This window comes from Numida meleagris, chromosome 5, assembly GCF_002078875.1.
Source record: "Numida meleagris isolate 19003 breed g44 Domestic line chromosome 5, NumMel1.0, whole genome shotgun sequence".
Classification (NCBI taxonomy): Eukaryota; Metazoa; Chordata; class Aves; order Galliformes; family Numididae; genus Numida; species Numida meleagris.
This window is the reverse complement of record NC_034413.1, coordinates 3,633,705-3,774,792: the sequence shown is the minus strand read 5'-3', so window position 1 is coordinate 3,774,792 and position 141,088 is coordinate 3,633,705. Positions and strand designations below refer to the sequence as shown.

Below are 141,088 nucleotides of genomic sequence, written 5' to 3'. Positions count from 1 at the left end.
TGCGCAGAGTACACCACGACAGGAAGACAATTGTATAAAAGGACCGTATGCTAGTTCAAACCTCGCGGCAATTGGCGGAACATAGATTCCCTTGTCGCCCAGCGCTGCATTGCCTCTTTGTTCTTTGCTCATTATAATTAATAAATTTGATAATTGAAACCTCAAATCTTAGTCCATTATTCTATCAATAACACCTACTTTTAAAGGAAGAGAGAAGGTTTTCCTCCTTCACATCGTGGTTGGATGCAGAGGACTCTAAATTGTTCTGGTAACCTAATGACAGCTCCAGAGAAGTAGCAGAATACATCCATTTCCCCATCTTTCCGAGCACAGAAAAGAATTCCCCTGCCCTAGCAGAGGGCAGGCAGCAACTGTGAAAGTGATGCACTGAAATGCAGGAAACTCAGTGTAGTGCAGGAATTCGGTTACATGGCTGTTTGCAAATTAATGGCTAAATCAATTAAATAAAAGCATGGGATTTCTCTTGAGGAAAGTCTAGTCACAATTGCAAGGAGAAGGGGAGGGGTTGTGGAGTGGGGATGACATAATCACATTTGCGAATCACCAGCAGTGTGCATGCTTTAATCCATTAATGGGGTTTTTATCTGTGATCATAAAAAGCAGGTTACATTCAGCCTGGAAGGGAGTGAGGGTTGGAGGAGAGGGGAGGGGAGAGCAAGAGAGAGAGAAAGCGAGAGAGAAAGAGAGCGCAATTTGCTCAGTGAATTGCTTGCAAGCTTTGGGCTGATAATTAGGGATCTCAGGGGTGCAATTTCTCAGAATAACCTGCTCGCCTTTGGATGGACCGAATGGAGACAGTGGTTCAGTCCTGCTGATATTTTTAAAGCCCTCCTCGCAGTTTGATGGGCATTCCCAGTGCTTTTGTGCACGTCTCGGAGAGCGTTGACGTGGAAAGGAGCAGCAAGGAGGGGGAGGTTGGAGAAAAAAAACTGCAGCTCTTCTAAAAATACGGAGGGCATGCGAGAGTGCGAGCAGGCTGGGAAGGAGGGCGAGGGGAGAGCACCTCGCACCATGGTCCCTGGACACTCGGAGATGTCCCTCCTGTGACTGGATGCACCATGAGCATCTGGGAGGTGATCCTGGCTTTCGTGGTGGTGGTGCTGATGCTCGTGGCCCTGCTGGCCAACGTGCTGGTGCTGATGTGCTTCTTGTACAGCGCCGACATCCGCAAGCAGGTCCCGGGATTGTTCATCCTCAACCTCACCTTCTGCAACCTGTTGATGACCGTCTCCAGCATGCCCCTGACCTTGGCTGGGATCATTTACAAGAGGCAACCGGGAGGAGATCAGATCTGCCACGTTGTGGGCTTCCTGGAGACTTTCCTCACCACGAACTCCATGTTGAGCATGGCAGCGTTGAGCATTGACAGGTGGATTGCCGTGGTCTTCCCTCTAAGTTACCACTCCAAAATGAGGTACAGAGATGCTGCTCTCATCCTGAGCTACACGTGGTTACACTCCGTGTCGTTCCCCATAGTGGCAGCGTCTCTCTCCTGGGTGGGTTTCCATCACCTCTATGCCTCCTGCACCCTGTACAACAAGAGACCAGAGGATAGGACACAGTTTGTGATTTTCACTGGGGTCTTTCACACCCTCAGCTTCCTCCTCTCCCTTGTAGTCCTGTGTTTCACTTATCTCAAAGTGCTGAAGGTGGCACGGTTCCACTGTAAGCGGATTGACGTGATCACTATGCAGACCCTGGTGCTGCTTGTGGACATCCATCCCAGGTAGGTACCTGCCTGTGTGCTCAGCAAGAAAGAATATTGGCTGCAGAGGAAGTGAGGACCGGGCTTAGTGTTATGTTAAATGCAGTCTGAGCGGTGTCACAGCAGGGAGGGATCGGGAGGGGGAGAAAACAAGCATCCTTCCTGCTGGTGTCTGTTCTGCACGTTGCTTTGTACTTGTGTTCGTGTTTTTCCGGCTGCAGAAACAAGTCTTCTTTCTTAGGAGCTTGTTTTGGGAGGGAGAGCAAAGAAACAAGCAGTTTTGGCTGGGCATGCGTATCCCTTTGAGACAGTGATCAGACCACTGCTCTTTGTCTCAGAAGGTGGATTTAGCGATTGACAGATTCACGGGTTTTAGCACTGACAGCCCGAAACACTGTGAGTCTCGCTGAGAGGGAGCACATGTCCGTGGCTCAGAGCTGAGAAGGAAGGGGAACTGGGGCACTCGCTGCTCCTCCAGCTGTGTCCATGTTGCTGTGCTCTCTGTAAGTTTATCTTTCCCTAAGGCAGTATCATAAGGGAATAACATCTGCTAAATATGTATGCTTGAATGCCTGTTTTTAAATCCCACCGAGAGACTTCAGTAGCAATGTTAATATGACAAGTGAGGGGTGTAGAAAGCTCATTGCTAATGAGAGTCCTTAAGCAAGAGAACTGTTAGGAGAAAAGTCTCCAGGGACTGGGAGAAGAATGGCAAGCACCGAGCAGGCATGGATATGTGTTGGGAAGCTGTGCAAAAGTCCCTTCAGAAAAGATGCACAAGCTATAAATCTTTCATAAATAGGACACGTCTGGGTCTGGAAGGGAAGCAGATTTGGCTGGGGAAGGAAGGGTGGGAGAGACCTTTTCCCGGTCATTAAAGGGAGCAGAACTGTACAGCTGAAAGAGAGAAAGGCTTGCTGGATGGAAGCCCCGGGACTTGGGGACGGTGAGAAGGCAGCAACAGGACAAGAGCAATCTGCCTGGGAAAGGGGGAAATTAGAAAGCAATCCACAAAGCTGCGGCAGGATGCAGTGGGATGGAGCGGCTGATGGACCACAGTAGGCTCAGGGCTTGGAGGCTCTGATGAGCCAGGGCAGATAGGTTAAGGACCAGCTGGAACTAGGACAAGGTGGCAAAGCCAGAGGGTGAGCTCTGGGCAGGGGAAACATGGGATATGGTTCACAGAGCATGGTGGTGATGAGTTGATGGTTGGACTTGGTGATCTTAGTGGTCTTTTGCAACCTCAATGAGCCTATGATTCTATAGTTCTGTGAAACCAGGGGTGCTGGTTGTAGTGTGGGAAGAAATGGGCCCAGTTTGCTTAGAGTTTAGCTTAGAGGAGAAGTGTAACTGGGGCAGGTGATTGGGAAGGAAAGGCTTCAGTGGATTCACCTGGAGAAAAGGGGAGAAGGTGGTCTGGCTACAGAGGGTGACAGAGAAGCTGTGAAGGATGCACGTGCTGCCTGGGAGACTGTCAGGTACTGAGTCTTAAAGTTCACACTGTCAGACTGAAGGGAAGAGAAGCGTCTTTCAGCAAGCTGCTGGCAGCTGGCAGTGCAGGCAGGTGTCTGATACAGGGAAGAACAGTGGAAAGCCACGAGCAGATGAGGAGGGTCGTCCCATAGCAGCATCCCACCTTGCCGTTCTCCACAGGCTGGAGGCAAGCAACATCTTGTATTGCAGCCAGCCACAGGAGTGGAAGGAAGCACATGTGGCTGTCCTCAAAACGAGGTCAGAGCTCGGGGATTCCTTAGCCTGAGGCAAAGAAGTCTGAAAGGATCAGGGCAGGACAGTGCTGTGTCAGAGGAACAGAAACATTTGCCTAAAATTCTCCAGTTAAGCTGTCTGATCCGTGTCTTGACCACAAATGTGGAGCAGAACTTTGGGTGAGCCCTGTTCCTGCTTTTGAGAAACACATGTATAAATCTTCCCTTATCCACCAAGTCACTGATTGGAAAAAACAGCCTCCTACTCCATGTGCTGTCTGGTTTGCTAAACTGTACCCCAGTCATTCTTAATTCCTGCTGTGGGATGCAGCGGCCACTCGCAGGGCAGTGCTGTAGACGTGCTGGGGCTGTTTGAAATAGCAGTCCTTACACCTAATGCTTAAAGTATGGCTGGATTGTACAGAAAAGCTTAGAAAAAGGGCAAAAATCACAGCAGCATTCTCCTCCTCTGCATTTTTTCTTGTCTGAGTTAACTTGAAGGTATTCCTGTATTTCTTAACCCTCTCACAGAAGGGCAGGTTCGTGGGGCTGTGGGCATCGTACCTCTTCTTTGGAGGAGGCAGAGTTGTTCGGGCACTCTGCTGCCAGTAACCTCTGTTGCTGCTATTTAGCTCTTGCATCAGGACATTCGCTAGGAAAGAGGAGTTTTGATTTCTCTAGGCTACAGCAGCGATGGCTGATCCCAACCTGTGGTGGTGCTGTCCTATCAGTGACAGCTGCAGCAGCTGTAGGGTCAGATCTTAGACCCTACACAGAGGCTCTTCACTAAGTGATCTGCACTGAGTTATATAAGTGGCACGTGTACAGGAATGTTTAGCGTTTGCGATAGTACCCGACTGTGTAACATGGGTGCTGGGAGGGTGTACATGAGAGGCCAAAGTTTGCAGTTCCAGCTTAGACTACCCCTGGCTTTTCTATGGTCTAGTTTCAACGATGAGAAATACGTACAGACAATTTTCTGCTCCTCGTGACTCAGAATCCACCCGCCAGGGGGTCTGGGACAGGCATTACGACAGATGGCTTTATTACCTGTGACTTGGAGAGACACAAGTGATCTTCTGAAGATCATTTGAGATGAGTACGAAGGAAATCTCTAAATACCGCACCGAATCGTGTGAATGTTTAGGGCACACGTCCTTTCAAGTTAGCTTCGGTGTTTTTACTGGGCACTGCTTTCTCTTGACTTTGTTCCCAGGACTGAGCTATCTGAGTTAGTGCGAGAGGCTTGGGCACGAATTCTCTTAAGTGCTTAACTCGTGTATTTCTCAACCAAAATTATCTGTAATCTTTTTAGTGGATCCAGCTCTTAAAGATAGCGGATCTCAAGGTTCAGTATCTCATAAGCTTTGTTTAAAATACCAAACCTTCAAAGGGATATATCTCAGATTTTCCAGGATATTAAAACCTTTGAATGAAAGCTTAGTCAACAATCCAGTTCTATTACCAGTGTCACCACTGGAACCTGGGTTTATGTTCTTATCTAGCTGCATGAAAGAGTGCACAAAAGCAAAACACCCATCTGAGCACATGATCTATACAAAGGAATGAGATAAAATATTTTTATTTGTGATGTGGTATTTACTAGCTACATCTGGAAATGCTGAACAAAAGAAATCAGTCGAAGTCTTCAGGACTTCCCACGTCATGCATGAGCTCCTGGAGTCAAAAACAGGGTTGTATATACCCTTTGTATATACCAGTTAACATGTGGGGAGATATAACGGAGGGAACTATTGGAGACAAGAAATACCCCTCCCCACCCTAACAGCATCCTAATTGAAATAGCTTTGGATATTTTCTTGCTATACTGACGCATGCTTGGGATACTATGAGTCTCAGTGCAGGTCTTAAGTGAAGCCGCTGAACCTCTAAGATCCTCTGTTTGCACCTACAAGTACTTCAAGTTCTCCAGCTCCTGCAGAACTGGAAGCATAGGTTCCCTCAAACAGGTGGATTTCTTTTTTTACTGCTCAGCTGTCATTTTGAGCTGCCTACAACTCAGACGTAGAACATGTGACACTGTTGGATGTGTTTTAGTTCTACTTAGGCATATTCTTTAAGAGCAAGGCAATTTGTTATTTCTTTTGTTCACTTTTCCATCATGGCAGCTGCTCTGGGAAGTGGATGCAGGAGTGTAAATAAAAAGGAAAAAATGAAACAGGGTTTTTTTTTTTTTTTTAGCCCAATCAGTTCTAATGTTATCTTCTGTCTGACACAGATAGCACCAAAGCACCTTGAGATCCTCAGGATACAACGTGTGCTTAGATGTTGATGAGACAGTTACAGCAAATAACTCACAGGTGCCATCATAAACCACACAGCTATTAACATAGGCGAGCGTGGAACCTGACATTGAGCCATCAATTACAAATTTACAATAAAACCAGAGGGAGACCAGCTCCAAGCTGTTATAACGTGCAGTGCATGGGCCAGACCACTGGGTTCATCCCAAACACGTGGTTACTTTGCCACAAGACCCGTGCAGTGAGCCCACAGGCAGCAACACTCCTACGTGCCCAGAGAGGGCTTTTGGCAAGGAGCCTAGCTTTGGTTACATCCTTTCCCAAAGGGAATGTGTTGGCAGACTCACCAGTTCAGGTACAGATGGCTCTGGGAGGTACAACCTGTGCTTCCAAGCCCACAGAAACACCTGGAGAACCACAGACACATCCCTGGGCTTCACCCAGCCAGCACAGAAGTTTCACAAGCAGATAAAGATGGAAAAATCAGAGCAGGTCTAATCGATGTCTGGTTGAAAATGAGGCTGGTTTGAGCCTCAGAGTCAGAACATCTCAACTTTTCAGATTTGTTGTATAATTCCTGGCTTTGCAAAGTGCTCAACACGTGCACAACCTGTCGCGAGATTTATGGCTGCACCGTTCACAGCTACTAGATATAATGATTGCTCCAGTGTTGGGCTGAATGTTTAGAGGATGTTTTTCCTGTAATGATTTCATTGTGTTTTATTGCTTACCTCTCTGGGCAGTTTCTCCTATCCATGATATATGGTTGTTTGAGTTGCCTTTCCTAGGGAAGCACGATGCTGCCTATCCCACTCTGTTACTTTCTAAACCTTTGAATATCACGAGGAAAACTCAAATACAGCTTGCAGTGATTCAGAAAGGAGATGCAGCTGGATTCAAGGCTGAATGCCACCAGCCTGTCCATACATAAAATGATATAATGATGTGCATGTGCAGATAAGTGTATATACACGCATTTCTCGGTAACTGGTTTTGGAAGGTAAGATTGTGTAAAGCATTAATACTCACTGTTCTCCTATGGAAATGCAACACATTGGATACTGGGTTATGTGAAAGCAGCACGTACTGGAAGAACTGATTTCAGTTATTCCAGAAGTATAGCTGCTAAAGTCTGCTACCTGATATTATGATTCATCTTCTTGTTTGTGTTGAATGTCACACAGCGTAAGAGAGCGTTGTCTAGAAGAGCAGAAGAGACGGAGGCAACGAGCAACAAAGAAAATAAGTACTTTCATTGGTACCTTTATACTTTGTTTTGCACCTTATGTTATCACAAGGTAAGCAAGAACATATGTACTGAAAATACTGTGAAGATGAACTCTTAACTCAGAAAAGCAGGGCACCGAACCAGAAACTGGTGCAAGTCCCCTATGAAAGTTCTGTGCTGTGTTTCAGCTACCAGAGATTCTATTTGCTGAGCCAACCACATTACCTATAATGTCACAGCACTTCCAGTACAATCCCTCTGTAGTCTGTGGGCCAAATCCCATCCAGTGAGCCAAATCAGTGGGTGGGTCTCATGGGAAGGACTAAGGAGTTGAGTCCCCAGGTGCCAGGTGATGTTGTGGTCAATTTCTGAGATGAAGAATTTACCTACACCTCAGACTACCTCTGTGGCCTGTGGGGTGAGCCAACCCACAGGGTAGGACGCTAGTCTGAATAGGTCAGGATGGAGAACTCTGATTGAACAAGACTTGGATGAGGTGAGAACATGGCCTATGGACTTAAACAGCAGCTTTCTTGGACAGAGTTCTTGGTCATAAATGTCAAATATCAAAGCTAGTCTGGCTTACAGCTAAAGAAAATCTTGCGATTTATGGTCAGATGTCCCTATTTATCTAGCAGCTTATTTCTGAAAATGGCTCCTGTGGGAAACACAAAAGTACTCCTGTGAAACAAAATTATTGAAAAGCAAGTATATCTGGATTAGTGTTATCAAGTTGTTGGAAGGAAATTTACAACTTGCGCTCATTATTAAAACTCTGGAAAAACTGAAATGCTGCTATGCAGAGCAGAGAAAGAAAAAGATATGTATACCTAAAGCATCACCTATTCCAGCATTACTGGAAAGAAATTACTGGGACTGATGTCAGTCAAATAAAGAAATGCCAAAAAAACCCACACTGAAAAACCTGAATTAAGACTCAGTGTAAGTGGGCAATAGAAAAACCCGTTTTTCCAACACAGTATAATATCCTGAATTTCTGTTTCTAACAAAACAATTAACAAGCGGTCTTGTAGTCTCTTGTTAGAAAGGAAAACCTGCATGCCACATTAATTTTATGTTCGTGATAATAACAGCTAATTGATCTGTGCTAATAACTTGTGACAATGTTGGGAATACATTTGTTATGGAATTTCTTTCCATCTTTACTTCGCAGTGGCAAAGAGACTATGCCCTGTGCTCTGAAAGGGTATGAAAGGATTTATAATTATAGGCACTTAGCCTTAACTCTCAGGCTATAAGATATTAGGGTATGTCTTGCTGCAAGTGGTTAAATTTCATTTTATACTGGCTGTGTGGAGCTAATGAAAATCATCTCAGGCATCGAATAGCTCACGGCTCAGCCCCAATGACACCGAGTGCTCGAGCCAGGGCTGTCAGAAGGATTTCTCTGCTCCTCGCAGCTCAGCCCAGCATTCAGTCACCACCTCCCTGCTTCCACAGAGCTCCGAGGCAATTTGTGCGCTCCTAATCCTGAAGTACTAAAAGGGGGGGGGTTAGAAAAAATCCTCAGCCTACCTGCTTCAGTCCTTACAAAGGTCACTAAATATTCGCTCAAGTCTTCAGACCGTGGAGGACTGATAGCTTTTCTGCAGGGGGTGACCAGAAGAGTTGAGGCATAGGGTCCCAACGGCACAGAGATGCTTTGCACCATGATATATGGAGGGGTATTTAAGGACGCCTTCTGCACGTGGCTGAGATGTCAAACGTAGGGGGATGAGGAGGCTTAATTATGTAAGCAAGTATTACTTTCTGGACTAAATCCAAAGTGTCTTGCACTTCACAAGATGGGGAAATCAGTCACTGTTCAAGGCAGTGAACAGAAGATAGCTGATGAAGTGTATTATTCCCACGTGAACAGGAGGCTCTAATTGGCACAATACCTCCATTAAACATGCTCTAAACCAGCTGATGATTTGAGGCCTCCAAACAGGCAGGTATTGGGTTACACTATGACATCTTTCTGCTTCCACACCAAAAGCCAGCAGTTGTCTGCAGCACCCATGAGCCAGGGAAGGAGCCATGCCTAGAGCTTCAGCTGGTCAAATGCCTCTCTGTGTCAACCAGTCTTTCAGCTTACATCAGAGTGAAGACCAGATTAGTCACCCTTTTGTCAAAGAAATGTCCATTTAATTAGTTCAGTGGCTGGCTTTAAGTAGTATATCTAGACAATCCTATTCTTGATTCAGTGTCTTCATGTACCAGATGTATGTTGAATATTCATAGATACAGCTGGTTGCTTGGTTTGGAAAAATGCTATTACAATGCACTTCTTCTTTTGCTATATATATCATTATGTGATTGAAAACAGTATTGAAAACTTGTCTTCTCCAAGCTTCTTCATAAGGAAAATCAAAAGAAGTTGTACTATTTTCTAATATTTGTGTCCAGCTCCACACTTTTCAGACAAATACAGAACTTTGCTCCCATAATTTAATAAATGCTGTCAATTTGTGGGGAAATTGGCCCTAAATTAAAAATTCTGAAGTAATATCAGAAAGAATTGTGCAGTCCCAAGCCCTCTTGTTAAGGAGAAGAATAGTGGAAGAGGTGGAAGACTGAAATTCTTTTGCATCATCTCTGGGGAATGGGACAAACAAAATGCATTTTTACATTGGTTGGGTGCCCTCTGCATACAAATCCTGCTTGGGCAGACAGGCAAACTCACAGAGGAGTTCTGATCTATGTTCTTGCTTGTCTGCATATAAATGCAAAATTTTCCTAAGCAACCGTAGGCTGACATATCCGAAGGCCTCCTAGGCTCCATTTGGCATAGGGTGGAGGGGTAGGAAGAGAGATAAGAGCCTTAAGTTTTGCCAGGGGAGGTTCAGGTTGGATAGTAGGGAAGAAAATATTACTTCTCAGAAAAAGTGAGAACACTGATGATCGTGTTCAGCTTACTCATCATCACAAAAGAAAAGACCAAGGTAAAATTCTGATACTATGAGTCCTGTGTGAAATAAATAAAATCAGATTTGGTAACAAGCAGAACTGTTAGGATTATAAGCTTAAGGGGTCAATCCAAATTCCTGAATTCCTGCTCAGTTTCACCTCTGAACAAGACATAATCGCTTGTTTGAGGCTCTCTCGTCTATTCAGAGTTTTCTCCATAACTCAGTTAATTTCTCAAGGGGAGGCAATGCACAGGAGAGATGCTGCCATTATACTACCCACCCAGATAGACAGATACATGTCCAGTAAAATGTTTTACTAACATGATAAACTGCACGTGTATGTAAGGCATTTTCACTCAGTGTTATCTGCCTAAGAGATCAAGGTCTTACTCTTCTAGGTGACATTCTTGTTTCTTTACTGAAAGTGAAATAAAATAATTGGATTTCCACTTGCCACCAACTGCACTACGGAATTATGTTTCTACGATATTAAAAAAAAAATATCATGGCAAAACAGTTTATAGTTTTGAAGTGCAGGAATTGAGTATCAGACAGTAGAAGAGTGGCTTTTGAAAGCAAGTTAGGGAATTATGTAGCCAACGCTGTAGAATTTAATTTACAGGTAGCACTGCAATATTAATGCTCCTTCACTGAAAACGTCTTCCTGGCTGAAATGTTTCATGAAAATTGAAGCTATGCATATAATTTCCCTCATTAATGAGAAACAAAACCCACTTTCAAAGGCAATAAGGTATATGATATGACTTGAAAGACATTTAATTGTTTCTACATGAAATAGAATTGCGTGTCTTGGGGTTTATCTGCAGTTGTTTGTTGCTATGTATCTGCAAATGTAATTTACTATCAAAAATAATACACAGAAATGGCAAGATCTGTAAATGTCAAGGACACAAGGAAATAATTAAAGAAAATATTATAGATTCTGTTGATAAAAGTGTTGGCTTTTTAATTGGCCAGTCACTGAAAGCAGAATTTGTAAGTTCAGATTAACAACCCTGTAGCATCCGTGTGATGTGCTTTAAATGGAGATTGTTAACAGCTCATAGAACTTGGTGACAGAGGCTCAGACACAAATTTGTCATACCTTGATCATTCAAGGCATCCCCTGCACTTAATTAAACTTAATCAAATTCAATATCTGCAAAACATCTGACAAAAGTAAATCAACCACACTGAATTCAAGACGATAAAATTTAAAATGCAAAGAAGTCATTAAATACATGAAGAAGGATGGCTCACAGTAGATTACAGAGTAAGTATGACTCAGTAGAAGATTAATATCCAAATATTCAGATCTCATTTTAGAACATATTTACATGGGTGTCACAGCTACATTTTCTTATATGACAGAATACACCAGACCAGACCTCCAGCAGCTAGAGTAGAAGGTAATTTTGTCTGACTTTGGATGCTGCTTTGTAAAAAAGATGTTTACCATGAGTTAGGAGAGGCTGGAAGAACAGCATTTACTTAGGCAGGACAAAAGGAGAGAAAAATGATACAGGTGGTAATTCTATGGGATCTCAAGAGCAGCTCACAGTGATGAGCTGCGTCAAATTCTCAAGCATTTTCATATCATACAGCCTGGTCACCTCAAATGCCTTACATGCCCATGAGCCTGTAACCCAGTAGTTTTTGGGCGTTTCTCTTTTCATATACATAATCCTTTCAGCCCTTGACTCCACTGAAGCACAAATGATCTCCGTGGAGAACAGCACATGAATGCAGAACAATTCTGAAATGGCCATTCAGCTCAGTAAAGATATAAAGAACCTGAAAATAATTTGTTCTTTGATAACAGGACATATTAATGTAAAGATGTTATTTGTGACAGGAGGAGATTTCTCTCTGAAACATAGTGGTTATCAATGACTAATGCTTAATTATTTGACAGTGAAATTAGGAGCATATAACATGAATTGTCAAACTTCAGCTAGTGTCCTTTATCTCATAATTCCATCAAATGATTCATTTAATACAGCTCAGGCTTGCACCGCATGCTGTTGCAATGTATGCAAATGGATGCCAAAGAAGTGCACCGTTTCAAGATGACAAAGAGGTCCTTGTAAGTAAGAATTTGCAAGAGCAGAAGAAACTCTTAGAGCAGTAGCTATCCAAGCACCCCTGAGCAGTGGGATGTTTCGAGCACTACTGCCACGCTGTACCAAATTCAGGCTCCTGAGCCCCACTGTCATGCTCCAGTGACTAGACCATGCCATCTGCCAGTGCTATTTTAAACAACAAAATGCAGGGAAACTTTATGGAATGCAAGCAAAATGACCAAGGAAATCCTTATTTCTAAACTGCTTGGAAATGCTAACAGTGTTGGTGTTGATGCTGTAGGAGTCACATTTGAGAATGCTCCTTGGAAATTGTCCTTTGTCTAGAGAAATGTTAGCAACTGAAGATCTTTCCAGGCAGGTTCAAAAGTGCCTGTGTCTGAAGATAGTTGTCAGCAAAGACCTCATTTGCCATTGCATAGTAGGGCTCTCTCTAGCAGCACACGTGCCCTTTGGAATCATTCTCCTCTAGAAAAATCAATAGTTTCTGAACAGCTGTAGAGACATATTGAACAAAGCTGCCCTTCAGTGTTGCTGAAAGACAAGGGAAAATAATATCTTGTGGAGTTATCAATATTGCACTGTCAAAAACACTGGAGGTCTCAGAACAAAGTGAACTGTCTGTGCTGGGGTGTGAGGAGCATATAAAGGTCTTCTCCCCCTCCCTCCCTTCGCAGTGGCTTACAAATTTTGGTGGGCTAGATTTATTGCAAAAGTATGTTTAGCCTTCGAATTGACTGGTTTTAAAAGTTAAGATTAATTGTGCCATTTATTCATGAGTAATTTTCCTTCCCTGTGTGCTTCACCTATAACACAGTCAAACTGTTCAAAGGCGTCACACTCCAGGACCTGGACTTTTTATGAAGGCTAAGTGGCACTGCAAGATGGTTTCTCAGATACTCCAAAGGGGACCTTGAAGGATGACTTTGGACCAGATGTTGGATTTTTAGATATAAGTGTAGGGAGATAGGACTCCCACTAAACCAAGCGATGACATTCAGTGTCCTGATCTCAAACTTTGGTGCTCTAAATTTTTGCAACAATAGTTAGGAAATTATGCTGGGCTACACAGAAATATATATATATATATTACAATATTTGCTATTAAATGTGCTGTGCAGAATGGATTCAGTGGTGCCGTTAAGTGAGAAGGTCATCAGGAAATGTTCTTGGGGAAAGTTATATTCCTTTCATATCCTTTAGAGTTTTCTCAAGTCTACGATGAGCTTTAGCTGCCAAAAACATGATCTTATGGCATGCACTACGAGAAGAATGTACACACACACAAAAAAAACACTAAATAGCAACAACAACAAAAAGAAATATCAACTATAAAACTTAGCTTTCTAACATGAGATGTTATTAGGACTGAAAACCCTAGAGTAATCAGAGAAAGTAACATGCATTATTAGTATGGACAAATTTTGGCACAGAGAATAAAACCATAATGGCTGGGGATACGTCATGCAGTGTCTACTTGTAGACATTTCTTGGAAGCAGAAAATTTTCCAGAAAGTGTTAACCTGTTTACCTCAGAGTATTTACGATCCTAAACACAATATCCACTACAGAGAAAAGAGAATAATGAGGGCAACATTACTGTACCATGTACAGTGTGAGCTGACCCTTTATCAAGAATCTTGCTCATTTGGGTCATCAAGAGAAGTTCAAAATCCAGCACTACATAGAGAGTTGGACTCAACTGTTAGTCTCCAAAGGTGTCTTGCAATAACAAATAAATAGGCTCGTTTATAGTTTGCCTAATTTTCTGCTGGAGCTATTGTACTTTGCATGCAATTGTCCAACAGATTTGAGGCAAAGATATTAAGAATCTTTCAGGAAGCAACACACCCAAGGCCCAATTCCAGCTTCAGTAAGCATACATTCAAATGTATGAAGTGAAGGATGCCTTGAAGTTTACAGTTCAAGATGCCCCAACAGGAGCTGTGTAATCCCATTTTGGGGAAACAGACCCCAAGCTTACTATTGCAGTCACAAAAATGCGTGCATTCACATTTTCATGAGTATGGCTTTTTTCCTACCCTTTTGTCTTCTTGCAAGTGCCCAGGAATTTGGGGAGGGGTGTGTCATTGACTTCTCATAGTGCTGCTGGAATACTCACTCTTTCAACCTTCCTCTTCCCACAGACTTGTTGAATTATCCTCTGTGATCCCCATCAATTCCCACTGGGGAATTATCTCCAAGTGCTTAGCTTACAGCAAAGTTGTTTCAGACCCTTTTGTGTACTCTTTGCTACGGAATCAGTACAAGAAGACGTGGAAGGACATCATAAACAAGATCCTCAAAAGGAGCTCCATCAACTCCTCCGCCCTCACAAGCGAGTCACACAATCGAAATATACTGCAGCTGAATGAATGAGGAGCCTTCCTTATGGGTACGGGATCTTCCAGAAGCGTTAAATGATATATGAGAAAAGAAAACAATAACTGGCCTATCCCTAGTAGCTATCCTCAGCTGTCAAGGCTTTGGGAGGTGGTCACAGGGGCCATGTCCCTCCCACAGCCCCCGTACACTCATGGGAGGCTGCTTTGTGCCTCCTCCCTTTAATTGCAGCATGCTGTTGGTGCGTGGCCCTGCAGACTTCACCGAGACCAACCTCCCATTGATTTCCATCCGCAGTTACGCATAGAGTGGAAAGCTGCTCCTTGGTGGAAGGGCTCAGGAGATTAGAGGGAGCAGAAAGGTACAATTGTGAGATTGCTTCAAAAAAAAGCCACGCAGAGATATCTGTGCCATGTTCTCCACTGGCTGCAGATCAGGGTCCCTCTGATGGATCTGCCAGCTTTAAAAAACAACCCCAACCTGGTTGCCTCAGCAGGTAACCTATAAAAAAGGTCTTAATAGGAAAATCTTAATAACAAAATCTTCACCTGGGTACTCATACAGTGCCCAGTATAGCTTTCAGTCTCATTTGGTACATATCATTTGAACAATTCTGTAGAGCTGAGTGGAGAGAAAATCACTTTTGTAGTACACTACAGGCTGGATTCCGCTGTGTTTTCTAAGTAACTTTCACAAAGTTCTGTTATTTTCCTCCTTATTAAATTTTAAAACAGTAAAAAAAAAAAAAGAAGGTAGATAGATAGGATGGAAAGGTTAGGATGCCTCCTGCCTACCCTCAATCCCCTTTTTAGGATTTCTGAATCATGAAGAGATGAAAATTGTCCCAAAGCTCCAAAAATTGAGAAATCAAGAATAATAATTACTTGGTTGTCACTGCTATGATTTTAGTAATAATCAATTCATAAAACAAGTTGCATCAAGAAAGTGTGTCCTCCTCATAATCTCTTAAAATTATTTTCAGGTAAAGACCTATTGGTTTCAAAGGCTTTACACTTATACTTTGATTGGCAAAAGACTTGCAACCAATTCTGACCTTAACTCTGTAATCATTTGTCTCCAGAAAAGCCCACAAGACAAAGGTAAGTTAACGTAAGGAAAGAAATGTTAATCTCCTTCATACCTTGCAAAAAGCATCCACTGCTGAAGTTTCCCACCATCAATTCAAAACCTGGATAGGTAACTCGGGGAACGGTTTCACCCCAAAGTCAATATATTTGGGGTAGTACTTCAGGTGCTGGCGTGCAGAGCCTCGCCTTAGCCCCACTCACTGGCATATCACAGCTGCAAGGAAAATGTTAATCTAATGTTAATCTCATTGTCACCTGCTTTGTAAATGCAAGATTTAATAGAATGAAGATCAGTAAGAGCCATGTAAATAAAAAATCTTCAGCTCAGCTATCCAGTTCAGTTATAAAACTACAGCATAAATACAGTAAAATACACACACAAATATAGTCATGGGATCTAAGTTTTGCCAACACTGTGTTCAAGGTTAGCCATTAGTCATGCTACATTGTCTACCTCATCTTAACCATTGGACTTGTTAGGCTTAATGTAATTTTCTCAGGTGCAATAAGTAAAAAGACCCCATTCAATTCTTGTTTCTTACAAAATTCAAGTCATTTGGATGACTTCGTTGTATCCCAAAGGGATATTAGAAAGCAGGTAATCAGTGAGCTTAAGAGGGTAAAATACATTGTACCAAGATGTGATGTGTTTTACTAAGACCATTCCTATGTAAGCAAATTAGAATGGGGTGATGGCTGAAGTCCACAGGTGTTGTCAGTTTATACACTGGGCTGCTGCCAAGCCTGTGGGATGTTTGCAGGCTGAAAAACCCAACCCCAGAGGGGTTTCACATTTTCAATCCACTATTCCAATAGAGAAAAATAACTGCCCAGAAAATAAAATAAAATAAAAGCTACTGTTAGAATGACTGGTAAAAGGTGGAGAAGAGTATAGCATCAGACTGTGCATCACAGTCAGTCCCTGGCTGATATATGTGTCACCGTGAGCAATAAATCTCTCCCCTTGTTCGCGTTTAAAACTTTGTCTTTCTTTCATTGTGCCTTTCTTCCAGAATTAATCTCATAGCAGAGAATAAACATAATTTCCCCTTACTTACATCAGACCTCTGACACACTGTCATATTTCTTTCATCTAAAGCAAGCGGGAGCTGTACATGCTGGCGCTTGACAAACTGACTCCATATACAAATAAAAATAATACCCTAACATTTCCGGATGACATTTTATGAGATACAGAAATATAATACTGTGGCTCATTAAGTGCTAGCTATTCAGCTGAGTTCTTATGGCAAGACTTCCTGAAATGTACGTCTAAGTGATGAATGTAGCTATGACTAACTACATGTCTGCTGAGCATTATATGTACAGCACAACGCGTTCACTCCAGTGAGTTAGAATAACGATGGCAAACGTAATGCACAATGCTTCATTATCTCCGATTGTGAGTCGGAACCGTTCTCTTGTCAAACGTCAGTGTGAGGGTGTGCGCGAGGGGTGGAGTTTCCATTTGTTATTTAAATGTGTTTGAAAAATGTTGTAAATTACAGCTACAACGTGTGCCCAAAATATGGAACTGCATGTGCAAAGCTTGTGCAGCTGCTTAGGCAATATGCAGTTGTCTCTTGGGTGGTATCTGCAATCCATATGCAATATCTATTTCTCACATGCATGTTCAATTAACATTTTCTTCCTATCTTGTAAGTTTGGCAGGCAGAACACTGGCAGACAATTAAGAGTACTTAACCCACTATGTCCTTTTGCAGGTTCTGAGCTTTTCTTGCTGCTCATTTTACAGCTATGTATTATTTATACGATTTCAGAGCCATAATTGTGAACACCATTCTGTATTACATTTTTTAACCCAGTTTGGAGGTGAAGATTTAGGTAACTCCATTTAGCAAAATGCATAAGAGACTGAAATGAGTTTATTAAATAAATAATAAGCACCAAATCCACTCCTGACATAAATCGACTTAACTATTGTTTCAGCTGGTAATTTGGTCCCATTAGATAACTATATTCAGTTTTTATAGATCTGACTTCTAGCTGTGTAAGGCCATGCCTTCAAAGGTATTTACACAGGGCATGATGTAAACAGGATTTATTGGGTTCCTTGTGAGTATAAGCACCCTCTTGCAGTGTTAGGCAGCGATGAGAACCATCTCTAAATAAGGTCTATCCCTACTGCTACCCCTTTTGGAGGGTAAAAGATCCGCAAAACTATGTTTCTGATGGCCCCAAACCATACTTTTCACAACCTCAAATTTCATTTCTGAAAGAATCAAGCCTAGACAACTTAAAAGTCCCAGGCAATTCCCTATGAAGCTGAGGACTGCTGCAGCAGTACCACGTGCATCACATTATCCCAGAGCAGCTGAGTGAGGGTGGAAAGGACCTCTGGAGATCATCTTGTCCACCTCTCCAGAGGCAATCCCTACCTCACGCTGCCACCTCAGTTTTCCCAGTGCATCTGTTTGTTCTACAGTAGTGCTGGAAGATGTTACCAGTCCGCATCAAAAATAAAGTCTTCCTGGAAATTAATTGAAAAGAAATATTAGGGGCAACCACCTTGGACTTGACTTCAAAAGCAGCTGCCTCAGTACAACTTCAAAGGTTGCCAGACTGAGTCAGAAATGTGACTGGGAAGCTTGGGGCCAGAAAGCTTGGGAACCCTTATCCTTACTTTGTTGCTGTTGCAACGATGTGTATTACCCTAGCTGCAGTGGTCATTTTCCTAATAACCTATTTCCACATCAGGAGATCACCAGATCTTTCAGCTGTCCACTTACCCCCAATAGAGAACATTTCTCTGGAGGTCCAGTAGCTGTCACAGAAGAGTCTGAGTCTCCACAAACAGCACAGCCTCTGGAGAAGAGGCCTTGTTGGCTTGGGAAGGCTTAAATGGTTTTCAGGTGGGATGTGTGGGAAAGCCTCACACTGATGGCCTGAAACCAGCTCCACCTGAGTGAGTCTTGCCTTGGGAGGCAGCCTGATTCTTAAAGACAGGGAGGCTCACGTCATTTGTGTGAAGAAAGTTTTTTCTGGATTTATTTGCCTAAATTCTCATAGTTCCTTTACCACCCCCTAATACTGAAGAAAGGCTCTGAGGTCTCTAAGCATCTTGTCTTGCCCCTTGTTACGTGTGCGGTGAATCCTTTGAAATGGCCCATTGGAAATTGCTCATTTTCCACTGCTCCCAGGACTATCTTCTCCTTCATCTTCTTCTGATCAAATGAAATTTAGGTTCAAAACCAGAGATATCACGCCTACGTCAGCTTGCTGCTACTTGGCCCTAAAAATCTCAGTATATTACTGCACACCATGTTCAGCACAGAAAGCTCAGATGGGTGGATCCTGTGGTGTTTGCTTTAGGAGGCCCTAGGTAGTGAGCTCTAAACATAAGCTTCTGTGTTTGTAGATTCAGGGACTATATAAGCTACTCGAGCCTGAACAGGTGAGACAGAAATAACATTTTAGCCTTAAATTTATTTTTTTTAATTTGCATTTTATGCTTTAATTCAGAGCACTAATTATATGTCAAAATCTCTGATGGATGAAGTTTCTCTATGAAAACCGTCCTTCTCAAATAGACAGCTGTCCTTGTTAGGAGGTACAAAAGTTTACATGGAGATAAGAGCTGCTGCAGTCTTTGTAAAATGTCTTCTTCTTACCTATAGTCGTGACGTGTGTCATGTAAGTATGTATTTAGAATTGTTGGTTTTTAAGCAAATGATGCTGATCTAATGAACTAGAGAGGATGCTATGGTTTCTGATATGTCTATATTTATAACAAAGATGGTTAGCCCTAGAGACTGTAAGTGCACTTCAGAACTTTGTGTGTTGAGAAGCAAATGTGTCAGCTGTATGACAGCATGCACGCGTGGTAATTACATAGTAAAATATGTTTGTTTTGTTGAAGAAGATTGTACATGGTTACAACCCAAAGGCCTGAGTCCACCTGGCTGATTAACAATCCTCAAACATATGTTAGGAAAAGGATCTCCTTTTGGAGTTTATCGAATGCTGGGAAACTGTTTTCTCAGCACTGTAGTTATGAAATTACAGCTTTGAAGCAAACCTGTTTTTAAAGGTCATAGAAATAGCAAAAAGGAAATGGAGAGCCTCCATCCTCCATCCTGGGATTTGATCCAGCAAGATCATTCTCCTAAGGAAGAAGGAAACAAATGCTTTCAAATGTCGTGCCAGTGCATCCTAGCAGGATGCCAGTGGGAACACAGTGTGACCCAGTGTGCAGACGTGGCCGTGTCCGTTTCTTTGTTGACCACCAAGAAAGTCCTTTTCAGTCATTTTGACTGAGTCCTGGAACACAATTGAAAAACCAACCTCATGGATTTAAAGTGGTTTGCATTGCCTCTCTGACCACAAAATCCTACCTGCATCAGCCACAGTGTATGGTGGGTCATTGATACTAGAAACCATAGGGCTTCCCAGATTATAATGTTTGAAAAATCGTTATCACAAATTGCCTTGGAAAATAGAAATAGAGAACTAAAAGGTGCCTTGATTTACCTTTATTTCTACACAGAGCATTTTTGTAAACCTTGAATTTTTTCATATTCTTCTTATGTTCTTAACATCATTTTAGGATTGAAAAATCTCATATACTTGGCAATCATTAATCATTCCCTTCTGACTTCTTGCAGGAATGTGATGTATTACCAGTCTTAATAGATGCAGTTAAATCTTTTCTTCTAGATAAGATTATTAGATGATTATTTGCTTTAAAAAAAAAGTCAAAAGGAAAAAGTTAGGGACTCTTTTTTACTAACCCTTCCTGTAAGGGCAGTGGGATTCCTTGGATGAGTAAGGACCATCCATAGGATAAGAGGTATAAAATGGTCTGGCCTGTGTATTTAAACCTTTTTGGTTTGTTTTGAGTTATCAAAAATACATGGTTTCCTATTTCTTAGCACCTAGTCAGTCTGCAGAAAGATAGTTCTGAAATAGCATTAATAATAAATGCTGTAGGTAGAGCATGTTTCAACTATATTATTATAAATATAATTTATTGCATTTTACATTTTTTGTATAACAATGAGCTGTAATTTCAGGGGCTATTTATACGGGGAAAAAAGGCAATATGAAAACATGGGTAGAGTGATGCACAGACCAACTTGTAACAACAAAATGCTCAAGAATTCCATGGGTTAAAATGAACCATGGAACTCTGGTGTCCCAAGTAAGCTAAACTGTTATCATTTCCCAGTGTATATTTCAGAGATACATATTCTTTCACGTACGGACAGAAACGTAAAATTCTGTTGTATTAACACAATTGAAAGGAATACAGGACAATAGATTTTAATCCTGACTTCAGATTTTTGACTAAGGGGCCTGTGCTGCCTATTCTGTTTACAATGGCTTGTGCTTTGTGAATACATATCAGATGTTGTAATATATTTTTGTTACATAAAGTTAATGGTTAATACAAAGTAACATATACATAAATACGTACTATATATGTATATTGTGATTTTGTTATATTTACTGTTAATGAAATGTGATTATGATTAAATGACTTCGTGTGAGCTATTTTTTTATATAAAACTTCACATTTTTAAAAGTCTGTTTCATTTCATTGTTGCAAAAGTCAAGCCTGCAAAGCCATGGCAATGATTTGACCCGATCATTGATTTCCAAAACTCAGCTGAAGTCAAAGTCAATAAAGTCAACTGCAACAGAATATTACTTCAGTGTGCTTACGAGCAACACAAAGGGGAAATATTTAGAGAACCTTAGTATGTTTTCCATTTATCTAGTCATGATACATTTGGTCTTTCCACTTTCCTTGATACCTTGAACACAATGCATTGAAATGGACACAGATATCCCCAGACTTCTTCCTGCGATCTCTAGACAGAGATTTGAGCTGATGATTAAATTCCATCCCAGTGCATAAATGAGGACTCTTAATGACAATTTTCTTCCCCTGTGGGTGTAGAAAAGCAGAAGGGACCTCCAGAAGAGCTCAAAATTCTCAGACATTGAGTAATTTCACATGTAACCAATACAATTACTTTGTGCTATGCTGTTGGTTCCCACATGCCCCTTTATTTGAAACTGCTCTGCACTCGGTTTCTGTCTATCTTTTGGTGTGCCTGCTTTCCCCTCTCACACAGGCAGACAGTGCTGTAAAGATGCTCTGTGTGTGTGTTTGTGAGCACTGGTACTGAGATACAATTATCTCAGAAAGCCATGCAGGGCAGGATGGGGAAAATAATTTATTCATGTTCGGCTCACGGCCACATTAATTTATACTGAGGTCAATGCAGAAAGAAAGCTCCAGATGTCAATTTAGAGCATGAAAACACAGTCTGACTGGTCAGCCCAGGCAGTGGTTTTCATAGAATCATGAAGGTTGGAAAAGACCTCTCAGATCCCCAAGCCCAACCCCAGCTCACCCCACCATGCCCACTGCCCACGTCCCTCAGTGCCACATCTCCACTCCCTGGGCAGAGTGGTACCAATGCCTCACCTCTCCTTCTGAGAAGGAGAGGTTGTGAGCCGCTGACTGGTTTATGGGCCATCAGATCACATCAAGCTGAACAAAACAGGTGTTATATCACTGTGTGTGGATGTTTGCATGGTTCTCCAGCAGACGTGTCCAGACGCGCCATGCAAACAGTGCAGAAACACCCTTATTAGCGTCATTTACTCAACTCATCTGTTAGCATCCCTCTCCCTCTATTCCCAATGTATTTTTTGACTCTAATGAAAAATACAATTAAAGGAAGCAAATCAAACACAATTATCTAGCAGTAAGCAAGCAGCTAGCCGTGTTTAGCATTGTACGAACAGAAGGGAAAAGCATTCCAGAGACAAAGGGGATTACACAAATACTGTCCAGGATTGCTCACGTGGGGTCCCATGGTCTCCACAGGGCACAGAAGATAGGCAGGGTGCTGGCTCCAGGTCAGGCTCTCCCTTGGCACCTCTCTTGCAAGAGACATCCCTCCACATTATCACCTACGCCACTCAGTCCTCAAACCACCACTCCGAAGCTGTCATCATTTAAATGGACTCAAGAAGGATCAACATATTTTAAGTACATTTTCTATTTCTTGTTCAGTCTAAGACCTGCCAGTAACCATAAACATTTCACGGAGACTTTTAGGAAATCCTGTGTCTTGATTGCTTAGGAAGACAATTTTCTTTACACCTTCTCAATAAATTAATGTAATCTGCTCTGCTGAACATGGACTTGCATGAGAGCCTTCATCCCTGTTTAAGAGAGTCTATGTTGTAGGCTGTTTTTCCAACAACAAGCTTTGCCTCTCTGCCAGTGGCAGCATGTCATGCCTAGTGCTTAGAACTGTATTTCCAGTCAATAGAGACGTGCATTTCCAGAAGGCAGTTCAGAAACCTCATGCTGGACACAGTAAGAAACCTATGTAATTGGTATGACCTGATTTTGGAACGTCTTCTGATAAATTTGCTGAAAGTGCTTCAGCCAAAGCTTGTTTATAATATTCAAAATGCTGCTGTACAAGCCCGGCACTCAGTTTCTGTCTTTTGTTATACTTCTGCTGTAAGCATGAGTAATCCCAAACTGTTGAAATTCTCATGGGACCATAAGGAAGTATTTAAAGTAAAATGGGACAGCAGATGACAGCAGTAGATTCTTAAGAGAGAATCTGAAGCAGCCTGATGGGTGGGACATTCTACCAAGTAAAGTCTTGGATTGGGAGAAACCAGGCTATCAAATTCCCTGTTTGCCCTCACGAAGCATAAACACCAGATTTACAATCTGGCTGATGGCTAATCTGCCATAGAATCAAAAATAACTCTAACAGAATCATTTCCAGCTGCTGTGCTTTGGAGTGGAGCAAAGAAAATAATTGTTAAAGAAAATATTGTAGCAAATTGGGCATCTGGGGCTCCTGCCCTCAGGTGGGCTCAGTTAAAACAAATCCAGCACCAGTACATGATAACCCCAGTGATGGCTGCTCCACAAATCTATCCTCTCCATACTATTTCAATTTTATGATTCCCGCTATTAGATTAATCTCTGTAATATCTCTGCTGCAAACCTTGGTGCAAACTCTGTATATCTCGATCTATTTTATGCATGTGTAGTTAGGACAGGAAACACTTTAATGGGTGAGAATTTGAAGAGTTTAAGCTCTATTTATGAGACACTAAAAACATAAAGGAAACTTTCAGAGGGAAGAAGAAAGTTCCCCAGTTCTTTTCTCCTGCAAAACGCCCTTGAAGTGGATAAACACTTGCACAATAGGACACTTCATGCACACTGGCACAATTAAGTTGCATTGTTTCCAAGCTGCTGATAAATCAAGAGTAAATGTCACATGATATTTTTTTGAAAAGACTTCAGGAGATGATGAAATAGGAAAAAAAAGATATTAACCCACATTTTCAAAACTTTGCTTACCAAAAATTTGGTTAAAATCTTAGCTTTTTTGTCTCTCAACACTCTACAGTAGTAAGCCTAAGACGTTATTTCATAAATAATATATACATGACATACAACATTTATGTTATCCATAAACTTTTAGCTGAATCCCTGATAGACTGCAGCATTTTCAGTGTTATTTTTAAGCCAACTTGGGAAAGAGAGTTAAGTATCCCTGAATGTGGAGGAGTTCTGTTAGGCTGCCTTAGCTGTTGGAAAAGACCTCTCGGATCCCCAAACCCAATCCCAGCCCATCCCCACCATGCCCACTGCCCACATCCCTCAGTGCCACAGCCCCACGGTTCTGAACACCTCCAGGAACAGTGACCCCACCTCTTTATGGGTATGGGGACAAGGCTCCTGCCCACACCACGTGCCACAGCCCCAGGACAGAGCTGCTGCTGACTCTCTCCCCTTTCTCCTCGTTCAGCCCAAATCCAGCCAGGCACTGCTCTGAGCAAAGCACAGCTCTCGTGCTGATGTTGCTTGTCAGATCTGCCTCTCAGCAATTTCAGATGCTAAAAAATCCAGGATATTCTGGAGGTCAGAATAGTAATTACGAAATACAGGTGCTTAAAAAATTGACAATTACCTCAATTGTTATCAAAAGGTGTTTTGCTAGACAAAGATCCTCCTGCACAGTGGGGATTCAGAGGGAGAGGATGCCACGAGAGTCAACAGCCAACATGATCAAAATTTCAATAGCGGAATAAATCAGAAGCTGAGAACAAACCCTCAATTTTCTGAAGCTCAGGCCCGAGTCCTTTCCAAAGTCAGACACAAGAGGAGGAGACAGAGCAGCACTTTGCTGAGCTGACTATTTAGGTGCATGCTTTGTCACTACTGAAAATTATTATTTTACCACTATGAGAAAACAATAACAACACACAAACTCAGTCCGTGTAAAGGTCTTGATACATAAAATCACAATTTGTTCATTTTCAGAAGACTTCTCTCTCCTTCATTTTTTCTGATACAAAGAGTGCTTTCAGTGCTTCATCTGTCCTTGTTTAATCCATTTCAGAAATATCTGTGCACCACAAAACATTGCTGTTGATCTCATTAAGTGTCTTCTAACAACTGCAGGTTTTAAGCAAGCTAAAGACAGAAGCTGGCTGAAACAAAGCCTGTAGTGCAAAGGAACAAGAGAAGAAATGCTCAGGAGTATGGTAACGACGTGCCATGATAGAAGGGAAAAGCAACAGAGCAGCAGATGGTAGCTACATCTAAAGGAAAATGTAAATGATGCTGAAGTGAGACAGTTCTCTTAATAATAGTGTATTTAGCAGCAGGTAGATGCTCCTCCTAAGGAAGCACTGCTCAGGAATTCAAAGGCATGCATCCTGTATAGGAGGGACGTCGCAGGCTTCTTTGGTTGACACCTGACATCGTCAATCGCTGTGTACTGCAGGGCCTGCCCATCACCTTTCTGGCCATCTTTATGGTTTTGCTAAAAATACACGATATGACAGATTTAATGCTTGCCATCGGTAGTCACACAAAACATCACCTCGTGCTTGATAGCCATAGCATGGCTATTTGCCACGTAGCGTTTGCATTGTAGCCTAAGTCGTAGGTGCCCTCTAGTTCAGCGGGGAAATGAAACATGAACACTAAAAGCCAACAAAAATAGAATTTTAGGACTTGCTCCCAGGCAGGTGGCTGAGCATCGTCATAAAATGAAATAAAATCTGGATGAGTGCAACGCAAAGAACAGGTCGGCCTGGTTTCCCACATCTTTGCCTGCACCAGAACCTGAAAGGGGAGAGGAGCTGGGCAGGGCAAAGGAGAGGTTTTGTAGGAGAGCAGAAAGCAAGGCATGCATGCAGCGTGCATGTTTCATCAGCAGAAGCTGCACGCCAGGTCTCATGAACTGCTGGAGGAAGCACAGGCCAGCTGCCTAACAGCCTGTGTCCAGCTAAGGATTACTGGGTGTGGATAAGCACAGTTAATAATTTTCTTTGTTTTGCTCAAATTGTTCTAAGTCTGGAACCAGCAAAGTATGAGACCGCTCTGTAGAGCCAGGGTGTATTTGTACAAAGATATTTCCAGTCATGCTGTATTTCTCCATTGCAATGCAAAAGATAGAAGAGGCGGGGAAAAATATCTATGCATTTTTCATATATATACACTTACATATTTATATGCAATATAAATATGTATGTGTTTTACAAATGTATTCCTCCAGAAGGTACAAAAAAGGCAATAAAATCTATTATCTGCTAAAAATTACTCCATTATTTTAATAAAAATATTAATATTTTTCAAGTATAATTACTTTCACTTCTCCTGTGTACAGAATAGAACAGATAACCAGCAAATAGAATAGAAACCAGCAAATACTGCTGACAGCCAATGCTGAATATATTTAGGCAGAGAGAGAATCATCTGAATGTCTGATTACTTTAAGTTTCTTGCTCCTCTTGCTTTTGGCCAAGTTGCCTTGACTTTTTCCATATTTTTACTTATAGAAGTGAGCGGTGAGTTTGAGTCTGTGGGACTTTGAAGACACTGACTGAGCCTTTCTAATGTTACACTCTGTAAAAACCCCAAGTTACCTGCGTGTTCCAAAATCCCCATTGGTGATGAGGATTTCCCAGAGGGAGGTGAGCATTCAGCATTGCCCGCACAGCTTCCAGGCTCACGCTCCTTGCACCGAGCATCCTCAGCCCACCTGAGATCAACACCCTGGTAAGCTTTGCTTTAAGCTCAAGACTTTCAGTGCATGGTCCTTATGCTGCGTTTCCTCTTCCACCTCATCTTTACATGCCCCATGCCACGACATGCCTGTGGGCTGATGAGATATTGCTTCTTAGCCTGTATGTTTTGCTTCTTCTAATAGATGCAGGTGCACGCATTGCTGAAGTGCTTTCCCCAGGAGCCCACAGCTCTTAATCATCCTATTAAAATGATTGTGTATTTGCTATAATTTTCACATTAAAATTATCTGTGTTGGCTGCATATACAGAGCTGTTCAAACTCCGTGTTGGGAGCGGCTGATTGAATTGAGCCCTGTTTGCTGTTTATAAATGGTCCCCTGCTAGTTCACAGCTTTATGGAGCTGTTGTCATCAAAGTGATACATTTCAGATATTTTGGGCTGGAGGGGCACAACCAGCGCTGCTCACAGCACACGCTCAGACTCTGAAATGTAACGGGGCACCTTCCAAACTGGTTTGCCCATATCTAGCACATCACCCGGTGCCTACTGCATTCCAGTGGGGTACCTGAGATCTCCTGATTGTAACTGCGTTCGGTCCTCTGTGTATGTAGAGCCTGAATGTGGCTGTCCTTCCACACTGTGTTTGTCAGCTTTCCGGTCCAACTGTGCATGAAAAAAGGGAGCTTCCGGGCAGCTGTTAATGTCACTGGATGTAATTGCTTTAAGTATCCTTCTTGCCCAGGCACAGTGGGTAGATGTGTAAGTGCTGCTCCTGCCTCAGAGCAAGGGGATGAAGACGACAACCTCAGATACCTTCTGATACTTAGAATCACAGGATCATTAAGGTTGGAAAAGACCTCTCAGATCACCAAATCCAACCCCAGCCTGCCACTGACCACGTCCCTCTGTGTCACATCCCCACAGCTCTGAAACACCCCCAGGGATGGAGACCTCACCACTCACTGGGCAGATGTGCCAATGCATCACCACTCTTTTGGAGAAGTTCTTCCTAATATCCAACCTGAACCTTCTCTGAGACAGATTCAGCAATAAGAAAAAATGTTTGCTATCACACTGATCACGAAGACCTCTCCTGCTCTGTTGTTTGCTTTTAAATCATTTAGCTTGTTTGTTTTTTTTTTAATCAGCAAAGAAACTTGGTTGGTTTTTTTGCCCTGTTGTAAGAAATATGCATACACGTGGGCTATTTCAAGGACTCTCTAAGTTTAGGAAGACTTCTACTTAGGATTGCTTCAGGGAAACTTCTAATCCAGAAATACAATACCGTTTCAGAATGAGTCTCCTAAATTTTCCAAAATGCATTTGCTTATAACATGCAGATACACGCATTGTTAAAGTTTGAAAATTGTGGTACATTATTCCAAAGGCACCGGCAGTGAACTGAATTCCAAATGCTGCTCTGAACACTACTGCCACCATCCCCTCCCCTTCCACTTTGCATTCACGGGAGAAAACTTGATGGAGATAAGCACTGGAGATGCTTCTCAGTTTATTTGTACATGAAGCACTGTCTGCCTGAGCACAGGAGGAATGAAAAACAAGAAATCTTTTCCTCACTCCCGAATCTCTTTCCTCTCACTTCCTCTCCCTCTGGGATGTTTTGCATGAGCATGCTGCCAGTGTGCTCCTTTCAGGCTTTTTCTTGTTTTTCCTTTTTTTTTTTTTTTTTTGGTGTGTGTGTCCCTTCCACTGTTTCTCTCGCTGTCATCTACACCGTTACAAGTCAGTAAGGACTGGCTGATGGAGGCAGGTACTGCTGAATTTTAGGGAGTTTTCTCTACAACTCATAAATGTACAGTACTGGATGTGCCAGTTATCTGTCCCAGTCCTCACATTCCCTTACAGTGCCACCTGCTTCTGTTGGAACTGTGAAGCTGCTCTCCCTCTTGCAGCAATACAGCTATGGAAGTTGGTGGCACTGTCTGTGGCAGAAAGGTTGGAACTTGATGGTCATTGGGGTCCCTTCCAACCCAAGCCATTCTATGATTCTATGAAGTAATGAGTGAAAAGCAAAATATCCTCACAACAGTATCGAGCCAATATCTTCAAGTTTTCATTCTGGCTCATGCAGAGTCATGAGTTCAGCTTAAAAATTATGAAATTACAGGGAAAATATAATTGAGGACAATGGTATTCGGCCATGGTTTCTCCAGCTTGCAGACATCTGATTTGGGGCTTTCCTTTACAACTTTCAAGTCTAGAAATTTCTTTGAAGAAAAAAAAAAAAAGAAAAACCCAAAACAAAACACGTGAGATTCTTCAGGGAGATTTCCAGCACACCTATCAGTGTTGGCAGCATTTCATCAGAACTCAAGTTACATGTTATAACATATATATGTATATGTTGACAGGAGCACCCACAACGTGTGGATCCTGTTACAAATATCCAAGTGGCCATGGGTCACAAGTTCTTACACTACAGAAAATCATCATACTTTGCACTGGGAGTCAGATAAATACAAAAACTCTTCATAAGCCGTGACCAGGAGCCATGATAAGAAATCCAATGCAGCAAAATGCTTCCAGGCAATTTTATCTTGATGCCAGTAGATTTGGGATGGCTTCAACAGGTATTTGTTCTCGTTGGCACCTTAAAGCCTCTTTATAACCTGACTAAATAAAAAGCCTAGCCAAGATACTAGATATTTCATGATAACATTTTCAAATGCAGAGTTCACAGGAGACTTTGGGGTTTTCTTCAGCAGCTTTTCCCCCTGTTTTAGAGAGTGGCAGCGATGGTGAAACCATTATTTTACATCTTGAGTTGTTAGGCTAAAGCTTGATCACTGAAACAAATTCAATGAGACATAATCAGGAAAGCTGATAAATACTACAGACTCCCACACTCTGCTCTGATTGTTACTATAATAAGGCTACATCTGTACAGTTTGGCTTTCCTAATGTCAAGCAATTGGCAGCTCTGTAGCATTGATGCCCCCTGAGGGCTGCCTGTCCTCATAATTTTTTCTGTCTACTGCAAGTAAGCATATGAAGTGTATGCTGCACACCCACACAACAGCACATAAACACACATATCAGTATTGTCATGGGTCATAAAAGATGCATTTCTACTCTACCATTTCTAACATCCTTATTTGCTTCTTCTTCCCCATCCAGACTTAATTTTTTCCCCCCAATATTATACTTTTATTTTAAATTTAGAATGGATTATCTCAGCAGTGTCAGTAGTTCATGCTATTTTTATAATATCTTTCTAGAAACTGATCTCTTCCCCCTAGATTCTCAATTGAAGGACAGTGGTAATTTAGAGCTGTGCATGTGCCTGGCATAGACCAAGCATTTGGCACAACAGGAGGTGGATGGAGCCCTGGCTTGGCTTATTTTGTGTGAGTTTTGCTGACTGTCCATCTTCCCGCCATGAAAAGGTTATAACACCATTTTCTCTTTCACACCAAACATGAAATTCATGTGAAATCATTAACTCATTGATGGAATTCTTTCTTGACCATCCAGCTTCCTAGCCCGACCTTTTACTGGCTCTATTCCTGCAGCTCCTCTTCCCTCCCACCAGATCCTAAAATTCAGAGTCATTTCCTGTTATTTGAAAAATTACAGTTATCAGGGAGAAATACCTGCTTCTGCATTCTCTGGTTTGTATTGGAAATCTGGAAAAGCCACCTCTGCAGCTGGTCTTTGTTGGACATCTCAATGAATGTCAAGAGCAGACTATCTGAAAAGTCGGGAGCAGGAATCATTTTAGAGTAAATTTGTATGGTCAAAATGTATGGTGAAAAAGGTGAGAAGAAGCATCTCTTCTCACCCAGCATTAATGAGACATTTTCAGAAACTGGGAGACTCTTGTTCTTCATTGTCTCCAGAGTTAGTGCCAGTAAGCCTCCAAACAAATTGTCAAGTGAAATTCCCCGTCCTGAACTGCATATTGCATTTGAATTTCAGTCTAACAACAAATCACCCAACAGTCAAACAATTAATAATACATCTGAGGAGAGTGATAATCTGAAAAGAGCTCTCAGGAGGCCCATACTGCTTTAAGAATGATAGACTGCTTCTGAAGCCGAGGTGAAAATTCATCAATTAATTTTGTGAACATTTTCATTAGTGAGAAACTGATTTTATACTGCTGGATTTTCTCCAAGTCATGTATGTTCTGCATGTTACCTAATGCTGAAGGTGGCACAGTTATTGAGAATACAGTGTTATCAGTACATGAATCAGTACACTCTAAACGATTCAGATTCATTAAATTTGTCCCTAGTAACATTTTTGGGCAAAAAAAAATGGCATAAAGCGTGCAATGAAATATTACTACAAAATTTCAGTAAAATGCAAGAATACCTTAAGATTTCACATTCAATAAACATGCTTTAGGATTTAAAGTGCCATAGCTTACAGTTTCTGTTGGAGCTGTTGACTCGACAGCCTTGGTCCTTCGGTGCAAGCACAGGGGTGCCAAAACATTGCCAGGAAGCATTATGTTTATTAGAGCAGCTCTAGATGCCATTCATTGCCAAATATGTAAAAACAAGCTTTTGCGTTTGGGCAGATACAAGAAAAATATAGACAAATGTAGGTTGTTTTTCTGTTTCCACCCCACTCCTTTCTAGGTTATACTGTAAATCTACCAATTCTGCTTCTGAGGGCCTGATCCAGCCTTGAAGCCACTTGACGTGAGTTGCTTTAGAGCTGTGGTATACTTCTGGAAGACAGCTAGAGTAATGACTCAATTCACCTGCCAATTAGAGGTCTCAGAACACTGTTACAAATAAGAATGTAATTTTAAATCCCTTTACATTAACAAAAACCAACAACACCTGAAGCCATGTAATCAGATCCAGGTCTTTGTGGTAAGAAATAGATCTCAAATTTAAATCCCTCTGGTCTATTCAAGTAAGATTCTGCTGTCATTGATCCTTATTAACCTAGGTATTGAATTTCTGTCACACCTAAAACATGAAAAGTAATTCCATTTTTCATATCTTTGCTTTCTGACAATAAGGCTGGCTGGATTTTGTTAGATCTTTAACTGGTGATTTACCCTGAGTGCTCTTTTCTGTTGCTCGTGAGGAGGTGCTGAGTTAATGAAAGTGATTGTGGTGTTGACATAAGTGGTATATTGAATTCTGGAAAGCAGCTGATGCAAATTAAGTGAGAGTTAATGATTAAAAAAATTAAAATATCAGATGATTGATATAACTGAATATGATAATAGGAGGGAATAGTTGCTGTTAGCTCTAAAAAGCACCGGTATTTCAGAATATACAATAGAGATCTGGAATGGAAATAAACTGAAATTAAGAGAGAAAGCTTTCTTTCCATAACTATGATTTGGTATTACTATTGGAAGATATGCGGAGGAAGTATTTTGCTTTGTTTATTGTGCAGAAAAGAAAGTGTTTTGTTGTTTTTAAAACAACATCTTGCTAAATTTTCAGTGTCTTCTCCGGGAATAGTATGAGGCTAAAGTTGTAGGCAATGGCAGAGCAGCACGATGCTCCCGTGCTATATTCTGCCATACTTAAGAGAACACAGTGTGTGAGCCTGGCTGGTGGGAATGGGTGAGTGCTTGAAAGGTCTATGGGGATCATTTAGTAGAGAGAGCCAAGCAAAGTGGCCTGAGCGTAAAGCTGTGTGGAATGCTGTTTGATCCAACCTGTGCAAACCACCAGGCAGAGGGAAGGCGAGGATGGATGTAAGCTCTCTGAGCCTGGCCCTCTGGGTCGCGTTATTAAAGGTGCTTGCGCAGCTGAAAAGGCAATAGCATGGAAACACAGATATATCAACCATCTTTATGTTCATTTTACAAGCATTCCGAAGTCCAGTTCTTGGCATTTTTATTGATAAATGTGTTCTTTTCAGCTAACAACGAGTTAAAATGATATATCAAAAGTCATGCAGGGAGCACAGCCCCTCTGAAATTCATGAAAGGCATAAACCTGTCCTTTTGCTGCCTGATGAGCAAGGAGCATGGAGTCATTGGGAGAACACCATTTAAAAATGTCACGTGACGCAGTAATCCAAATCTCCACAGGGAAGAAAAAAACCCCATAACTTGATGGGTTAAGAGGACAGAGGAACTACCACAAAAACCTATGAACAAGTTGTCCTAGAAATCTGAAGGTGAAGTTGGTGGGTTTGCAAGTCCCACCTAGACATAAATGGGCAATACAAACTGTACAGCGATGGAGATGGCAGAGAATGGTTATTTAGTGACTCGCTGTTCCGGGAGCATTCACCGTGATGGCTTCACTGACCATAAATTTTGCTGCTCAAAAATCTTATTAAAGTGTCACAGTGAAATACAAAAATGTCATCTCAAGCTAAATGACCTTTAAAAAGAAATTAAAGATGAGTAAGCATATTAGGCTACGTGTACAGATGTGATTTAAGCTTGGAAAGTTGAGGAAATGTTGGAATAAAGATCTTCACCATCCACAGGTTAATTACCTGAAGCTTAAAAACAATCACAGACTGCATTAAGGACTGGTTCACCTATTATTGAATGGGGCTGAAAAAATTTCACGTCACTGTGGTAGCACCAATAAGCACGTGTAAAAGTGGTACTAAGATTATCAGTGAAATCAACTGTAAAAATCACTTCCCCCCTCTCCATGTGTGCAAGAGTGAGAAAGAAAGAAGATGTGAGTCTTGTGCTCTTAATAAGAAATAGGGCACTGCTGTTGGATGGCTGTAGGCGTACACATAGCTGCCTGCCCTGCAGTGCTCCCATGCCAGCCCAAAAATGCGTGGCCACAAGAGGTGATGTTGCCCCAACTTATGCCACTGGCACAGGCTTGTACACTTCTTCACACCTGGCTGCTGGCTGAATTCATGTGGAGATCATTACAAAAGCAAGCAATAGAAAGTCACTTGTGCCTCCAAACTTGGGCATTTATATGCCAGTCTTAAAGGTTTAATTAAGGAAAGGTGTTGGTGTGGAACCACTTGTACTCCACTCCAAGTTAACCCGCCTTTGTTCAGCTGTTTCTCACAAAGGTCAAGCATCTACTGCAGGCTGATGAGAGACGAGTAAATCTGGTTGTGTAACTCTGTTACTGACAGCTAAAATCCATACTTCGGTAAGATGTCCCAGATTCTCTGAAAATATGAGCTGAAGTTAGAGCGAAAAATAATGAGCGGAACTCAGAGTGAAAACAACTATACATGGATCATGGAAGGGAGAGAAGGTGAGAGAAATTGAAAACACCCAGCAGGCATAAAATAACCCATGAAAAATTGCATTTCTTCCCCAGCATCGTTGGTAACTTCGTTTGCATTCATTTTTATCAGCGTGTTTTATCCACACAGAGTTCAACCTCACAATCAAAGGCACAATCGGATAATGCTAACAGTTTTCTGATTAAATTTGAGTTAGAGATTACCACGATTCAGTACATCCATCCCAACAGATGTAAGTAGATAGAGTTTTAGTAGATACAGTACTATTGGCTTCAGCATTCCCAAGCTGATTTGCCAATAATGAGCTCTGTCTTCCAGAGGTTTGCACGCTTGTAGTAACTAAGATGGATGAGAAAAACAGACACGTGGTGATAGAAATTATGATCATTATAGAGATTAATTAATGTGTAACTGGATGCCACGGCACAGGTACTCCAGGCAGTGGTCTCGTGCTGAATTTTGTGATCGCAGGGGCTCTGCATGGGAGCAGATGACTGATGGCTGGTATTATCAAGGAGAATGGAATATGTCCTGTTTTAACCTTTTATTTGTTCAACCTTTACTGTGTGGGTGATGTTGAATTTCTTATTACTTGGAAGAGATATTTTTTCCCCTTTATATCAGGAATGATCAAAGCTTGGCAAAGTCCTCATATCAGTAGCTGTTAAAATGGATCTGTAATTATATAAGGAGTGTATCTATCCTCCAGTTTTATTTCCTGTTGTTTCTGCATTTTTTCTCCTACAACAGCAAAAGCAAAGGAAATAAAAACAAAAGAATTTAGAAAAAATCACCTGTTCTAAAGACATGGAAAAGATAGACAACTGTAAAATACTGACTTTATTGGTTTGCTGTTGGATCTATCTAGAGATTAAATAGCAGTGCCATGTATTTTTCTTTAAGTGAATATTTAGTTCCCAAGTGCATAACTACAGTAATAACTAGGGCACACTCCATTTTGGTATTATTGTATTTAGGGCAGGCATAAGTATCCTGTCTCAGCATGAGATGTTCACACGTCTGAAGTTATTCCTTTTGAACTGGAACGTTTGGTCTAAAGGTGCTGAAAAATAAAAATAATTGCACTGATGAGTGCACTCGATGGCTGTTAGGCCATTTACTTAGTAATGCCTGGATCAAAGTAGGGTGAGGTCGCCTGCATTATTGATAGTGCTGCTGGGCTCAGTACGTGCGAGCATGGCCATTGCTAGCACAGAGCACCAGGGCCACCATCTTCAGCATCTGATGGTACTGATGTCTTAGTAATCAGGGGCCATTTACTTTTAGCTCACAGATATCAAAGCATTTCTCATCAGATCTGTTCCTCAAGTACAAATATGTGGTGGCTGAGGTAACCTCATCCCTGAGAACAGAGCACGAGGACCTTTAGATTTGCAAAGTACATTATTTCAAAGTAGAAAGAACTGACCTGCCTGCTCTAAGTCTGTCCGGCTACTGGTTTCCACCTTCAGTCTCCAGCTATCAGTGATTCAAATGTGGCTGCTCAGCTCCCTGTATGACTGTTCACACACCCACCCCCCGCAAAAAACCTGAGACTTCATAGGACTCCATAGAAAACCAAACAAAAGACCTTCATCGGATCATAACACAGAAAACCTGGCGTTGTGGTGGTGGCAAAACCTATGTATGCCAATGAATGAGCCAAATTAGCAGGAGTACTGATATGCTGTCACTACTCCATTATTCCCCAAACATTTCTCATCACTACCCAAGAAAAGAATGACATCTCAGCTGCTAAAAAGCCCTTCTTGACAACGGTGCTGTTACATTTGCAGTTCAGAGGAAATAAATGGACTACAGAATGTTGCAAAGGTGGTAAACAGAGTGACATAAGTAAAATGTAATTCAAAATGCTAATGCAATGATTGGATTATTTGTTTGAATCTATGATTTAGTTTAAACAGTGCTGTCAGTGGAACTGGAGTTCCATAATTTCAGTTGTAGAGAATTATGCGTGCACTCTGCTATTTTCTTTGTTCCCTCGCTGTCACACAGATTGCTGTTATTTAATGGTATTTGCAGAACAAGGATAGGCTGGAATTGTCTAAGAAATTTAAGAACAGGGCTATTTATTATGTAAGGGTTCATGATTATATTATTCACTCTGCCATATTTTGCCTTTTGTGTTTGCAAGATTCTTTGCTGAGAAAAAAAAAAAATAGATGTAGTACAGATGGCACATAATAATCTTACAGTAAGTTTTCTACTCACAGTTTATTCCTCCTCGGTCTTGAATAATGGTTGGGTGAACATCTTTTCCAAGAATCACGTCAGTATAGGCAAGCACAGTAATGGCAACTAAAAGGTTCTAAACAGGACTCTATGTGGAAGTGCACACTGCAGCCCCACTACCATGCATACTAGAAATGTTTATTTATCCACGGACTTCTGACTGGCTAAAAAGCTACAGCTGGCCCTTCTTTTGGTACAACCAAGGTCACGACGTTGAAGCTAACAGAGCAAAGCTGATTTCCACCAGCTGATGGTTTGACCAGTGTTTATTTAGTTCATTCTTTCCCAGATCCGATCTGCGCCTTTCCCAAACCTCAATCCCATCCTGCTGTACAACTTTGTTACTTAAAAGCCAATAATAAAGCACAAGTCCAGCTCTCAGAGCGGCGAGGCCAAGAAAGCAGCAGCTGTAGTGGCAAGATGAGCAGACCATGCAGAGGAACACGAGTCCCTGCCACGTTATGGAAGACAGCGACGTGAGGTGTGCGTGAGCACAAAGGTGCTTATAGGCAGACCAGAATTGAGAAGAAAGATGCTGTCAGTGGATTTTGCCCATACCCAAGCCTGCATCCACAAGGAAAGCTTCATTTCAAGTCTTTTTCCTGTGTCAGAGAGGAGGTGCTGTGGCTGCAGTGGTCCTTATCCAGCGCCCTTTCTGTTAGGTGTAGTTCAGAGTGAAAACACAGCCTTGAAAACAGAGAAAACTCTTGGCACTAAGTTCTGGAGTCACCAGGCGTTCTTGAATACCAAAACAGAAAAGCTGAGTTGGGTTATTTGCTTCAGGATATTTTTCCCCCACAGATTACAATGCTTGTCAAAATGTGGATTTACAGGGAAAGGGAGATCAAAATTTGGACAATTTTAATGATGCTCAGCAGAAGCTGTGCCCTCTCAGCTTTCCTCCCATTTCAGAATAAAATTTAAAGATTGTCATAACTTTTTTGAATTGCAAAAATATATCAATTTTATACTTCAGAAACACTGTGTTTGTTTTTTTTTTCAGTCAAAAGCATTTCTCATTTACAAATATCTTTTTTTTCCCCCCTTTGCTACTTTTAAAGAAAACAGATTTACATAGGATTGAATAATCCACAGGCAAAAAAAAAAAACAACAAAAAAACCCAAACCCATTTCAACTCAAAACATCTTTTCATTCTTCCCACCTCTCCCCCCTCCACACCGGGGCTTATTTCACTTCAACTCGAACCAAACTTTGCTTCCATTTTTTTTTTTTTTTTTTTTTTTTGCCACACTGACAAACCCACATCCAGCTCCACTAACAGAAAGGCCTCAGACGGGAAAATGCGTACGAAGGGATGGGCTATGCAACTCTCACTACTGCTACAGCTGGGCTGATGTCGGCTGGGCCGGGCTCTATCTGCGCTGCCGCCACTGTCGGGCCCGCTGCCGGAGCCGCCGCAGGGACAGGCTGATCGGCTGCTTCCCGAATTTCTTCATGATTTCCTTGATCCTCGCCAGGTTGGTTTTGGAGATGGTGAAGTCGCAGCGGGTAGCTCCCATGTCGTAGCCCACCTCGCAGGTCTTGGTGGCGGTGGTGTAGCCTTCTGCTTTCACACTGACCATGTATTCCCCCGGGTTGAGAAGGCGCCAGTAGTCCCCATCAGATCCTGTTTGGAAAAGGGATGCTTTTAAGACAGGGCTCCTTTCTCCTGCAGTGCGTACTGGTACCCAACATGGGCTGGTACCCAACATGGGTTGGTACCCAGCCCAGGCTGGTGCCCAACGTGAGCTGGAGGTTGTTTTTCAAAGGACACAAGTAGAGATGAGATGCTGGACTGGCAATTCTGCATCCCTCCCTCGCAGCCACCCAGACCTTGTAGCTAACAATCAAACTCATGGCATGCTTGAGGCCATCACAGAAACCCAGCAATCCCTTAATACAGAGGAATTTCAGGGTAAAATCTAGCTATACGAGCTACCCAGCCCAAGAGGCAAGGGGAGTGGGATGCACTCCTTGCCATGTGTCCCCTAAAAATCTTTCTTCTGGAGTTCCAATAGGAAACCTCACACTGGATGGGGTTCTAAGCAACATGATTTGGCTGTAGATGTGACTGTTCATTGCAGGGAAAGTTGGACCAGATGGCCTTTAAAGGCCCCTTCCAACTCAAACCATTCCCTGATTCTGTGATCACCCTATGCAGTGAACCACTTCTCAAAAAATAGTGGGAAAATACGTTCCTTATTCTGAATATATGTTTATGCCTTAAGAAGAAATGTTCCTCATTCAGTGATACAACATGGACACGTGGTGTTGGACCTGGCTGTGGGCAGATGTAACTAGTTGGGCTTGTACATGAAAATGCAAACAAAGCTTCCATGTGCAAGACAATAGAAATTAAAAATCCATCTAAACTTTTATTCCCTGTTCAGTCTTATGTAAATTTAAATACAAACTAATCCTACTTCCCCCCCAAGGTATTCCTCTAGATAGTAAAATACACACAGGTCTAAAGGAGATGTCTCCAGTGGAGCCAAGCAAGAAGTTCAAATCTACTGCAACAAGAGCAGTTCACTCCCAGAAAGGACCACCTTAAAATGAACACACAGAGATTGCTTTCATGTGAAAGCATGGGGAGGAAGAGCAAAAAGGGGTTAAAATAACACATGGTAGTCACACTGTTCCCCGGGGAAAACTGAGGGAAGTGTTGTTGATGTGAATGTAGAGTTGCCAGCACGTGGGTAAGGTGACAGCCTCGTGGCAGGAGGGTGGCTATGAGGCTGCCCCATGGCACACGTGCCCCTCCTTCTGCCAGCCCTACAGGAGAACATGGCACCAACATTTTCTAAACGATAGGGGAAAAAAAAAAAAAAAAGACAACAGGTTTCAATCAAGCATGCAATTCTATATATAAATAGAAGCACAGCATCTCTTGTACAGAGAGGGATTTTTGTTTGTTTGTTCTTGTTTTTAGCTCTAATGACAGCTGACAGCCTTACTACCACTAGCCTTGGGTTGCTTGCAACGCAGTGTTGCAAAAACTAAAGATCATTTGGGTACAAATATGATATTTGGGAAAAGATCAGACTAGCTGGCCTTGGTTTAAAGAAATATGATTTTAATTTAGGGCATGGTAAAAATTTGCAAATAGCAAACCTTAGCAAAAGAGAAATATGAACTATACTGTGGTATTGCAGCCTCTGACTGCAAATATGAAACTGTGCGCGAGCACATCTGTATTAGTTCTTGCACAGTACCTTGCTTAGGTTTTTCTTTCAGCCACCGTGACCCACTGTGGGGTTATGGCCAAGGTCCAGATTTCCTATTTTTTAGGATCTTAGGGACAGTGCTCTTAGAATGGGCTCTCTGAGGATCTCCTTGTTTAGTTGTTCTCCCTCACTGCTGGGTTTGTTGGTACCTCAACCAAAAGAAAAAAAACTGAAAGCTGTCCACATTCCTTTAATTTCTCCCTAAGGGCCCATTTTGAGCTGTAGATGCCCCTCAGCTCTGGCAGTTTCGGTGCTCCCACTGTGGCTCCCCATGGGCTCAGCTTGCAGCCATGCTGTATTATACTCTGCAAGGGAAAATGAGTGCTTAGGAAAGGGATCGGGTTCCCACTGTTGTGTCCACCACCCTGTCCCTGGGGATGCTGCCTCCCCGCCCCAAGGCTGACCCACATTTTTCTACCACATTTAATAAGCAGTTTATCACAGCCCCACCCAGGAAAACATCTACACGTTGACACACTACTGGGAAAACATTACAACACTGGATATTAAGCTGTGAGCAGGATGCATTTCACTCTTTCAGCCTGGTAGGATCATGGCGGTGATGGGTTGATGGTTGGATTTGATGATCTTAGTGGCCTTTTCCAACCTTAATGATTCCATGACACTAAGATGAACCCTATTTTAAAATGAAGCAGTTAACATAAATGTAGCAAACTTTATTAATTTAAATACCTTATAAAAATTGTCCTAATACTCTGTTACCTGCAAAAAGGTCCCCAGAAAAGCAAGTCATGGTGCTGCATGCCCAATGCATATAAAAACTAAAACCTAACTTTTCCTTGCTGAAATGCAGCCAGCAAGGAGAAAAAAGAAGGGAAAGTTCTAACACTAGAAAAACGCCTGGCCGAGACTAATCATATTAAATACTAACTTAGATGCTACTTCAAAATCTTTGAGTTTGGTTACATAATGTATGCTGAAAGCACATCAAGTTTACCAAAATATTCATAATTTTTTTTCTCTGAACATTGTGTGAAATTAAATTAATTACGCTTAATTGCAAAAATCACACAGAAATGCACAAGTCTTTGAACTCTGGTACAGGCTCCAGTACAAAATACTTTACTAGAAGAGATCTGTATATTTCCTGGTCAAGACTTGCTTTGAGATTTCCAAAGTATACAAAATCAGAAAATGTTTCACCCTTCACTAAATATTCCAGGTTTAGTAATGTCTTAATTGTTTACTATGTGCAGCTGGTAGCAAGCAAAATGCAACCCTTTGCCAAGTACTCAGAAAGATTCCACCTAAGTCTGATTTAAACCATGATAGCCATGGTAAATCAGAAGCATTTTGCAAACTCCTCTCCCTTTGTGATGGAAATTCCACTGATCTCTGCTAGTGGGAACGAGACAGTATAGTTTAGGGGCATGGTTAGTGGGCATAGTGATGATGACTTGACAGTTGGACTTGATGATCTTCATGGTCTTTTTCAACCAGAAGGATTCCATGATTTTAAGACAACCCAGAAAACTGACTGCATTTGCAACATCTAGAAATAAAGGCACCCAGTGCATTCCTTCACCCAATTGATGAGCTCCTTTCCAAAGGTTATCTCAGAGAACAGTCCACATCTAATCGTAACATCATATAGAATCATAGAATGATTCTAAATCAAATATAATTACAGTTAATCAATAATTGCATCTGCATCAAGAGAAAATGGCATAATCTTCCATAAAGCTCTTGCTCTCAAAATCAATAATTCCAAATAGCCTATTAATATTGTCAGCTTAGTGCCGCCAGTCTCCTTTTCCCATAAGACATATTCTACTTCCAAGAGAAAATAAAAAAGTGATTTCTGGGCACATGTGGCGAGAGATTTTCTCAAACAAATAAATGTTGTTAGAAGGCCTTTGCATACAATTTTGTCTGCTCTGCAAGGTAGTCTACGATGTTGATGCACCAAAGAAACAGCAGGTACCTCACAGCTCAGCTTGCTTTAAACAAAAGTTACATCAATAAAGATAGTGGCCATAACACTCTCCTCCCATTTGGACTATTTTTATATCAATTCAGAGGCTTAAATGGATTTTTTTTTTCATTTTAATAGGTATAGAAGAAAGGACAATGCCAACAATTTGCCTTCTTTCTCAAATTTTATGTGGAACTTTAGCTTTTTGTCTCCAACAATATATACAGTGTTATCTGCATAATACAAAACAAGATAAACTCCTGTCCTCCCACCTAAAAAGTGATTCCCAAACACAGTATCAACTTCAGCATTTCTCATTAAAAATATAAATAAAACAATTACTTTTGCTTGTACTGAGATGGCCTCGAGCCACAAAAGCTCAGCTGTAAGCCTAATGCAAGTAGCTGCAAGCTTCCCAAGTGGTACACGCTGGGTTCTGGGACCTTGCACAGTTCTTCCCATGCCACCTGGACTCTTTTCTATATGCCTGTTCATTGTCTTTAAACAGTTGATTCTTCTTTCATGTGGGAATCCAGCACACAGAGAGCTGGAGCCTCTTGCACTTGTTTGGTCTCCACCAGAGAAATACATTAATTCCATTAGCAGAATAATGCAACTTACAGTTTATGGCACTCCTCCAAGAGAGAGAAAACCAACTGATTACTTTCATTCCCGCTATCATCTCCCACTTGTCCAATTTTGAAATATTTAAGGAAGAGTCATTACTGCCTAATTAAGTATCTGTTATTCAACGTTCTCTTTTACAGAGCAGACACACAGTAGCACCGAAATAAAATTATTTGTAAACTAAGTTAGATATTCTAAGATTTATTATCAGCTCCAACGAAAGATTACAGAGGTGGAAGTCTCTTGTCTTCGTGGTACTCCATAGCCTGGATTCAGCCAACATCTCAAAGTGTGACATCCTATACCTCAGCAGCCAGCCCTTGCCATCACCTCTTGCTTACCCATCTCCTTTCCATGCCCCCTATCTCAGTGACAGAGCTCACAAGTGCCTCGGCCACTGAGTCATAAGCAATCACACAGGACCTCCACAAACACAACAGCTGGTGGACACCATCCAGCCCCTGACCTGCCAACAACAGTTTTTGGGTATTACTATTAATCCTGTAGTCACTGGTGTCTATATAAAGCAATGCTTTATTTAGTGCCATGGCTACTTGCCAGGCCATTAAATAGGTCTGGAGTTTACCCCGAACACAAATAGCTACATCTGGGTGTAGATCAAACAAGACAAACAGACATTTGTGCATTTTTTGCTTTTAGCTATACATACTGAAAGTTAATTCTCAGGCTGACATTCACCCATACAAAGCAGTGTTTTGGCCGAGCCCTGTAAAACTCTCTTTCCCAAAGCTGTGATGCTTTGCAGAAGACTGCAGCGTGCTAAACCCTTTCCCTGCAGCAGCTGTTCCTCCTCTGGACACAGCTCTGGCTCACGTCTCCAACACATTCCTGTTCCCATAACTTAACAGCCAGAGGAGCACTCTGCACAGCAAGCTGCTACGACAGCCTTGTTTGTCGTGCTGCTCCAGGTTAGATTTGCATTCACTTTTCATGAGAAAAGGAGGAATAAAAATTCTTTTAATGTTGCCTGGCTCAGGCAATTGATTTGGGGCAGATGGAAGGTTATTTGCTGAATACTATTATTATTTATTACCTGTGCGAATATCATGGTTAACACCTTCTACTGAAATAATGGCATTTGGGATTCCCCTTCCATGTATGTCTTTCACTATGCCCTTGATGCCCCGATGGACCTGTTGGAAGAACAAGCCAAAAAATAAACATTACACAGCAAGGAGCAGTGCTGTCACTGGGAAGAGAGAGCAAATCATTAATTCCACACGTGAATTAAGCATATGCTTTTCCTATTTTGGGGTTCATACAATGTGAACCCAGATTACAAATGCTGGTAGGATCCCAGCAACACCGAATACAAGAGACAGATAAAACACACAGATAAAGCAGCAGAAAAGGAAGCCAACAAGTGGGTCAGAAATTATTATGCTCTTGAATACCTGCTCCATGAAAACGATGAGGGATTCCCGGTTGTTCTCCCACTCCTCAGGCAACTCACTCTCGTGGGGATACTTGTCGCAGCCCACGTAGATGGACAGCTCAAAGCAGTTCGTGTGCAGATAGCTGAAGTCATTTATGCCTGTCAATGGGGAGTAAAATAAAATGGAATGAAATAAAATGGAAACAATAAAATGGAATAAGAGAGGGGAGATTGAGATTGGATATAAGGGAAAATGTTGATTATGATAAGGATATTGAAGCACTGGCATGGGCTGCCCAGAGAGGTGGTGGTGCCCGTCCCTGCAGACACCCAAGGTCAGGGGATGGGCACTGAGCACCTGATGGAGCTGTGGGTGTCCCTGTGCATTGCAGGGGGTTGGACCAGATGGCCTTTAGAGGTCCCTTCCAACTCGAAAAATTCTATGATTCTGTAACGAGCACACGCTGTTAGCTAAAAAGGAATTATTGGAACAGTTGATTAAATACTTTCTAAGTCCAAAAGTTTTCCATGCAAGTAATCTAAATGATAGGAAACAGAAATCAAAGCAGTAGAAAATCTTTCAAGTTGCATGCAGTTTTATACATATATCTAGTATATATATATAAGCTTGTAATGACTGAAGGAATCCATTCTGTGTTTCCTCTTATGGCTTTGCATAGGAATAGAATCTGCATCATCACTCTGTGATGGGGACTTTCATTAGAAATCTGTCCTGATCAAAACCTGAGAACCTCAGTGCCTGTGAGGAGCTGCAGCTTGTATACATTACAGAAAGTGCTGTGACCTTTACAAAGGTCTCAACTGCTATGGAAGACTGTATTTGGATTCAGATCAAAACCATTTCCATTTTTCAGCTTTCTCTTCCAATTCTTGCAGCTCTTTTCCTTTGGAAAATTCCACTTATTAGCTCTTCACAACCCCACAGATAGCATGCTACAGTCTATGAGCATTAGAGAAAGAAGCGATAGGAGCTTCCTTTGTTACCATCCCCTTGCATTTACAATAAAAAATTATTAAAGAAATATTTATTCATGATCATTAAGTGTTATACTTCACAATGGCAAAGATTATAAGGGAAATGCATTCACTTCTAAGGGAAAAGAGTTAAAAACTAAAAAGTAGTCCTGTCCAATTACCACAGAGCAGTAGTCAAATATTTAATGAGTCCTCAGAGCCTCCTGGGTGCAGAGCGGGAGGGTTACGTAATGCAGATGTTGTGCTCTTCACATTTGTTGGTGGGGAAAGCCTGAATATCAGACAGTGGCATATGCTGCAATGCACAAACGCGCTTCCCATCCATCTGAGAAACAGCCACAGTTATTCTTCCCTCACATATTCTATCACATCCTGATTAATCTATTGTGAAATGTTTTGCAATACATAGCAATTGCTCAGTTTTAGTGTGTGTATTTTAGAAAATGACTTAACGTTGCCAAGAGCAACTCTCCGTGTAGTGTCTTAACAGGCAATTCCAGCCTTGAAAACACTAGAAATAAAATAAAATTCATCTGTTCTTCGCCTTGGAGCAGCTCACCCAGTGCAGAAATGTTGTATGTACGTGTGCCTAAAGAACTTGCATTCATTGCAGTCCAAAATGCATGCAGAAACTGGTATACATTGAACTAAAGGGTACATAAACAGAAAGTTAAGTGACCAGTGTACCTACATATGTGTCAACGTGGGAATGCAGAAGGAATGGAAAAAGTATGGGAGAAATTTGTGTACAATTCTGGAATCATATTTGGACAACCCTTTACAACACAGGGTGTTGTTGGTTAGCTGTCAGCTGTACAACATGCCTATGTGCATATAGATATATGCATGTCTTTATGTGGGGACATATATCTACGCCACAAAAATCATTCTCTTCCGTTTCTCTGTGTAGAGATAAGGTCTAAAACCATTCCACAGGTTGAATGGAGACCACACCATCTGAGGTTCAGTCTAGACTCTGGGATGTAAGGAACAAAGGCAAAAGCAATATTTCAAGCATTTCTTTCAAAGACAATCTTGGAAGTCTTATTATAATGGAATAAAGCAGGATATGTAATATAATGAGAAACATCATAAAGCAATAAAATAGATCAGATGAACAAAATCCAATATGCAACTGTTTCTAAGAAATCAAGATATTATTCAGCATCCATATAGCACACCATTACTTCATGTAACTTAATACTGCTATCTGTCAGTGACACGGCCATTGCCATCTTTCCTCTATTGATTCATAATTGTGTTTCTGTAGCACTTAGGAAAATTAAGCTCATAAATTATATAATTAAGCAGTCAAGTTAGCAACCAAGGTTTTTTTTTAAAAAAAAAAAAACAATTTTTTTTTTAAAGCATTTGGAGAAATATTTGGAGAAATGCATAGAAATGTATCATTAGACTCTGGCCTTGCGACCCGAGAAGTTTAATTTTTCTCTTCCCCCCCCTCAAACTCACCCATCACGTTTTAACCTCCTAAAAAAATATTTGAAAAGTTAATTCTTGGCTCTGGCCTTCAAAGGCTGGCCAATGTTAATCACGCATGGGCCTGTGTAAAAAAAAAGTCCAACGCTGAGAAACGTTTATGCAGTGAAACTACCTGCAAGTTACAAACAAGAGCCAGCTCCAATAAAAATGTGGTCTGCACAGATGCTTTCCTGCATCTGTTTGCCATTAGGGCTGCCGTGGCTCCTGTTGTCATTCAGGCATGCTGCTTCCTTCTTAATTCTGTAGAAAGTGTTGCCTAACTGATGCACCTGGAAACAAAGGTTTTAAGTAGAGCTGTGATGATTCTGCAGAGTGCCTCATAAGTCTGCTCAAGTGTGCACCCGTAGAGATAACTGCAGCTATTGCTGATAATAATGTGCCTTTAATTGGGCTTCCCTGGAAAGTGATGCACTGTCTGCACTACAGGACATGGCTTCCCCTTTGCGCTCAGTGACAGTGACACAGACTGGGGCACTCCGTGAGTGATGTGCTCTGTGATTTATTCTGGCAGCAAAAATGCCTGCAGAGCCTATTCATATTTTAAGCGTGAGCACGTCCAGGTCTCTTTTTAAGAGGATGGCAGCAGGCAAGCAGGTCTGTGGCTCGACGCAGCAAGCAGGAGGCTGAGGTTCCCCTGATATATGGTTTGGACTGGGTTGTTGTTCTCCCAGCAAACCATCTCGAATGTACAGAATCTATACATTAACACATTGCACATGCACTTCTGGAAACCCTGGTAGTAAATGGAATGGCCATTGGGTATTAGTGACAAAGCAGCCCCTGTCAATCTGCTGCTACCTGATGACATGCAACGAATGGATTTCCAGATGAGGAAATATTGCTCTCAGAGCACATTTCACCACCTTTACCTCCACAGTGCATACCAGGCAGGAATGTCATTATCATGTTTAACAGCATAATGGCACAATGAATGGGAATTTAGGAGGAAATCCTTCACTCAGAGGGTGGTGAGGCCCTGGCACTGCTGCCCAGAGGAGTTTGGGTGCCCCATCCCTGGAGGTACCCACGTCCATGGATGGGCCCTGGGCAGCCTGAACTGCTGGGGGTCACCCAGCCCACAGCAGGGGGTTGCAACTAGGTGATCTTTAAGGTGCCTTCCAACCCAAACCAGTCTGTGATTCTGTGAATTTCCTCAGGCACCTACTTCCAGCCACAGTGTGCCATGAGGCGCCATTAACTGTGCCGTCCTCCTTCTGGAAGTCCTCTGTGTGACACGCTCTCCTCCTCGCATCTGTCATCAGCCGGTGCGTGGAGGCATAGGAGTAGGCAAGCCAACGAAAGACGTGGTCATCTGGTGTGGGCGTGTAGTCCTGTGTTTTCCACAGGGACCTCACCATGTCGTAGGGGTATGCCACGACCAGCTCTCCTCCCTGCAGATTGCCCCCCAGCACAAAAGGAATTTTTTCCATCCATGCAATGATCGCTCGCGTCTCCACTGCCACCTAGGAGAGAAGGAAACAGCTTTGTTGCAGCCTGTGAGATCTGGTAGTCTTCTTCTGGAGGCAGACTGGAAGATGCTTCACATAGAGTGAGTAGCCAGCCCAAGTGATGTGGCCAAGAAGAAAATCTTTTAATGATAGTGCCTGCCAGACACATTTTGGAGGCCACTGACAACCCATAAAAGCGAACACAACCTTAACATTTGTGATTTGTTCTGCAGGAGTGATCCAGAACAGCAACCAACAAGTTGTCATATCGTAACACTGGGCCCACTGGCATCAGCTGGCACGAGTTTGGGAAAGAAGGGATTTTAAGCAGGGAAATATTTCTGAAGCCCACAGAAGTGCCACAGTTAAGTGCCTTCCCTGCAAAACAGGGGAAGCTTGGCCACTATAAATGGTTATTTCAAATGCCAAGCAAAAAAAAAAAGCTAAATTTTAACACGGTTGCATAAGCCACTGTGATATTATTTCAAGCAACTTCAAGAAAAAAAGAGGAGAAATCTGCATGGTGCACACCTTGGCAAAGAGCTCATCCATGCTGCAAAGCTGGGGAGCAGCCTCACTCAGAGATCAGCCCAACTGTGGGCTTGTGTTTCTGTTTCTTTACTGCTTAGGCCTCAAATTTGGGTACCAAGTCCTCCAGGCTCTCCCAATAGCCTGAGAGGAAAAAGATGGCACTCCAGGAAGATGCTCCCTTCCCAAGGGCAGCTGCTAAAACACGGGACCCAACTGTATCTTTGTGGTGCAATTTTATTTCCACTGACTTTCAGGGAAGCCCAGACAACTGTCTTAGAGCAGGTATGCAACTTCACCAACAAGCTGCTCTTTCCAGAAGAAACATAAAGCTCAGTTTCAACCTGCCCCCAACTTCATCTTCCCATCTCTCCAGAGCCAGTGTTACTTACGGTGGCATTTTCAGACAGGTACCAGTCAGGAATGGGGATGTGATGGTTTGGAACTTTCCTTTTGCTCTTCTTCTGATCTTCAGACTCCCAGAGCAAAGAGTTTAAATCGGGGAAATTATTGTTGATGTCAATGCCATCCTGAGTCCATCGACCTAAAGACCAGCCCCCTAATTCTGAGCCCTTAGATTGAAGGGGGAAAAAAAAAAAAAAGAGAAATGATCATTCAGAACATGACAACCTGTGATCCCCAGCAAAGTGACTTGGGACTTTCCATGCACAGAAATGGAAGGATGAATTAGTTCTATCACTGAAATGAAAACGTGGATTTATTTTTTTTCCCCCTTGATTGAGGTAAAGCAAAAGACAAAACACCTGGGGTTAGACAGAACATTCTGGTTGTTTTCAAGGCTTCTGCTGAAGACTGTTTTTCCCTAGGTTGCAGCGGAGGTGGCATACATCCCTTCCACGGTTGTGAGCACAGCTTTTGTATTCTAGTCTGCTGCTACAGACTGCCCTGGAAGATTTTCCAGTGCGCTTCAACAGAGCCCATGAACTTTCCCCTCCTGTTGTCTGTCTTCTTCCAGACTGAAATATCATGATGCCCAACACACTGTGAGCTCCTTAAAGGTGCTATATTAAATTTCAGCTACAGAGGAACACAGATTTTCATGTGCTTAAGCTTGATTTCCCATGGCAAAACAGGCTGCACAAATTCTCCAGTTTCCATAATGGTGCTCTCACTGATCTACTCCTCAGTATGGTTTGTTGTGCAAGTCTTAGAGCTTCTCCTTTCCATATGCATCCTCATATTAGCCAATATCACTTAAGAGAACAATTCAGTCTTTTTCACAAGGTAAGATGCTTCAGTGACTTATGTTTGCTTTAAGGTTTCTGTTTTTATATTTTATTTTGTTTCTTTTAGTTGCTTGTATAAATATCATCTCCGTAAAACAAAATTAAAAAAAAAAAGACAACAGGAGTTTGCTTCATTAATCTAATAGATCTAAGTAATTCCTTGACATTACCGCTTTATATGCCTTGTCATATCCATCTGGGTTGACCGAGGGAAGAAGGTGGATTCTGGTATCCTCAATGAGATGGACAATGCGTGGGTTCCCAGCGAGGTATTCCTGACACATGAACTGCATTAACAAAAGGATCAGCTCACGTCCGAGCACTTCGTTCCCATGGGCTCCTGCAGTGTACCGAAATTCTGGTTCACCTGGCAATCACAAAGGACAGAAATGCAGTCAGAGCAGCAAATGAAGAGTCTACAGACGTCAAGCAGCATCTTTTCACTTAACGTAGGTTGGAGAAATGCCTTAACTGAAAAAATAATAAATGAAAACATACAAGAAACAAATAATTACGTTCTGTAGTTACTCTAAAATAACAGGCACATGCATCACAGCCTTGGTAGCACGCCGTGATCGTATAGTGGTTAGTACTCTGCGTTGTGGCCGCAGCAACCTCGGTTCAAATCCGAGTCACGGCATCGCCTCGGCGGAACACACAGGCTCTGCCTTTTTAGTCAGCCCACGTGAACCCAGTGAGGTTCAACGAGGCCAAGGCCACTGAAAGAATAACACTTGCAAACCCCAACTACAACAGATTCAAAAGGGGCAACCTTTGGCTTGTAGTTGGGTCCACTCTCCCGCTTGCTGAGCCCATGACAGAATCACAGGCACTGATGGGTGGGCAAGACATGAGATGAATTATTCTGGTGTTAACACCTGGGTCACACCTCCCTTGCATGGAGTGAGCACCTAGCAGGGTGTTCACAGGTACGGCAGAGCACATTTACGCCAACGCCTGACCTGGACATCAGCACAGTGAGATCTTTATTCATCTCCACAGTGGGATCACAGATTGAATGATTATCTGTCCTGTGGGATTATATTACTGTAGGAAATTGTACCCCAACACTCCCCAGTGAAAGAATACCGGGAGATCTGACCTGTCTTTGCTTGCAATGCATACACTGCCATGTAAAATGCTAATTTTCATCCAAAGCTACATAAATTTCAGTACTAAAATCCATTCCCCAACACTAAGATTCACTTTTATGTTTTTTATTGTAAAGAATAAAACTCATTATCATTGAAGAATTTGATTCTACATTCAAAATGCCTTCTGTTTGTGCTCTTCCTACTCTTCTCATTTTAGAAACTCAGCACCGAAGTTCCTCCCACATACATTTGAAATCATTGCTGCCATGAATATAATTCCATCAGGGATAATTACTGCAGATAGAGAGAATGAGGAGGAAAAAAAAAAAAAAAGCAAAAACCAAAGCCCAACACCCTTCAACAGAATTAGTTAGATTAAATCCTAACCAACTTCATGTACTCCTGGGTTGTCAGAAATCTCAACAGCGTACAGTTTTAGTCCTTGGTGGCTTTTTCCAATATTGTAAATTCTTGTGATATTTGGGCACATTTTATTCACAGTTTTCATCAACTGCCAAAGAAAAAATGACATAGAGTTAGACTAGCAGCATCAACAGTGTTCAACTATTATGATTTTATTCCAGATTGGTTGTTTCAGGCACTCTTCATTTTCTATCTTATTTCTTAGTTGTAAATGCTTTATGTTTAACTTATGAACAAACAAACAATCCCCTATGTAAGTCCTACACTATCAGTAGACAATAGAGCACATGTTCTTAAAACATTACACAATGGATGGAGGGTAATTAGGCTTCTTAACACCTCTTCCTACATGCTCTGTATTACAATATAAAGTCTTAAATGAGTAAACTCATAGTTGTAGGCTGTATTGATGCGGCCAAAATAGCAAGATAGGTGTTCTCTGAATTACTCCCATAACCATAACAGGATATACTCTTTTAGCAAATAAATGGTGTAACAAATTCCTGTGAATTGCCTTACCGGGTTTCAGCAAAAAAAATAATGGCAATGCCAACAACCAGTCCGAAGACATCTATTGTCAAAATCTACTCTGTTAATCATTCCTCCAGGTACTGCAAGGCATCTTCTAAATGTAATCAATTAACCTTACTGCTTAATAAAGTGCGTAAGGTCATGGTGTGGGTTGTAGTTCTGTTTACATCCATGGAGTTCTGCAGATGTCATCCAGGTAAGGATATCTGCAATCTAAATCATCCCACAAAGAAACAAACAAAACCTATTTTCACTGCAACATTTCAGGTGAACATTAAGATTCACAAACAAGACTAAAAACGTGTGTTCTTACCAAGAGATTATTGCAAATAGCTTTAAATGACAAAATTTATCTGTCTTGATCTTTTTTTCAGTGGAAGGGATTAAAGAAATAAATAAGGACTTTACTGTAAATTGGAGCCCTAGGGTTTATTAATTAGACAATCTTTCCATAAACAAGGGTGCATACATTATTGAAGAAGTACTGCAGCATAACAAAACCTCTTTGCTCGCACAGTATTAATATAGAGACAATACTGGATGATAACAAAGCTGATGATTTAAAAAAAAAACATTAATTAGATGTGTCCAATTCCCATGTCACCATTTAGCAAATCAAAGTGGAAACACAATTCGCACTGAAAAGAACATCATTAAAATTCCTCTCATAAAAGACTTCTATTTATAATCATACTAGAAGACTGAAAAATGCTGTGTTTTTTTTTAAGGTTTGTCTGTCCTGTACATTGGCTTTATACATACGAGAAACAAGTTCTTTTGCAAATGTCAGCTCAACACTCCTCTAAAAACGCATTCACATATGCTTCTTCAGTGTATTTTCTGGTTTCATATCTAATTTTTTTCCATCACTGCCATCATCATCAATGTGCTGGTATTATGAGCACCCAAATATTTCCATGGAATTTTTTTAATCTTCTGAGCATATACGTACGGGTATGCCATGATTTGCTTTTCCAGCTGAAGCACATATAAGAAGCAGGGGACATTGCTTTACATTTTCTACTCAAGATTTAATAAGTCAATACCAAATTTTTGAGATAGAATGCTTTAAATCTCCCCGGCCAAGAGCTACTGTGCCTGAACTTGCTCACAGTGAACCAAAAATACCAATGGACAGGGAGCTAGAGAGCTCCTTCTCACTAGAGTAGCTACCCAGTTCTGAAGTAGGGAGATGTGCCTGTAATTGCAGAGCTGTCCATTAAATCGTTCTGCAGCGCAGAAGCTTTCCCAGCATACCTGACATCGGATATCCAGGGCATCAACATAGGAAAGCATATTAAAGTTCATTCCTGGTGAGAAAAATGCCAAGAACCAATTTCAAAGCATTTTACAAACAATGGAAAAATTTGTATTGGCCTCAGCAAACTCCCAACCATCTGTTTTATTTCAGGCGTGTGACTATCTCCAAGTTAAACGAAGAATCTTTCCTGAATCAGGGCCTTGGCAGCATTCTCCTCTGTGGTCCCTCAGATGGCAGCGTGGGTGTAGTACGTGGATAAGTGTTTATATATAAATACAGTGCTGGAAACGAACATATTTCATATTTGCTTTTCTCATGCCCATTTCCTACAAACAGCACAATAGGTCACCTGGAATGTCACAGTGTTTTCTTTGCTCTTGTACAAACTGTCAGAGACAATTGATGATAATAGTCCGTCAGGGCTTTATTAACAACCAGCAGGGCTGTAAAACATTTCCAGAGTTGTGCTCACCAGCAGTTCTTATTTGACAGTTCCTGTTTGTTTGTCACTACCAATTATTTATCTTGTTAGCGCCTTGGAAAAACTGCAGCAGTCTTTGAAGAAGCCCTGCACAACTGGTGTCTGAAGGTCCAGTTCTTCACTTTGGCAGAAAAGGTGTGTTAAATGAAGGTCTGAGTGCTATCTAAACCTGGAGGAGGCAAAAAAGCTCTCCCTTTAATGCCTTTCAGGTTAGGGCTATCCATTATAGAATCAGAGAATCATAGAATCACCAAGGTTGGAAAAGACCTACAAGATCATCCAGTCCAACCGTCCACCTATCACCAATAGTTCTCACTATCCTTTATGAAGATCGTTTGGGTATCTGAGTCCTACAGCAGACTGGGTATTGAGATCTCTCCGGTCTTTGTTCTGCTTCATGTCAAAATAGAACTTGCCTCCTTCCTGAGTGGAGTGATGGAGATCATCAGTCTGGCCCTGCATGCAACATGGGATGTTTGCTGGGAATTGCTCTGGTCTTCTAGATTTCATTGACTCACCCTCAGATAAACAGGTAACACATACAGCTCAAATTCAGAACGTTCTGCGCTATCATTACACCACTTCCATGAACAAAGCTGGCCATGAAGACCAACACAAGACCTGAAGGGTGGCTGCAATCTGGCTTGTCCCAAAGGAAAGAATTATGCACAGTTAAACATATTTAAAAATTAATACTTCTATTTTCTAAGCAAAGTATGAGTCAGGTTAGACATTTCAGTTTGTAACAAAGACAAGGTCAAAGCTGCAGGCCACATTCGGATTCATCTCCTTCTGAAGCTTAAAGGTGACTATTTTAGAATAGCTAGCCCTAACATGGAAAGAAACATCAGATACTTTGGTAGGATTCTCTCCTACAATCGGATGTTTCATTTTATGAGAAAGGATGGTTTTCCATTCTTTTGTACAATTTATCCTGGTATACAGAAGCAACATGTATACTCAAGCGTCCACCACAAATTATTTCCAGGAATATCCATCAACCATGTTCAAAGCTTGCTATACAGTACAAATGCATCATGTATATACTTTCTGGACTATATAGTCCACTTTGTAGACTATAAGATGATCCTTGCTTCTGAGTATGAGTTTCAGTGAATGTCCCTATTGACTGAAGGAAGAATCCTGAGCACTATTCCAAGAGAAATATTTCATACTACAAATTTCAACTTCCTAAATAGAGAGTTCTATTAAAACAATCTGATGCTGAAAAATCCTTCCCTCCCACAAATGCTTGAGACATTGCAATGTAATGTAATGCTTCCTAAACATGGCCCAGGGAACACCCTCCTCCTCCTCCTTCAGTGTTTATGATAAATAACTCCAAAGTGTGGTGCCTTTCTGAGATGATTGGCAGTGCTAACAAAACTGATAATAATGCTCTGTATTACAAAAAAAAAAAAAAAGATGCCAGCTCTTGAAATTGACAGTTATTGTTCCATTTTATACTCAGGAAAGGAATCATTAAGTTCTGTGGCTGTCACCGAAGAGCAGTTTGGGGGATATAAGACTTATCACAATCCAGCTCGCAATCTCCTGCCTACCAGCAGCAGAACCCAATTAGAACGCAATCAGTTCTAAACACACTAACTGTTTTGACGTGCAGGAACACAAATCATGGGAGAACTCAGAGACAGGTCACAACTGAGCAGTCTCAACCACAGCTGCAAATTTTCTGCTTGCATTAAAACTGGAAAAGCATCCAATTTTAAAACTGAACTTTTTTTTTCCAAAGACTTTTCTAAATTGACCAACCGGTCTTTCTGCAATAAGAATATAAAATACCCTTTACTTTATTGCTCTTGGCAGTAATTATGCCAATTGAGTTTCTACTTGTCTAATCTTTGTCCTAAGAGATATAGGCCATGAAATCTCTGCTGAAATAGGCGTGTGACTCAGTACACAATTGCTCAATAAAAATGAACAGTGATTCATGCAGTACAAATATACTGAAAATTCAGCAAATGATTCACACACTTCAAGTCCAAACATATTATCTTTATATCTGAAGAGAAAGGAGGCAGAAACATTTCCTGGGTGCAACCCACACCTATGTCTGTGGTGATACAAAACAAGATTAAAAAACAACACAAACAAAACCAAGATTGACTATTTGAAGCAAGAGGAACAAGATTAACAGGGCTGGGAGGTTTAGAACTATACTAACTGGATATATATATATATATTTTGTTAAGACTCCTTTTCAACAAAACAATTCCAACAGTTTCTGGTGAGATTTTCACTACTCTACAGAATTTGACGCTCTATAGTTTATTGTGGTTATGCCAAACCACTGAAAGATAGGAGAATTCCAACGGCCAAATCGGGGTCAAATTTGTAAGGAGAAACTCCCGTAACATTCACCAGTTAAATATACATGGAAACAAAATGATGGCACATTAGGTGTAAATTTCCCTTGTCATGCAGTGACACCTGTTTAAGATGACGTACAAATTTAGATATTGAGATTTTAATAGACTGCAGCTTTAAATAATAGAGTAAAAGAGATAAAACTGAATAGATTGCAGGCACATTTAATAACATTTCAACAGGAAGAAAACCTATTCTGTACAAGCTCCGGAAGAGCTGCACCCATCCATCCCCCATCCAGAAGGTCACACACTAAACTCTGCCTACCTGCCTCATCTCCTTGTAGTTATGATGCTTAAAGTCAAGATTATCGGTGGTTGTCATCTCATTTCTTCTGTGGTAATAATTATTTGGGTCTGAGAAAAGAAACAGAAGAATTTTCATGTATTTATTAGCCATTTAGAAATAGAAAGATTCTTAACTGTAATGAAGGCATGGAATGTGGAAACCTGATTTCCACGCTCCTACGCAAGTTTTCAAAAACAAAACTCAAAAGAAACAACGAGTTTGAAATATTTCTCGTTACAGCACAAATCAACTGGTATTGATTCGAACAAAAGCAAGGAGGCAGCAGGCATCTGCTCGCTTGGCAGCTGCACTGCTGAACTTCAACAGAAATGCAAAAGGGCATCCTAAGGCCATGGAGGAGTGCAAAAGACAGGCAGATGATGAGTCAGATGCGAGATAAAAGAGCGGAAAAAAAAAAATCACATCAGAGGAAAAAGCCCCAGTAAATGTTTTATGTCTACTTAATTAATTTGCTATCGTAAGGAGTGGGGGGTTGTCTTTTACTTTGCGTGCTGAGTATTTTCAGAGCCTTTATACTGCCTATGGAAAGGAACCACTGAACGTACTAAACGTTCCTAATTATTTCCTTTAACATTTGTTACGGTAGTCTAAGGTCTTTTTTAAAAAAGAAACTTTCAAATAATCACACTTTTTTTTTCAATATGGATATGATTTATAATTCATAGGTTTCATGCTATCAAAGGTGAATATTTGGTTTGAACAAAAACCTTTTTCCTCCTTGACTTTCCAGGCAAGTGTTTTAGTCATTCACTTAGAAAAAAAAACCAACCAACCAGCCAAGACTGTTAGGGCATAGCTTTATATTTTGTGGTATATACGTTCCTGATCTAATCCATGGTGATTTATTTTAGGGATAATCAAAGCTTTATGGAAAACAGAGATATTCCTTAATGTGCTCTCTCTAGAAGGCCTCAAAATTTGTGTAATTGTCAAACTGAGAAATAGTTTCTCTTCCCACAAAATCATCTTGAATTGGTTTAAAATTATTGGCGAAACAACCAAATATTAAAATCTAAACATCATTCTATCTTGTTGCAACACAGCAAAAAGGCACCATCTCTACAGGAAAAAAAAAAAAAACAGTACGACTAAGCAGCTGTGATTTTTTGGAAAGGGAGAAAATAACTATTGGTAGGAGAAGTATTTGTGGTAATTTCTAGCAATAACTAATGCTTTTTGATAGTATGGAAAACTACCTAGAAATACCTCACAGCTTAACACATTTAAACTTCGTATTTCTGATATTAATATCTCAAAATTCTCACATAAAATTATTAATGTATTTATTTTGGTTTTGGTTTCTTTGGACCATTTAAGTTATTTGTTAAATGAAACGTGCAACTTTTAATAGGTTTTACTGTAAAATCATTCGTGTTTTCTACCACATATTTACTTTTCATTTCTTCCCTTTCATTCCCTTCCAGAAATGCTTCTCGATGGTCTGTTGAATGGGATGTAAAAAGGCAAAAAACATCTTGCCCCACCCAAATCTGGTTCTTCAATGCACTCAGTCCTGTGTACAGCAAGACCAACTGGATAATTATTTCATTTGGAGCCTAACCAGGTGAGGAAACAAGATTCCTTTGCCTATAAACACAAAAAGTTTTGAAGAATCAGGAGGGTGGCATTTCAGACGGCTCACCTGCCTTTTCTGGTCTTTTTTCCTACCTAACTGTGGGCTGCATTCATCCAGGTCCACCCACAGCAGTGCTGCAGTAATCCTGCAGACAACTCGGGGATGCCAAACTCTTCAAGGTCAGCCAATGCTAATTCACAGAGGTTACTTGTCAATGTATTGGTGGCAAAGAAATAGAAATTGTAAAAGCACTTCTTGTAGAAAGATGCTATGTGCTTAATGCCTCAAGGAATAACTTTAACATTGTAAAAATATCTATGTTGTAAAAATTAATATAAACATAAAAAAAACAGCTGGGATGTTGAAGGTGTTCTCTGTTACCACAAGCCAAAGCATACAGCAGCTGATTTTTTCCTGATACTTTAATCCCATTCCTTTCAAAGTCTGGCACTTTTTCCATACATCAAACATGAATGTCATGGGAGTGACTGTGAATACTGCAGAGCTGGTGGAAAGTCAAGCAACTGAAAAACACATACAGTGAGAACGATGGCATCTCTAGACCTTCCTCAGAAAACTCGCACTCTTTGACAGCTCCCCAGAGATTTAACACATATTTTGCCAGGTTCCACTCCAAGTCAGCTTGGATCACCGGATTTCTGCTGCAGCAGGAATACAGATCAGAGACTTAAGGACTAAAATGTAGAAAAGCATAAAAATATTCTGCACAATTGTCTAGGACCACCTTGGCAAAATTATTTTCTTTCATAAAACAGAGTGAAAGATATTCAAACCAGAGAATAATTTGAATTGAAATGTTCTCATTTATTCACAATGCCACCTCAGACAGACTCTCTTTCTTCCAAGGGGGAAAGATACTGCAAATGTGTGGCACTTCCATTTAAACAGAGGAATATATTAGCTTTTTCTTCCACTTATCTATCTTTACGTTACCACTAGAGTTAAATAAGATTTCAGGTAAAGGTGGCTTGCTTCCTTCACACTTTAATTCTTCAAAAAGATGGGCAAATGACTAGGAGGCCTTTTCTATCTCCATTTCTATGAAGGAAGGAGATCAGCTTGAAAATGCTGATCACGACAGTCCATCATGACAGCTCTGGAGACTGCCCATAAATTAAACCTTGCACCAGAGAAGACCCATTGCTGAGCAGTTTGACGTATAGATTGGATTTTCTGTTGTACCTCAGCTCTTCCCAGCACAGAAGCTGTGCAGCAGGAGCCCTGGTGCTTCCAATAGGTTGCCAAATATTTTGCCAGCCCAACATGTGTTGAATTTTTCCCTCCTTTAATTTTCAGCACTCTTCTAACTTGCATTGTAAAAGTAAGAAATGGTCTTCGCAGAGAGTTGAAGATGAAATCAAAACTCACAAAACCTAAATTCTCCCGTTTAGTAAGTAAACATTGCAGCCATTCATAATTTCCTTGTATGCTTCATTTTCACAGAAGTCCTCCATTGCACCATGTGGATGGAGCTGTCAAGTTCAGAAGTGGTGCTCATGTGGTCATCCAAATGGCTGAGGTGATCAACTAATTCCAAGTGATTTAGATAAGTTTTTAAAGAAAAAGAAGAAAATACTTGATATCCTTTACATTGCCTTAGAAACCCCAGCATGCCATTTAGAAAATAACTGTTGATTGTGGCTTTTTTTTTTTTCCATCTCTGCATAATATAAGTGCATTTCACTTGACTTCACGAAACTGTTATCTCAAAAAAACCCAATAACAGACATGTCTAGTGATTGTAAGGTGTTTTTTTTTTTCCAAGTGATCTATTTCATGGCAGTCTTGAGCATTATCTCACATCAAATCAGAAGCAAAATAACACTCTTCTACTATATGTTGATTATTTTCTCCATGTGTTGAGATATTGTCAAATACCTCATGACTAAATTCCAGTCTAACACACTGAATGAGATACGCAAGCGAAAAAAAAACCTTGACCTCTGGTAGTTTATTCTCAAAAGTCTTCTAGCGTCATTTGATCTTCCTAATGAGTTCCTACATTCTATTCTAATAATAATGGAAAACTCTAATGGAAATCACATAATAATAATGAGCATTGGCAATACTGCTTTAGAATGGTAAATATTTTACAGATAAAATATGAACAAAAGCCTTTTAAAGATGGCCACTGCATTGTTGGAAGACATCACATCTGCTGTGAGGAGTATGGAGATAAATAACACATTGGCCTTTCCCAGGAGCATTATTGAAATTGGTCTCATTTTTATTCAGTCTTTGCTCAGGAGAACTTCTAAAAAAGTTTTAAACTGTAGAAGAGTAAGTTTTAGCTTTGTAACAATAAAAGCAGAACACTAGGACAGGCTGTCACTTCAAGCAAAAATTTACTCTCAAAAGTAATGCACTGAATTCAGCACTGCAGCATGCACATTCACCAATAATCAAAACTAAATGTGGAGTTTTATACAAAGTGAGCACATGCCTGGAATTAACCAGGCAGCTTGACAAAAAGAGGAAAGCAGTGAAAATAGGACCAAATGATGCATCCACTGCAGAACACAGTACTCTATTACAGGGGAGTTAAAGTTCATCTTTTATCTCAAGTTGAAAGCGATGGCATAATCATGATATCAGTGATAGCCTTCTATATAAGAATTATTAAAAATTAAATTTTATCACAAATTTATTCAATTTAAAAGATTGCCTATTGCCTTGAATACTCAACAGTATAAATAAATGCATGAAGAGCTAGGCTAATTTTCTCTCTCCTCTCTGGCTACTTTTGATCATACATACTTTCTTCTTGATTTTTTTCTTAAGTTTGAAAAAGAACAGGCAAGAAAAGTACATCCATCCCTCTAAGGCAATTACAAAAGCTTGTGTGTGTCAGTCTACATCCATGTAAACATTGATATTTCTGGAGACTGGGGAGAGAATTACAGGCGGGTGCATTTGTCCTTTAGTTTCACCAAGGAGTAATGGCGGCTCTGATCCCCTGACACAGGTAGGATTTGCTGGCACCTATCCCCAGCAGTTAAGTGTTTTTCCATTGGTGAAACAGTAAATTTGCTTCTGTTGGTTGAAAGGCAGTACTGACAGGGTTGGATAGCACAGCTGTTTCTGTAGAGCTACTGTCATAATCTAGAAAAGGCTGTTTGCCAAAACTAGCCTACAGTACAGCAAAAGTGCATTATGAATAATATATAAGCATTGCACTGATAAAAGTGACAAGTATCTTAGTAATACTATTGATCTAATTGGTAATATCTCTGTCCAAGTCTTCTAAGCAGCAGTTTCTCGCTTTTTGTCCATGTTTGGGTCATGTAGCCCATATAGCAGGTTTCACAAGCAGGGTCCTACCACAGGAACGGGTCCTCGCTGGCTGTAGCTGTTTTCATGGCCTCCTGCCAGTGCTAACAAGCTTTTCTAGAATATTAATATCTTATCCAGGTTTTGTTTCTTTAATCTGGTATACTTTCTCCTTTAAGCCTGCATGATGGAAAGCTGATACACAGCACAGGCTGATTGCCAACCACTTAACGTACTCAGGGATTAATAAAGACATAAAACCTACCATTACAAGTTAAAATGACAAGAAATGAGGCTCCATTATGACGAAACTCCAGAAACACCTTCCATCTTTACAAACCATCTTTTTATCATGGGATCCTTCCCTACACCTTATCTGCCTGTGCACTGACATTTGCTCAGGAGGGCACAGTGCATGGGAGCTCTGAAATCTGTCCAAGCTGCTCTTCTTGACAGTTTGATATCTTGTACATCTACATGCAGGGTATGCAAATCACAAGTATACCATTTATTCAAGGAAACTGAGTATCGCATAACTACTTCCATGGATCATCGGCTTCTGAAAGGATAGGGTTGGGTGAACCAACAGATCTACTCACTGATTTTGATGAACTTGTTCTTTCCCTGTTTTACACGGGAAACCTCTTTCAGAAAAAGAAGCTTGATTTCTCATTGCACAGTCAATGCAGTGTAGTAGAGCAGCATGATCAACTAGGCTGGACCCATGGCCAAACCAGCTGGCTATTTAACTGGAATCAAATCAATTGAAGCCTATAAAGGGTGTGGACATTCACTTACAGGGCATTGCAAAAAGTAAGCCATATCCTGCTGGTGGAAAACATGCATGGAAAGGCCTCTGCAACCTGGGGAATATTTTCTTTTGAGTGTTTTGCTTGCAATGAATAAAGTGAGCTAGAAGAAAGAAATGTCAGTCCTCTCTGAGCTAGAAAGATGGGTCAGCAGCTTATCAAAACCCATTAGCTCCTGCAGTCCAATTACATTTTGAATAAACCTACCCCATTGCCATTGTGTTTCCCAATGAATGAGTACAGCATTTGCTTTCAAGAATAAACAGAACTGGTCACTGCAGACAATTAACCTAAAAGGACTGCCAGGAGGAAGCCCCAGTGCTGTTTCCATGCTATTCCTAGATCTTCAACAAGCTGTAACTACTCATTTCAAGAGCGGACAAAGCACAGATAGATTCTCTTCTCAGTAACACCTTCACCACCAATATGGCCCTGTGAAGCTGTGATGTTAACACTGTGAAGTAGAATTTGGCCCTATGTGGGTGTATACTCAATAAGAATAGAAGTGTAAAACTGCTGCCATTTAAAACAAACCAACCTCACAAAAACACATCTTCCAAAATATCTGCATTTTTGCTCTTTCCTCAGAGAGAATTACTCTCTAAGTTGCTCTCTAAAATAGAATTGAAACATCTAAAGGGCAAAAATCAGGCTACCTCTGCTTGGCATTTGAAGACCCTACATCAGCAGTGGAACTGGAGGCAGCAAGTCTGAACAGCACCAGGCACAGTTAAATCAGTTACAATAGGCTCTGGAAAGGCAGTTCTCTTTCTGGTTCTAATATTTCTGAAAATGCTATTCATAGCCCCCTGCAAAAGAAAGAGAGAGCTATTCCCCGGGGTGCCAGAATTTAAGAGCAAAGGAGAAAAAAAAAAGCAGATAAATGATCTGGAGCAAACAGAATGACAACTTAAAGAAGGTTTGAACATAGAGCTCTTCAGACATGCAGAAGTTAATCCACCTTGAGACTATTTACAATATGTTTAGCAGAAATGTAAGTTTGTCACACTGAAGACTCCTTTTTTAAGGTTTCACTTTGTGTTTGGTAACAAACTAATTATACTTCACACACATATAAGAAAAGAAACATCAAATGCTCAACATTTCTGCTCAGCACAAAGTTTCTAGTCTCAACCAAGTATTAAGACCATTTACCATCAATCAGTGCATCTGCCTTCAAATTAACTCAAAGAGGGCCTACAGCCTGTGCAATGAAGTTTAAAAAAAAGAATAAAAAATAAATCAGACTACGTTATTATAATGGCTCTTTCTTGCCTTAAAAGCTTAAGACATCACAAGTGACTGTCTTGATATATAATTCCATTGCCTCCCTAGTACATACGCACTCAGTAAGATTAATTGCATTGCACTTCACCCCAAACAACAGAGACAATCTTGTTAGATCTTCCATGCAATCTTGTTTTATTAATACAGCCAATTATATATATTGTGGAATTGCATTTGAAATGATTTATCCTGATATTGCCCATGTATCTGGGACAGATACTTTCCCAGTTCTTTTTGCATAGCTCTGCCCATTAAAGAGAGGTCTTGTATCAAGAGCAAAAATTATTCAAAGGACATAAAATTTCTGTGTCTTGGCACAGGCAGTGATAGCAACACCAAGTGAGCAAGACTTACCTGGCAAAGGACACCCTAAGATTTCCAGCCTCATACAGATGCTCCCTTCTTCATACCAGGACCGAGGGTTTATGCGGATGTAGCGTGCAACCAGTGGCACTGGCAGCATATTGAGAACAGGGATCTCCTTCTCACTGTTTCCTTCAAAGATCTGTGCAGGCACCAAACACGTGAAAATGGTAAGATCAGTTCTTTGGAAAGACTTTTGGAACAGTTAGTGACAGAATCAGCTAAAGTCACCTGGTTACAGCCCCAGACTGATAGTGCTCCTGAGAGAGGGGCTGAGGAGCAGGAGCCCACACCTTCCCTCTGTAATGGGCACTCTGAGCACATAATGTGTCCCCATGGAGCAGTGGCCTGATGCCAACCCATGTACATATCTCATCTTGGGTAAAGTCAGGCTGGAACTCACATCCCTGGTCAGACACATGGAGATTTGCCTTAAAGGACAGCCCAAGCCCCTCTCTCTATTGTATCATGTGCTCTTAAATTAACTTCAGGCTGACAGGACCACTGAGAGATGTTGCCTTTATACTGACCGATGTCGCAAATTGATGTCCATGCGGACAGTCCCCCTCTCTCTCCCCTCTTTGCCTCTCCTCATAAAAGAAAATATCTGCTTCTTGGTACTCACCACATCTCCAGATTCATTTCTGACAGCAGTCCATGCATGACTGTCATTGCTCACCAATACTCTGAAGGAGGTCACCCAGTTACTCCTGGAAAAAGACAAAGAAGGCCTAAGTTATTTTTCTACAGTGAAAACTGACAGCAAGTTTTGTTTCATGTTATAAAGCATGTAAGGTTGCTAGCAACGGAAATCCCACTTGGCACAGTCATATCAACACTTAGATGAAAAAAGTGACACATGAATCTAGATTTAGCAGATGATAAAAAAAAATCCTAGTGAACAGAAGCAGAGAAAAATCCAAGTCAATATTCTGGAATTCCAGGATGTGAGGGAACACCGCTCTCCTGGAGGGGCCACTTATCCTGAAAGAAAAACATCAGATACATTCACTCTGACTGATTCAGAAGTCTTACCTTTTCAGCTACAGAACATGAATTATTTCTGCTGTTATCATCAGAGAGCTTAGAAAAAATAAAATAAAATAAAACCTCTACAAAGTCTGCAAATTTTAAGCAGGAACATTTTCATTCCCTGGTTCAGATTTTTCTTCTGTTTGCAGGCTGGTTCCACTCCTTGCTCTGAGCATTAGCCTTTCACCTTTCACAGGTCTTGAGAAGTCTATGGCTCGTGAACCAGAGCCTGCAATCATTCCTGGTTTTATTAGCAGTAGAGAGGAAGGCACACATAATTTACTCCCTGCACAGCAGAGTGCAACTGATCACAGTACTAGCACGTTACTGTACACCAAGATCAATCTTTGACAGGGTGAGGTACCCTAGATACCAGTTTCCTAATTTACAGGAAAATCCCCTCTAACACTAAAAAAGCAAAATCTTCATTAAAGTTAAGATAGTACCTTGTCTGTGTTCAACCAAAGAAGAGAAATAGGTTACTGCTTCCCACAACCTGAGCAGAGTGAAACCAATGTAGTTCTTTAGGCATTCCCCATGGTGACATATGTACAGCTATAGAGAAGGTAACGCCCCGACTATCCCGTTGTGCTTGCTGATCTGAAAAAGTAATGGTAATTTGCTTTTTCATAGCGACGATTTACAATATGGAGTGACTTAGAGGAGAGTCGTGCCTTGGAGATACCTTTGTACTGCTATGTTGACCCAGACAATTAAATCTTGTTTTCATGTATGTAAACCGATCACATGTACCCAGCCATCCTCTACAGCAGTCATTCTTAAAAGCAGGTTCTTAGCTAAACTATGTATTAAAGATGTCAGGAGTGAAAGCAGAGCAAAGAAAGCTCTTGGGATTAGAAAGAATAAGGGCAACTGGGGCTCTTGTGGGAGAAGCAATGGGTCGTAAGGCACCTAAGAACTTCCAGAGCCCCCAACACAAGAAGGACATGGAGTTGTTGGAGGAGGTCCAGAGGAGAGCCACAGAGATGATCAGCACGCTGGAGCACCTCCCCTACTAGGACAGACAGAGAGAGCTGGGGCTTTTCAACCTGGAGAAGAGAAGGCTCCAAGGAGACCTTACAGCAGCCTTCCAGCATCTGAAGAGGGCCTACAGGGAAGCTGGGGAGGGCAAGTATCGACAGGATGAGAGGAAATGGTTTTAAACTGCAAGAGGGTAAATTCACAGATTAGCTATTAGGAAGAAATTCTTTATCGTGAAAGTGGTGAGACACTGGAACAGATTGCTCAGCAAGGCTGTGCATGCCCTCTCCCTGGAAGCACTCAAGGCCAGGCTGATGGAGCTCTGAGCAACCTGGTCTAGGGGAGGTGTCCCTGCCTATAGCAGGGGGTTGGAATTGCATTATCTTAAAGGTCCTTTCCAACCCAAACCATTCTATGATTCCATGATTCCACCCAGCAAAGACAGAAAGGAAGAATTTCTTTCAGAAATGGTCAACATCAAAACTTTGAGAAGAGGAAAAATTACTTTCCCCATTGGAAAAGAAAGCAGCCCCAAGAGAAATACTCCCAGGCTTGAATGGGGGATGCGTGTATTGAATGCACGTAACTGAATTAGGGCCAGTTTTCAGAGTGAGGATAAACAACCAAAAGAGGCAATGTTACAAACCAGACAGCATTATTGCTTCTGAAGCATTCCACAGCGAGGACTTATTTACCATATTTTAATTTTCTCATTCCATGCACTCACAGAAGTTCAAACTTTTCCTGAAGGAAAATGTATACTAATCAGTTGTACACATAATCCATCCTGAGCGATAACAAGTGAAATGCTTCTCAGAGGCAGTCTGCCAATTAAAATACAAATGGAACTACATCCAGACTTGCACAGTGGCAGAATAGAAGGATTTCAGAGGATCATGGGAATACGTAAATCAGCATGATGCCTTAGGTCACATGCTGCAGACTGGCTCGCCTGTAAGGAATAAACATCCTCTTTGCATTTGTTGAGGTACAGAATAAACACAGCACAGGTGACCTGCTCCTTCCCACTAGGGATAAACACCAAAACTGCATCCATGGGTGTAAGTTCATCCTCTTTTTTCCCCCCTGCATATCATAAAGAAAAAAAAACAACAAAGAAACAAAGCCATTAACCAAGCAACCAGCCTCTGCCACTGGTGGATGTAAATCCAGATTCCTCTCCAAAAAGGGCATCTTCTGCCTTGAAGTCACATTTCTAGCTGAGTGTCTTTAAATTCGGGATATGTCTATGGACCCAGATCAGCATTTACATGTTCAATCTGCTTGAAAGCTGCAGATATTCCACACACATGCAGTACAGAAGGTCCAATACCTCCAGGAAGCAATGGATGTGGTGCACATGCTCCAACCAACAGTCAGTCTGGGCACGGCAAGCACAGTGCTTCCTGGAATTGAAGAGTTTGACACACGCAGAGTGCCTGTTTTATTTGGGTATACGCAGAAATGTGAAGCATTCATGGAAACCCATCACAGAAACACAACAGCTAAAGCAAAGCCTCACGCTAGGAGGACTGGTGGGTGTCACTCGGGGACAGGAAGATCCATCTCATTGGGGTTGGGATCTGCAGACATCAATTTCTGGAGCACGTCGCATTGCATCTTTTTGGGCCATCAGCACTGAACAACAAAGCCATTCAAGGAAACTTGACAGAAACTATAAAGCATTACTGCACTTGGAATGTTCCTACAGTCATAGAGAAGCTCTTCTGAATTCACTCTAAAACCTCCGATGAAATACACAGATCCGTGTTACAGAGTCAAGAGGACAATTCAGGGAAGAGTTCTATGCCAGGACTCAGAAAGGACTGAACTAGTTACCAAGGCTTTTTAAATGCAAAAATCAAAATACAATCCAAATGTACTTACTGGAGTGGATTTTTAAAAAAGCATTTTCTATAATTAGTTAATTTTCATCTGTGATGCATTGTCTTCAGATTGTGCTTATCTGGACATCTTCAATTTTAAATCCAGTTTCCTGTGATGAGTGAGAAATGTTCAGCTTATCTATTTCCATCCAAAAAAAGTACGCTGAGGGGAAGCCTAAGCAGCTCACCCATGGACAGAGAGGAAACTTGAATCAAAGCAGAGAACTGAGAGCAGATCTCCTCTGTGAGCAGCAGTAGAGAGGTGCCAGGAGGTTTGGCTGCCTGACCTCCAGCAGGTGTGCACATCGACCTCTGTTTGGATATGGTTTTACTTTGTTTGAACAGGATCTGCTGCCTGGGCTGTTTAGAGCCAAGCTTCTCGATTATGGACAGCTGTGTGAGCAACAGGTGAATTATCCCAGCCTCAAAGGATGCTCATCCACACCACTCAGTCCCACAGGATTTAAAGCCAAACATGCAAAGATTCAACCCCACAGCCACTGAGATGCTGCAGAGGAGACCAGAAAGCATTGGCAGAGTCCAGGTGAGCATCATCTACAGTGGACCTGTCTCCAGCTGACCGTGTTATTCTTTTGCTGTCAGGGCAATCCAATTTGTCTGCATTGCAAAACTCAAAAGGAGAAAACAGAAACTACAGACAAACAGATTTGTATCCTTCAAGAATATATAAATCGACAAGTCCAAGTGCTCGAAATAGAGGAATTTATACAAAAAATGCTAGACAAACATTAGATTAATCTCTAATGATGAAATACAGTCAGCATGCTGGCAGATAATGATTTCCTGATTGAAGAAGCAATCTACAATCTCATGCAAATAAATATAAAACCATTAATATAACCTAATAATATTTCTGCGGATAATGGTTTAAAGCACCAACTGCCCAACAGTTTCAAAAATAAGCCAAGTTAAAAAATGCTCTGGCTAACCACAGGTAGCCCAGCAAGTTCTACAAACTAATTAAAACGAACATGATTTAAGAGATGGAGCTTGAGCAGCTAGCAAGGGTGGGCTTTTTTTTTTTTTTTTTTTAAATAATTGAAATCTTTGAATATTTAATTTTTAAAATTGCTTCTAGCTGACTTAAATGAATACACTGCTGTGAAATCTGGCTCTTCAGAGGCCCTGTGAAGAAAAGCTCAGGGCCAGAATATTCTCTCGCTCTGAATGAATTAAACATGGATTATTATATATATATATTTTTTCCAAACTCCCATCTCAGTGGGTTTGCAAATGCATTTCCCACCCAATGGCAGCACCTTACAGTGGGTTTTTACAAGAATTCAGTCTCTTGACTTTCGTCTTGAAAATCCATGGAACGGTTGGGTTGGAAGGGATCTTAAAGCTCATCCAGCTCCTCTTCTGTAGGCTGGCTGCCCCAGGACCATCCATGGACGTGGGCACCTCCAGGGATGGGCACCACAGCTCTCTGGGCAGCAGCACCAGTGGAAATCCAGCTGTGGTTGTTTTGCCATCACTACTGTGCATTCACACTTTCACAACACTGCATGGCCCCAGGCCTCTTGCATGGGGTCAAAAACATCCTTGGCCCCAAAGGTTTTACAGTTTTAACACCTTTCGTTCACAGACCATTCCTTGCAAAGGGATCTGCAGGTGTTTGAAATTCTTCCTCCACCCTTTCACATCTTTTATATCTGCTAAATACGCTCAACCTGTGATTGCTTTCCTTTTAAGCCTCCTTCTGAGACACCTTATATTTTCCCTTTGTGTGTGTGTGTGTGTGTGTGTGTGCGTGTGTGTGTGCCTACCACCCCTATGTGTACTGGTTATGTATTTCAGGAGATAAATCTGAGCTCTGTAACCACTGCCTCACCATGAATGTTTGTCTGTGAATGTTACAATAATGGAAAATAAAAAACTCTGACCGTAACCAGCAGAGACTAACACTTGTGCACACAGCTCTGAGCACACTTACAGCAATGCTGAAAGGGCTCCTGCCTACCAAGCGTGCACAAAGACACGGCCAAGTGCAGCTTGCTGTGTATAGGAGGGATGTTGGCTTGTGAAGGGGAAAAGGAGCAGCTGCCCAACAGTCTTTTCATAACCCCACACTTAGCCCAAACTCTCACTGGCATAATCTGCATTAAAAGATATACAAATCCATGCTGTGGGTAATACGTGTGATTAATCTGTTTCCTGTACTTATCTGATATACCCATTTCCTAATAGCTTCAGCCCATTTGGTTTAAAGCTTCCCACTATAGTCCCTTCCCCTTCTGAACACTCTCTAGAGTGGGGCAGGATCTCCCCCCACAATGCATCATCTCCTCTACACCAGAGTTCGGGAAGAAGCCCATGGCAGGGATTGGAACTAGATGATCTTTTAGGTCCCTCCCAACCCAAGCCATTCTATGATTCTCTGTAACAGATAACTAGTGACACTGAAATCAGATTGTTTCATAACTTGGAGGAGATATTTGATATGATGTCAGTGGACTGGGAGCTCTCTTGGTGAGACCTGACTTCAGGGAGGCTGTAACAATCTCTGCAGCCCTGTCACCCAGTCAGGGCCAATATCATCTCACACTGACGTAATGTGCCATAACAGTTCGTGTCTGTACATAGCAGCTGCCTATTTTATTACAGGATTTGGATAAAAATGCTGAGACGCAAATGCTAATGGTGCTACACTGGACTATCGCTGATTAATTCCTGATTATTGGAATACCAAAGATGCTGATACCACTCTCTCATCAAAAAAAGACAATTTTATTAAGACATAATAAGCTGATAAACTGGGAAGGAAGGAAGAAATTTTACCCTCTTGCAAGCACCAAATTTTGCTATCTTGAAATCCTCACTTAAGAACTGTCCATAGAAGCAAGTCTTGGCTCCTGAGGACACAGAGGTGAACAAAGCAGTAACAAGAAAGTGGGGCAACACATTTAGCTTGGGAGTCAAGAGGAAGCGGCATTCTGCACCACCCAAATCAGCTGCAAATAAACAGCACTGACTTAAGTTTAACCTCAACTGCATCTCCAGAAAGCACTCAGCTTGCTACAGACCTCCTGTTCCATGCTAATGGGTTGTCAAGAGGGATGCTGGGGTTTATGATGGGTTGCATCGCACATAGAAAAGCCTGAGAATGGGCTATAGCAAACTGCAAAATTATTCCCCTAACAAACTGCAAGTGTTCTGTTTTTAACAAGGGTTATTGGATACAAAATCAATTTTGCTGGATATCTGATATCCCTATAAAGTGTACCACAAAGGTAACAGATGGGGAATCACCCCAGTCTCACAGGAAGGCATACAGACTAACCTCTACCCAAATCAGGCATTCAGAACTGCTATGTCCCCACTTGTTTTCTTAAATTAAAAATGAATGTTTTGCATAAAAGAAAAACAGTATTTTCATGAGGCTGTCAGTTCTTTAAATATATATATATATATATATAAATGTGTACCTTGAATTTCTCCTGCAAAACTGTGGAAATTTACTCTAGAATGAGCATTCTGCACAGACTGTTTCGTGCATGTTTTTACATGCTGTTTTATTTCCTGACAAGTAATATTAGTGCATCATTTAGCATGTTTGAAAGATTAATTTTAAAAGAATTTATCATCACAAATAGAACTTGCTGAAACATCGCATCCACTTCTCTAACATCAAAACATCCTCGGCCTTGAAACTGTTGAAGCTTTGTATTAACACACAGAGTCTCTTTAAACATATGGGTTTTTTCTTGACACAAAAGATGGTGCTGAGCTATCAAGATTGTTTGGGTTGTGGGAAACATGTTTCCTATGTTTTTTAGATTCTTGCCAAACTGCTAAGAGTGATTAATAACTTCTTCCCCTCTGTCAAAAGGGTGCATATTTTAAACCATCACATCATTGCTTTAAATACGACCCCATTCCACAGCGATGCTTCCAGTGTCCCACTCAGCCTTGAACAGTTGTTTAAAGATACATAATTCATAAAACTCACAGACGTATTGGCAGAAATAAAGAGAATTACACGCTATATTTCTCCCCCAAATACTCAGCCATAAGCCCTCCGGTAGCTCAGCTAGATCGTGTCTGCTGGCATCCTCAGTCTCTAAGAAGAGGATGTCACGTGCATCTCTAAAAGGTTACATCGCTCACACGATTTTCTCGGAAGGCAAACAAAACAGCTCCGCAAAGAGGGATCAGTAACATCCTTCTGTTAACAACCATATTCACAGCCACAAGTTACTGATCTCCAAACACGCTCAGTTCGTAGGAAGGAACAGGTGTCCCGCTTGTTTTCAAGGTGTTAGGTCTTATTTATACCAGCCCACATGAGTAGCACATCTGAGTTTCACATCTCATCAGAATGGAAGTGAGAACGGAGCCCTGGTTCTCCAAGCTATTCCCCACTGCCTCAGAAACTCAGCATCTGCAGATCTTCTGGAGAGCCCGACCCGCAGCTGGTATTGATGATGGTAAACAGAGCGTTTTGCCATGGTTTTGGGTTTCACAAGAATGCCTGCAGTGCCCAAACAGCAACACCCACCAAGTGCACATATTTGCTTTGACTGGTCAAGATTCTCCCAATTCAGGAGGTTTCATGCAAGGCCTGTTTCTGCTTGTGACAGGAGGGAGAGAGAAAAGCAGAAAGATTTATTTCCAAGTAACTGTCATGGAATTTGCAGCCACACAGCTCAAGTACAGAATTTGACTTCGAGAAGTGTTTTTCTCTATAAAGGAAATGATTAAACAATTCAAGCATTCATTGCTAACCAAGCATACTTGCTTTCTTTCTCCAGTCAGGTCACGTGTGCTTTCAAGAGCTGTTTCAGCACATTGGCCTCTTCCTCCTTAATGCTCTCACGTCTCAAGCCTGGGCACAAGTGCCCTGGGAAGGCAGACAAGAAAAAGCAACTTTGCAAGTGAAACTGAGAGAGGACAAACTAAGGTGAAACAGTTCCTGCCGGTGCATGAAGAGTGACAGCCCCATGCATTTTTGTGTTCTTTGCATTATGTCAAGCGTGACCTTTAGCTCATCCATTTCCTATAACGTCCCTAAAACTGATAAACTAGGCTGAGGTGAAATGACCATCTCTGTTCGGGTGGAGCAGGCATCAGCAAAGCCAGACAACAGATGCCAGAACTGTTATAGAGGAGTGCAGTGTTGCTTCCTGCACCAGTAAGCTAGCTTTGGCTATAGCATCAGAAGCAGCTGCAGAATCAAAGGCCAGATTCCCAATGGCTCCAGTATTGCAGCCTCACAACAAGGAACAGAGTGATTTCCCACAGCACTCAGTGCAGTGTCCTTGCCTGCCTTTCCTTGTCATCTTACATGTCCCCATTAAGTCAGCTGCAGGAAGCTAACGGGACAGGGACAGGTATGAATCTGATCTGGGCAGAAGTTCAGAGCTGACTTTCATTTAAGTAATTTTTTCCACTTTGTTCAAGTTTCTTGTTCAATATCAAGAGAGAAAAATTGCTTTTCCTGATTCTTAATCTGTATCACATAATAGCACTGGTGAACCTAGCACATATCCTGATGCCTTGACTTTCTTATATAATGCTGGGAAAATCTCCAAGGCTTAAATAAAATCCTACCTTGGCTCTCAGGCTTGGCAGGCTTTTGCTTCTAATACAACACAGAATAGAGGGCTGTTTTCTGGCTCTCCTACCCAAAACAAGCTTATTTTCCAATATACCTATGTTTCTATTAGCTACGAATGCACTCTTTTCCTGTCACATAACTTCATAAAGTTGGGAAGATGCCTCAGGCAACATAAAAGCATCTTTTTGTACAAACTCTCACTTCATAAATAGTCCTTTTTGATACTGGCAGCTAAGCATAAGAGGAAGAAGATAATGAATCTCCCCTTTGTCTCTAGTGCCCACTGTAAGAGAACAGTCACCAAAGCATCTGCACACAGCAGCACAAGTCCCACCAGGCTGGTGCCCTCAGCGGGGTTACAAAGGGCAATTCACTGCATGCAACAATCCTCATGCCATCATGAATACCTCAACTCGATGCTCCTCAACTCCAACCCAAGGCACGCTCTGCTCCACGCTCAGTGTCTCTACTGTTCTCCAGATCCCATTTCTCTTTGTGCAGCTCCTGCTGACCCCACGGTTTCATGGTTTTAATTTCCTCTTGCTTCCCTGGCTGCTGGAGGGATGCTCAGATACAGCTAATTCAGAAAGCAGCACTTGACATTACACTGGGCACATTGTCCCCAAGTGCTCAGATACTGGAAACCATAGGACAGCACTCATGGTCCAGATGAGTGCTGCATACTGAAAATCTTATTCTGGTACCTCTGAGTACCAAGTTATTTTTAAAATCTAGGGTCTAACATGTGTAAAAGATGACCCAAACATCAATTAAAGAGATTTTATCTGTTCCATCTGATGATGGGGAAAGAGGAAGTAAGGTGGACATGAGGGAGGCCACTCCCACAAATCAAGTTAGAATCATGGAATCATTAAGTTTGGAAAAGATGACCACTAAGGTCATCTAGTCCAACCATTAATGCATCCTACCATGCCTACTATACCAGACCCTGACAAGAGAAGCCACATCTTCCAGGAGCCACTGACCTGCCCCACACTGCATCGTTGCTCCACGAGGCAGAAATGTGCCAGTTTCACTGCAAACTGAGCAACAACTCCGGAAGAGCCTGGATTTGCTCTCCCAGCCCCGCTCCTCCTGCAGGCCATCACCATTCTGCCCACCAACTCTTTATGGGGCAAGGCTCAGGAAGCTAAGAACAAAACCAAAAAAAGCCCTCCAAAAACCCAGACAGTGAGTACCAGCTACAAATAGAACATTGAGTCTGGCTGCAAACTCACAATACAGCTAAACTAAAAATAGCACTGTGACAAGATAAAGCAGTGCAGCGCTGGTGTTGATGAGAATAGCAATGTCAAGAGTATGAATACAGGAAGGAATAACCCTTTGCTACCATAATTATCCAGTGCAGAACAGTGGGGAATAAATATAGAAACCTTATTGCCAAAAAGGCTCCTGCTTCCACACCATTGTTGAAAGAAATGAAATATCAGAAAATGAAACAGTAGGAGGAAAATTATAATCTTTGTGTTTTTCTTAACTATAGTGATGTTTTTCTTGTTTGCCTTTTATTGTGCATCACACAAATTTTCATAATGAGGGATCTGACCAGAACAGATCTAATACCATGCACCTCCTGTGTACTTGCTGGAAAAGGTCTCTCCCCACGAGCAGGGCAATTGGCTCCCATAATGCAGTGACACCCAACCAGAAGTTAAGAGAGACTGAGTGAATGCTGTACAAAGATCAGGAAGAAAATAAACCTTCACCTCCAGTTCCTGTTCACACCAAATGATTGCTCTGCTCCTGGTATATAATTTATACCTCATTCAGATTGTATCGTAGCGATCTGGGCACCTACACTCAGAAGCAGGCCACAAATGAATAAGTGCACACAAATGCATACAGCTGTTTGTAAAACTTATTTCTCAGTGTAATATACTCAAACAATAACTCAAGAAATAGCCAGAAAACTCACACATGATTTCAGCATTGGAAACAGCCAACACTGGGGAACCAAATGTAGTAGACCTGGGCTATATATGGCTGGATTGCCTCTTTGCAACAAGGGAATTAGGCTGCTACCTTACTCATGGCAAGCTCTCCTTCTTAAAGTCTTCACTGCACATAGACTCCATGCATTTAGAGTCTTCTTCCCATCCATAAAGCCCAAACTGCATGCCTGCTACCCAGCACCTCTCTCCTGGTCAAAACCTTCTGCATGGGTTTGGGTTATATTAGAAATTCCTCTTTAGAAGAAAAAAGTATGGATATAAAAAATTGTTGAAACTGTTCATTTAAGAATCGTATTGGGAGTTTCACCAATTATTCTTTAATATGATAAGCTAATCAAGTTAAATACTGGAAAAGAATTAGAAAGCTTAACACAATCAAATTTGGCAAAATAAGTATCAAGGCATATAACCTGTTGCCTCCTTTAACAGATGTAAATAATGACTACAGAAGTTTGCTACCTTTAAAGTTGCATTTTATGCCACACGTAAACACTTTGCCTTTTAGTGTACCTCCATTCAATACTCAGCTTCATGCATCGATTCCATTCTTTCTTTCTCTTGAAAAACAGAAGCACACTGCAACATGAATCCTCTGGTTTGAAAGCTCAAAATCTCAAGGAAAAAAAAAAAATCAAGCATGTACTTACGACCAGAGAGAATTTCTTCCTTGTGTGATGACTCCAGTGAATTTTGTTAGCCTTCGAGCATCTACTTCAATCCACTGAAATGGATCATTTCGTCCTGCACACCAAGCACCATCATAAAAATCATTTTCGTTAACACCTGCCTGAAAAGAAAGCAAAACTCTTTTCATAAATCAGAACCAGGAAACCAAAGGTCTTTCAAGGGAAAAAGAAAAGAAAACATGAAGTCATCATTCATTTCGTTTTCTCCTTTGCCTCAATTTTAAGCACCCCGAGACTGTCATTCTCCATAGCTATATGGAATGACCAAAATGTTTTCTTGCTCAAAGCGTGTGGGAGAAAGAACTCTGCAAAATCCCTTCAAAAACTGAGAACCATTACTTACAAATATAGCTCAGAGAGCACAAACAGAACTTCAGTCTAGTCCAGTCCACCCATCTGTATCTGTGGCCTGACAGAGCCCTCACCAAAAACAAATAATCCACATGGCCTTCAGAGTTAGAAAAGTCCTAAAAAGTGATCTCTGCTCTACTTCACTAATGGTTAGTAGTGGAGTTAACACCTTTTCCCTCAGAATCAGCAAAAGACAGCGTAAAGTACATGGAAACAGCAATGCCATTTTCCACCAGTTCTCATTCCCATCACTAAATTTTCAACACCAGAGGTGTTCAGGCCTTACAGTAAAATTAAGGATTCAGGAGCCCCCATCACCCTGCTGGACTCCAACTTGCTTACCAATCTATACTCTGAATTATACCAACAATGCATCCCACAAGCAATCTTCTCCACGTTTTCTAAGGGGAAATAGCTGCAAGATATTTTTATTTTGCACAATCTAAGCACACAAGAATTAATACTCAAAGAAACATGTCATGCGAGGTCTTCAGATATTTATCTTGTTACTGAAACCGAGGAAATGTTCTGCACCAAGCTGGCTACTGTCATAGAAAGCACAGAAGCTTCTCCATATGGTTCTCAGAGGCTACATTTATTTTTATGTTATATCATCTGTGTTTAATGTAGATTTATCATTGCCATCCATGCAACTCCAAGAAAGGATATTTTTAAATATTTCCTAAATAGAGATGAAGAGTATGGAAAACTTTGAAAATGTGTATTAGAGACTCCTTTAAGCTCTGATATACAGCTATTCTATATTGTGATTGAAATTACAGCCATGGTTGGGTAACGATGTCAGAGACTGACAGGTCTGTCTGTCTCCATTTGTATGCACAATTTTGGTCTGATCCACAAAAAGGAGACACTGTCAATCCTATTTCCCCAATCTGAGTCTGGTAATGTCTGAAGAAAGCACTATAGAACAGACACATATTCAATTCCTGAGGCCTCTCATTTTCTAGAGCATTCAAGCACCTTAAGTTTTATTAGTTTTCCTGCATTTGGCACATTTCTGTGAAGCCATCCACTTTTGTGTCCTCACTCCAGTATCTTAAAAGTGAAGCTCATATACAAGTGGAAGCACATTGAGTGGAGAGAAACTCTATTAATGGAAGATAAATTCTTCAAGGAGGCCTGAACAATGGGAAACCCAATGCAGATACAATCACTGCCTTAGAACCTTTGTCGAGAAAAGGTTTCAAAACATTTTAAAATAAGATGGAATTTGATGGAGCCTTAGGGTTGAAAAGCTGTGCTTGCCAGGAAGCATTACAATCTGCAGAGCACCTTGAACCAACGTCATGCTAATCCCCCACGCACTGATGAAATTCCACCAATTTCTGCAGACCTAATGCCTGCATCTCCCAGTGCTGTGGCTGGGACCCTCGGTCCTCCATCAGACTAAGAATGCTGCCCATTAGCATGATGCTCCTTGGGTTGTAAACCTCTCCTCCACGTTACAAAGAGAAGACAGAAAGAGTGGAGAATTATTATTCAGTAGTTTAAATTAATATAGCATTTCATTGGAAAACTTTCATTCCTGAAAGATGAGAACAATTATCATCAAATACTCATCAAAGAACAAAGATAAGCTGGAATCCCAGCATCTGACATCAGGTGCCACCCAACACAGGGTTCTGCAGGAGCAGACCCTAGACAGCATCACGCAGCTCTGCTAAGCCAGACCTGTGCTTGGTTATAAGCATACACACCACGGCAATGCAACTGAAATTCACAAGTCTTAAAACTTAATGCTGAAAAGCAAGGCAGAGGGAAGAGAGCCGCAAAATGTAAGTGCTGTTAATTTTCAGCTGATTTCAAAGGGAGCAATATCTAAGGAGAAATAAGCGCAGGAGCATCCCTTAATGCTGCCAGACATAGCAGCAACTCCTAATGGTCAAGGGGTTTGGGGAATTACTGTGTCTATAGCACACAGATAAGCTTTCAGTCATGGAGAAAATTGTGGATTGGAGGATTATTAGAAATCTCCATTAGAGCTAAAGTTGTAGCAGAGAAAAAGGCTACATTTCAACAAGAAAATACAGCAGAGCAGCCACCGAAGTCAAAGTTCACCATGAGCTGGGTGCTGCACACGGGCCTCCTAGAGCCACAGGATTAGAAAACTTCAGGTATGAGAGAAATGCAGTAATAGCTGTTGCATATTAAGGAGAATCAGTCCATGTAGAACTCACAGCTGAAGGAAATGATAATGTGAAAATCTGTATCAAGCAGCAGCGTGACATTATGAAACTTGTGCTCACGGGGAAAAAGAAACAACACACAAACCAACCAACCAACACGCATGATCTTTCTACACAAAGACCAAAGAAGAGAGAAAATACCCCATTTCAGCAGGCACTGGAGCGAAGGTCCTTCCACCCAAGACCTCACAGCACTGCAGTGAGGGCACACAGCTGAGGCACTAAGGAGGTGGAGACTTTTTTTGTCTAATAAATGAACAGAATCCATCATCACAGACCTGGCAGAAGCATTATTACTATAAACAGCAGGTGAACATAAGGGGAGATCAGTACAGCCATGAGATCTTGGGACAGGACACCAAAAGAACCCAGGCCAGCCTGCCCTAAGCCTCATGTACCTTTGGGAAGAAACTGCTGCCTGCTGCTCGTTTCCCAGCAGGAGACTGCTCCCTCAGCTTCCATTGGAGGCTCTGGACCACCATTAGGAGAACCATCATTCATATCACAGACTCACTTTTACTTACTTCAAGGTGGTGTTACTGGTGGTAATGGGATACTGGGTTAGATGGACTCCTGGTCTGAACCCAGATAGTTATGTTTATAAATACACTGGACTTTAACAGAATCACAGAATGGTAGGGGTTGGAAGGGACCTCTAGAGATCATGAAAAAGCACAACCAACACAGAGTTCAGAGATTTGCATCACAGTTCTTGATGTATATCATTAGTTTTATAGAATCATAGCATCACTAAGGTCAGAAAAGACCACTAAGATTCTCAATCCAGCCCCAACCCACCCCCACCGTGCCCACTAACCACATCCCTCAGAGCCACATCTCCATGGTTCTGGAACACTCCTTGAACAGAGCAGCCTGTTACAGCATTAGCACTCTTTCTGAGAAGAAGCAAACTGCTCAGCCCTCAGCAGGAGTCAACTGCAGAGCCCACAGGTGGGACCTCACATGCACTCAACTGCTGCACCTGGGCCCCTTCCACTCAGGCTGGCTCTACTGCCGGAGTGACCGCAGGTTGATTTACTGGGCCTCCTGACAAAAATTAACCCATTAGAACTACTGAAGTTGAAAAAGAGAAACACAAGAAGCAGAAAAATAGAGTTTTGATCCTGCAAAGCAGCTAAGCACAACTTCAACGTTAAATAAAAGAAGAGAAAGCAGACTGTCTGCCGGCGGCTTGTGAATTTCAGAATCTTTTGTAGCATATTCAGTGCCTTTTGAAAAGCGGCCTCAGGGCAAGTGCTTCGCTTAGAGCCACATTCTTTCAATTAACTGCTGTCATTAACTGCAGGCAAATGACAAGAAGTCTCTGGCAGTGGGAGCCTCCTTGCAGATGCACTGCTCCTGCAGCTGTGCAGGGAGCACCCACTTCTGCTCGCCCACAGAGCTCTGCTTGGGTTTGCACCCTCAACACATGAGTTTTATAACCGGGGAAATGAACCCCACAACTTTCAGGGTTATCCATCAGCCTTACTTGCTGCCCTAATTCCAGCATCTCCCCTTCACTTGAATTACATGAGCTGTCAAGGCAGTCAGAACCAATAACCATCCGCTGGCTCCCTTTATGTAGCCGTACAACCTGAAGCCATTCTCCCACTTAGCAGCAAAATGGATGTTACCTGAATATTAAGCCTTCCTCTGTGGGCCCCGAGGCCGTATCGCTTTGCTGTAGAGGCATGGAGCTGGAAGTCAGTAATTTTTAGTGTCTCTAGACCAAGCGGAGGACAATCTACAAAACAAAAGATTTATTAAAATGTAAGATATATATATATGTATTTATTTTTAAAAAGCAAACCGTAAACAAGCATTCAAAGTGTCTTGGTTTCACTTGTGCCAAGCTGGCCTGGGCTCTCAGCTGGTGTAATGAGCACAGTACCAGTGAAGTCGATGAGAAATGGCAGTTCTCATGAAACCAATGAAGCAATGCTGATTTACACCAGTGAGGATCTGGCTTTTTGTCCCTCTCATAAAACTAATATTGCTTTGCTCTATGCTTTTGTCTTTCACAGATATGCAGAGTATTTCCTGTCCAGTGCATTTCAGTACAAGATGCCAGGAGAATGGCCTTTTACTTTCCTGTCTTTTGGCATTTTTCTTTTTCATCTCGTTTTGATTTTTCCCCTGTACTCATTCCAAGCTACTGTATGAAGTTATGGTTCTAATTAAAATCCATTCTGGAAACTTCAATCACAGTCGCTCACATTGCACAATAGCATCTGTTACAGAGGTCCGGGAGGCCGACCGCCGAGCTGCAGAGGTAATGACTGAGCACAAAGAGGGCAATTCTGCAACAAGGGGCCATCTCTCTGGGCTCCAAATTGCAAAGAGAAAGAAAAGAAGATGCCATTGCCCCAACAGCGAGCTGGGAATGCAGCAAGCTAGAGCCCGGAGCTCTGGCTTTGGAAGATAAGGCTTTGGAAAGAGTCGGCTTCATTATTTTCAGAGAAAACACTGTGGTCTGAGATGACCCCGGTATTTGAGTTCCTCACAGTCCTCAGCATATTTGTCCTGGAAACACTATGGCAGGGCTGGGAGGTGCACTCTCAGTGCTCCGCAGAGGGTGGACAAAGGCACAGAGGCATTCTGGCAGCATCTGATTGTTACAGCAGGGCATGATTTGGAGATTTGGAGGCCCTGAAGTCAGCACTGACCAAGATTGGAAATTGCACAGGGCAGAGGTGGGAAGCAGTGCCTCAGTGCCTATTTAGCCGGGTCTGACTCTCACGTTGGTTTTGTGTTACTGCGCACAACCTGTCAAAACAGATACGAGATTTCCTGTGCTCCTGCTCAGCTCACAACAACCCAAAGTCCCTCAGGAAAACCGTTGCGTGCTATTTGTGCTCGCATTTCTGTGCTCGTCCTCAGGAAAGTTCCCACAGAAATCGGTGGCCAAAGTTCTGTGTCTTCATTAGAGGCGGTAAAGACAAACGTTAATTACTGATGTATTTTCTGCGATTGTAGTGGCACACAAGAGACAAGCTGCAGACAGTTCCTCATTCTGAAGAGCTTTCAATCTAATTACCCCAAGCAGAGGAGAGACAGGATGGACAAGGAGAACCAGAGGACGGAGCAGCTTGCAGGATTTGGGTTTCACTGGCAGATTGGTTTAATCGTATTCCTTCCAGACTGCTCCATCTTTCATTGCACTGGGAGTGGAAGAAGTCTCGGGCTCTGACAGATCTCTGCTGGGAGTGAATTATGGAGCCGGGGACTGCCTGCCCTCCTTTAGCAAGTTCAGTCCTGCAGACAGGTTGGGAAATGAATCTCATGGGTAATCCTGCAAACCCTTTTGCACTTTGGTATATCTGAGTCTGCGAACACCCTCGCAGTGTTCAGGCACTACCCAGGAGTACTCAGAGCAAGCTGCTTTGCCCCCTCATACATCACTTAGCTCGGTGTTTATACCATGCCTAATGCACGCTAGGGGGGCAATGTGCAGGTACTGCTAGGAATTAATGAAAAAGCAGAACGCTGCCCACCGAGCAAACAGCCAGCTCCATCAGCAATGGATCCAGGGAAGCTCTTTCCCCCCCCATTCTATTTCACGCTCCATTCTATTACCAGGTATCTCCCTGTCACTCACAGCCACACAATCTCCAGTCCTGTTTTCCCAATTGGGTGTTAGCACAACTGCTGTCTTCCATGCAAAAAACCCATTTTCACGTAACCTGGGCTATTTCCGAGCCTGGCAGCTGCCTGCCAGAGCTGAGTGAGGTTCCCCAGCCCGCTCAGATGTGACGTACACTGTACAAATAAAGAACCGGGTTTGGTTTTATTCAGACTGAAATGCTCTTCACATTGTGAAACTGAAATATTCTGGGATTGCTTGTGGATTTCAGGCAGGGTTTCTTAAACTGCAGGATGTGGGGGGAAAAAAAAAAAGCCTGCATATATTTATGTGTATTATCTCAGTGTTCATATGGATCCCGATCAAACGTGCCTGACTGCTCTTTATTTTTTCAGCATGAATTATTTGTGTTGCCTGTAAACACATCAGATCAACGGGCCAATATTATGAAATGCTCGGTTTGATGGGAGTTGTCAATGACAACAGAGTGGGCTCTAAGAGCAGGCAGGAGCGAGCAATGACACGCAATACAGATACTTCTGATGAAAATATATTGTTAGCAATGCAGTGTTCTTTCTTCATGTTGTCAAGCTTTACAATACATCAAGTGAAATCATTAGGATCTTTACCAGCTGTTCAATAATACCCAGGAATTTATTTTTTACTGTTATTTATCAAAATTGATAGGAGAACAACTAGCTTGCTGTCTCTGAAAGTGAACTAGGCTTTTAGCCTAGGACTCTTTGGTCTGGACAAGAGGAGCAAACGTCACCATTTGACTGTTAATATTGTAGAAATACTAGAAATACAGAAATATTCTTTCTTTTCACACACACATTTCATCATCAATAAAGAGATACACTGAGAAGCATCTCGGACCAAATCATTGACCTGTAATGTACAGAGACGGTGACGGCAAAGTTTTCAGTATGAGCTCATCAGATTAACTCCAAGTTACTCCCTACAATGTCATACAATCCACCTGAAGCTGCCATTTCACTACAGAAAAAAAGAAAACGATCCCAAGTTATACTGTGAATTTCAGTTTATCTACATTATTTGGTAGGTTTCTCCTCCCTCGCACACTTTCTTAACGCCTCTCGAGGTAACTAGGACAACCTAATTATTTTTAGGAAATATACAGGAAAATAAGTGCTATGTGGCATAGACTGCACTTCTGAAAGTATTAATTTACATATTCTAATTTAAAGAAGTCTTCTGTATAACAATGAAAACTGCCAAGCAGACTGTCTCAATGCTAGTTTGGAAAAGACACGCAGAAGCCATAGAAATGGGGTAGCGTGAGCAACCAGAACAGCTTTATGTTATAGATACCAACACACTATGACCCAATTATTTTGTCATTTCTTTTACTAGCTGAAAAAGGAATTGTAAAATACAGGAAATTCAGCTGTGGTTTTAGAAGACATTTTAATCCAAACACTGTGTACATAAAAACGTGGTAACAAAATCCAGCAACACATTTATGTTTCCAACTGACAGAAAAGCAAGCATTCACCCTGGAGGTCTGGGGAAGAGGCTGAGGTGTGGGCACTTCTTTCTTCCTGGGCTGTATCCAACCATGATTTCACGTGCAATTTTCGACCATGAGTGGGTATTCACTTTAAAAACAAGACGTTGACAAGGTGTCGGGATCAAATTAATTAATTCCGAGTCCTAAAAAGAGGCAGGGTGTGGATTCAGATTTAATAACATTTGCCTCTTGTGTAGTGGTCTTGTAGGGGTTCCAATTCAAAATGGATTCGTTGACTATATCTCTATGTCCATGATTTTCAGTTTTGCTTCTGCTAGTTAAATGGAAGATTGTTTTCCAAAGAATGGCATTGCTAGCCATCACCTCTTCCTCGAAGTCATGAGAGGGAAGCACTTAGGAATTACTTCAATCCTTAGCTTATTTCTGGCAATCTGAATTTACCCATTATGATTTGAGGCTTGCCTGTACCAGGAGGACTAGCAGGTCTGGCCAGCACCACCTCAGGCTGCAATCTCAGCTTGGCTCTGTATAGAGATATTAACCCCGATTTGAAAGCAGTTTCAGCCTCAGGATAGCCATGCCCTAACAATGCAGCATCTTCCACTGAAACTCTGGTCAAAAAGAAAAAGAACAACACCACCACCCTCTACAGAACCATCTTGGTTGTCCTTACACCTGCAGTATAATTATAGTTACTCTGCTGCAAGGTTAACTATTTTTTATGATAAACTTAATGGCAGGCATCCTTGGAAATGCAGATTAAAGTCATAAATAGAAGATGTATGTATCAACAGTGCAAGGAAAACACTCTTGTTCATCTTCATTGCCTAAATTACTCATTTATTTTATTTTCTTCTGGTCCAAATAAAGATGGTCAGCTGAGCACATATTGTCTCTACAGCTCTGGTATCCAATAGGAGTGCATTTAGGAAATCACTCTTCATTGTCCTTTTGAAGGCACAGCAGACAAATGGTTGTTGCATTTAAAGAAGGTTTTCCATCAATTTAAGAACCTGTTCAGTTTTTCAAATGGAATGAAAAAAAAAGAAGGAGCACATTTCCTTTTTTACTTATTTTTTTTTTAGGCACCATACCACTAATCCTTTTCAACGCACACCAGTCTGGGCTCGTCTAACTCCTCACTCTCAGATCTGGAAATGGAGACATATCAGCCTTGTGCCATCTGACAGGCTCCCTGACATTTGGAGGCAGGATGTGCTCTGGCTAATTAGTTATTTCTTATGATTCCAAATGTGTTTTAGCTCCAGGAGCTTTCTCGTTTTAAAATACATAAGAACTCCCTTGCACTTCGAAACGTTTGTTTGTGGAGAAAGGAAGTTACACTGTAGAGATAGGCAGGAGGAGGCCAAGGCAGCTCTGATGGCAAGTCGACACAGAATTTTCACTATGCAAAGAAAGGCTTTAGAGCCAGCATAGTTTCTTGTTGCTGCTGACGTCTGTAGCTTTGCACTAGGGGCTTGAGCCAGCACCACCAGAGTGAATGGAAGAACTCCCACAGTTCTTATAGAAGTTGGATTGTGTTTTTACTATGAAAAAGACCTCATGACCTTTACAGCGTAACCGATTTCTTTAAGTTGTGCATTTTCCATCCAAACATACACTGCCAGAACGATTTCCAGTAACACGGCCCAGCCCAAGTTCTCACTGCTGTCAGCGTGGACAATGAAGTATCTCTAGAAACGACGACAGTCAGTTTAAAGAGTCAAAAGCCCACATTGCACATCTTGGCCTTCACATGGCCAGGGTTTGCCACGTAGGGGCATGACAGCGAGCAGCAGACACCTGCAGTAACAGAGATGGTGTGCCATTGCTCGAGGGGGAAGCGGCATGGTGCCAGCAGGATGCTATTTCAGATGGCAGTAGGTTTTATCATACCTTATGATACTACTACTTTTATCATACAGTCAGAGAACCACAGCATCAGGAAGGCTGGAAAAGACCTCTCTGATTCCCAAGACCAACCCCAGCCCACCCCACCATGCCCACTGCCCACGTCCCTCAGTGCCACATCCCCGGAACACCTCCAGGGACAGTGACCCCACCACTTCCTTGGCAGCCTGTGCCAGTGCATCACCACTCCTTCTGAGAAGAAACGTTTCCTAACATCCAACCTGAAATGAAAACCAAATGTTTGTGTTTCCACACGCACACGCGTGTGCTTGGCTACAGGCGCACCCCTTCTCCAGAGACCTCATTCTCTGGGGACTAAAAATTTATCCTGCTGACACGGTGTGCTCAGGCATCTATGGCAAAATCACATGTCATAAGGCAGCTGTCATTTCAGTTTCCAATTGTCTATTTCTTTTTCTGGGTCATCCCAAAGTAGAAGCAGAATTTGGGCTCCATTTACGTAAAACGCTTAAACATAGGTAGAGAAGAAGCTGTAAATGGATGAAGCCACTACAAAAAGTTAGTTAAGCCCACAAACATATATTATGGGGGATGAAAACTTTATCATTTATATTATTCATTCCATTTTGATCCAGTTTTAATCTTCCCAATTCTAGGCCTTTCTAGTTTTAAACGAAGATTCTTAATGAAGTTTATTCCATAAGTTTAACCCTATAAACTAACTGTAGAGCTTTTTCTATGGAAATTGTGGTTTATAATTCATCTTCCAGCAGTGGAAACTTTTAATGGAAACTCTGGCAACCTAGTTCCCACGTCTCTAATAAGACTTAGCTCACAGTTATGCAAAGTATTTTAAAACTGCAGTGCACCTGAAAGGTGAAATAAGAGTAAGAAAACATTTCTGCTGACCTGCTCCCTATGTATTTTGATTGCATTGCTGTCACAGACAGCCTTTGTGGGGGCTGACTTAAACAGAAAAAGGTTCTCAATTAAAAAAAAAATCCATTATATTTACAGTCTTAAGCCATTTGTAGGGGAACATGGTGTGGCTAAATTTTGCTGTTTTGAAGATGTGACTGTAGAAGTGTGAAATTCTCACAGATGTTCGTGAGTCATATTCTATACTTGGTATGGCCCAGCTTGTCCCTGGAAACAGCTCCATAGGTTTTGGTCTGAGCAGTTTCTGACTTTGTTCACACACAAAGTATTGATATTAATGCATGCTAGTTTGTTTTCTGGCCTGAATTCAGGCCACCAACCCTTGTGTGCCCCCAGATTAATTGGAGAAGTAAAGACAGATGAAGGTTCTTTGGGCAAACACATTTTGCTTTTATTTGCTTTTTATTATAAAACCCGTTCCCCGAGCACCAAAAGAACAAAGCAAGCAGTGTACACTTACATCAGACCTCCTATACATAAGTTAAAAATGCTGCATTATAGTCCCAGACCAAAGATCAATCAAAGGATTGAGTCTATGCCAAATTTTTCTATCCAGAGACAACATTAATTGCACTCTAACGCTGCATCAAAACTGTATATGTTTCTTGTACAAGCAGAAAACGCTGCACAGGAGTTTAAGATGTCAGAGGTTGTATGAGAAGAGGGGGCAGGAGCTATTGCAGTGCTGCAGGATGCACTTCGAATGGTTCCTGTTGAATATTAAAAGAAAAAAAACAATGAACACCTTTAGCTGGAAACCACAAAAGCTAGCTTTGATATGAGGCCCGAGCCTAAGCCTCCTTAGCTCAAGAGGAACATTTTCATGGGCTCCAGGAGAAGGCAAAGCCTCAGTGAGGGTCCCACAAATGTGACCTATCTGGTATCTTTCAGCTACTTTGGATGATCAGATACACCTCTTCTTTGCTACCCTCTTTTTCAGGGGCTCCAAAGCCACCAAAGCTATGTCCTCACCCTCACAGCCCTTCTGTGACACACAGACAAGGAACACTTCCATGCTCCTTTCTGCCACCTAAATGCTGACTGATGAGGGGCTCAGTCTTCTGCCTGAAAGGCTGCAGATGCTATGCAAGAGTAGAAGAGTTTCCTGTCTTTGAAGTTTGGGAAAATTCAGCACTTCAAGGCAATTAAAGAATAATTTAAGGATTATTTTGATCCTTTAGGTCGTATCTGACTCGAAATCAAAGATTTTTGTAATTTGGAAAATACACTTTATTACTTCTCCTCCCTTGCACATGCAGATTGTGGCTGGTTCTAGATGTGGCAAAGCAGCACAATTAACAGGAAGAGTAGCTATTATTCCTGGCACAGCTGGAGGCAGGAATTTCCAGAAATCCTGTTCTCTGTGAGCCTTCTGGCCTAGACTTCAGACTCAGGAGGCTCATCTACACTCCAAATGCCATGCAGCCTTCCCGGAGTTGCCTGCTGCTGCTGTCACACATTCTTCCTAAGAGATTTGTGATGTGGGCAGTACAGAATCCCTGACCTCCATGCATGGTGTCCACTTGCCTGAACACAAGAAACATTTCCCATTTTTTCCTCCTGCAACTGGATCTTGCTGCCCATGGGAGGGGGGGAAGAAGCAGCCAAGCCCATACGTCCATAAGAGAAGAAAAAGGTGGAGAAAAAGAAGGCCTGCAGGCAGGCACCCCAGAATTCCCACTCGTCCATGGGAACACCAACCACACCAACCTGACATGGGAAAGAATGAGGGTGGGAGTCACACAGCTACATGTTCCACAGTCATAGCTACAAAGCCCTGACAAAAGAATTGGTGTGATAACAAGTGGTGTTCAGTGCTGACTATCACCCTATGGAGTTGTTCGGTATCACTGTGGGCATAGCCTGAGGAAAGTTTCCAGGTCCTTGTAATACATGGTGTGCTCTCACTGGTACCCAGGACCTCCACTTTCTGTACAAAGGAATATGTGCATTTTGTCGCTCTCAGAAAGAAATATCCATTGAAGAGCCAAAAAGCGTTCTATCAGTTCTTTTTATTGTAAGCACTGAGTAACATTGACTTATGTGTTATTCATTTAAAATGTTTCCTCTGCTGCTTTTCTGAAGCACAGGATGAAGACTTTCTGTAATTCCAACTAAAGCCACAAAACTGAGTACAGCCATCAAAATGAGAACCACTCTTTTCTTTCCAGATCTAAACAAACAGACTTAGACAAACAATGGAGAAAAAGCAGTCAGACTGCTTGCAGACTGGCTGGATATAGGACTAAAATTACCATTAAAATGCATATCTATCCAATGTGCTTATGCCAAAAATAGCTTAAAATATCAAATCGCTGAGGTATACTGCAGGACTAAAGATTCTACAATAAGAGCATAATTGTAGCTATTAAAAATAAACATTCAGACTTGGAATACCATTAACAAGTAAAAAAAAATCAAGAGAAAATAGCTGCAATCATCAGATACTTCTGCAGCCCAATAAACAAGACACCTTTGAAGTGCTGAAGTTTAACCTATTTAACAATTCCACTTGAGTGTATTTTACTGAAAATTGTACAATTGCATAAAAACAGTTGTACGAATATGAAAGCATCTTATGATACAATCAATTTCTTCCCTGCTCCTACAAAAGCCAAAATAGGAACTCTATACACCCATAGCTAGACACAGTACACTCACTGTGTGGCTGTACAGAGGAACAGCATAGTCATGAAATTCTTTACACATACATAACCTGAAAAATTGCCTAAGCTTTCGGTCCTGGAAATACATATCTACAAAGTGTTCTGGGAGCTTTAAGCAATCTGGGGGCAGGGTCACCCATTTTGCAGCAAACAGGGATCCCAGGCTGCACGAGAGAAGTATCTGAGTGGAAATAGATAGGAAAAGAGCATCCTCCATCACAAGGATCAGAGTTACATGCCTGGGGCTATACCCGACCTGGTGGTGAAATACATATGAAAAACTCCACTCTCTACAAACACATAACTTCACAGAAATAAACGGTATCACTGATATGCAGTTTTCATCTTAGAATAGACTCAGGAAGGTTGAAAAAGCTCACCAAGATCATCTCATCCCACCACCTTCTCTCTCTCCCTAGCACACACGTGAAGCCCACAGCGAGCAGAAAAAACCTGAAAGATAATAAGAGTTCTTCATAGTAGTGATGAACCATTACATCCTACTGCCACAGTTACTGTTGTCTCCATTCTTAAGTACTTAATTTACACTTGAGAAAGACTGAGATGGGCCACTTCCCAGTCAGCAGTACTTCAAGGAATCACAGAACCTTTTGAGTTGGAAGGAATCCTTAAATGTCATCTGGTCCAGCTCCACTTAATGCCGTTCAACTTCTAATCAAGTTTAGACTCTAGACTAAACTGTATTTCTTCAGCTTTCCAAAAGGATGGAAAGTGTGCTGAATATGATATCAAAAGAGATACACTAGCTTCCTTTGATGAAGCAGTCCAAGGCCTAAGCCAAGTCAATGAGAGCTGAAGATAGAATCAATGTGCTATTCACTTTTGGGTTCCAGAGAAGGCTGTTTTCTACCAGTTTAGCTCTCCAACTTAGTTCTTGGTGGGAGCCAGCAAGATTCAGTGCCAGCACCATGGAGCAGCAGGAGCTGTGCCTCTAAGCAGCAGATAGTCATTAGTCATCTTAGCTGTGAGTCAAAATGTCAGCTTTCATTTTTTTCATGATTAAAACTAAAAATACACATTTACCAACAGAACATAGAATAGATGTACTCTGTATCTGTAGTGATACCTGTGACCATCTTTCTTAGAGTCATTCTTCCTCTGCTGATTTATGAAAAACAAATCCTTGCCACTTTTAAATCTTTCCAAATGATGTGTGACTGATAAGAAGTGGCATTAAAATCCCCTTCCCCTGCATGCAGACAAACACACGGCTGCAAACACACCTCCATGCACAAAGCAAAAAGATCCCCAAAAGTGAGCTGGCCGCCTCAGCAGAGCCAACCATCACATCCCAGCACCTAGCTGTGCTTACAGCAGCCCCCTGCACTGAGCTATCCCTCTTCCTACAGCAGCAACAATGGGGCTGCCCACCACGAGGAACCATCATGGAGTGGTGGGAACGCACCTTGGGGTTTGTTTGTGAGCCATCACCCCGTGCAGGCTGCTCTCAGCTGCAGCCCAGCCCTCCTCCAGGTTGCACATCTGGGCTGAATACTTGACCTATATAGAGAGCCTGTGACAGGAAATACCTAAAATCCATCCAACTTGGTTTTAAAACCTTTTATACAGTGTAAGGCTCGCTGTTGAAGAGACATGGTGTGTCTGCTACTAGCAAGGAGCTTAGACATTTATATATTTTTTTTCCAAAATCACATCTGTTGTTACTGTTTCTCATGAAATAATAAGAAGAATTAATAAAAGCAAACTCTCCTTATGAAGCATAGGAGTCACCGCAGTGCCTGGAGCTGTTACTTAGATGACAATTTCAGAGGGGATTTGTGTGCTTACAATTAACCTGATTTCAAACCACGTGCTCCTTCCCAACCCTTAAAAAGGAATGTTTGTATTTTCCAGAGCACAGTAGAAGAAAAAAAAAAGTAAATTCAGTTGGCTTGTTTGCTCTTTACTTAATTATTCTTTTAGGTGAATTTTTTCTCCCCCCCCCCCTCCAAGCTTAGCTCTAATATCGTACTAAGACATCAGAAATAGTTGATACAATTACAGTCCTGAACAGTGGAAACTCTTTTAGTGATAGGATTATAAATCTGCCAAGTGCACACACACAAAATAATGGAGGTCCTTTGGATACACTGGAAATCCTACAAAGGTTTAGGAACTCACATAACAAGACTGTCTCCTTTCCTTTAGTGCACCCAACATCTCAGCTGGTGTGGCCTGAAAGCAGAGTTCAAACACACCATGGGCCATCCATTGTACCTCCCCGTCTCTATCTGCCCTTGAACTAGCCATGAAATAGACAACTTAATGAACTTAAAAAGGAAAAAAAAAAAAAGGAAAAAAATGCCTCAAGACCAAGTAAGCACCAGGATTCTGGGGTCTTAAGAGCTCTGTTGATATCTTTTAAACGTTGAGTGCTCAACATTTTTACAAACCTCTGGGCTTCCCGCCTGCAGGAAGAGAAATGCTGAAAGACGTGGCACTCCATATTTCTAAATGGATCAAAGGGAGGTTCAGCAGGGAGGCTCTTACAAAGCTCCAGCTCCATGCTAGAGAGCAAGGAGCTGAAGTAGTTCAAGCAAGGTTCAGACAAACATCTCAAATGGTGGGCACCTCTCCAACCCAAATGGCTGAGTGTCCAGAGGTCCTTCCACCTTATTCCAGCTTCCTATGATCTTGCAGCTTTGTGCAGCCCACAAAAAAGTTTCCCAAAATTCATTCTTTCTAAACATCCTTTCTTCTTTGTCTAAAAACTCAGCCCTAGTCCAGAAAAGACATGCAATCACAAGCCAAATACTGTGCACATAGGAAGTCTCCATGATGCAAAGCTGAGTGTGTCAAGAGTCTTCAAGTGATATCAAATATGAGTTTAAAATTGTATGCATTTATACTTGTATGCTTCTTCGAGGCCCACACCAGAAGACAGGTCTTTACTATCCTTTAGATCCTTGGAATGCATTCAAACAGACCCTAATATTTCCTAATATATACTGCCTGCCCCTAATAGATACTTTACTTATGCAAGTCTTATGGTAGCAGTAGCCCACAAGCTGCCACCAGACTCCTTTCCTCTCCTGCAAACATTGAATGTGCTGATGTGAAATGTTCGTGCCATGATCTGGGATTTATCAGTAACTCAGTCGCTGCCATGGAGAGCCCATCCTCCCAGCCACCCACAGGAGCTGGGAGCATTCAGTGGGCATGGGAATTCTGCACTTGGAAAGCAGCAGAACAGAGAAAGTTTCAAGGCAAGCTTCCACGAGTGTAACAAATTGTTTTTCAACTCATTAATTGGGAGGAAGAAAATTAGTTCAGGATTAATGAATAGAAATAAGGAAGTTTTGCAGATAAATAGTTCCATGCTATTTTCTCTCCAAGCTTTCAAAGATCTCAGTGGCATTTTAGCTTTGTAACTCCCATACTAGCATTTTAATTGCATTTTGAAAGGTTTCCCATTCTAGTCCTTTCAGAAGAGTGTAAGGCCTCTCTCAGTCATTCCCATTTGACTGGCATCTAAACATTAAAAAACACAAAGTATATATTTGCTCTCTGCATATTATTAGCAATGTCAAACAATTCAGATGTGTCTGCAGCAGTTTGCATTCCACATATTACTAGCCTTCGTCATGATTTGGACTGTTTAGAAAGTAGATCCACAAGAATCTTCCCCTCCTTTTCACTTAATAGCTTAAAATAACACTGAATGCCTTCAGTTGCTGGATAAGAGTCATGTTCTTTGTTCATTGTGGACTTGAACTATTGCTTGCAAACAGACATCATCTTTTTTTCTTTATAGAGTTTCCAGATCCTAAGTACCAAGCAGGAATTTTGCAGGGAAGAAAAAATATTTAGAGTATATTAACCCTCATATTTACTTCTATTTTTAAAAATAAATGAAGAATTTGATCACTGAGGCAGAGAACAAATGCTATTCCTTGTGATTTCAGGAGGAATTTACCTCAGCCTCATTTTATCACCTGAGCCTTGTGCATCCCACCCATCTCTGGGTCTCTGTAGTGCCTCACTACGGCAGCATTTGCAAAGGTCTTTGGAAGAATACTCAAAGCTTTCTGCATCTCTGTACGATTTCTCAATCCTCTGTTCCTCTACAAGATGGAAATAAGATTCTGGGGGCCTCTTTTTGTCACTTATACTGATGGAATACCTGATGTAAAGGAACTGGACCAGATGTGAGACACTTCTGTGTGGACTCTGGAGCACTGCAGCCCAGATATCTTTCAATGGGATCCAAATTATGCAGAGGAACATAAGGGTATTGTGTCTGACTGAATACCTGTAAGGAATTTTTCTCTTCATCTTGGGATACGTCCATGGCCCTGGCTATGACTGGCTCTGGCTACTCATCCTTTCCTCCCATCAGCCCTATATTTACTAACAGCACTCTTGACCAACCTTAAGAGAAGCCTCCTAATCTGAGCTGAGCAAAACACACTGAGTACTAGGGTACGCGCCATGCTGTTGGGTCACATGCACCATATCAGAGTCCAGGTTTACTCTGGGAAATTCCATATCTGCAGCCCATAAACAACCCAGATGTACTTCTGGCAGAGCTTTCAGTGGAATTTTTGCTTGAAATGTAAAGCATGCGAAGAGTGTGGATTAAACACTTGGTGGGATAAGACTGGGTCTATCCTTGGGAGTAGAGTACTTGCCATCCAGTGGGTGATGGCAAATTTCATTCTGTTTCTGAAATGTGTTTTGTAACTTCTCAGTATGTAAGAAATAAAGAGAAGAAGAAACAACAGAAAATTCATGTTGTCAAGGGCTGAAGTTTGAAGTTCTACTTTTAGACAATCACATGTAAAAGACTTTTGGCTGAAATTGAAATTTCTGCTCCAGGACAATGAAAATCTTTGGAAGGGCTGAACTCTGGTCCAGTGTCCAGATGTCCTCTGCTCTGCACATTGGACAAACTCATTACGTTACTGAAAATTATCTTGGGGAAAGAGGAGTGTATGTTAAAGCCAAATTGAGCATTAGGGTCACTAGCAATGGCATAGTTAAGGGAATGTTCACATCCAGATTTCAAATAACTTTTTAAAGAAAATTTGAACTTTTCCCTTCACGTGACAGATGTTTTAGGAGCACCCTGACAGTAAAGCAGAGCCATAAATCTATCACCATAAAATACAGTCTCTCAGAAGTAAACATAAGAATGAATACTCTAATTTCTGGGAAAGATCGAAGGAGATGGTTTTCAGTTGCTCTCATTTCAAACACTGTATCTCCAAGCACACCACAATGATTAGTGCAATCAGGCAGTTTACAGCAGATCTCAGATGTGTTGGAATCAGGACCTACTTGGCCTCACTCTGTACGCTCCTGTCAACAGAACTTCCACTGAAATGAAGCAGAGAAGGAGATTGTTTTGCTCTTCAGAGTTCATATGAGGAAATGGGGAAAAAGGCAAACCCGATGACAGCAAAGACCACGGAACCATTGGGCCTTTTCATAGAGAAAGAAACATCTGGAAGCCAAGCTGCGTCTTTTAGGGTTCCCCCTCAGGTTTCCTTTTAGGTCCCAGACAGAAGAACCAATCTTGCAGAGCCAACAAGAAGAAAAAAGTCAAGAAGCGTACTGCATTTGCAATAACATTTGGGAATGTGAAAGAAAAGTCATCTACTATGTAGTAGGACTCAAAATTGAGCACTCGTCTGTCCATATCTCCTGAAGGTATCAGTGTAGTGCAAACACATCCAACACACCAGGCTTGAAACATGGCTGTCAGACAAGATAATGGAAGGAGATCTTTATCTATTTCAGATGATTGCCCACATGGCTAAAATGTTCTTATTACTGATGTGGATCACATCCCTTGCAGTAAGGCTGCTCAATTCACATCAAGCTGCTGAGGCACAGGTGCTCCCATTCTGTAGCACTTTTCATAAAGTTCAGAAGGAACCAAATGAGGGCTGGGGAATATGGGCATGATAGTTCAGCATAAGGGATGAAGGGTGAGAAATCCTGTCCTGATGATTATTTTGGTGTTTGTATTCACTAATAATGGATGAGATGATCAGATATTCAATTTCAGCTGTGATTAATAGTTACTGGAGGTCACTATGGTCTACTATGCCAGCTTTGCTGTAATCTTTTGCAATATCAAATCCCAGTGGATGTACTGAGACTCAGACTCACACAGTCAACAGTGAGGGTTTGCAGTTCAGTTGTGTCAGAATATGAAATCATTCACTTCTCCTAATGTAAAACACGTTCCTCCAACTCTGAAATATCAGTATTTCGTATTATTTTTAGAAGACATTCTTGTAAGATATATTTCACAGTATATTCAGCCAAATTCCCATTTATAAGACACCTCCTTTAAACACCACTTCAGAAAGTGGCACTAAAGCCTTTTAAGAAAAATGATGTATTTCACTGTGGAAATAAAGAATAAAAACCTTATCTTGTCTCCATTTATCCTATAATAACACAGTACAAATCCTTACTTCCCAATATCACTGTTATTCCATAGAAAAAAAAAACTATTTTACATCTGAAAGAGGACTCATATCTATCAATAGATAGATATGTGCTTTGTAATTTAATTCAAACAGAGATAGAGAGATTAGCAAGTAAACCAAGCATTGTAAAGATGCTTTACATGATCCTCACACACTTCCTCTGATGTCTTCATAGGCACACTGACTCTCCAAGTCACCATCTGGCATCTTTTCTATCCCCCTCTTGTTTTTCCTCACCTCTTTTTTGTTGTTGCCATCTTTAGCTATGGGTAAAGAAGAGAAACTCTTTTCCTTTTACACCTGTCAAATTGATTTAGCACTGCCTGTTGACTGCACAGAGAATAAGACGCCTTGCTCCTCTCTGGTTGTGCTCCAGCTCTTCCAACACACAGCAAACACCCAGAGTACTCTGTTACTTCCCTTATCCTGTTTCCTTTCTTCTTGTCATAGCATGGATAGTGTGTTGAGGCATTACGAAGAATTAACTTCTGCATTAGAGACCTAACTGCACGGATATGTTGGCTATGACCAGCCTTGAGTGAAATCCCATGCAAACAATATCCCTTCATCTCATGGCTTCCTGGATTCAGAAGGACCAAACCATCCTCTAAGATAACTCCCAGGGACAGAAAGATTAAAAGTGACTGTCAGCTCCTAACAGGACTGATTATTACTATCACCTCTGTTTTCTCATGGGGAATGTTTGAGCTGAGTAAAAGCTATGGGAGTGTTTAGCATGGATAATCATTTGATTTTTAAGTTTCAGCTGCATCGGAGCTTCATTTGCTTTTTTTTGTTTGTTTGTTTTTCCCCATGAATAACCAAAAATGAATGCTAAGGGCATATATCTGTGTATTTATTTCAAAAAGCTGTATGTTATAAGGCAAGCAACACCACAAGATGTAACCTCCTGAGGGCCAGATCCACTGCATACTTTGCATAATCATATTAATGTGTCATATTCACACAAAATAGCTGCTTGTGATTAATCACATTTCAACTCTGTTTGTAGACAATGAATCTTGCAGTAGTCCATTTTTTATATAGACAATGAATTGGGCAAGGCTTAAAAATTCCAGGAAGAAAAGCCTCAGAATCTAAAAATTCAAGAAATTACTTCTGCACCATACCTTCAACTTCCACTACTTCATCTTTTTGATAGTTGCTAAGTTCACCTAGCTGACAGAGGCCTTCCTGCCAAAACCAAAAAATAATTGAGATTTGATTGTGAACCTTTGGAATGACCCCCAACCAGCTCACTGAGCACAGAATAACATAAGAAAAACCAACAAGAATGAGTTCAAATTATGAGTAACTCATAAAACACTGGCATTTCAGGAACAGGTCTAGGCTCAGGTTCATATTATTAAAATCTATTCAGTGAAATCATCCTTTTTCTAAAGAGGTATTTTTTCACCTTAAAAATTAGTTTGAATTCAGAGAAGCTTGCTGGGAGAATTATCATAGAAAATGGTTTTCTCCAGTGTAATCAAATGTGTTTATTCTACATTTTTTCTCATGTTATATTATTCATTGGAGCCATGGTTAATCAAAAAGTTTTGGCCAATTTTGAAGGCCCTGCTCATTATCCATTCTTAGTCATCTTTGTCCTCTTTTGTTGTGACATTCTTTAAAGGATGGGCTCTTAAACAGAACAGTTCTGTTGTTTTATTATTCTGCGTATTTCTAGAGGAGAAAATAGAAGCTGACAGATGAAAAAACTCATTAAAAGCCAGATGTTTTCAGCTTTGCTCGTCACATCTGGCAATTAGGATATGACACATGCTCTATTAAAATCTGGGGGAAATATTCCAAAGAGAATCTAGGTGCTATAAATTCATTCTTAGAGGTTGCTAGTCTAAGAATTTTAAGCAAAAGTTGTAAAATTACACTATAGGTCACTGGAGTGCTCCACTTTCTCTGGACTTCTCAGGAATGGGAACTAGCTAAGAGGCTGAAGACAAAAGATACCAGTTGGTTAGATAACAGCAACGCTGATAATATTCTTAGTTACTATGAGTCATCTACCAGGGAATAGCCATTCACTCGCTGCCTCTGGGGATGCAGTCATTCTCTCTAACTCATCTTGCCCTCTCCTTCTGTTCCCTAACCCCATAGCCTGTCCCCATCCCCCCTGAATCCCTGCTGTATTTCTGGCTGATGCCCTATCTCCTTTCTCTCCACACACTCTGAGCTCCCCAACACATCGCCTAAAGCCATTGCTGGTGCTGCTCTCTGCCAGACCCCTGCCAGCCTCCCACCCTGCCTGGCTTTCAGCCCCTGCATTCCACTAAAACACATCTTGCCAACATTTCTAATGACTTCTTCCTCGCTGGATCTCTGAGACATTACTCCATCTGCAGTGTGCCAGTGAAGTTCAACATGCTAGACTTCAAACACCTTCAGAAAACTGACTTTGATGGCTCTCTTTGCTCCTAGATTTCCTTTCCTTGTAAGTATGCATTCAGCATGCCTACCCAATTTAAATCTCCCCTTTTCCCTTTCGATCTTTTCTCTAGCTAATTTCACCCCAAACCACAATTTTGGCAAACAACACTGACTCACAGGCGCATCTTCCTTCCACGTTTCCTTCTGTTCTAGCTGGAAACTGGGTGTACCTTGGAAACCTTTGCTTATGTACTTTCAGTTATCCACTAATGCCTTTCACTCTTGTCTCCATAGTGGAGAAATTCACCATTTAACTGTCTATAAGACCACAATCTAGTCAAGTTTTTAACCTCACACCCTCCTCAGATCTTCAACACCATTCTGTATCAATTAATAGGCTGTTCAGAGAGGTAATGGGCTCACTGCTCCTAGAGATGTTTAAGAACCATGGAATTATAGCACCAAGGGACATAGTCTCTGGGCATGGTGAGGTTGGACTTAGTGAACCTAGAGGTCTTTCCAACCTTAGTTATTTTATGATTCTAATACCTTTCCAGTTTCACACAGTTAACATCTTTATATTTCAGCTTTTCCTTTTCAATCACTCACTAAACTGTCTTCAAGCCTTTATCACCTGACACATATAACACGATGGAAAGCACACCAAAGACAACAGAGCAGCAAGGTCTCAGGCCACAGCAAGTGAGGATTTGCTAAAACGCAGCAATAAAAGGCACAAAAGTAAAGGAAAGAAGCTGCTTACCTTCAGAAGGCCTCAGGTAGACAGGGATCTCCAAGAAGATACTCTTGCCTCCACTGCCAACCCTTAAATGAGGTCTGGGAAGGGGTGGATCCTGGCTCCAGCCCTTCTGGTCACTCACCTGCATTGCATGCACCTGAGCTCCCCTGGGTTGGCCCTGCCTTCCCACCAGGTGCTCAATCACTGGTTCAGGCTTAGACTTAAAGAGTTTAGCACCTTGCTAAATGGGACAAGCAGGAGCAATGCTGCAATTTTTCTCTTGCTGCTCATTTGCCAATGAAGGCAGCTTTCAGCACCTATTTGGACAAAACCCACCTTTGTGCAGCTTTTTTGCTTGGGAGGAAGCACCTCTCCTTGACCTCCTTTCAGACTGGATTAAAACTTCCTTTTGTCCGGGTGCCTCATGAAGCCTGATAGAAAGCAGAGTTCCGTAGGCTCATCCTCCTGCTTTTCACAATGATGAAAGAGACATTTTTATTCCCAGCTGTGTCTGCTGGGATCATGGGCTGTCTTATCTCAGATGCTGAAAAGTGGCACATGGTCCCACTAGATCTTGACCCATGCAAGAGATTCCTACGTGCTACAGAAACAAACTTAAAAAAAAAAAATGACACTGTTGTGTGTGTGCCAATATTACACAAAAATAAACAAATATGAGGCAAGTGAACAGTGATGCAGCTGAAGAGTTTCAACAATCTTGGGGACAGAAACAGTCAAGAAAGGAAATCATGACATATTTTGGATTGCCCAGAAATCAAGTGCTGGAAGAGCTGTGGAATGTGAAAAAAGAAGTTCACTAAAAACCGTTCTGAGCACTGCCACACAAATGAACACCGCTCCTTTATTTTCCAGTAGCAATCAGAATTGTGGCATAGACAGAAGAAGAATCACCAGCACAAATATAATCGTTTAAGTCAAGTTTGTTTCCTAGGAAGAGCTTTTGCTAACGTTTGGTGCATCCCAATGTTCTCCTCCCCATGAACTCGATAGATGGTCTCAGATGAAAGAAAGCTTTGTAGATGGCATTTTGGAAAGCATGGTATAGTCTTAGACCTGAACTGAGATATGGAATAGGGTGTCTTTAGCATTGCCTTTCTAAAGTCATTTCATAGCTATGCTGAAAAGAAACAAAAGTATAAAGGAATATATAATTACTGAGATAATGGTGGCAAATTCAAGCACAATAGGAGCAAGAGTGGGAACAGTTCAGCCAAGATTGAGAGCAACATGCAGCATTAAGCAGCGTTCATGGGCACCTGAGCCCCATAAGCCTCTCTGAGGTTAAATTTTGGCCCGTGGGCAGACAGAGCCAGTGGGGATTTACCACCCAGGTGGTGGCTGAGATGGCATTTATTAAAACCTACTGAAAAACTCATAAAAGAAAAACATTGATGTTAATGAGAGTCTTTCCACTGATTTGAATGGGCTTTGGATTGAGGCCTAAACAAGCAAAGATGGAATTAGAAAACTGAAATATGTATATACAGAAACCTGTCAATCCGACTGTTTACCTTCCAGGGATGACCTAGTAACCATTTCATTTATGAGTCATTTCGAGGGCAAGAAGGCAGGCTGATGTTTGTTACTGCTATCTGAATCCCATATTTGCAAGTATTGGTTCTTAACTACATTTTAAAAACAAAAACAAAACACAGACATCGCAACTCCACTGACATCCATAGAATTTTTCCTGCCTTAACATTTCACGGATTGAAACATTTGTATTCTCATGTTCTTAGTAATTAGCTTAAATAAGCCTAGCCCGTGTTATCTGCTATGAGCTGCATCCTTCAGCCTGCTCTGTTTGACTTCAGCTTTGATTCAAAGCCTGGGCTGATCAGTACCAGCTGCTCAGCCAAAGGGCAGATCACACGTTCCCGGCCCTCCTCCTCCTTCATCCCAGCTCTGAGCCAGCCTATTGTTTGTTACAAATAATTAATCCCACATGCCCCGGCTCCCAGTGAGCCTCACAAAAAGCAGATTTTTGTGTTTATTGCATGTCCAGTAAATGAATTCCAGTTCTGGATACATGTATAAACATATGGATGTATACACATATATATACAACAGGTACACATATTTACACAGCCAGACTTGTAGTTACTGTTCATGGCTGTTTGGAACATTTCTATCTGTCCTCCTAAAGGGCCAAATGAGAAAAATTATGAGCATCTTTTATTATTTAGTCCCTTCCACATGGTTCCAGATGTACAGACATTCACTTCCAGCTGATACCCAATGACATGGCACAGGGCTTTGGTGGCCCTGCACTGCCTGGACCTGTACATCTACTCTCTGCCCTTGCCAGATTGCTGTGTGGTGTCTTTGCTTGTCTTTGGGAGAGGGAAAAGGAAAGAATTCTAGTATTACAGCCAGAATTTGTATTATTCTCTACAGTTAAAGTTGCCTGAAACTTCCTTTTGAATGACTCCTGTCTTCAGTTACTTGCTTCTTCAACAAATGGTAACCATACTCTTTGCTGTATCCGAACAGGGTTTATTAGGGTGATTTCAGTTAAGACAGTTCAGTTGCTCCTGGGGAAACGAACTGCATTTCACCACATTGTAGCAGGTCTAACAACCAACTCATTGAGGCTCCATGAGCTGGAGCAAAAGTTTGGTGGAGAGATTAATCCTGTGTGAGTCCATTGGTCAGCACACAACGGAGTGCATTTTGGGAGAGTTTATGGAAGGTTTGTTTAAATTTTCTTGTTCCATAATTTCCTGTGTATAAAAGGAAGGTGATTCCATCTTTTTAGGAAGTGACCGTATTCGGAATGCCTGTAAGACCTCAGTTTGCTCTTGGACTTAGAATTTTGTGCTGCTCTATCTACAGTACATTGAACAAACAGGTTGGAAAGGGAAGAGTGGTGCACAATGAAGGAGGATGATATTGGTACAGCTGCTGCTCCTCTGCACCTGCAAGGTGCTCAGAAAGGTGGATGCCTGTGCCGATGAATGAAAATTGCCCTCACAGATTAGAAGCCCTCCTCACTGCTGCCACTGCGCATTGTGGGGTAGATATGAAGCCACAGTGCCAGGGAAATTGGGGAAAAGCCAACAGGGAAGGTGAAAGCAGAGCTGAAATGCAGAATACTCCTCTCCAAGTGTGGGAAACTGGTGCTGTCTCTACTCCTCTGAAGAAGAGCAATCCTGGTACCTAAGACAGTAGCTTAAAAATCCACCGTGCCCAAGATTAGATAGCAAATAAGACAGTACTTGAGACCAGGAAGCTGCTGGGCTGTGATGGAGCCAAGGGCACAGATGTCTCATGTCTATGCTCCCCCAGACAAGGCACTTGTCCTGCTCTCATCTGTGATCTCTGGCTGCCCCACAAACAGCTTCCAAGATTTCACAAATGGTATTTCCTTACCACTATTTATTATTGTAAAAGCTCAGATCTCTGTGAATCAAAAAATAATTGATTTCTATCTGTGCTAACCTTAAATTGAAAATTCTATATATTCTATTGGCTAGAAACAACAGGGGAAAGCAAACATCCCTATACAATTCCTGATGCTCTGTTTTGCTGCACTGCATGCAGCAGTGTCTCTGAACTGCCAACTTTCTGCCCCGTTCTCTGGCTGTTACCATGAAAAGTTTCTTCCTGAAGTAAAGAGGAGCTCAGTTCCAAGCAAGTTGGACTTGGTGGTGCAACTAGCTCTTAATGGGAACAACTGGCTGGTAACAGCTGACCCAGTTCCTACACATGTTAATAATGTTTGCATATTTTCAGCCAATCACATGCAGAAAATGCAAAGGAAATCACAGGTGGTCTTTTTTTAATAAGGAATTTTAGTTGTCGCTTAATTTCTTTGTTTTACAGGCTGATAATAACACTGAGCTTGCTGTGACTCAGTCTATTTCAGTGAAAATCTTAGTCTACATATCTTCCTCTGGAGGGCTTTAAAGCAAAAGCTCAAAGAAAGTCACAATTGTAAATAAAATCAGCTCAGGATCTTCTCTTACACTCAAATGACCAGGGACAGAGTGAGGTGTCAGCGTGTGCTGACAGCCCATGCTGCAGAATCTGTCCCTCCTCATTTGCTCATAGAACTGCAGCTCTCACAACAATCCAGTTGTCAAGTGCAATTAAGAAGGAAAACCATAGTATTTGGAATGCAGAATATTTAATGTTAGCACTGCAAAAAGTCTTCCCTTGACAAGGAGGGGGTTAAAAAGCCTGTAAAAGTTCTGAAGAGCTGTTCAGCAGGATATTAAACATGAGTGCATTGCCATCATCGCCACCACGAGCGCATTATTGTTATTAGTACCAAGACTGCCATTAGTGGGATATTCATTAATGTTAAAAGTCACCGTCGGCATGAGATTCAGAGCCTCTGAGCTCTGGAGGAGGAGGTGGAAAGTTACCTGGTGGAGTTTCAAGAATGGCTTTTCCTTTTTTGCTGCTTTTCTTCGGTTTTAACTCTTTCTTGCTCGGTTTGAACCCTGGGTGCTCCTCTGGCTCTGCAGCACGGATAGTTCCTTCCTCTGCGGGTTGCTCCGTGAAAGGAAAATACTCTTCACCGGGGTATGGAAAGGAGTAATAGTGATCCCTGTTGCTAATCTCTTGCAGGTAATAATCCTGTTCGTCCATGGGGACAGCCCAGGACAGACCCCCCAGCACGGCCAGCCCGAGGGCGCAGAGAGCGAGGCACAGCTGAGAGGAGCATGAGCTTCTCTTCCTAAGGGCAATCATTAGCGTTTGCTTTTTGCGTAAAAGCAAAGCCCGCAGACTTTATTTGGCAGGAGGGGAAGCAGAGAGCCCTGGCAGGGGGATGAAGAAGCCCGTCTGCAGAAAGTTCCTCTGCTTGGGGCGAGTTTGCAGGAGCTGTGCAGCGCGGCGGGACAGGGCTGGGAGGGAGGGGGCAGGCGGGATGCATGTGATCGCCGCGCTCGGCAGCCAGACAGACGGATGGACGGACACGCGGGAGAAGGCAGGACAGGACGCTGGCTTGGCAGGTGTGACCTCCAGCACGGCACGCTCACTGCTTCCTTTCGCTGTCGTCGCTTTCTTCCCGGATCACAGCTCCGTAGAAATCCCCTCGCAGTTCCTTTAGTCGTCCCGTGTGCAGCTGGTCCAAGGGAGCGTTTATGCAAAGAAAAGTGAAGTTGGTAGCAAGCCTTCGCCTCCCAGCAAAAGAGTTTTTCCAACCCTGGGAGATGCTGCGCAGGATGGGGTGGGCACTCCGAGCCCTGGGCAAACGCTGACAAGCCATGTGTGATGGGACCATGTCCCACGTGCAATGTATTACACACCTTTTTGCAATCTGTTTTCTTTTTAGCATCCCTCTCCAGCACAGATCTGAGCTTCCGTGGTTGCCCCAAACAACGCAACTACACCCATAGCATGTGCCCACTTGTAGGCATCTGCTGGGGTAGAGGGGAGACACGCCAGGAAGGACATGTTTCCTCAGCCTAGATCTTTTTGGACAACTTTTGTTCTCCCTGAAACATCTTCCAAGCAGATTAGGATGCACTGTGCTGGCAGCTGCACACGTGCAGCCCAGTGTTGTTAACGGAATCAATTTGTCTGGGAATCAAAGCTTATCTTTCATCTTCTTCATACCTCCAAAATACCCGTCAGTGCTGAAGGAAATGTGCAGCAGTTGGCTCACGTGGAATATGAATCGTCGCTCCTGTGTTGAAAATACCAGCTTATATTTTCATCATGTATATTATATTTCTTCTCAGTGCCCAGTCATCCAGGAGAAAGCATTACATCTGTTACTCCGCTCTCTGTTCTGCCTTTTCAATCACAGTTTGTGTATGCAGCCCTTGGTCTCAGTTTTTGAGGGCAGAGCACGAGCTACAGAAAATTTGCACAATTTTGCTACTGTTTGCAGCACAGCCAAACTTCAGCGAGCATTGTGGATTTCCACATCTCTACAGAAGCTGCAGAAAACTTGACTTTTCCATGTCTTCATTAATGACCTACTTTTTTGGTAACTAAAGGAGCTTTGGCTGCAAATTATTATTTAACTCATCGCAGTGGTCAAAAAGGTTCCATAGAAACTGAAGACTATTTACATTTCCAAGCACAGCAAGAGGTATTTTCATGCAAGACAGAGTCACGTGTAGATTAATTAGAGATTAAGGAATATGATTTGGGGGCAATTTTAAATTATTTGCTTTTGGCAGCTTTACACATGTACATTTCAATAATGTGTGCATGTGAAGATTATGTATTTTCTTTCATACACAACCACTATTGTATAGTGATACCTTTTCTATAGAATCAACTTTATTTTAGTCATTCTATCTATGTATATAATATTACATAATATGTTATTTCTTATCTCTTATATTATAGCAATATTTCACATCTGATTTCGACCTCTTTAATAGGTGTGTATAATACCTGTATATACATAGATGCATTACTGTAGCTAGTTATAGTACAGCAGGAAAGATCTTCTCCAGTCGATATCAGGTCTTTACTTGATTGATATATGTAAAAACTGACACTGAAGTGACACAAATTTCCATCCAAATGTTACCCATCACAATACCTCATTATCCATGTACCCAGTAACTGATTTCTGTGCATTGACATTGTCCAATGTGTCTACTCATGTCTGTACTTAGCTTGCCTACATTTCTGTTTCTCAAACTTCAATCCTTCCAGCTAATTTGTATTTCCTATGACTTGGTCAGAATACACAGAGGGAGTAGTCCCAAGAAGTGGCTATTATTGCTAAGGTGCCTGTGGGTCCTTCTCTGCCTTCAGGGCACCCATGCATCCAGCCAGCTGCAACCATGGCAAAGACTGCCTCTGGGCAGAATTTAGGCATTCCTAAGGATAAGAAGTTTTTACTTTTTTTTTTTTTTAATTGTCAGTCAGCATCCTTGCAATATACAACCTACAAGAAAAGAGAGGTTTTTTTCTTCTTAGAGCAGCATGGGAATATTAAGTTCATTGAAGTCTCATTAGCTGAACCGAGAAATATTTCTGGCCTAAGAAGGGCTGCTCCCTATCTTTGCCTGTGAATGATCACAATAGCTTTTAAAAACTTGAGTTGATATGGAAGGAGATAAAGCAAGCTAATATTTTTGCAGAATGACTGCAGCTAGCCAAATCCTCCCTCCTGGAACAACGCCATGACAGTGTTTAAGTAATTCTACAGTTTACTTTAAATCTTTGTTCTTCTGAAGTGAAACAAAACATGCTGTTATCAGCAAATGAGCAGGGGTTTCCCCTTCTGATTCCAAGAAGTATTTATTTACGATGTTATGGCTTCCCTTCCAGGCCACGTACTGTAGCCAGTTTCATCAACACCGCTGGGAAAGGGACCCTTCCAGCTCCCCCTGCCCCAACAAACAGCAACAAATGGCACTTCTCCTATCCCTTGAGATGGTTTTTCCCAACTCTCATGTCATTTGTACCAGTCTGAAATTATATGGCTTTAATAATGGACCTGGGAGAAGGGGGCTTCAGCCCTGCTTCCCCCTGCCTGATTTCAGCAGCTACACCATCGAGGAGTTCTGATTCAGGAGTGCATTTTTGCTGAAGGACAGTTAGGGCTGTGTAAGTGCTGTCCTGGTCCAAGATCTTCCTTTATATTCATGCTACATAATGTGTGTTCACACATACCTTCATTTACTCTACTTCAAACTGGACAGTGACTCCTGCAACCTCCCTTCGAACACGCACATCATTTTCTTAATTGAAGAAAAGCTTTGTGGTTGGAAACAAAGATGAAGAACTAGGCATCTCCCTTCCATTCCCATTCCCCGGTAACTTCCTGAGGTAGCACATAAGGTTTCTATACGCCTTGGCAGCAAAACAAGACTAAAAATAACTTTTCCTCTGAACACCAGAAAGTTTCTGTCCCTCTGTACCTCAGGTCTGTAGTAAATCACAGAGAACAGAGCAGAGGAAGAGAATAGAATTATTTTCTAAGCGGTTTGGAGTGTTTTTTCCCACATAAAGCATCTACTCCTGCTGTCAACAAGGTCAAAACATCTCGGAAGAAACAGAAAGGTGACACTGGGAAGAACAAAGCGAACTGCATTTAACATTTCTATGTTTCTTGAGTGCCCGTTCCTTGCGTAGGTTCTTCTGCTTTATACCCATCTCTGCTGCATGCATCCTGCAGCATCCAGGCACTTGCAGCCTGTTTGCACTTGGGGCTGGGCAAGAGTGGTTCCTACTGCGGAGCTGGCTGGATGCAGAAACCAGTTCTTCTATGGAGACATTCTTTCATTGTTAAGAGGTGTCTGACGTGAAGTGGAATATCATTACTTTGCTGGGTGATGGCTATCAGAAATGTGCAGGAATTTAACTTCTGTCTTCCGATAACATTAAATAATGGCACGAAATATGAGTGAAGAACAGTTCCTTATTGGCCCCCTCTCTCCTGAGCAGGCTGCTATTTCCTTTAGGAAAATAGACTTTAAAATAAACACACAGCATTAATGAAGGCAATTATTTCTTTCAGAAGTTGCTTATTTTAACTGGTTAGCAATGCAGCATGTGTCCTGCCTGGGGAAATCAGCCCAGTGTATTCTCTTTAACTTTCCTGGTAAGAACAACATGACCTTCGGATAATCATTCAGCATATTGCCTTTGTGGCTCTGTCTGAAGGAGCTCACATTGCCATGGAAACAAAAGCTCCTTGTTCTCTTATACTTCCTTGTGCTATGATATCATTTTTGCTATATGAACCCTTTTCTTAGCGAGAAAGGGAACTGTGGGATTTTCATGTTTTGAGCATCCCAAAGTCATCTTAGGTGACAGCTCAGTTCACAGCAGAAATGCTTTGAATGTGGCTCAGGGACTGCAGGCATCGTCCTTATTATTCAGGGGTATTTAGATCAGACACATTTCCATCAGTCCGTTCGTGCTGGAGAAATGAAAACTCTCTGCATACTTTTTCCAGAGTTTTCCTTTGCCTTCCATGCTGAATGGTTGAGAAGAAACAGCATTTTGAGAAAGACAATATTAACCCATAAACAAAGCCAAAAAGAATTTCTGGTATTTTTGCAAAGAATGCAATCTTTCTGGGTTTTTTTTTGTGATGGGAACTGCATTTCTTCATGCCCCAGAACACTGTACACTTAATGTTGACAACACATTGCCCTGGGATTTGGCAGCCACTGCTGGGTCTGTGCCAGCAGGATTATCACCGGAAAGGGGACTGAAGAAGGTGCCACACTCAGAAGTCAGTGATATTAGCAGTGCAGAAAAGATAATCAATATTTTTTTTCTAATATTACTATTTTTTGGCTGATTTCTCTCCATTTGGAAGACTGTAGGTCTGCATTCGTCAACAGTTTCACGTAGAGTTTTTGCATCGATCAAGATAGAGCAAATTTTACATGTCTTTCTGCAAGACTGAGCTAGCATTAGGGCCACAGAGATGTCTGGATGACAGCAGTTTTATGGAATAGTAGGAGAGAATGGGAAGAAATGCCCTGGTCGTGGCTGATGTGCAGCAGGAATGGCATTTTTGCTTTACTTATACAAAAACAGCCACTTCCAGCAAATTCCCATGGACCTACCTGCCAACATTTGAATCTCAAGAAGTAATGACTCTCACATTTCTGTCTGGTATTTCCTGGACCAAAACTGCTGTACGTGTGCCATGCAGAGTGTGAGCAGTATGTTTAACACATCCCAGGCAGCAGCAGCAAGATGCACTGCGTTGTCTGAAGCCGACTCAAGAGCCATTCTTCCCTGGGATTTCATCCTTACCTGCAGCCTGAGAAGTCGTGAACAAAAATCCAGTGGGATTGAAGGCAACAAGTAAATATAGCAGTCTTTGTCATGCCAAATGGAATGGAGCTGGCAAGGGTGACATCATGAGAGAAGTCCTTTAAATTTCTGTATTTAAGGATTACTTTTTGAAGACAATAGCAAGGAATGATTCCTTTCAGATATGAGTAGTATTCGTGGCCATGATCCATTTGGTCTAATAAATGCATAATGTGATACTTCCACGATAACTATATCCCCACAGAGCTTCTATCCAAATCTGGATTTAGCTATAAATACCAAAATGTCACTAATTTATTTGTTTTAAGGTGAGAAGAGGTGATTTTGTTAATCTTCGAAAATCTTGTGTTTTTGACAATATGCTGTTAGTAGTTTCCATAACAGATCCACTTATTAAAACAGTGAAAATACAAGAATTTATGGGAAAGATAGGCTCTGAAATGAGTCTTCACTTGTCATGCAGCAGGCATCAAAGATTCATGTCAGACTTACATTACTGGATATGGCAATATAATTTCACAGCTGTGTAATAAACTTGTTGGAACCTGACTTATAGCTGTTAAAAAAGGACTTGTGCCAGCATGCTTGATAAAGCTGTACAAAAGGTGAAGTGATCAGCTCTGAAGACGCAGTGAAGCTTTAAGGCAATGCAGATGTTTACTCATATGTGGCATAACATAAATTATCTCAAATCACAAATGTTCCACTATGAGAAATGCATTAATTTATTTCTCCACGGTGATCCTGGGCACTGCCAAGGACGCAGGATGGGGAATAGGATAGGGCTCTGCTATAGTAATCATTGCATTTTTTTAATCTAATTCCTGAGATTTTTTAATCCATCTTGAGTATTTCAGTTCCTAAAAAAATCACAGAGCAGCTTGGACTGGAAGGGAACTCTGGGAGATCAGCCTCTCCTTTTTCCTCTCTGAATGTTTAGACTACAAGACCTCCAAGGAAGGCTTTATTTCTCACTATATGCTTGTACAGACCCTTATTATTGGGAACAGCACTGTTCAGGATATTCTTGACTTCAGTAGAGTTATGTCATTAAGAACATCATTAACATTTGGATTACCGAATTTGAGTTTTAGAAATACTGAACTGCAGCCAAATCCAGCCCGCAGTGCAGCTCAGCCTAGTTTTGCCTGCTCCATACTGAGTACGGCAAACACAGCGCAAGTGAAATATCTCAGCTTCACTTGGGGTCGCATAAGCTTGTCAGCTGAACAGAGTCATTTCCAGAAGCATCCATCGGGATTTAACAGCTTATGTCACAAACAATGACAGTAACAACAATAATTATTTTTAAAGGAAATCGCTTGTGTCTAATAGTGAGAACTGCTGCCTCCTTTGCAACAGTATCCAGACAAATGGGTTTCTTATTTCTTGCTCTATCTGGATTGATAACCAGAACTGGTAAAAAAAAAAAAAAGTTTCTAGATTCTCCTGGCATTTGTATGGAAGCTGTTATTGCCTAATTACTTCTCATCCTCTCCCATCCATGTTCCCCACACATCTGCCTTGGGATGAACCACCTTTCCCTTGGCCATGCCATGGTTTGGCATTGACAGAGTCCCAAGGGTGGCAGAGATGTACCACAGTGCTTCTCCAGATGTTGAGACATCAGTTACTCAAGCAAGCTCCCCTAACCTTCAGTGTTGTTCCAAGATTTGAAAACTAACTTTACTACCAAGACCTCCATTCACATTTGGTGTTGTGTTCTGTTTCACAGTTCCTATCTGTTTCTCAAGACAAAGCTTCTGCGAAAAACGCAGAGAATTTGCAGCAGTTTTGAAATGAGGTAGTGGAGCTGCTGTCCGAACTGGCAGCAAGGCTGGGAATGGGATATCCAGGGACAGGACATTTCCTGAGCTTCAGGGCTGGCTTCTGATTTGTGGAGGTCTAACACAGTACTGCCATTATCTCCCTTGCTAAACTTCACAGGTGGTTTGAAGTGATATTAAATGCTTTGCTTTTTCTGAATATAAACAAGCATTTTCAAACACATTCATCATCCAGGTTTCATTCACTTCAGCTCCAGATTACTTAAAGGGAACATTACCAACGCTTCTTTGCCAGCAAATGAGTTAAAATGAAAAGCTGTCTCCTCTCCTCTCAGAACTCTGTCATGCACTCAGATACTTTGATTATTTAATGCTGAGTGACAGCTTTAGGTTTCAAGGGTACTTTGTATTTTCACTGAGATTACAGTCTTATGAGGTCATGATGTACAAGTCATTTGCAAACACTCATCTGAAATCTGTGATTACACCTACAATGTTACATCCTTCCTGTACATCTGGATTACCTCTGACAAATCTAGATTGTTACAGAAGCATCATTTGTCCCTCTTTTCTCCCTCAAGCCCCACGGAAGGCGATTCTTGTTGTACGGTGTTTGGAAACCCCTGTTCCATTGCGTTGCACTGTCTGCCTGCTGGTCCTCCCAGACCACATCCATCTGCAGTGCCTTTATCCCTAGCAATGCTTGAATCCCTGGTGGATTTAATTCCAGCTGAACATAAAAGCCAAATTCGCTTCACGTAGCGTGAAAACTGGCTGAATGGTGAGCAAACAGCCAAGCTAGGAACTCGAGAAGAAAACTGCACTGTGAGTTTAATGATTTTCTGTTATGTTTAGCGAGCTGATTTACCAACATACAGACAGCTTCAGAACAACCCAAGCACACAAATCCTCTTGCCAAGATGGCAATTACAGAGCGTGGAAGAGAGCCAAGGGTACTCGCTCTGCATGGAGGAGCAGGAGACATGAAGGAAAACCGGACTGGCTGTGATGGGCAATCAGAGGCATCAAGTCATTACAGAGGGTCACAGGATGGAGATTGGGAAGGAATCATGCTCAGCGTCCTGACTACCTGCACACAGTGCCAGCTCAGTTTTTCTTATTTTAAACCAAACTTGTCCCAAAAACTGCTATGACCTTCTGGTCCCACTGCCTCCAACCAAACCCACTGACCTGACCCATGTTTTGGGTCTCTTCTGGGTGAAAATCCACCATCCATAGAGGGGAGGTATCACTAATGCTTTTGTGCAAAAATCAGCAGTGGTCCAACATCATTTCTGCACCAACATTTCTGGCTTGTCAACATTCCCAATAGCATAATGCTGACATCAGCAAACAGGGAGGAGGGCAGACTGCCCAAAGCTCTTCTTTAATGAGGCTCCAGGCATGTAGGCAGCACATCAGCAAATGGCAGGGAGCTTCCAAGGCACATTTGATATAAATCACATAGAAGCCATCTTATGTGCAGAGAATGAAAGAAACCTCATTTGCAAAGCTTGTCCTACTCTGCAGTGAAGTTGCCCTCTGTGGAACTTGGGTCACTGCTAAGAATTTCTGGGCTTTTTAACAGCTGTGAGTAGTCACCATGATTAGTTTCTTTCATAAGGTAATATGAATGTAGTCTTTGGTATCTTCCCTGAATTTTTATGATGAGAAGAAGCAGAGGGCTCTGGAAGACACGACTGGTTGGCTCAGCAATATTCCCCTCCCCTACATGCCCCTACACACATCCAGCAATGTTCTGCAGGGCAACATTAATTGAAATCCACTCAAGAATCCACTCAGACAAACTAAGCGTTTCCCAGAATTACATTTTCCAGTGTGAAATGCTTCATGTCAGGAGACTTCCCATATGCACATCACCTGCAGCATCCAGAGCTGCACAGCAAACTGCCTCCAAGATAGCTGAGGGCCAGCACAGCAGGGAGGATGGATGCCACGTGCCTAGGAAGTTTTGTTGGGCTGCAGCATCTGGGTAGTGGAAAAATCAGCTTCAAAAGTTGGGGTCAGCTGGAGGATCACTTAGAGCTCCTTGGTACATGGTTTGTATCTAGCTGTGATCCATCATACATACCAGACTAATGGATTACAGTGCAGCAACTTCAGTTTCATCCTCTTTTATCTTGGAAAATGTGGGTAACAGTATTAAGAGCATTTTTTTTCCAAAAATAATTTGTATGGTGAGGCCAACCTTGTAATTGCAATGGAAAATATTTGTTTTATGTATTTCACTCAATCGTTTGTAAATTCCTCCTGCCTACTTGGCATGAAAGAAAAAATTACTTATAAGGCAATGTTGAAAGTGCTCTGGAAAACACCAGAAGCTTAAAACAAAAGAGTAGGGCAGAAAAAGGCAAAGACACATATTCCAGATATACAGCCCAATGCTATGAGTATTCACTAATCTGGAAAAAAAAAAAAAAAAAAAAACTCTTTCAATTTCTAAGATCACTGGAAGCATGGTGGTGGTGGCTTTTGGTTTAAACTTCCTGGTATTTAAGTACTCTGCAAAAACAGCATCTCCCTCACTCACCTACTGCAGCCACTCAGCAGGGAACACTATGCACAAGTTCAGGTGCCACTTGCAGCCCCATCCTGACACGAGCAGCCTCATGCAGGCAGCTCCCAGCCCCAATGCACAACAACTCCCTTTCTCTAAAGCCCTAAATGAGATGGCCCATGCTATAAACAAGCATCGCAATGGGACAGTTGTAATTCTGAATTCTAAATAACATACTGTCTTTGTCCTTCTATAAATTAAATATCAAAAGCTATTATCCCAGGGAATGAGAAATAGGAGTTCATATTAAAAGCCAAGACCTACCTTTAAGTCCTCGATGCTCTGTGACCCTGACCACACTGCTGTAGCTTTCATGACTCACTTTCTCCGTCTGCTCTCCTCTGAAAAGAAGGGGGTCCTGGGCAGCCTGAGCTGGTGGGGGGGCATCCAGCCCACAGCAGGTGGGTTGAAGCATTATGATTTTTAAGGCCCCTTCCAACCTCAGCAATTGTATGATACCTTCTTAAAGAGGCTTATAAACAAGCTGTTGCCTTAAAGATCATCATGCCCCAATGGAGAATGTATTTCATACATATACGTAAATTTATAATTGTAATGTAAATTGTATGCAGCTGTATACAATTACATAATAACACAGGTCTTATTTTGTGTTAAATAGTATGGGGAGGAGGAAGCTGGGAGCACACAGGTGGACTGTGTTTGCCAGCCTATCACTTTAGAGAGCGTTTGCCCTCAATGGAGGGATGAGTTGGATGTAAAGGAGAAAGGGATGGAAAAGTAAAACTTAGGAGCTTTCAGAAAACTTCATAGTTTGTGAATTTAGGGTTAATATCAGAACAGGACCATCTTTGCATCAAATACACTCCTCATAAGCAGTTGGCTCTATCAGTGTTGATTTCGTGAATGCACCTGCAGTGAATCACTGTCATTTCAGACTTAAGATTGGTGTCTGATTCTCTGCCAGCATTAGCAAGAGGTGATGCTGCTCTGGGAGCCTGATGGACAGCACAATGTGCCTGTGGCCATACAGCCCCAGTGTGCTCACCAGCTCTGCAGATGGAGCAGGCTGATCTCCTTTACAGGTGCTGCTAATGAGGGTTTCAAAATGGGGTCAGCGATTTGGGATTTTGTCCAGAAAAACATGCAGCTGATAATGATGTGCAACTTCTCCTTCTTCCAGGCTTATCGTGAGTTCAGGCTAATTCTGTGGAATGAGCTCCTGAGCTGGATGGCAAAAATTGTTATAATTGGATTTTTAACTCCTTTCACGGGAGCTGAGAGGAGCTGAGTGGTCTTGGACAACAGCTGCATAAAAACTCTTAAAAATGCCTGTTGACATTCTAGAAGGTTGGTGACGTCATGTAGCTTTCCATCAAAAAGGGTGACAGGTGTGGGTGTCTACATTATTAATTAACTCTTCTGTCTGTGTCCCTCTGGAGAGTTGAAGATTAACACTTCTGTCACACAGTAGTGGTCAAAATGGGTTAGTCTGAATTGCTACTGTTACAGCCCAAAATAAATGCAGATCAAAATACCAAGTAAACAGAAACAGCCGAGCCAGCCTTTAAGTGTAACACAGAAATAACCCTGAGTTATTAGTGGGAGAGTGTGAGCGTCCCTATCTTTGTGTAGGTAGATGCTGCTTCGGGAGGATTCTTGCTTCTGGGTTGATTCTTATTCTGATCACAACCCCTCCTGCCCAGACCTGCTGAGTGCCCTCAGCCTGGATGCTGTGACATGTCCAGGACAACACGTTAATTTAAACTGTAAATGGCAATCTGGGGGCAGATCATGTTGTGTGATGGAGACTCACTGCCAGTCATTTCAGACCACGTCACTATTCCTGACTATTTCCTAAGCAATTAATATGGCAGCTCAAAGTCTGCGTTAGCAAACAAGGAGTTTCCATCACTTCCTTCATGTTGCTGCAGTGTTAAGTTGTGATAATTATTTTTCCTTCTTTGGAATTTTCCATTTTTTCCCCCTCTTGTATTGGTATGTTATTGCATAACACCTCTGGTCTCTGGGGTTTCACCATATGGCCATCAGGGGTGTGGAGCTCCCCAGCTGCGTTCATTCCCTTGCTGATTTTTCCCTGGGCTCCATTGGCCAGGCTGAACAGAGCTGCAAAGGCTGGGAAGTAGCTGTAGTGCAAGATCAGGCAAAAAATCTGCCTCGAAACCAGAACAGAAGCTATGGACATTTATGCTACATTATAAGCCACTGCAATAAAAATGATGATAAACAATGTTTTACTGTGACCGAGCTACTCATGATGTGCCTCCCCACATAAATTCTGTGCTATTTGTGAAGAAGCCAGCTCAAACTATGGCCTGTTCCTCACCCAGAGCATGGGTAATCTGTATTTCATACAAATAAGCACGTGGGAAAGGAAGTCAGCAGTGACTTTAAATCTCTGCATACTCTGTGTTCTCTGTTACAACCCGAGGAGTCTGGCCAATGGGAAGAAAATTTATTAGAGGAAACGTTCTCGCAGTATGGATGTAAAAGCCTAATTAATTAAGAAAACAGGCTAATTAGAGAATCAGTCTGGGACTTGGTGACAATATCCAGAGCACTAATAAAACTAATCACATGTGCACAGTTAACATGCTGTGAGGATTTGGGCCAATAATCTGTAATTTTGGGGTCTCCTTTGGCTGTCAGGCAAAGGTGAGGAAGGTCCTGTGATTAGAGTATTGAACAGATCAGCTCTTGGGCATGGATTAATGCAGCAGGCACTATGAAATAGAATCCACAGAGATATCTGCTGTGCCAGTGACAGAGCTAGGGGCAGCCCATACAGCTCAAGGGATCTAATTTATTTTCAGCTTCTTGAACATTTCCTTGAAATTATCTCAAATGTGATGGATCCATTTAAATGAGATTGTACATAAATGCTCGTTACAATTAATAAAGAAAGCAGCTGTAAGAACTGTCCACGTTCATTTACCCAGCCTCCAGCATGGCTCATGCTGGGTCCCATCAGCTCCATTCACCAGGCACGCTGCTTCAAGCTGCCTGTACAAGGCTGCAGCACTCGTAGAGATCTATTGCTGAAAATCTCGTGTGGAGAAAATTAGTATTTCATCCTGGCTGCCTAGGTTGGCTGGAATGGGTGACCCAGCCCTGGTTTCCATTGAGTGAATTTACTCCGTACTGTCAAAACTGTCATACTGCAGCCACCACGGTGCCAGCCAGCATGCACTGTCCTCTCCTCCTCCCTCTTCCTTGATGTCCCCTTAACGCTTGTGGTGGGTACAGGGACATAATGCACCATGATATTTAGGCCAACTGCTTTCACTTTGCAAAAGCAGAGCTTTTGTTAAAAGTCTGTACTTCTAATGAGAGCCACATTGCTATGAGAGCCATGGAAATAAATTACATTTATAAAAGGCACATTTATTTGGAGCGTTGCTAGACTTGACTGAATTTGCAAGCGCTATCATCATGCCTTTTAAAATCTTTTCTTTCTTCTACTCTGGTTGAAGTGGTTGTGCTATGAGACACAATCCAAAATGCTTGCCTTCTCTGTAAGGATGACCAGTGACACGTCTCTCTATTCCTGTGGTTGCTGAGCTCACACCAAAGACAATGTCTACATTTCTTAAAGTTGATTTGATGAATATCTATCTGAAGGTGAAATCTGAGATTTAAAAACTTGAGAAAACGAGAGGGTTGAAAGTATTTTCATTGAAATGCCAGTATTTGCAATGCCAACCCACACAACTGTTGGCAATTTTAGAAACATTTCAGAGCAGAGCTGCAAGAAGGATGCCAGAATAAGAAATATTGCTTTCCAAAGGCTAAAAACACGGTTTGCCTACACTATGCAACAGAGCACTCGACTGTGGGCTGGAAGTCCCCTGAGTGGAAGTAGGTTTCCAACAGCAGAGGGCTCTTTTGGCTCAGCAACAGCCAGAATTATCAGCTCTAGTAGCTGAAAACAACTGATAAATAAAAAGCAGAATAGGAATGAGCTGCAAGTTTTTAATGGCAAGGATAAACTTTACTGGAAAAACTTAAATGGTAACAGATGTAGTAGAGAACTGAGAATGTCTTTAAAATTATGAATTTTGATGTAGAAATAATCTAAACAATCTTTCTTTCTAGTCTCTACTGTGCAGTATGTCAAGCTGGATAACCGTAAAAATCGCTCCCAAATTCACAGCTTTTCATTCTTCTATGGACAATGTCATGACATGAGGATCTGGGGTTAATATGATTCTAATTTTCAGGCTTTGTATGTTGGTGCTCTAGAAATCTGTTTTGATGGAAATGTTGTCCCCGGATTTTTCACATTTCATTGAGTTTCAGCTATGCAAGTTCACCAGCTCGGTATGTTTACAAAGTATTTGGAAATCCCATCTGAGGCTTAGATTTAATATTTGGAAAGAAATCAGAGTAAAGTAGTTGAAATTAGCTAACTTACTGTTCTTGGTCACGGGAAAATGATACTTTTTTCCCATAGGGACATGAAGTTGACATTACAGATCTGTAATTTAGTAATCTAGTCATGCATCTTTTACTCCTGAGGCCACTTTGTGTACTCAGGATCTTGGAAGATAAGAGCGGAAATGAACAGATGTGCATGTAGATGTGAAGAGTTTATACGCTTGTCATGGCTGAGTCTATCATCATGAGCTGAACCAAATGATGTGCATAGCTATGACTTTTATCTTATTAAAAGATAATAAAATCACTTTGTATTCTCTCAGGAGGAAAAGCATTAGGAAAATGCCCTGTTGTGTGTTCCATCTAAACAATAACAGGTGCTTCTACTTAATGGGAGACTCCACAACACTTCTAGACCTAAACTTGATATTAATGGCTAGTGCTTAATGTCATTACAGGATATTTCTTACAATAAATTAGATGGCCTGTATTTGGTTCTGAACCCTTCACTGTGAATTGTGATGATTTTTTTCCCAGTTCTATTGTTCTATTTGTTGCTAATATTTCTTGTAGAAAATTGCCATATTTCTCTGTGCTATGTGGAAATTGTAATGAATCTCTGCTTAACTTGAGTCTGCCAACTGGTGGTTACTTTAATGCCTAAATACACCAAAATGGTCTGGTCTTGTGTACAACCCATATGGGGTCTGTTCATGGGATATATGGAATATCTGGATGGAAACTAAATACAGGCAACTCTTTGAAATGGATAAATAAATACCTTATGTCAAATCTTCTCACATGCGCTTGTGTAAATTGTTGTTTCCTTTGCACTGTGTAACCAGATGTTATATGAAATATTTCCCAAGCTGAGTTGTTACCAGAGGCTGCAAAGAGCCATTAGCAAAAGAAACAGCATTCTTGGGTTTTTTTTCCTCCTATGAACAGAAGTTTTAATGTATTATCTCTTGCTCAGAATGGATTTGGTCTTGATTTACACACTCCTAAAAGAAGAATCAAGTTATATTTATGCAATGCCCAGTGCCAGCATTTCCATTAGCCTTGAAGAGTGCTCATCTTCCTCTTCCTTAGAGGTAACACATCCTTTTAGCTCTTGGCTGCTCGGCTGAGGTCCATGCAGAAGTCTCTTCCCTTTCAAGACCAAGAGCAAGTCAACCCTCTCTCCCCAAACACCCTCCCCAAACCTTTCCCAGGCAATAAGCTGTGAATGCATGTCTCCAAAGATGAACAAGTCATTGGCTTTAAGCTGGGACACAAACTTTGCCTTTGCTGCTGATCCATTCGATAGATGCTTTTGAGCTCAGTGTTTCTCCTTTTGCACAAACAGATAACATCAGGAAAACTGAAATTCTCCCATTTGGGGGCATTTTACCACAGGTGACGTGACACCATAAATGGCATCTTTACGATGTACTGCAGAGCTGTGTGCTATGTCCACATGCTCAGCTGCAGGGCTGGAGGTCAGCCCTGGCCTTCAGCCTTCCCGTAACAAGAGGCAACTTTTGGGAACAGAGCTGGAGAGTTTACAGTTGACTTGAAAGGGGATTCTTCCCATTCTTTTTCCAAGGGCCTCCTTCATAAACAACAGAAAGCTGGAGAAATAAAATATGGATTTTTGTGGATATCTCTGCCATTCCATTGCCAGCAGCTTGTCAGAGTTAACTGCTCCTTTTGGAAGCAGTACAATTTTTCACACGGAAAGGGATCTGAGACAGGAGCTGTGCATACAATCGCCTTCAAATCTTTAATTTTTTCAGAGCTTGTACAACGTAGAAGAGGAACTTACAAATTATGGGCAAAGAGGGAGAGGAGAGCTCATTGACTTTGGTGGATGCTTGGAGGGGTGAAAACCAAGGGACCGATTATCCCTCTGTGAGCAAAAGGCAGGTCAGGCCAGGTTTTTGAGATCGTGACAAAGGAAAGATTTCCTTCCTATAATGAACACAGCATCTCACAACAATTTTCTGCTTTGATCTTAGCAGATGATCTACCTTGATCGCTGCTTGCTGCACAGCCTCTGTGCTGCCATTCACATATGGAGATGGTTAAAGCAATTAGAAGACAGTGAGACAAGAGCTGTTCTGCCACGTTCCTTTGGAGTTCATTGAAATGGCCCTTGACGTGCAGCGTAACCGACCACCCACTGCTAGGAAATTCAATCAGAACACAACATTAGGGTGAAAAATTAGCCTCCTAAGGAGCAAGCTCAGTTCTGTTAGGCTGAATAACGTTAGGAATATCTCTGAGCATATGGCTCCCCTACGATCCTCATTTAAAAACAATCTGAACTGATTGATGGGAGAAATTAAAGGGTACATTTAAGCATTTCCTACAGCTGTTGAAACAGAAAATTATTTATTTGAATTTTCCCTATAGGAATATAGGTCTGAAATCTCTATATGGCTTCCAGCTATACCAGCATGTTTTTCAACACGATCAGCAATAGGGGCATAAGGCCTGGGTAATGCTAATCCTACAAATGCTGTTTTCAGTCCCCCATGAGCCTCACTCACGTCCATTGCCATCAGACAGCACGGCCTGTTTTCAGAAAGGAAATCAAAATGTATTTCGTATTAGCAATGCGCTACTATTTTTATTACTACTATCAATATCACAAAGACAAGAATTTCTGGCCTTAGATCTGGATGTAGAAGCAAATCAAATCATCAGATCACAGCTGCTGGTTCAGTAAGGGGTAGTTCTCATCTTTTTAGGATCTGAACAGTGTAGATCTGATGATCTACACTCGTGAAATGTTCAAAGTCAGATTTGCTGGTGGTGTCCCTGCCGTTATGCAGGTAACTGGGAACAGTAGATTACGAGCAACTTCCAACCTATGCACTCTGCAGGGACCACGTATGTGCTGGCTCCACAGCCACTACAGATCACCATCATCGTAGCGGTGCTGGCCAAAGCCTTGTAATGCTCTACAGAAAGTTCTTACAGCAAAGGGGTCATTGGACACACAGATATAGAAATCACCTGTTAGATCAAGTTCGCATGAATTTTCAATCTCTCTTAATGTACTTGTCAGTTTGCTTTACCTACGGAATGATTAGATATCTTCATGTGGACTTCAAATTAAGAGAAATGTTTCTGCTCAGCACCAGATACTAGGATCAAAGCTAAGTCTTGAAGTAATCATGATAGCAGCTCCAGAATGTTTTCCTGTTGTTTCTTTAGGCCAAGCTAAGAAAATAACAAGGGCCTTCTTGCAAAATCAGCTGGTAATACGAGGTATATAAATGATCTTTTACTACAAGCTGAAGGATGAGCTATTCATTTGATTCTTGAACCATAGTGTGAGCAGAATATACGTTCTCTTTGGTCTTTTATTAACTCTGGAAGAAAATAGATCAAATGATCTCAGGTCTAATAATCTGCTGTGTCTGGAAGGTGAGATAACTGCTTCTTCTGAGCCGAGCTCAGTTCCAGTATTTCAGTATGCATTCTGCTCAGGCTAGAGAGTCAGTCCTGCCCATCTTGTGCTTCTTAAAACCTGTATTAATCAGTACTGCAACACTAATTCAATAGGTCCTATGTCCGAAGCCCCAATGATGTCAAAGATTTGAATTGTCTTTTTGTGGCCTTTTCTTACATCTGTGAGTAAGTATTGAGTCAGTGTTAGACCTCTCTGATCATGAACACTAGCACTGAGATCTTTTCATCTTTATAAGTCTTTTAGGGAAACTCACTGAAATGCTCCAGAACAAAAGCTCAGCACATATCAGAGCATCTGGCTGAAGTATCTGGATGTTGCCACACTCTCACAGATGAGGTATCAGACATCAGAAAAGATGAACACAAACATCACTGGTAAAAGCTGTAAGCTCTTAAATTGGGATCTTTAAATTAGTTTGATGCCTTAATTTTAATGGGAAGTGGGAGCTGGTTGCTCCACGACAACCCATTTTCAATATGGAAAAGAGAAAGACAAGAAAAAGAAGCAAAACTTCTTAAAAAGAAAGCAAATATCTAAAAGCAATAAATAATTTGAAGCCTCAAGGAGATACTTTGTAGTGATGAAATTAATGTTTGTTCTGATAAACAAAATGAAGATAGAGAGTCACTTGTTTGCAGTGAAAATATCTTTTCAAATTCCAAATCAAATTCTCTCTAATCTATTCTATGTTTAGAAAGGAGATAGGTGGTCTTATTTTCCTCTAGAGCTGGCAAGCCTATGAAAACGCATAGAAAGCTTTTTTCTGAGTCTGGTTATTATTAATGACAGAGAGAAACACACAGCTCCATATAAAACCTCCATAGAATTAAGACAGAAATGTCCAGTAACTCTTCCATGCTTTACTTCTGGTTTTCCTTCTCTATTTCCATCCAACTGCAGTTTATCCATCCAGTGCTTCTCTTCTGTACACCTCATCTTCTTTATCTGTCCCAACTTACTATTTCTCTGTCCAAAAGGGACCATAGGCAATGCTTCTGTGTAACAGAGGCTGTAAAATGCCTACAGCTTTTGTAGCTGACATATGACCCTGCAACCCCCATTGTAGTTCCTTGAGAACAATCTCTTAAGAGTGCATTTGCCTGCCTTGCACAGTGTGCTTGTCCTTTGGGCATTTTTTGCTTCTGTGGTTTGAGTAGCAGGATGATTGTACTAAAGATGCTGAAGATGTTTATGACACTGAACTGCAGTACAAAAGAGCACAGCTTGCCCTGCGAAACGTTAAGAAAAGAAAAAAAAGGACAAAAAGAAGTCAGTGTTCTTAAACTGGAAAATATGTTGCATTGCTTCTCGATGCCGTCCTGCCCTAGCGTTGTCCCTGCTGCTGTACATTTAGCAGGACTGGTATTCTGATTTCCCGATTAATATCAGGAAAATAAGAAATCACGATGTGTATTCTAGCAAACAGCGCCATTTCTATCAAGGTGCCTTTCTTGCTAGCTTGTTCTTGTGGTACAAGTAAAGCTGCTTACATGGAATTGATTGTAAGTAGAACTGACTCGAATCATTCATGCTGTCTGAGTGATTAAAATTCTCCAGATGGATCCTCAAAATACAAAGGTCATATAATTAGTCTCCCTTTAAGTGCGAAATTCTTTCTTCGGGGTCCATCTGCAAAATATAGTGTAGTCTGTAATACACACATCTATGTGTAGGTCATCTTGGAACATCCCTGTGTCATAACACTTCTCAGCTTCAGAGAATAGTCCCAACTTGAAACTTGACACTTCACACTCACTAATGCACAGAGCTGTTGTATTTCCCTGTCATATTTACAAATGCCATGCAAGCAGCAAAAACTCTTATTATGAAGATGTTAAGTAAGAAGCTTAATATTTTATGTCAGATTTTCAATCTCAATTTTTCCTTTCCTCCAAGAGGAAAGGAAAAATTCTTCCTGCCATGAAGAATGTATCTATTTATGTATTTGTTTATTGGATGACGGTGTATTAGTTACAGATGCAGCTGCATAAAGCAAATTCTTTAAAAAGATGCTAGTCATGGTAAAAAAAAAAGATGTTTGTCATGGAAATAAACACTGCTACAAATTTTAGAGCAACCTAGAACAGCCTCAAAAAGTCAAGAGCCCTTGTATTCAAAATGCTCTTTTTTTCCTTCTGATGCTTAAAAACTCAACTAAGGCTGTATGTAACCATTTAAAATGCAAATCAAAGAGAAAATTAGGTCAAACGAATTCTTGAGAACTCAGCTGCAGTATTTTATCACAGATAAATGCACATGTCATCTAATGGAGAGAAATAAGGCACACCTAGAAAGTTGAAGAGTTTGGGGAAAGCAATAGCTGAAGATCTTGAAAAGTAAAAGGAAAGGTTCTAATTTTAAAAAATAAAATCTAAAATCCCTCTTTTAATCTTTAAAAACTTATATAAGTTTGTACAAGCGTCAATCAATTGGGAATCCTTCCTAAAAAATATGTAACATTTGTATTAAAATAGAAATAAGAACTCTGCAACAGCCAATACATAGTAAGATATAAGGGATATTTATACAAGCTGAATAGCCTAATTTCTTGCTACATTAACCAGTGAGTTAACTTATATGCAGCTAAAGTAAACAGTGTGGGCCTGCTGAAGAGGATAACATAAGACAATCCATGCTGGACACTTAAAGAACAGGTCTTCAGAAAGCGTTCCCTGCCAAAGCTGGCCAGCCCACCACTAAACTAGGACACTTACAGTAAATTTCCAATACTGAACAGTCATTGTCATAAATCATCCTTCTGTAAGAAGGCAAGGAAAGGGATGGGATCCTCCTCAGCACTCACTAACGAGCAAGAAGCTGATCTAGGTGTCCCCTGGGATCAGCTGTCTTCTTCCCTTCCAGACACAAAACAGAAGTTATCCAGACACCAGCTGCCACCACTGTTGATTCCCCAGCAACACAGGAGGATTCTGAGTGAAGATTCTGTGCTGGAGCTGATCCTTCAAGGCTGCGGGGTGGTCTGTCTGCTCTATCACTTACTTGAGTGGATGGATTTGTGTTTCCCGCTTGTACAGTATGGGAACATGTGCAGTTTTGGACGAGGTGGAATCCTGGCACATGCAGTATTACCTCTGCCGGCCCTGGGAAGAGAGGTAAACATTGTTCTCAGCCAGTCATCTGCACTAAATAAACCCGGTGCTGCCTTTGAAATATACTCATAAATTTAAATCATTATTGAGCCTGGAGTCTTCACTCCTTGATAAGAGCACATTTTTCATGTTGCAAGCATATTGCTGAGACTCTAGAAGCTGAATCCTTGTCTGCCAGCCAACATCTGGGATCTCATTTTTTAAGGCAAACATTTTAGGTCATTATAAACTGCACTAATCTCCCTTGTTGAAATTTGCATTTCTGAAACTAAGAGGGCTCATGATGCATTTGTGCTGTCACATACTATGGCATTTAACCAGGAGGTTAATTCATTGATTGACTTACCGCTTGCTTTGCTACTAATCTTCCATACAAATGGGGTTAGAGATGTAATTTAGGTTTACCAGCGCAAACAGATTGTACAGCCACTCCTCAAGGATGCAAAGCCCAGGGTGTTCAAAGGATAAGAAGAAAACAGCATTACTGAAGAAGCAACAAGATGAACAATAATATCCACATGCTGAATATGGCAGAAGTTAGCAGGAACGCACAGGAGGAAGGAAAGCTCGCGCTTCCAACAGCAAGGGCTGCACACAAAGACAGAGATGATGGGGAAGAGAGCAATGTCCCCACTTGCAATCTGTGACCACAAGCTGCATGGCTGCAGTGCACATGTTGCACCTTCTTGTGGTGTCTTAAATGGCTCACAATAGGTAGTTTGGGCTGTCCTGCTGCCCTAGAAGAAGCCTATGGTGATTTGAAAACCCCCAAAGGACACTGCTCATGGTGCCTGTCACCACTGAGCCACCTCCTGACAGTGGCACTGCCATGGCTGTAACAGATAGAAATCTGCTGTGAGACTTCAACCACTGGAAAGGCATGGACTGGTAGAAAGAAAAGAAGTAAATAATCTTACTACTTTGAACACTTTACAATGAAAGCCCTCATCTAAAAGGGCTTCCAGGAAAATATAAAAATAAAAAAAAATAGAAAAGACAGGTTTGTTTCTTCTCTGCCCACTGCTCTTCCTGCACCAGCGCAGAGCATAGCAAACCTACCCACAGAGGAGCTGTGAACACCCAGCACCTCGCCACATCAATCCCTCAGGGTTGCTGTTATGGTTTCAGAGCTATTCCTACCCTGCAGGTAGATCCTGTCAGTGTGTCAGTCAGTGCAGCCACTCGAGAATACTTTCTGATTATTGAAAGTATAAGCATCATGAGCTCACCAAATTGGAGACCTCATGGGCCCCAGGGAGCCTCTGGCATCAGCTGCTGTGAAAGAAAATAACAACTTTTGTCAAAGTGACATAGGTTTTGCAGTCTGCAGGAAACCTCTTTTTTATCTCTTTAGCCAGCCTTGTGCCACTGTGGTTGTCATCATCTGCCAGATACTTTTTGCCCATTCTCTCTGCTTCCTCCTCCATGATTTGTGAAAACTCCACATTTCCAAGGTGCAATTTTCATTCCTGCTCATTCCGTTCCAAAGTGCAAAGGGAGCAACCTCAAGGCTGCTTCTAACTGCAGCTGTGGGAGCTTTGGCTCTGAAGCTTTGGCATCCCGCCATGCCATGCCATGCCATGCCTCACCTCTCTCAACCTGGAGCAGTGGAGCTGAGCTGAGACCTGAGCAATTCTCAGACTTGTGAGGGTGTAAACATGTGAGGCAATAAGCATCTCAGTTGATGAATAAGGATTAGATGAAGGATTTTCGCCCCTTTGCTTCCATTGTCTTCTCTCTCTCAACTTCCTGTTAAAATGCTTTAACTATGGAATTCAGTAGATTTTTCCAATGGGTAAATTAAGGGGATAATGGGTAAATCTTAGGTTCAGGCACAAAGGAATGAATGACTGAGTGAGGACGTTCCAGCTGCCTTTTCAGACCACTGTATCTGAACAACAATCTCCTGCTGTCTCTGGAAATGAAAATAATCTTCGTACATAGTCGTGAAGACTGCTATTGAAAATGGCTTAGCAAGACAGACCTCAATCTGCTATCTGCAAAGCATTCAGTCTTTTTGCAAAAGAAAGTAATGAGTGTGCTTTGAATGCAAACTGATGAAAGCAAATCCTGGCTAACTTAGACTTTTTGCTGCATGGATGAGAAACCATGTCTAGTTTGAGTGTCTTCAGTTAGGTCATCGTCCCCCAACCTGGGTGACCTGTCTCAATTATGGGTTCTTTTTTTGAAACAAGTTCTTCCTGCCTGACTGTACCTTTAGAGCTTTATTGGGATGGCAAACTGGCAGAACTCTGTCCCAGGCCATAGAGGATGCAGCCCATGACATCGCGTTGTCTTTACAGGTATTGAGTCAGTCCTAAAAGAAGACAGATAGCTGCTGAAACATTCTGATGGACGCATCCATTCATTAGCAAAAATTATGTCTTAACCAAAAAAAAAAAAGATTATTGAAACAGCTCTATTTTCAGCTAATCAGAGAGTACCTAAGACTTCTTCAACAATTACAGTATTTTGACGTAGAGTTGGATGGTTTTTAAAAATTATTTTATAAATCATTTTTTAAAAATCTTTAGAAAACTATTGTGGAACAGTTTTTTCCCCCTTAGTGTAGAAAGACGGTAAGCCAGGGTGTTATCATGGATGGACAATCACAGTCACCTTCCCTGATAAATATTTATTCAATATTTCTCTGCTTTTCATTCTTTGCCCAACTTAGTCTTATGCAAACAAAACAGTTAAGGGACATTGTTTGAGACTCAGACAAGGAAAATAAATACAAGAATGTTTTCTGATCTGCTCTAGTTAGAAATAAAATACATTGTTCTCTATTTTTTATTAGTGTGTCTGGACAGTTTTGACTTTTTGGGAGAGTACCAAACCAGAAGTATTCAAATGGTTGCCAAGATACAACAGGGCAATTGAAGCAGTGTTGTCCTATTTACAGCAAGTAGCTGGACTTTTCTGGCCCATTAGTCTTCTTTATCATCACTGCTAAGTGGTAAACAATGGGTCTGAAATGTATATGGCAGATCCCAAAGCACAGGTAAATTTAAATATTCAGGGTAGTGAGGAAAAATAACTCAAGTCCCAACAAAAGAAGTCACCAGTACATTTGTGACTTATTTAGATTTCTCAGAAATGGTAGAAGCATTTTGTGTGCAAGTATCAGTGAATTCAAACACTGTTGATGTGGATCCAGCAACAGAAATAATAAATAACACCCCAGGAGAGACTTCAAGGGACCAAAATTAATGGAATATATCTTTCTTTCCTTTAAGATCTCTGCTCGTATTTTATAAGCTACATACATGGTGGTTTCATCACACAATATGTTCAAGGAAGCTAGAGATTTTTTAGGTTGGAAATGTATTTTGTTTACCCTCATATTCTCAGGGCAAGGATTTCCATGGATCTCAGGTTGTTGCACGTTATGCTATACAGACTGGTCTCTTGTGGTTTCCTGGAGAATATGTTTTCTGAAACAAAAAGCTTTTTCTTTATGCAAACTGTGATATGACTTTCAACAGCTGACAAAACAAAACAGTGAATGTATTCAGTAGTGTGCAGGAGTGGGTTTGGGAGCTTCTGTTTACATACAAGAATTGCGTGAGGCAATGAATCAAGTCTTTGGCATCTACTTTTGTCAGGACCCTACAAACTCTTTTTCCTTGTATAATAATATTTATTCTCAAAGCACTCACAACTACAGCCTCAAAATGTCAGCGTGATGAATACATTTCTCTGAAAAGTTGCAACAATACTTCCCTTTTCCCCATACCATGAGGCTGTGGTTAATGCTTCAGATTCCTTTCCTTAATTTCCCTCCCACGCTCATTCTTCTCCAGTACAACTTGCATGAAGTTGTTCTTTATCATGAACAAACACATGCTCATGAAAAGAAACATTATTAAACAATTTTTGCAAATCTCAAGCCTGCAACGTTTATTATATTTAAATAAAAACAGATTTTTCCAATTTTCCAACTGTCTTGGTAATCACCCATAGGATATTAATAAAATATGTTTTATTGCTTGCAGTCATCATATGCTTTCCAGAGTTTGTTCCAGTAACAATAGTATATCCAAATATGTGTTTTAAGTGAAGAAAAACCAGCAAGATCAACCCTCCAGTGAGCTGTACAGCTGTACAGATCTGTGCAGCTTTGACTCACCCTTGTGCTGAGGAAATGCACGCTGGGCCTCCTTCTTGGGAACAGGCCATAGTGGTGCCAACAGAACTCAAGTTTTGTGTAACAGAGGTGATGAGCCACCCCAAAGCCTTCTTCTGATCAAGACCACAATCCATCCATGGTCCCTTGGAAGATAAGCTGCTTGCTGAAGAACAAGAACATGGTGTCTCTCCTTGTGCTGGGGGCAGAGGCATATGTCACCAAGGACATGGGACCTGTAACAGTTTGATGTGTGACATCTTGACTCCCAACAATCTAAGCGAATCTCACTGCATTACAATCGAGAAAATATATTCAGGTTTATAAACGGCTAACTCGTTGTTATTAGTATTGTTGCTATTATTATTATTACTGAAGGAAAGAGAGACAATTAAAAAAGCAGAAAAGATCCTATTATATTTCTTAATGTTCTGAGTCCTGAGACAAAGTTTGTTCTTCTCAGGTTAAAGTACTAACAAAGGGGTAATTTTCTAGTTGGCTGTGTGTCAAGAATATAATCTTTATCCAACTTCTAAAAACAATTCGCATTTGCAAGACTGTGATTATCTTATGTGCTAATGTGCAGTAACTATTGCAGGAATTCACAGAGGCAATAGCTTGAAAATTCCACAGTTCCTTTTAACTAGTTTAGATTGAGACAGGCAAGAACATGCGTATTCAACACTCATGGGATTGTATTCAACACTCAGTCCTTGTCCTGAACAGTATATATATAAATATCTGAAATCTGCAGGCGTTTGCTATTTTTTTGGTGATTTAAGTGAATTGTTTCTTATGAATAAGGATGATATAGCACTGTCAGACATCAAGGAGAATGATATTAGAAGTTAAAAGTCCCTTAATGGTACATTATCTGGAAACATATATGAAAATGTGTATGCTTCTGAGTAGCAGTACAAAACTAACAATAAATGTAGTATAATTCAATATGGAAGAAAGTGCCACAAGGATGGGGAGGTGAAACAAAACATTGAGTGGAACAAAGCACTGATTTCCTCCATTGGTGGTGTCCAACACAACGTGATGGCAACTGTAAACGTGCCCATGTATTGCTCACTTCACCTAGATAGTTAGTACACAAACAGTTGCACAAAATGAGTACCTGTTTCCTTCTAGGCTGTCAGTACCAGCTTCATCCTGCTTCCATAAGCTTAACAGAAGCAAAGTGAGAAAGTTGTTCATGGAATCATGAGCCAAAATAATATGTTTTATAATACAGTTACAGTTCTGTTGTCTACAAAACGATAGTATTATGTAACTAAGCAAGTGCTAGCTTTTTAGTAGAAACCATAATAAATGCATTGAATGGAATCATGTGGTACTAATTGGTTCAAGGTCTGCTTTATTTTCTTGGGTAGACAGTTCCTCCTTTTTTAACTCAGCATAATTTGGTATTTCCTAATACTTTCAGGTGTTAGGAAAAAAAATGCATTTTTATTTGTATAGTATTTGTCATGGTAAAAGCGTAGAAAGGCATTATCTTAAGGCCAAAAACACAAACAGAATCTCTTGTCCCAATAGATGAATGCACATACTCGACACAAGTTCCCAGCGCTGTGGGAACACCACCCACAGAGCAACCAATGCACCTGAAGCATTATGGGGCCAACCCACTCCCTTGCAATCACCACACCAGCTTTCAGCATTTGCCTTGACCCTGGCTGGGGGCTGAGATCAGCCAGCCACCTGGGAGCAACGTGGGCCAAACACCTGAGCCAGCCCAAGAAGAACAACACCGTGCGGCCGCCGAAAGGTGTTATTACAAGTCGCCTGGTAATGAATATTTTCTTTAGAGGCTCACCAGCTTAACTCATTTAGTGTGCAAGAGTCTCAACTTTCCGTTAAAAAAGGCTGTTTCTAGCCCACATGGCTGGGAAGGCAAACATGAAAATGAAATAAGAAACCTATGGATCAAAATGCAATCTTCAGAAAGAGCCTAAATGTTTTATTTTAATTCCTCTCACATTTCATGGCATTGGAATCAAATTTTTAATATATGGGATTAGCAGCAATGCACATGTAATATGTAATTTTTTTTTTAATTTTAATTAATCCTGAATTTACCAAAATTCTAGGATTTATTGTGTGAATGTTTTTAGTGATGATCTGTTTTCTTGCATGAGTGTGAAATACACCATGGTCCAAGAGCAGAGATCCTTGGAGCACTCTGTAAAACTGACATCTAGTAGAGGTATGAAGCCGCACCTTTGCAAAAGGAGATGTTCTGCTGACAGTATGGTGAAACACCTATTTTGCATAACTGAAAATATCTTCCTGGATAGACCCAGCAGTGATATGTGACAGTAAAAATTGCTAAAAGATAAGTACTAATGAGGCATTTGCCTTCTACTTGATAATATTAATAAAATTCAATAGTTTGAATGGATGGATGGAATCATTGTAGTATCAACAGTCCCAAATAAACTTTCAGAGTCATTTTTTAATTTGGACCTTGAGCAGTGCACTTAGAAGAGATGAAATAATTCACATTTGCTTCACCTTGTTAAAACTCTAGACAGATTTTCTTTCACAAGCGGCAGATTAAACTGGATTTGCTAACAATCACTTAGCATGTAGATATAATATGATAAATTGTCCCTAAAAATAAAAGTGCGATTCTCTTATTAATGGTAACAATCTCCAAAAAAATGAACAGATACAGAAAGTATCTCTTTTGTAGCTGAAAAGACACAGCACTCAGAAGACGAAAAATAGAAAAAATAAGAATATTAAAGGAAAAAGTGGAATGTATAATTATCTGAAGGTGCAGGAAGTGCCGTCCTCTTTCCCTCTCAGAAGATCCAGAAGCTGGCATGGTGCTTTCAGCTAGGTCATGCACAGAACTGACATGCAAACCTATTGCTGCTGTGGTTTAACATCTGAAAAATGCCTGTTCGGTGTAATAATTATGTGCAGCTCCTCCTCCTACACTGAGGATGACAGGCATAATTATAATGATGAAAAAAACAATATCTGGAAATTAATCTGAACGGTGCTCTATCACAATTAAAACGAAATCCTAGTGGGCTTTGAAACCTGTGAATTTAGTGTTGAATACAAACAAGATCAAATCTAAATGGAGCAAAATTAACGTGAAAAATGGTGCTTCTTTGTAAAATAAAAACTAGTCTGTAATATTTCTGAAGACAGAAACAGTGTCACATTTCCCCAAGTGGTGAAATGTGTATAGAAACACATCCCTTTCCTTGAAAGTTTTCCCAGTTCTAAAGACAGTTTCCTAAACATTTTTAGTCCAGTTTTAATTTTAGCACAAGAGTTTACATAGTAGTTAGCTAAAGTAGTGAGTTAGTATAACAGTTTGAAGCAAAAAAGAGAACATCTTAAAAAACAGAAAGAGTAATGCAGCTTAAATCTCATAGACAAAACCTCAGAAGTAAGCGTAGAGGAGCCGATGGCAAATGATCTTCCACCACTGACTCCAGCAAATATTACCTTTGAGTTGACAAATTCAGCAAAACAGTTTGAAAACATTTGGACACTCATCCTCTCAGACGTTTTTACTACTTTGAGAAAGGGAGGGGTTAAGATCTGTTTGCTGCTTAGGTATCCACTCATCGGATTTCTTTATCCTTCTTGGAACATCTTGGAAGTCTTCCTCAGTGTACAAATGTCTTTGAAAATCTTAGTAAAAGACTCAGATTAATAAAAAAATATTATTTTTTTAATGATGTGCTTTGGGCTTCTCAATCACAAAAATCTGGGAATTCCTCCAGATAAGTAGGCCTGGGCCAAGGTTTTCCTTTTCTCTTCTTGCTCCATATGACATCCCTGAAAATCTAAAGGGCATATGCCACAAAAGGAGACAGACCATTGCTGGCACTGAACAATCCCAATCTACATCCAAAGTGATGGGTATCCAAGGCACACAGCTATCATTCTCATAAAAACGTTATATTCCTGTTGATTCCAATGACTGATTTAACTCCTGACAAGGTACCTAGCTATAAGTAATACTTCATGCACTAAGGCTCCACAAAACAGTCTTCTGTTAAAAGATCAGAGACTGGATCTTCAGGGAAAGGTTAACACATCAGCATTTCTATTGCAATGGGTATGGCATACACCCTATTTTCAGCCTGTGCATCCCACAGCCCTTTTTTAGCTCCCAGATTTTTGCTGGAGGTGACCCAGAAGTGTGGTATAACTTATGCTTCAGCCCTTAAGCAAGAAGGATCTGCTTCTAGTTGGGAAATGCTTATTTTTGATTTCTTAGCAAAGGAACAAGTAGCTAGCATGCACTTGGCAGCCATCCTGTTTTAGGCAGCGCTCTAGTAAGGGAAGTGAGGTCAATTTTTAGCAGATGGTTTTATCTATGTCTCAGAAGCCCTTGCTCAGCTTTATTTCTATTTATTGCAGAGGCTCTGCTTGTGGTTCGAGGATTGCACCAGAGGTGTGATGGTGCATTGTAATCAGTGCTGACCGTTCTGCTTGTTGAACAAGTGACAACTGGCAGCCTTTGCTGTGCCTTCATTTCCTAAGTACTTCCTTCAGTGTCTCTCTGTGCTGAAACACATGTCAGCTGCCAGCAGCATAGGACCACCTGGATCACATTAGTATCAGAGTGATTTAGCATCCTCATCGAAAGTAGTTGAAATAGCAAGTGGGATTTGGAGGGAGCAGGCCATTGAAACCTCATAGAGACTTTTCAAGCAAGCACACTTCCAAGTGTTGTCCCAGTTTTCAGCACTCCGTAACTTCCAGGTTCACCAAGTAGCTGAGTGGGTAACAGAATATCAGGGGCTCTGAAAACTGACAGGAACTGCAGTATTGCTCCAAGAAGAGCTCGTGTACCTGTTAAATACTGGGAGAGCTAAGCCAAAGAGAGGAGCAGCTTCTCTCCAGTAGGTGGTAGAAGAGGTTATCCAAACCAGTCAAGGACCTCGTTCTTTTAAAACAAAGGCATTTTTCTTCCAGGACTTGCAATGATCTTTTGATCAGAATCATTATATCACTGTCTGCCAAGGATAATACGGCTATATGATACTCCAAACCCACACTGAAAGAGAACTCAGAGTAAGACTCCAAGCAGAGCTTCCTCTGAAGCCCCTTCTTAGCAGAACAATTGCAGGGCCTTGCTCCTTCACTAACATGCCTAGTTGCAAATGCAGGCAAAATTAACAACAGAGAAAGGAATCTGAACTGTTACACAACTATTAATCCTATCCAAGAAAGATAGAACTAACAGGAATGAATGTAGCATTTTAAAGACGTTGGTAATACCAGCCCAAAGATCTCGTATTTTTTCATTACAGGCTTGAAATACATTTTGTAGTTTTTGATTTTTCTTTTTTTCATAGGTAGACTGGGGGGAAAAAAAAAACAACAAAACATCACAAATAGTAATTTTTGCTTTGTTTTTCATGTGAAGGGAAGGCATGTTATTTTCACCAGGGAGGCAGATGATAAGTACAAAGAGATATAACCTTATTTTAACATTACAGTAATTGTTTCTTTGAGACACTTTGAGAATTACTTCATGGCAATTAAAAGTGCCCTCAAAGAAAAAACTTTCCTTCCACTGGTTTTCTTTTACACAGAGATGGAAGGAACATCTGGGGCACCAAGCCTAGTTCTAAGTAATGTAAAAGAGCCATATAAATGGATGCTTAGTTCAGAAGGATCTCTAAAACCCCATCCAAGCTGGTTTTAATGCATATCCCAGCAACACATTCAGGATGCCAACTCAGGGTTTGTGTTATTAAGTATCCCTCAAAAAGAGAAGGAAAGATACAGTACAGTCCTGATGCCATAGGTCCCTGCAAGAGCAACAGTATTGCTGTTATATAAAACTCCCAAATGTAAATATAAATTTCCATTTATTTTAGGTAAGTAAGTTCCTGTGCTTTTCTTTCGTCTTTTATATTTTTCCCTTGATGAGCAATTTCTGCTATTCCCGTCTCTTCTCATTTACACGTCTGGAAAAGCCTTGTTTATAAAACCCTGAGATCCCAAGGCCATGTAAATTTTTGATGAGATATGTTCTCGTGGGGAGCGAGAGGATTCAGCATTTCACCTGAAAGCGCCTCTTCAATTAAAACTAGGCCGCTTCAGTCAATCTGCTCACGCGGCTGAGACAACAAGCCATGCTTTCTGCTTGGCTTTGCTGGCTGGGAAGAATAAGATTCTGCTCCAGCAGAGGCCCAGCACCTTCCCACCCACTGGATGGCTACAGCAGATGTGCTGGGTGCTCATCTGTCTGCTTTGGACCTGATCAGCTATGGGGACCACTACCAGGAAACCCCTGCTACAGTGGGACCTTCTGCTCCTGCAGAGCACCAGGCTCCAACAGGCTGAGGGATTGGGATTGGCACCATCCTGACCCCAAACACAAGCAGAGAGTTAAAAACAGCTTTTTGGCAAAAAAAAGCACAGGGAGAAGGTCCAGGGCTTCCCGGGAGCTCTGTTATTCTCACTGTAGGTGATTCTGGCACAACCCCAATTCTCCTGTTCTCTTTCGGCAGCCACCTGGGTCTCACCAACTTGCACTCAGAAGGGATTTAAGTGGATTTTATTTCTTTCAGTGGATTGACGGTAGAATTATTTCCTGAGCCACAATTACAGTGATGAGGATATGCATCCCCGCATGTCCCAGTAGGCACGAATCTATCCAAGGGCACCTCCACACTGCTTTCATCTGTAGGGGCAGCACATAGAGGAATCTCCTTTTTACTCGTTTTACTGTGACTGGATTACACCTTCTCATTTTTCGGCACAAAGTCAGCAATATTATTTTGTGTACTCTTTGTTTTCAGTGTGGAATTGAAGTAGTTGACATAGCGCCTTGTGATTCCAACTGAATCTGTTTAATCCCCAGCCAGTAAGACATCTTTTGAAGTAGCAGAGCCGTGTTTCTCCACAGGTTGATCTGGACACACAATGATCAGAGATAAGACAGCAGGCCAACATGCTTTGGAGCAGAAGTCACAGGTTTGCTGCTAGATCCCTGACAGCTCCGGACAGATGCTCTCCTCAGGCTTTGGCTTTCGTTTTGCATATTTCCCTCTTGCTCCAAAACAGAGGAGTAACAGCATGACAGCCTGGGTTTGTTAAGCCCTTTGGACCCCTGGGGCTGGCCTCAGACCAAGGAACACAACTTTGGGCTCCTACTTGCCCCTGCTGAGGCCTGCTCCGTGGGCAGGCAGCACCAGGCCAAGCCAGGCCGCGACCACCAGAGCAGGGTCCAGCCCACAGCTGTGCTGCGGAAGCAGGCGTTGCTGCCCCTTGCAGCGCTATCTGAATTGACTTTAAGCGTGTGAAACAACTTCCAGACTGCAAAGAACCTAACTATGTGTACATTTTAGGCATCTAATTTTCTTCTTGTGACTTACTTAGAGAAGGTATTTTTCTTTTCTGGGTTTTTATCTCAGTGTGCACACTTCCCATATACTAAACATGGAGTAACTTGAAAGGCTGTAGCTCAGGGGGGAAATATTGTTACTTTAGCATTCTTCCTGCTGTGTCACAGAGTGGGGAGAAGACTTTGGCATCAAAATGTGCAGTGAGGGAACACCAGGTCATCATCCAGGCATCCAGCATGGCACGCTCACTTTTGGTCCCATAACCTTGGTATGTGTTTAAAGGCAATTTACACTTCAGTTAGGGGTTATATTATGCTAAGCATTTCTTCAGGTGGCATCTACATCTACAACCTGCAAACCTGAGCTTGTGTTCTTTGTGTGACATCTGCTCATTAAAACTGGGCTAGTGTGACAATGCTGTGAGGACAACCAGGAACCAGCTCAGCTATTCCAGGGACTTCTGTGAGCTGTAGAGCAGAAAATCTACAGCATGTGTCTAGAAATCAGTTGCTCTGGAGAAAAGTAGGACAAATGTGTTAGGAAAACCAGGCCTGAATGGCTAAATAAAGATGTGGTGCAAATAGATTAGCAATACAGAATGAAGTCCTGTAGTAAACTGTTTTTTTTTTCATCTTATCATAGAAACATATCATCATTAAGGTTGGAGAAGACCACTAAGGTCATCTAGTCCAACCATCAACCCATCACCCAAAGCACAAGGTAGATATTGTAACTTCATCTCAATCAACAGACCTCCTAAAATACTGCATAATCTAATGCTGAAAGCTCCTGCATCTATATTAATGTCACAGAACACTAGAGGTGCTGCACTGGTAACCAATGCTGTTAATCACAGCACTACCTATACTACCTATAAACCTTGCACTTGTTATTTGCTATGGAAACTGTTTCACACTTTATACTCTCTATTGTTTTCTGGTCTTCTAAACTATTAGCATAGAAAATTCACCACTTTTATTTTACCCAGTTAGATGGCAGACATCTGTTTTTGAAAGGGAGTAAGAGTCTGTTCATTGGTCATAGGATGAAGAGGAGGGGATAGCTAAAAGGAAGAAGCATGTAAAATTACACTTCCTGAACAACGTTTCTAATGACAGAAAATATTAAACAACCTCAATGTTTCCTTGGTTTTTGGCTTTAGAAACCACCAGTTTTTTTGCTGCCTTCGCAAAGCTTTGTAAAAAGCTCCATGCATTTGAAAACATGAGGATATTAATCAATTTGGTTCCTCATATTCCTCTTTGCCTTGTTCTTTTAAAGCAACCAGACAAGAAAGTACCAGGCTGGATCTCTGCAGCATAGGTATTCCTCCCCATGTCTGCATGCAGGCCTTGCCAAGCTCCACAGGAACACAGTCATTACAATTGCCTGACTCCCAAGGAAGTGCATTAGTTGCAAGACCATCTTCCTTTCCTTTAGGTTCAGTGACTACAGCCCTGAACTGGATCTGTTAATGTTTGCAGCAAATCTTTGGTGCAGCACAACATTCCTAGAAATACAGAAAATGTAGACAACGAAGGATAAACAACTCTTCAAAAATGGTATCCTAAGAGCAGGAACAGATTTTAAGCACCCATAAGTGAGCGTCCATCAGATTCTGAAGATGTAATGTGTAAAATTTCTTAGCCCCTTGCCACAACAGCAGTAACGAGTGAGCACATCTCGCTGTTTGGCTCCTATCACAGTCAAGGGACCACATCACCCTGGCACTCGTTCTAGTTTCCCTAAAAGAAAGCAACTCACTCCTACCCCATTGGACTGCCCTTGGAGCCTTTCATCTCTCACTGCCCTGAGTCCTCCAGTACTTCAGTTCCTGGACTTCACAAGTGCTAACATTCCCAATTCCCTGGCTCTGCCAGCAGTTTAACTGCAGCAAAGCCTGCCTCCTGCAGTGCCAGACACCAACGGCTTCTGCCTCCTGAGGTTTTATCATGCTCCTGCTAGTAGGCTGAGGCTAGTCCAAGTGCTTTGAACCTTCTGACTTCAGAAACTTAGGGTTTTGATTGCTTGCCGAATTGTTCTGTCTCAAATACCTGCATTAGTCCCCGCTGTGCTGCCTGCAGCCCCCCCAGCCTCTAATTACACAGCAGCATGTACCCACGGGGGTGTTCGTTGAACAATACAGACCTCTGTAACACAGAGAGAAGAACGGGAAACTATTGAAAATCAGCTTAAAGTAAATGTATATATTCAGTACTTTTCAAATACAGTATTAAAATAGCTCAGCTACAGATAGAAAGACAGGACCGCTCCACAGCACCACCTGCTGCAAATACACTCAGTTTGCCATCTGCTTGGAGAAGCACACGCATTAGCTGTTAAATCAGCCACACATCATGCTCCTGCAGCTCTGGGTTGGGAACAGATGTTGTAGGATTTACTTTGGGATGGATGACGCAGCAGTGCTACGCAGTGATTCAGGGACTGACTCATACGTGCCTGTTTAAGAGGTGTTACTTAAATGTGTGGATTTTCCAGTCTAATAATTTTTTCATGCTTTGGAAGTACTACTAAGGCAGAAGGCACTTCAGCTCCCCTCCGTTTGGTATTACTACTTTAAGGCAACACTGTACTTAATAAATATTTTTAAATGATCCAATAAATACTGAACGGACCACTTAGTGCGTAACTGCCACAAAAGTATATTTCAGTGGTGAAAATTGTTCACCATCCCTTTCCTGATGTATCGTGCTGTAGGAGGCCCATCACGATAAGAAAGGGAGTTTTCCTTTGCTCCCTTCAGAATCCTTAGTGTTAAGGTTTGAGAAGGGATTTGTGCTTGGTAGCGTGGGTCAGAGCAAGCAAGAAAAGCGCTGGTTATCTCCTCCAGGAGAGCAAAAGGGGATCTCAATGCCAATGCCACAATATGAACAGCATTTTAGCACACACAATACCCTGAGGTGTAGATGGCCCTTCTGTGCACGCTTTGCTTCTTTACCCTATTCTCCAGGTGCCCTGTGCAATATTGTATTACATTGTGTATGAGTTGAGTTATACATGCATTTGAACTGTGCAGCACCGAGAATTACTTTCCCTCTATCGCTCAGTGCAGTTCATGGGGAGACTCTGACAAACCCCAGGCTGTGAGCAGGGCCCTGCCTTTGTCCCTCTTTTTGTCCCACAGCACTCCGTCCCCGCGATTGCAGCTGAATTTCAGACGAGCCCTGCCCTCTGGTGGTGCTCTGCCGGCCCCGCTTCTTGCTGGAAAATCAGCACCTGGGGATCCCCGAGCCACAGCTGCAACCCTCTGCTGCTGTGCATCTTAGATAATCAATCAGGGGAAAAATAAAGAAAATTTAATCCTAATGCTGACACTTTCTTGTTCTTAGCAATACAGGTAACACACAGCCCCTCTTTCAGATTTTTAACCTAGTCAAGCAACTTGTATTTTATTTTAGTCCTTTCCGACAATCATCTAGTTGCTCTACTCCCTTTAATAGAGTTTTCCCCTTCCCCATCACACCTGCAGTGCTGGACTCTGCTGTACAAACCAGACAGAGGCAGCATGCAGCCCTTCTGCAGACCCATCCCACCCAGCCTTGTGGCGAGTGCTTTCAGTGCAGCATGAAACAAAGGCCAAATCGTGGTGAACTCAGCTGACACCTTCCCAGACACCCCAACATAGTTAAACCCTCCTATATCATTATTTTCATTTTCTAAGCCTCTTCAGATGGTTAAAAAAAAAAAAAATCCATTTCTTCTTTCCATCTGACAGCCACATGCCTCTTTCTGCTTATTTCTCATTCCAATTTCTTCTATTTTTTGGCTACCTTGCTTGGTTTTATTTTCTTCAGTGCAATCTTACCTGATCGATTTCTCTCACTGCTCCAGGATTTCATTCGACTCAACTGCAGGATTCCTTTCTCATCCAGCCCCTACACCTTCCTGCAGCTGCTGTGCTGAGCCCTTTGGTCCATTCCCCAGGTGCCACCAGACAGGAGTTTTCATCGCTTTATCTCTGATCTCAGTACACCAGGGGAGGAGTTGGGGTGTGCAGGCCCCACCATCCACAAATGAGAGGACAGGGGGGCACTTCACAGCTTGCTGGCAAGGACAGGTACTTAGCATTAGCCTGGTCAGATCTGCAGAATGAGGCCTCCGATTTTTATTTATTTAATTAATTAATTTCAAAAATGTGGGGAAAAGACCCAGCTTATCTAAGCAGTGAGCATCATTCATCAGTGAAGCCTCACTACATGGTCACTGGCAAATGCAAAATGCTAGATAATTGAGGCGCACTGGTTTTTACCTTTATCAAAAGGTAAAGCCTACATCATTTGCAAGTTGTCCATGGCTTAGGCTCCTGCAGCCTAAAATAAGTAAAATTCTAGGAGCTGCTCTCAGGCTGGGTTTGGCCTTCCACTGCAATGCTCTGAGTGCAAGCACAACCCTTCTCTTTGCTCATTCCCATTCATTAATAAAGTAGAGGAAGAGATCATTTTCTGTGTGAGAAAGAAGCCAGACCAAGTAAATAACTACAAATTAGTCTGAGCTCCCTTTCAATGGAGAATGGCTTTGCTTAAGGATAGCTTTCCTGTGCTTTCCTTGGGGAAGATACCACATGCAGTGCCACGCTGTGAGTTTTTACCCCAGCAACTGCTACTTCCCTGGCTAACCACCACTTTCGAAGCACTTACTGTTGTATTTTCAGCATCTTCATTCCAGATTGCCCATATCAGATGGATGTACCTGGCCCATGGGGGGCAAGGGGGTCGCGGGCTCCTGCTGCCCCCAGAGTCCCTCTGTCCCCATTCAGACCAAGAGACACTAACACAGCACACTGCCCTATGCTTTCCCACCAAGCAAAAGGATGCTCAGCAGCCGAGAGGACAAGGGACAGGAAGCGTTTCCTTCCTGTGAAATGCAATATGCTGATTACTATTTTTGTCTCCTTAAAGCGTTAATTTCTGTTAATTGTGGCTTAGTGTGCACACAGCAGGCTTCTAATTTCCAATGGCAGATTTCAGCCTGGCAGTCCATTAAGCCCCTGCCACACCGGCAATCACGTTAAGCACTTTTCTACGGAGGGAGGCAGCACAGAGAGCTGCCGGATTTTCCAAAGGAGCTGTGACTTAAAGGCAGGAGTACCCAGCAGGACAGAGCCAAAATCTCTCAAACCTCTGCTGCTGACAACATCGTGTCTCTGATTGAAACCATGTCAGAGAGTTGGTATAGACAGAAGCATGGACCAAATCTGGCAGCAGCATCTCTGCAAACCAGGACTTCTACAATAAAGGTATTAATAACTAGAAGTACCACTAGAATAAAATGACCCAGAGAGGCAGGGATAAAGAAGGAGAAGGGGGGGGGAGGGGAGGGGGACAAAGAAAGAGAAAGAAGGGGAAAAGGGAGAAACTGCATGTCCACTGCCCGAAGTGTTGTGCACATTTACCACAGGATGGCACTGCAATACAAGCGTTCCTGTTCGAAAAATGCAGCTGCTCAGCACAGGCACGGCTGGACTTGCCTGAGGAGAGGTATCCAGCAGGAATAACTTCATAACACAGTTGTGCCTCATATCTAATAAAAGAGCGCTGGCTGGAAGACCAGGGATTAATTCCTTGGTGGAACAGTATATTCAGTACTATGATAAGTTCACTGTTTATCTTATTTAGCTGAAGCCTACAAGCCTGCGCGCTGGACTCAACAGATAACAACATATTGTTTTACTGTGTAAATCAGAGCCTGTTTTTCTTAGCAGGAGAGCCTTTGTTCTCACTGCATCTTCCAGCCAGCGTGCTTGGCCCGAGCATGTGAGGTCTTACAGAGAACACATTTCACATTCTTCTCCAGCAGCAGCAAGAACATTTGGAACTGAACCCTTCCCCGCTGCCTTTGGACTCAGGAAAGCTGCATCTTCACCTGATTACTTTTGTTCAGCAGAGATAAGTGCAAACAGAGTGAAGAATACATTTTCTGAGCTCTTTGCAAAGAGCCACTGGTAGAGTTTGGCAAACATGAGAACACACAGTCTTGATAGTATGTCCAGTTTCTTGGTAAATTACTGCTTCAGGGAGGTAGGCCAACTCAATGCTGCACCATATAATAACGATACTGTATTCTTTCACATCTGTAGCTGTCAAGAGAAAGGGTAAAGGGATGTGGAAGAACTTGGGATGGGCCTGCTCTGAGGTCAGATTGAAGCCACTGAAGGTCAGCAGAGCTCTGGCTGCAGGGGATTGGTCCGACACCCGCCATTACTCAAGCAAATCTAATGTTATTTTATTTTATCCCGAGTCACTGATTTAATACTACTTTTTTCAATCCAGACACTGATATAGTACTATTTTTGCAATATCCTCACCCCTCATAGAGAGATGCCCTCTTTACAGGTAACTTCCTACTTTTTGGTATGTATTCTTGCCATAACCCAGTGGCATAAAGTTGCAATTCCTTAAATCAAGGCATCATTTTCTGCAGCTCATGAAAAGGAAGAGGTGATACAAAAGGAAACCTGCTGGAAACTTCATTTTTGGAAGGACTACAGGCTCCTGCCATATTATCATCAGTTGTAGCTCCTTCCCCTCATGTTACTGTGCTACACACACCACAGTGACACGCAGAGCGCAGCTCTCTGCTGAATTTACCCACACTTGGGAATATGTGATCATCACTGCCCACCTTCATACAGGGAACCTATGAATGGTGCTGGGGCTGATTCAACCTAGAGCAGAAATCTTGGCCATGAAGCGTGTTTTAATTTAGACTGCACACACAGGCAATGGACAGAACTTCTCTGGCCACTGGTGAAATTCAGCATCATGCCTCAGCACAGCCCAAACAAGCGCGTATGATTTGTTCAAGGAATTAGCGTTCACACTAACCAATAATAAAACTCACTAGCATTTAGGGCTGGTGAGGCAATATGAACAGATCATGGCTCTAGCTGACAACTAAGCAGAAATATGTGGCCATGAGAGTTCAGCTTCCCTGAGCATACGGTGTCGATCCTAATTCAGAGAACATAAATAAAATTATCAATTCTCAGTTCTCTAAGAACTTTTGATCTGTAAGCAGAACTAACCAGTTCTGGCTGTCCAGAACTACTTACCCAAATGACTTATTTTAGCCATTCCAAACATCAGAATGAATCTGAAGTTTCTCGTTTTTAAAACAGCTTTTCATCAAGTCTTCATTCCAGCCCCTTTTTAACTGGATGTACACACCT

General features: G+C 41.6%; 2 protein-coding genes, 2 long non-coding RNA genes and 1 other non-coding gene across 7 annotated transcripts; 2 read left to right on the top strand and 3 right to left on the bottom strand.

The window, feature by feature from the left end:
- On the top strand, positions 615-14,333 carry GPR26 (G protein-coupled receptor 26). Its single transcript, XM_021399667.1, has 3 exons — positions 615-1,747; positions 6,881-6,994; positions 14,065-14,333. Exons 1-3 carry the CDS (start codon positions 1,080-1,082, stop codon positions 14,294-14,296), a joined length of 1,014 nt encoding a protein of 337 aa, XP_021255342.1. The 5' UTR covers positions 615-1,079; the 3' UTR covers positions 14,297-14,333.
- LOC110400097 lies at positions 28,078-31,540 on the bottom strand. Its single transcript, XR_002439628.1, has 3 exons — positions 30,798-31,540; positions 30,019-30,116; positions 28,078-29,211 (listed from the first exon to the last, which is right to left on the bottom strand). It is a non-coding gene; the product is annotated as an uncharacterized LOC110400097 (long non-coding RNA).
- CPXM2 (carboxypeptidase X, M14 family member 2) lies at positions 37,059-102,559 on the bottom strand. Its single transcript, XM_021399889.1, has 13 exons — positions 101,790-102,559; positions 78,887-78,996; positions 74,656-74,795; positions 63,181-63,265; positions 62,547-62,697; positions 55,188-55,276; positions 50,224-50,347; positions 48,913-49,109; positions 47,888-48,067; positions 46,685-46,982; positions 43,043-43,182; positions 42,682-42,781; positions 37,059-37,464 (listed from the first exon to the last, which is right to left on the bottom strand). Exons 1-13 carry the CDS (start codon positions 102,115-102,117, stop codon positions 37,211-37,213), a joined length of 2,196 nt encoding a protein of 731 aa, XP_021255564.1. The 5' UTR covers positions 102,118-102,559; the 3' UTR covers positions 37,059-37,210.
- TRNAH-GUG lies at positions 49,311-49,382 on the top strand. The gene has a single exon. It is a non-coding gene; the product is annotated as a tRNA-His (tRNA).
- Positions 85,513-97,499, bottom strand: LOC110400182. Of its 3 annotated transcripts, XR_002439690.1 has the most exons (4): positions 97,423-97,457; positions 95,402-95,465; positions 88,188-88,260; positions 85,513-85,851 (listed from the first exon to the last, which is right to left on the bottom strand). It is a non-coding gene; the product is annotated as an uncharacterized LOC110400182 (long non-coding RNA). The 3 variants fall into 3 exon arrangements; XR_002439691.1 differs by lacking the exon at positions 95,402-95,465 and having other exon boundaries at positions 97,423-97,499; XR_002439692.1 differs by lacking the exon at positions 88,188-88,260.

Bases quoted from the DNA above. Each gene is read 5' to 3' on its own strand.
- CPXM2 (XM_021399889.1), bottom strand. From the start codon at position 102,117: ATGATTGCCCTTAGGAAGAGAAGCTCATGCTCCTCTCAGCTGTGCCTC. The intron at 46,983-47,887 runs GTAAGTAACACT...CTTCTCTCCTAG, and splicing joins ACCTGTCTGAAAATGCCACC to GTGGCAGTGGAGACGCGAGC. The intron at 43,183-46,684 runs GTAGGTGCCTGA...CCCCATTGACAG, and splicing joins ATGGCACACTGTGGCTGGAA to GCATAAATGACTTCAGCTAT.
- GPR26 (XM_021399667.1), top strand. From the start codon at position 1,080: ATGAGCATCTGGGAGGTGATCCTGGCTTTCGTGGTGGTGGTGCTGATG. The intron at 1,748-6,880 runs GTAGGTACCTGC...AATGTCACACAG, and splicing joins CTTGTGGACATCCATCCCAG to CGTAAGAGAGCGTTGTCTAG. The intron at 6,995-14,064 runs GTAAGCAAGAAC...CTCTTCCCACAG, and splicing joins GCACCTTATGTTATCACAAG to ACTTGTTGAATTATCCTCTG.